The following is a 144,179-nucleotide window of genomic DNA, read 5'->3' on the forward strand; positions in this document are numbered from 1 at the left end:
GAGCACCTGAGAACACCCCCAGTTTATGGTTGGGTTCGTGTAAAAGTTGCTTAGTATTTAGTTTTCTGTTTGGTATTGTATACTATTATTTATCTGTTTGTCTTTTTCTTTTTAGCCATGGCGTTGTCAGTTTACTTCCGTTCTATGAGTTTGACTGTCCCGCTGGTATCTGTTGCCCCTCTCTTATTTCAAGGTAACGATCGAAAATATAAAATAACTCGAACTTTCAAATTGTTTTTGTTTTTTTATGATTAACGCCACTTTCACGGACTTTAACTACACCATGACGCCCAAAATTTATAAGAGCTATTTCCTAATGCATTTAGTTTAAAGGTTTGGTTGGTTTGTTTGCCTTGTTTGTATAACTGTTTGCTGTTAAACCTTTAAACTACATGCATTTGGGAAAAAAGCTCTAAAACTTTAAACTTCATGCATTAGGAAAATAGCTCTAAACGACCTAAAGAACACTAGTGTTTTATTAAGAAAGATCAAACAACAATTAAACGTTTTAGAGGTGAGAGAAAAAAAGGTATAAACATGATATATGAAGACATTTACATAATTTAAAATGATGGAAACTGGGATTTTATCTCAACCTTTTGACTGATATATTTAGATATCTAATTTGAAACGATTTCATAGTAATGAAACTTACTTGACAGCAATCTAAAAATTAAATATAAAGGTTTAAGATATTTTAAATGAGCTATTAGATTTAACTCTTGGATGATAACAATTTAATTGCATACAGCGAAATGTATTTTATTGCATATTTCACGCACAATAAAGAGATAGTATAACTAATATAAAAATAAGTAGCAATATAGATGTGGTAAGGTTGCCAATGAGACAACTATTTATCAGAGTGAAAATTACGTGAATATAAGGGAGCAACCATTTCACTTCAAGAGCACAGGCGCTTGGGTCTCTGATACAGATTTTTTTTTTTTTTTTTTTTAAATATTCAATTTTCTATATGTATAATACATATCTATCACTTCTGTGCATGTCTCACCAAGTTTCGATTGATTTAAACGACCCAGTGAAAATACCTAATTTTAATATCCATACTTTGTTTCTTAGTCTTTGGGTCGTTTAAATCAATCAAAACTTGGTGAGACATGCACAGAAGTGATAGATATGTATTATACATATATAAATTGAATATTTAAAAAAAAAAATCACTGAATTACATGCTCCTGACTTGGGACACCGCGATATAAGAGTACTTGTAGATTGAAAACACGGGGACTCGTTTAGCAGATTAACATTTTGTTTGTTAATTATTATTTTTTTTAAATATTCTTAACTCCTGTGTATTGCATTATTAATGTTGTTTTAAGTTGGCATCAGTATTTCGGTATTTTCAAGAAATGTGCAGTTTTTCTTTCCATATCATTCTACCACAAAATTGTTAAGAGATCTAATTTGCCATTTTGAATAGCCTCCCCTTCTTTAAATAAAAAAAATTAATAAAAAAATATTTTTATGTGACAATATGTATTATACAAAGACACTCACTCATGTCCTTCCTAAATGGTTCTTATATCAGAAGTATGCATTGATTTTCCGATCAACGACACTCGGCTATCGTTTCATTCAGACCAAAATATTGCAATTCCTCGGCGAAAACATCGTAACTGTTGAACGTGTCGTTCTTCAATAACATACCATGCACAATTACTTGTCAATTTTCATTAACATCTTGCTAATGCTCTGAAATTAAAAAATATATATATTATATATATATCTTGTTCTTCTAAGTGCTCTTAAACTAAGATTTATATTTTTTGTGACAAATATTCCATTAAAATTCTTCGAATCTTGAATAACCTGCAGTGTGTTTCTACTGTCATTTGTTATTACTACAATCTTAATGCAACACTGTCAAATACATTAATCAAACAAAATTTTCTAATTTTATTGCGTTTTATTTCGAAAAATCAGAATGTAGCAATATAGTTTTTGCTATCGTCAAAATGCACATTTTGTAGAAATGAAACTGTGAATTGGACGTACAGAGAATTTCTTTTATTTCTTAATAATATATAATACATCAAATAAAAGTGCATTTGTAATTGGTTTTGCCACGAGCTTTCACTGACATCCTCTTATAGCAAATATGTACTTTTACTGTTATGGGCTTGACTCATAAGTCCTCATGTACGTAACAATTCACCATATAGTGTGTGCGATAAGAATCTATCATGAGAGAAACAAGAACATAGTTATGGCAAGCCGTTCTCGTCAAAACTATGTTTAAACCATTTTTCGAGAAATTTACACACTGAGAATTACAAAAAAACACACTGAGATTTAAAAACTTCAAAACACACACTGAGAATTAAAAATTACACACTGAGAATTAAAAATTACACACTGAGATTTCATAAAGACGCACTGAGATTACAAAAATGAAAAACACACACTGAGAATTAAAAATTACACACTGAGAATTGAAAATTACACACTGAGAATTGAAAATAACACACTGAGATTTCAAAAAGACACACTGAGAATAAATAAACTGAAAAACACACACTGAGAATTATTAATTACACACTGAGATTTCAAAAATACACATTGAGATTAATATGCAAATTACTAATGAATATTCATGAGATGAATAATTCAACAGATTAATATCTTGATCTCAAAAACTCTTGTCATTATAGTGAAATGCGATTCCTTCAACCAATTAACATTCGTAATAAATTTCATGACTTAACATCGCTCATATTCACAAATTTGTTGCCTATAATTCATATCATTACTACCAGTGTATCGGGACTTTAAACCGTTTTAGCATGGGTCCCTTTTAAAAAGTCTTCCAACTGTTACCCTGATTTCGCAAGTTAGTCTTTTATATTTTTGTTACGTTTATATGCTATTATAGACACTTGAGTAAAAACTTCACTGCATTATTTGTTTTTCAGTGCAAATTGTTCCAAGTTTTCTTATAATTTTAATATAAAGTTTTCACCATTTGGTATAAATATTTTGTAATAAGAATAAGCGGGTATTTTTCTTGTCCTTGTATTTCTAAAGTTTTTTATGAATAATTTGGAACCAAATCGAAGGACTAACGAGTTCTGTCCCCTAGTTGCTTTAAGCTTGTAATAGATTCAGATTAAGTATGCTAATTAGATATGTGCGCATAAAAAGTGCGCACAAATCTCAGTGTGTCATTTTAAATTCTCAGTGTGTAATTTCAAATTCTCAGTGTGTGTTTTCAATTTATTTATTCTCAGTGTGTCTTTTTGAAATCTCAGTGTGTTATTTTCAATTCTCAGTGTGTAATTTTCAATTCTCAGTGTGTAATTTTCAATTCTCAGTGTGTGTTTTTCATTTTTGTAATCTCAGTGCGTCGTTATGAAATCTCAGTGTGTAATTTTTAATTCTCAGTGTGTGTTTTGAAGTTTTTAAATTTCAGTGTGTTTTTTTATAATTCTCAGTGTGTAAATTTCTCGAAAAATGGTTTAAACATAGTTTTGACGAGAACGGCTTGCCATACATAGTAACCTACCTCCTATTAACTTTATATTTATGAAAAGGAGATTTGGTATCATGATTGTCATTGAGGCACCTATATCCACCAAAATTCAATTGAATTTGATGTAAACAATTATAGTTAACCGTACGACCTTCAACAATTAGAAGAAAAACAACATACCGTATAATCGGCTATAAAAGACCCCACAAAGCTATTCTGACTCAACGTACTCTCACTCAATTTCGACCATACGACTTATTTGTTTAGCTTATCTTAATATTATCGTTTTTGCGGTTAAAAGTTTCTCTTTATCTATTATAATTTCAAGATAATATGTATATTTTTTTTAAATGGTAAAATTTGTCATTCAAGGGCAAGTGTCATATGGCAGAATTTGTTCCATCCATTGCTGCGCATGCGCCAGTTATCCAAGTTATTTAGAAATTATCGTTATAAAGAAATATATAGAAGAAAATTTTAAGAATTGAGATTTTATCCATTTGCATTGACGTTTAACTTTTTGCCGTGACATATTTAGAAAATTCAAAGCAGGATCTTTGAGTTGATTTTTTTTTAATTGAAATTATTCTAGGTTTAAGTCGGTCATTTTTAAGATAAAAATTAGTCACGACACGTATACAGAACCCATTAGTTATATTTGTTTGAATCATTTTTGTTGGATTTCATTATTTTTTTTAAGCAATTTCTTACAGGAATTTTTTTTCTGCCGTGGTATCGCATGCAAGTTCAGACTTCAAATATTTGATTAATATTTTTTTCATAAAAAATAATTGTGATATAATCCGGTCATTTTTTACTTAAAAACAACAATTTTTCGGCAATTTGACTGAAATTCGTGTACAACAAGCAAATGACGCAAGAGGTTGGTGCTAACCGATAGCTATTGGCGCATATATATGAATATGAAATATTAAAGCTTCTTTTAAACTTATCTCTATTTATTTATCTCTTTTTGCCGTGAATTTAAAAAAAATTAAAAAGTCTTTAATTAAAACAAAACAACAAAACTCTTCAGTGAGATGAACACAATACAATATAGAGCTATACACAATTATTAAGCATGGTTTATTTTCAAGTGGTGCGAGAATGCCATTTTACCAAACATTGTACCATAAAATTTCATACTAGTAACTTGAATTCAAACAACTTAAAAAGTAGGAAGTATCCAACTGTGATCACTGCTACCTACGTCCTACAAAGCAACTTTTACGAATTACACGACACGGGCGACAATAAACACAACTGTCCTTACTCAAATATTGGCATATGGTATAAATTTTTATGTCATAAGTTATTTCCTGTTATATAATAGAAAAACGAATTAAAATACAATTCAAAAGCAATAAGAATTCAGTCTAACGTTGCAATGACGAGTGGACATAATTTGCGAAGTCGTATTCACAAAGATTGGAAAAAGTTGTGTTTTGGAGACTCATTACCTCGTTTGAAGAAAGAACCAGCAGCATCCAGGGTCGTTTTAGAGGAAACTTTCAAAGTTGAGAGACTTATTGTGAAGAAATTTACACCAAAAGAGGTAATTAATAAAGTAGTTAGTATATATTGGCTAAATTTGAAACTTGACACAGAAGCCTTAGTAGGCTGACGATTTTGAATATTAATTCTTATACGGGGTGAAAACTCGAGGTGATTATATAACTTGGATTTTTTTATTACATTTTATTTAAATAGCCGATGTTAATATGTTACCAAAGTGTTATTTCATTTAATATTGTAATATCTTTAATAACCGACCTGACATGCAAATGCAGACTACTGTTACATTGTTGTTTTTTTGCAAGCTAATATTTTGAAATATTAAATAAAAAAAAATTAAAATAAAAAAACTTACTACCAAAGATGACAGTGTTTATATTAATATAAATTTGAAAGATAAGAAAAGCTAATAGCAAGTAATCTAACTAATTGTAAATACGATTAATCCTAATGTGACTTTTCTAGACATGTGTAAATTATTTCTGACACAATCTCACCAGAAATCAATTAGCAATGTAATGGATTAATATATGATCTCACCAGAGTTCTATAGCAAATACAATCATCATTATTTTACTGTTCTCAACGAAAAAAGGGGGATGCTGTCTTATCGGATAGAAATAAATTCAGTAAAAATATCTCTATTCACTTCTATCAAGCCTATGTCTTGAATTAAATGTATAGTTATTATTACCTGGTTTACCTTTAGAAATAAGAAGCTATTATAAATCATTCATTTAAGTACAAATGAAAGAAAATTTAGAATATATGAAGGGAAAATTACTTTGACATTGGGTCTTGTACGATATTACACTAGAAATATGAGAACAAACAAATGAATTCCTGCCTCGTTAATGGGAAAGATATCATGGATGAGAATGGAGCAATACTTTTCTAAATACATGAAGCTGTATTTTAGGCCTGCATGTTTAAATTTTATTGTGACGTATATATTTTACCACTTATAAATCTAAAATTATCAATATAAACCAATAAAACGTATGGTATTATACGTTCCCGTAATTTAAGAAAACAGAACTGTATTTAAGATACACTTTTACAAAGAATATAGTTGCCTTCCGATATAATATAAATTTATGTCGCTCGGTAAATACTCCGAATTTTCTAAATTTATCAAAATTGCAGTTTTTAAACAAGTATTTTAAAAATTCGGCTAAATGTTCGGCAATACGCAATTATGCTGTAAGAACCTAAATGTATGCAACTGAAGGACAGGTGCTTGGGAAATGGACCCCCTTTTAAAATTGTGCCCGGTTTCTTTTTCGTTTATTGGGGAATATAAGAATAGAGGGACAACAATATGATACTGTGATTTTGAATTGTAAAGATACTTGCAAAAATACGTTAAAAACTGGGGAAATAAATAAAAAGACTAACTTATGTACTAGGACTTTTTTTTCTTTAAATGAATTAAAAGGGGGGATCTATTCATCAAGCGATGGTGATCTTAAGATGAGGTACTGTGAATTTGAGCTACAATAGCAAGACTTTTGAAAATAATTTCTCTAGCTGGTTTGAAATTAATGCAAAGGGGGAAGGAGGAAAGGGGGGGGGGGGGCGTGTCATCTCATCGTTATATCTTTGAATATTACATTTACTGATATATATTAATGTGCGGGGGTTAAGATTGGGGGTCATTCATTTCTTTATTTTTAAACATTTTTACCTTGACCCTTGTTCTCAATTCTTTATACTTCAACACTACATTATTCTCTTTTCTTTATATTTTTTGCCCTATATTCTGCACATTTTGCTCATGATTCTTTATATTTCTGTAAACCCCTCATACATGTATATATATATATTAAGAACTACTTAATCATTTATATTTACGGACTTTAATATGTTCTTTTCAGGGCAACTTATATCTAGTAAAATGGGAAGATTATCCATATACTGAGACAACCTGGGAACCACAATTGCACATCGATCAAGATTCTCTGTCTGAATATTTTCCAAAGATAATCGAACACCAACGCTTACTGTCAGCAGCAAACGCGCTCGAAGACGCTATTCGTGATCGACTAAGACGAGGCAACAGAAATAACAGATCCGTGGTCAGATTTGATCTTGACATTTTTAGATATTGCTTTCATAGCGACAAAGCTGTATTACTAAACTCTACACAAGATTTTTCAAAACTTCCTCTAAGTAACAGTTGGTACTATAAGATTGCTCAAAACGGAACTGGTCAGAAAATTAAATTCCCAATTTTGCTCACGCCAAAACTGCGTATGAGAAAGATATACGTTAAAATTGAGGACAAAGTCGTATTGGAAAACAAGCCAATTGAAACATTATGTGTTACTTCTGCAACTTGTAACTTTCTGTAAGCCAATTGTTCCACCATGTGTTTATTTGTGTTTTGTAAACTATTCATTGTACATACTTTAGCAGCAGTTTAAAATTTCTTGATACAATCGTGAACATGTCCGAACACTTATCCCCATACCAGAAATTGAAATTCCAAAGCACTATAAGCCTAGGATCGCAATCTCCCGTTTTAAAAAGAGATTTCAAATCCGAAGATAAAATTTCTCTTACAATTGACATCAAGTATTCTTTTGTGCGTGAACTTTACAAAGCAAAGTGTTAATTTCCAGAACTTAGCTACATTTGTATATTAAACTCCCAGTTAAAACCAGTTTATCTGAAACCTTGCGATCGACTTGATGAAAGACTGCGACGGATCTGTAGTGAAGTGTCATCAATATACAAAAGACAAGTTGGTGGTCGTCAAAAAGTAAAACTGGACGAGAAAATGAAAAAGCTAGCTGTTTACGATTCCGAAATTGAAATTGCGTCAAAACTGTATGCAGATGTTTCCAAGTTTGAAAAAGACAATGTAAAGTTGACAGAAAAATATCGCCTAATGCTGAATGAATTAATTGAAACAAATAAAAAGTTTGCAGAAGTTGAAAAAGAATTGTCTGAGAACATGACTGCACTAGCTGGTGTGACCAAAGATAAAGAAGCATTGCTTGATTGTTTAGGTAATTTAACTTGTACACAAAGCTTGTGGATTTTAAAACTGCTACGCTCGAGATTTTCTATACAAAATACTGTCCCTAATTTACCATTTTATTCTACAAAAGATATACATTAAACAATGAGATATCCATAAAAAAAATCTGTGTCAATGAGAAGTGTATGTTATAGTTAAAAGTGAATAGCAAAGATTATATTTGTATTAAATTTAGGTATAATATTGCCTTTTACTAAATGTTCTATTTTGCCGCGCGGAAAATTGTCTTCTATAGTACACTGCGGCAAAAGAGTGAAAATGTTTCAAACATATATAAAATATTTTTTATGTTTTACACGAGCCAAATATACTTTGATGTTTCATAAATATTTGGTTTTTTTTTAAACTATTTTCAGGGGTTCAAACAGCGGAACCAGTGTCTTATGAGCATACCGGTAAAAACGTTGAAGCTATGTCAAGAACTCAGAAGTACCGAATTACCAGAACACTTAAAAGTAAAATGGAAAAAGCACTGTGGTTTGCGGCTTCGTACGGTTTGCGCCCAACGGGTGTTAAACTATTAAATTCTGATGGTGATCCAGTAAGCGTCCCACTTGGCAATTCTGTACCTTCTGATGATATAGAAAGAATGAACGAAATTTTATTTATTCTTGACAAGTTTAAAATAAGTGACAACGCTTATCATGAAATAGTTATGAAAACAGGAGATCTACCAAAGCTTCACTCTATTGTCAGCATTAGGGAAAAAACAAATAACACGTTTGCAATCCATCGCACTCCTGGTAACACTCCTGGTGCTTATGTTAGTCTGAAGTCCGAACTGATCAATATTATCAAGACCAGGGCGTTTGATCAACAAGACAAAATACAAATAAAAATTTCGGGAGATGGTACAAAAGTTACACGCATATCAAACTTTATTGTCATTTCGTTTGCAGTTTTGTCATCGGAAAAATTATCTGCTGAAGAACTTGTAGTACTTGCCATCGTTAGATCTTCAGAAAAGTATGAAAATCTTGAAGAATGCCTTTCCCCAGTTTTTTCGGAGATAAATGAAATGTATTTATGTAAAAACATACAAGTTGACAGCAAACTATACAATCTAGAAATTGTCTTCGGCGGCGACATGAAATTTATTCAAATTTGCTTAGGTCTTGGGTCGTCGACCGGCCAATACGCATGTCCTTGGTGTAAAGTACATAAGCAGGACAGAGGGGACGTGTCGAAGCCTTGGAACTTTTACCATTTAAACGAAAATGTAAGAACTACGTCGGAAATTAAAGAAATTTACATGGGGACATTGAAACCCAATTACGGGGTGAAACATCTGCCTTTGATGACAATAGAACCAGTTCATATAATTCCAGACGAGCTTCACCTTTTCATGAGAATATTTGACGTTTTAATGAGAAATTTAATCGACGATGTGATTGAAAAAGACGACAAAGCGAAACTGAAAGGAGAGAATGGGGGTTACCTTGATTCCCTTGTTAAAAGTATACGGGACTGTGGTGTAACTTTTAGTTTGTGGACGAGTCAAGGCCGAGGCGATTTAGAGTGGACATCATTAACTGGCAATGATATGAAAAGGGTAACGCAAAAATTGCCAGATAAATTAATGTTCGTTGTACACAATGATACACACGATGATACTGTAAAACTATGGAAGATGTTTTGGAAAATATATACATTTGTATGTTCAGATGAAGTCGAAAGGAGGACAGCCGAACACATCTTTTCTGAATGTAAATCATTTATCAAAGCATTTCTTAAACTAGGTTTAACGGAGCGAAAAGGATATTTGAGTTCGAATGTAACCCCTTACATGCATTGCTTGTTATATCATGTACCTTTCTTCATTTCACAATTTGGTTCTCTAAGAAAATTCAGTGGCCAACCTACCGAGAAAATCAATGACAACATAAAAGCGGTTTATCATTTAAAGACAAATCACCACGATTGTGCTGTTGATGCCATGAAAGTGCAGAAGCGTCTTGAATTAACTGTTAATTCCGGAAGATCCAAAAGAAAGTATCGCAAAACAGACGACCAATTTTGGGAAAATGGAAAACAAGAAATCCAAGTTCGCAAAAGGAGGCAAATTCTACAAGAAATGGAGAAAGCAAGCACTGTTCACAATAAACATAAATTTCCAGACTTCTACAAAATGACCGACATTGAAATTAAACAGAAATTGAAGGACGGTGGAATAAATACTAGAGTTCGAAAGCGTGAAAAGCTGATTGAAATGTTGAAGAAAGTTCTTTTAAGTGACTAATAATACGCCGTATTACTAAGTCATTGATTCAAGTTGGCAGACCCATCTTACATACAATTGTCATTATTTTGAACTAATTTCTAAGTTATTATTATGTTATATATATGATTTATCTATTTATTGGCAAAGTGTTGAACTTTATGTTTATAAAGCAATATTAAAATCAATGGATCACTATTAAGTGTGGACCCTAGGAGCAAAATAACAATCTTTTAATATAAATGAATTATATGAATAAATTGTTGTTTTTTTACATATACTTGTATGCTATTATTTTATAATAATTTGTGTTTCTATTGCCCCCCTTTTTTTGTCTCTGCAATTTGCCGAATGCAATGGATAATGGATTATATATGCTACAAAATCGATAATGCCACATGAAACAAAACCATGAAACCAGATCGTTACGTCTTTCTATTCAAACACAGATAATTTTGACACTAGTCTGGTAATCATTTATCTATAGGATTATAGGACTGGTGTAAGTAGACACCGTTAGGATTTTGCCCCTAGTAATACTTATAAATATGTATCTCATTATGATGTTTGTGATTCAAAATAGTTCATATTTTATATTTCTCTTATTAAACCATACTCTATTTTACGAATTTTTAGTAATTTATTAATGGAAGTTAGATCGAATATATTACATTGAAGAGTGTAAAATGCAAATTGCATTCTTGGACTTGACAAAATGTCGAAATTAGTCATATTTAATATACTAGATATTAGAAGACGTGGTATGAGTGCTAAAGAGACAACTCTCTTCATCCAAGTCACCATTTATACAAGTAAATCATAATAGGTTATAAAGTACGGTCTTCAACACGGAGCCTTGTCTTACACCGCTCAGCAAGCTATAAAACAAGTCTAGTAGTCAATGCCACTTAAATCAGACCAAAAGATTTTTTTAAGGATTTCATTATATGCACAATATCATTAAGCAAGCTATAAATAAGAAACATGTGTGTCGTTCCACAACATACTAACAATTGACAACATAATGAGCCCATGATGATGAGTAAATCGTTGACGAAACACAAAAAAAAAGTAAAGAAAATAAATTGAAACCCAGATGAAAACGAAAACAAATAATAATGAACCATTCAGCGTCCAACTAAAAAACAATCGGAAAAAACATGAAAAAAAACAAGAAAAATTTAACAAAAATCTTATAAATAGCAATAAAATCAGGTTACTAATTTGTCTCTTTGAAATCTATTTCATTCTTACAAATATTTAAAACGGATAACAACGAAAAAGATTTAAAAACACACATTTAAACTCAATCATGAATGTAGCTGGAAGTTATATAAACACAAGTTAACACTCATAACTTTTCGAGATGAACGGATATTAATCGATTATTCCTATTATAAAAGTCGATGCAGTGTTTTGTGTAGAGTTAACTCCCTTTTTATCAGTACGAGTTATCTCGCTTAAATGAAACAAATTCTGCCATATGTATCATTAGAAGTCTTCTGACAGTTTTGACGCAGATGAACGATGGTAGCTCTCAAAATTCTGAACATTTTTGCACCTGTCAGATTTTTGTCTATTTATTAAAATAACTTGCAATTTACCCACATTTTCTATTGTAAACCATGTCGACCATCTTGGTCGGCAGGCAGTGTCACCTGTCACATTTTTAAAACCAGATCCCCAATGATGATTTTGGGTCATGTGATCTAAAAATGTTGTGCACATTCGGTTAATTCAGCGTGCACCACATTCTAATTTTCTTTTATTTCTGCGTAGACAAAAATCAGAACTGCATGTAAGCCATTTCTTAATTAGTGTCATTTTCAGGTCATTTTCATCCAAAGTATGATTTTAAAGGTGAAAGGGACAACACCTAAACATGTAACATGTATACTAGTTAAAAAAAGAATAATGCAGCATGTGTTAAAGTTCTGACAAAAGCATAAAAATTTAAGATGTTTTTAGAAGTTAAGCTAATGGACAATACCCCTAATTATATCCGCATACATTTCGACTGTGTCAATGTATGCCAATCATAAAGAGAGTGGTCGATGTTAGAACGTTTTTGAATCTCAGTATATGGCTGAACTTTATAAGACCTTTCAAAACATCAGTTATGCCTCCAGATATCAATTATTTCTACGACATACATTCTCTAGCAACAATTCCCATATTTCTTAACATACCGATGTAATGGATCCTTTTGTACTTTTCTATCTTATCCGTCATTATAAGTAATAGCCTTCCTTGTTGTGATATTGATATATATTTTAACGAATAATTACATTAGATGTATGTTTCATTATACATGTAATACGTTATTCTGATTGGCTAATTGCACATCACATGTTATTCCGTAAGCAGTTGCATGAGACAATAACATTTCATTCATGATGACACGAGGTCCCACAATAAAGTGCACAGGTGAATTTAAAAATTTAACTTCATGAAAATCGTGTTTTTATAATCCTAGCTAAAAAATGTAATTATAAGTATTGAATGCTTCTTTTTGTAACTTTATAGGGTTGTAAAAGCGTTGACCGTGCGTACATTTTTAGAATGAAGCGCTTCCGTGCTTCATACAAAATGTACTTCGGTCAACGCTTTTACACCCCAATAAATTTACAAAAAGAAGCATTCAATTCTTAAATAAAAACGATGCAACTTTCTTTCCCCGTGATTATTTTTTTTCTGTAGATGTTCCGGTTTTTCATGAAGTATTAATTTCATTGTTGTTTTATTTTTTATGTGTCTGTGGTGAAGGAAATGTCGTATTTCAATTGAAGTAGCACCCGTTCTTATAACAATACTTGCATTTAAACATTGCATTAGAGATACAAATATCATTAAAAAAAAATGTCTTATATGTGCCCAAATAAGTCAGGTTCTTTTGAACAATCGTTGACGCATTTTGCTATGTCTTAAGATTTGTGCAACCATCTATTGAAAAAAATGTCTTAAAAGATGAAATGAAGATGTCAGGATAATAATTACTACCCTCAAAAATCGTCTGTTAACACAGTTTAGAATTTTTAACTAATCTCTCATCTAATATAAAACTCAGCAGGGTTTAAGAATATCTGCTGTTCGTCCTGCTTGTCGAATGCGTTTTGTTAAAATATACCTGGGTTGCGTTCAATATCGTAGCAGCTACGTAGCGGCTACGTATCTGCTATCAATATCTATGTAAAAGCTAGTCTAGATATATACACGTCAAGTCAATGGCCAAAATCTACGTAGCACAACGTAGCAGCTACGATATTGAACAATATTGATCACCTTTTATGACTTTTGAAAAATGTTGTTTTTGCTGTATTTAGACCCCTCTACCAAGATGTTTTGCACGCACACGTATTAAAAATTGCGGTTTTTATCCAACGCAACCATATGTTTGAACGTTGACTCAATTTAGAGTTGTTTATATTTTTATTCGTTTGGGCTTGTATTATATTTGTCTTCGGTATTACAGTAAACAATTACATTATTTTTGCATCTATTGTTTGCGGTATATAAATTTTTCTCAAGGTTATTGTTTTTGTTTGGTATTGAATTAATAACTAAGATCCATTTTGTTACATCTAGTGATCCGTTTATTTGGCAATCGCTAATGGCAGTCAACAGGTTTTAAGAACATCCGTTACTAGTTCGACTTGCTAGTCAAATTCGTTTTATAAGAATAAGCGAAACTGTGACAATGCTTACATGTACGGGATGCGCTGGAGAACTGTCTTAAGGTATTACTTAACATCTTGACTAAAATTTTGGCTCGTTTAATTTTCATAAAATTTTGACCAAATCTCAACTTTGAACCTTTGATAAAGATACAAAAATTTCAAAAACCACACTCTTTATCGGAAAAGTTTTATTGAATTTATAGACATATCTACACTTGTATGCAAATGTGTCTACCATTTTTCAAACCACACAAATTCCTTTATTAAAGAAGATCAAAGAAGTTAACAACGTCAGAATTCAAAAGTGTGTGTTGCATGACGGGTCTATGGTTATTCGTAGATAATTCAGGTTAAAGGTTAAATATGTCTATTTGCTATAAATGGTTCTCGTCATGACAATGGATAAAATAACTGTTACTTGACGTCACGCAATCAATTTATCAATTTTCTCTTTGTAATTAGATTTTGTCGGACGTATTTAACATGTAGATGTTTCGCACTTGAGCAAACTAATGAAAATTGGTTAAACCGTGATCGAAAAGCTGTTGAGATCTTAATTTCGTTCCGATATATATGGTCATTTAGTCAATTGCAAATTACCATATTCCATTTAAGACAACTGCGGGAAATAGTTTTAATATCACATCAATTAATTTTCATCAATCTCGGGATATCAACCTTGATTTTTATTAAGATAACCCGAATAATCCAGTCGTTATATTTTGCTCACTACGATCACTTCATTAACTTATCTTAAGAAAATTGACCGTAAGAGGGCGCTGTTATATTTGATAAGTATTAAGGTTGATACCCTTTTGGTTAGTAACATAAAGTAATCCTAGCAAATAAAATCATTGACTGGAGGTTAAACCGGAGTTAATGGTTTATCGTGCTTGGAAAACTATTACGATTTGTATTATTTATTTACTTAAGCTTCTATATATGCAATTTACTGATGTGAAATTGATAACAGTAAAGACTATATTAATGCTCATTCATTTCAAGGAGGAAGTCACTTGAGGTCACGAAAATAAAAAAAACAATTATGTGTCAAAGAGACATCAACCTGAGTATAAGTAAAGCTTCTGTAACTAAGGGAATATAAAACAGATGTCGATGTACAGATATTACTAGTATGATCAAAACAAATGCTTGCCGAAAACACCAAAATCATGACAAAAGGCGATAATGTTCACTCAAGTACAAATCTCTTGAAGACAACCATAGATTTTTTAACACAAACCCTTTAAAAGCAACGTATCCGTTGTATGAGAGTTAAATCGACATTTCACTTGCCACGCGAGACTTATATGTATAAAGTATCAGACCTACATGTACAAAGCATCAGACATACATGTATAATGCACGAGACCGACATGCATTAAGTATGAGACCTACATGCATACAGCATGAGACCTACATGCATATAAACGTGAAACATACATGTATAAAGCATGCCACCTACATGTATTAAGCATGAGACCTTCATGTATTAAGCATGAGACCTTCATGTATAAAGCATGATACCTACAAGTATAAAGCATGAGACCTACAAGTATAAAGCATAAGATCGGCTACATGTATAAAGCATGCCACCTACATGTATAAAGCATGAGACCTTCATGTATTAAGCATGAGACCTTCATGTATAAAGCATGATACCTACAAGTATAAAGCATGAGACCTACAAGTATAAAGCATAAGATCGGCTACATGTATAAAGCATGCCACCTACATGTATAACGCATGAGACCTTCATGTATTAAGCATGAGACCTTCATGTATAAAGCATGATACCTACAAGTATAAAGCATGAGACCTACAAGTATAAAGAATAAGATCGGCTACATGTATAAAGCATGCCACCTACATGTATAACGCATGAGACCTTCATGTATTAAGCATGAGACCTTCATGTATAAAGCATGATACCTACAAGTATAAAGCATGAGACCTACAAGTATAAAGAATAAGATCGGCTACATGTATAAAGCATGCCACCTACATGTATAAAGCAATGAAAAGGGACCGAAATAAAATTTTAGAAAGGATTCTTATGAATTATGTCAGCATCGAAAGTATTGACTACTGAGCTGTCAGAGTACATGTAGCAACAAAGCTGAACAAGACGTTTTTATTTTTCTGATTAAACGGAAGATGTTACCATAAGTTACAAGAAGATGTGGTATGAGTGCCCGGCAATGAGACAACTTTTCATCTAAGTCACAATTTATAAAAGTAAACCATTATACGGTCTTAAACACGGAGTCTCGGCTGATTCTTGGCTCACACCGAACAGCAGGCTATAAAGGACCCCAAAAATGATATGTGTAAACCATTCAAGCGGGAAAACCAACTGTCTGATCTATAAAATTTTATGTTAAACTGTCCATGCTATGACAAACGTATACAAAATAAAAATACAGAATTAGACGTAAAGTGTGTTTTTTTTCTATGAATAAAAGCTGAATGGCCGCGTTAGATATTTTTAGTAACTATAGCGAAAAACTTATTCATTTATTGAAATACTATCAAATTCAAACTGAAAAAGTTGTAAATTTAGCTTTTATTCATAGAAAAAAAACTTTACGTCTAATTCTGTATTTTTATTTTGTAAACTTTTACGTTTTAGGATATAATTTTGCTAAAGTGACATATAGGTCCGATGGGCCGGGTGTAAATATCAAATTGCTATGTATATAATTTTATAAATGAATGTTGTGATACACATGTCACTTTAATAAATAATTACTTATTTACTCACTTACTTACTATAAAAACGACAAAGGAGAAACATTCATACACACTTATTAACTTGTATCTTCAGGGAGATATGTAATTTCCAGTGGCAAATTGAATACATTTTCCATTCATAACGAGAAAAAAAAACCTTTATAAAACGATCTAATATGAACCCTGCTAAGAAATAGTCCCGCACGCTTAGTCGGACGCTTAGTCGGAATTTTAACGTTCACAAAGTGGCTGTTAACAGGACGACATGTCAACCTACTAGGATACTTTATTCTGACTTCGCCCTACCTGAACAGCACTGTCAACAGGACGACATGTCAACCTGCTAGCCTAAGGATACTAAATTTTGACATGTCAACCTTCTAGGATACTTCATTTTGACTTCGCCCTACCTGAACGGCACTGTCAACAGGACGACATGTCAACCTTCTGGATACGTTATTTCGACTTCGGGTTACCTGAACGGCACTGTCAGCAGGACGACGTATATCAACCTAATAGGATACTTTATTTTGACTTCGCCCTACCTGAACGGCACTATCAACAGGACGACATGTCAACCTAACAGGATACTTTATTTTGACTTCGCCCTACCTGAACGGCACTGTCAACAGGACGACATGTCAACCTTATAGGATACTTTATTTTGACATCGCCCTACCTGAACGGCACTGTCAACAGGACGACATGTCAACCTAAAAGGATACTTTATTTTGATATCGCCCTACCTGAACGGCACTATCAACAGGACGACATATATCAACCTAATATGATACTTTATTTTGACTTCGCCCTACCTGAACGGCACTATCAACAGGACGACATGTCAACCTAATAGGATACTTTATTTTGATATCGCCCTACCTGAACGACACTATCAACAGGACGACATGTCAACCTAATAAGATACTTTATTTTGACTTCGCCCTACCTGAACAGCACTGTCAACAGGACGACATGTCAACCTAATAGCATACTTTATTTTGATATCGCCCTACCTGAACGGCACTATCAACAGGACGACATGTCAACCTAATAGGATACTTTATTTTGATATCGCCCGACCTGAACGGCACTATCAACAGGACGACATATATCAACCTAATAGGATACTTTGTTTTGACTTCGCCCTACCTGAACGGCACTATCAACAGGACGACATGTCAACCTAATAGGATACTTTATTTTGATATCGCCCTACCTAAACGGCACTATCAACAGGACGACATATATCAACCTAATAGGATACTTTATTTTGACATCGCCCTACCTGAACGGCACTATCAACAGGACGACATGTCAACCTAATAGGATACTTTATTTTGATATCGCCCTACCTGAACGGCACTATCAACAGGACGACATATATCAACCTAATAGGATACTTTATTTTGACTTCGCCCTATCTGAACGGCACTGTCAACAGGACGACATGTCAACCTAATAGGATACTTTATTTTGACATCGCCCTACCTGAATGGCACTATCAACAGGACGACATGTCAACCTAATTGGATACTTTATTTTGACTTTGCCCTACCTGAACAGCACTGTCAACAGGACGACATGTCAACCTAATAGGATACTTTATTTTGACATCGCCCTACCTGAACGGCACAAACAACAGGACGACATGTCAACCTACTAGGATACATTATTTTGACTTCGCCCTACCTGAACAGCACTATCAACAGGACGACATGTCAACCTAATAGGATACTTTATTTTGATATCGCCCTACCTGAACGGCACTATCAACAGGACGACATGTCAACATAATAGGATACTTTATTTTGACATCGCCCTACCTGAACGGCACTATCAATAGGACGACATATATCAACCTAATAGGATACTTTGTTTTGACTTCGCCCTACCTGAACGGCACTGTCAACAGGACGACATGTCAACCTCCTAGGATACTTTATTTTGACATCGTCCTACCTGAACGGCACTATCAACAGGACGACATGTCAACCTAATAGGATACTTTATTTTGACTTCGCCCTACCTGAACGGCACTATCAACAGGACGACATGTCAACCTTATAGGATACTTTATTTTGACTTCGCCCTACCTGAACGGCACTGTCAACAGGACGACATGTCAACCTAAAAGGATACTATATTTTGACATCGCCCTACCTGAACGGCACTATCAAAAGGACGACATGTCAACCTAATAGGATACTTTATTTTGATATCGCCCTACCTGAACGGCACTATCATCAGGACGACATATATCAACCTAATAGGATACTTTATTTTGACTTCGCCCTACCTGAACTGCACTGTCAACAGGACGACATGTCAACCTTCTAGGATACTTTTTTTTGACATCGCCCTACCTGAACGGCACTATCAATAGGACGACATGTCAACCTAATAGGATACTTTATTTTGACTTCGCCCTACCTGAACGGCACTATCAACAGGACGACATGTCAACCTAATAGGATACTTTATTTTGACTTCGCCCTACCTTAACGGCACTGTCAACAGGACGACATGTCAACCTAATAGGATACTTTATTTTGACATCGCCCTACCTGAACGGCACTATCAACAGGACGACATGTCAACCTAATAGGATACTTTATTTTGACATCGCCCTACCTGAACGAGACAAACAACAGGACGACATGTCAACCTACTAGGATTCATTATTTTGACTTCGCCCTACCTGAACGGCACTGTCAACAGGACGACATGTCAACCTTCTGGATACGTTATTTCAATATCGCCCAACCTGAACGGCACTATCAACAGGACGACATGTCAACCTAATAGAATAATTTTTTTTGATATCGCCATACCTGAACGGCACTGTCAACAGGACGACATATATCAACCTAATAGGATACTTTATTTTGACATCGCCCTACCTGAACGGCACTATCAACAGGACGACATGTCAACCTAATAGGATACTTTATTTTGACATCGCCCTACCTGAACGGCACTATCAACAGGACGACATGTCAACCTTATAGGATACTTTATTTTGTTATCGCCCTACCTGAACGGCACTATCAACAGGACGACATATATCAACCTAATAGGATACTTTATTTTGACTTCGCCCTACCTGAACGGCACTGTCAACAGGACGACATGTCAACCTTCTAGGATACTTTATTTTGACATCGCTTTACCTGAACGGCACTATCAACAGGACGACATGTCAACCTAATAGGATACTTTATTTTGACTTCGCCCTACCTGAACGGCACTATCAACAGGACGACATGTCAACCTAATAGGATACTTTATTTTGACTTCGCCCTACCTGAACGGCACTATCAACAGGACGACATGTCAACCTAATAGGATACTTTATTTTGATATCGCCCTACCTGAACGGCACTATCAACAGGACGACATATATCAACCTAATAGGATACTTTATTTTGACTTCGCCCTACCTGAACGGCACTATCAACAGGACGACATGTCAACCTAATAGGATACTTCATTTAGATATCGCCCTACCTAAACGGCACTATCAACAGGACGACATATATCAACCTAATAGGATTCTTTTATCTGACTTCGCCCTACCTGAACGGCACTATCAAAAGGACGACATGTCAACCTAATAGGATACTTTATTTTGATACCGCCCTACCTGAACGGCACTATCAACAGGACGACATATATCAACCTAATAGGATACTTTATTTTGACTTCGCCCTACCTGAACGGCACTGTCAACAGGACGACATGTCAACCTTCTAGGATACTTTATTTTGACAACGCCCTTCCTGAACGGCACTATCAACAGGACGACATGTCAACCTAATAGGATACTTTATTTTGACTTCGCCCTACCTGAACGGCACTATCAACAGGACGACATGACAACCTAATAGGATACTTTATTTTGACTTCGCCCTACCTGAACGGCCCTGTCAACAGGACGACATGTCAACCTAATAGGATAATTTATTTTGACATCGCCCTACCTGAACGGCACTATCAACAGGACGACATGTCAACCTAATAGGATACTTTATTTTGACATCGCCCTACCTGAACGGCACTGTCAACAGGACGACATGTCAACCTACTAGGATACATTATTTTGACTTCGCCCTACCTGAACGGCACTGTCAACAGGACGACATGTCAACCTTCTGGATACGTTATTTCGACATCGCCCTACCTGAACGGCACTATCAACAGGACGACATGTCAACCTAATAGGATACTTTATTTTGATATCGCCCTACCTGAACGGCACTGTCAACAGGACGACATATATCAACCTAATTGGATACTTTATTTTGACATCGCCCTACCTGAACGGCACTGTCAACAGGACGACATGTCAACCTAATAGGAAACTTTATTTTTGACTTCGCCCTACCTGAACGGCACTATCAACAGGACGACATGTCAACCTAATAGGATACTTTATTTTGACATCGCCCTTCCTGAACGGCACTATCAACAGGACGACATGTCAACCTAATAGGATACTTTATTTTGATATCGCCCTAACTGAACGGCACTGTCAACAGGACGACATATATCAACCTAATTGGATACTTTATTTTGACATCGCCCTACCTGAACGGCACTATCAACAGGACGACATGTCAACCTAATAGGATACTTTATTTTGACATCGCCCTACCTGAACGGCACAAACAACAGGACGACATGTCAACCTACTAGGATACTTTATTTTGACTTCGCCCTACCTGAACGGCACTGTCAACAGGGCGACATGTCAACCTACTAGGTTACATTATTTTGACGTAAGGCCTACATGAATGGCACATGCTTTGTGAAGAAGCAATAACAAATGGCAAGTTTTAAATATGACCAGGCTGAGGATCAAACCCACGACATCTCGCGTTATAAATTATTTGTATGCTCTCATCAACATTTGTATTTCATATATTTTAATCTCTGTTTGTGAGTTAATATAGTGGCAATTATTCGCCTTGACCAACACTCATTCCCTTCGAATAACTATTTGTTTTTGAAATGCGTTGGAAATTGCTTTTTGTTCGTGTCAATTTCTCGTTCGTCCGTCCATCTATACGATCTTGTTAAGTTTTATCTCCGTTTAAATTATAAAGAAACAGGATCTACAAAATATCTTGTATATTCCAGGAATGAAATCCTTCAACATGGTGACATACAGAACACTACCAGAAATCGCAGTTCTGGTGACAATGATATAACTTGATGTAAGTCAGTGGTTGTCGTTTGTTTATGTGTTACATATTTGTTTTTCGTTCATTTTTTTTATATAAATAAGGCAGTTAGTTTTCTCGTTTGAATTGTTTTATATTGTCATATCGGGGCCTTTTATAGCTGACTATATGCGGTATGGGTTTTGCTCGTTGTTGAGGGTCGTACGGTGACCTATAGTTGTTAATGTATGTGTCACTCTTGTGGACAGTAGTCTCATTGGCAACCATACCACATCTTTTTTTATATACATTACTACATTTGTTTAGAGGATATGACTTTTGTATATAAGACAAGAAGATGTTCTAATTGTCGATGAAACAACTTTCTGTCTGAGACCAAATGACGTTAAAGATTAGCAACAATGAGAAAACCCATGCATTGCAATGTTCAAAAAACATGTATTGCACTAAGTTAAGGCATTGATCGTTTTCGGCGAGAGTTTTAACGAGTGCATTTACAATGTATGAGCATGTGATAGGGTTGTGATTAGTTTTGTTCGGTTCGAACCTGCGTTAGACTTTACTTCCTCAGTTACGACTAATTTTGTTGTTCGTATACTATTGAATAGTTCTTCCTCAATAAGAAAAATAGAGCGGATGAAAATACCAACAAGAAAATAAACAATATCCATTTTTAACCGGATTTTTGTGACAAAAATGTCGGTTATTGATTTAGGGTTGTACGGTGCGCGGCCGGGCAGTCGGGCGGGCGGGCGGCAATCAAATGTTGTCCGTGCATTAACTCACGAACCGTTCAACCAAAGCTCTTAAAATTGTAATATATTGTCACTGACAAACTAAATGAAGGTCAAGTTCAATAATGGCGATTTTGACTTTTACCGTTCAGGAGTTCCCAGTCGTGTCCGTGCATTTACGCATGAACTGTTCTACCAAAGCTTCCCAAATTTTAATATGTTGTTACTGATAACAAAATGGAGGTCAAGATCAATAATGACGATTTTGACTTTTACCGTTCAGGAGTTATGGTTCTTGAAAGATTGAAAAATGGAGTTTCCAGTCGTGTCCGTGCATTTACGCATGAACTGTTCTACCAATTGAAAGCTTCCCAAATTTTAATATGTTGTTACTGATGACAAAAAGGAGGTCAAGTTCAATAATGACGATTTTGACTTTTACCGTTAAGAAGTTATGGTTCTTAAAAGATTGAAAAATGGTGTTTCCATTCACGTTGTTGCATTTACTCATGAACCATTCAATCTAAGCTTTTCAAATTTTAATATGCTGATACTGATGACAAAATGGAGGTCAAATTTGATATTGACGATTTTCACTTTCACCATTCATCAGTAATGGTTCTTGTGATATTGCCAGGACTCAAATAAATGTTAATAAATCCGGTTTGCTGTCGTCACTTGTGTGACAGCCTCTTATTTAGACGATGGTTTACTGTTTATTGCATACTGTCTATTGAAAAATAATTTGCCATGACGTACAGACAGTATTTAATAAATAATAAACCAAGATGCACCATTCTCGTATAAAACAATTTCAAAGTACTCTTCATGTATTTGGCAACATAAAATCGTGCTTTATAATCTGCGTATTTCTATCTCTATGATTTTTTTTTTATATAACAAGCCGTACCTCGACCTATAACGCGGTTTACTTTTATAAGTTGTTACTTGGATGGAGAGTTGTCTCATTGGCACTCATATGTACCACATCTTCCTATATCTAATTAGCGGTAAATAGCAAAAAATATAGCGTATGGTTTACCAGTAAAATGGACTCCGGCACAATCTGATAGCTCAAATATTACAGAAAGTAGGTCTCCGGCACAATCTGATAGCTCAAATATTACAGAAAGTAGGTCTCCGGCACAATCTGATAGCTCAAATATTACAGAAAGTAGGTATCTCATGTAAATGATAAAATATATAACCGTATGAGCAACCACAAACAGTTTTTTTTTTGTTGCGGAATTTGAACTTGTAAATCTTCGTGTTAGATAAATAAATACTTTTATTTTGCATAAATTTGCGATTTAAAATATAAATTTCAATTATTAAATGCGTCTCCGCTTCATTTTTTTAATTTAAAATATAAGAATCTAAATACAGACAAATTTATTTTATAAGTACTGCCTTGGATATTTAGTATAATTCACATCAAACATAAAGCATATTAATATATATATACGGATTTTTTCAATTCTCTGAATATACAAAACACGGAATTGTAACAAGATTTTTTATTTAAGGTTCTAAATTTACAATTATAGACAGATCGTTTAAATGTTTAATTAATAACAAGAATATTGACCGGTTTAGTGCGTTTATATGACACAGGTATCCATGAGAATATGTAAACAACACATCACCTGTAATTACAGGTAAACTTGTTTTCAGGGTAATAATTAGACGTTTTATGGTTTTATCAGTATGTATGTTTAAAAATAATAATATTATAATATCTCAAATGAATTAAATTATACAAATTACATATGATATCTTATTTCAATTTACGCATGTATTATGTATATTGCGCAATCAGTGTACTTTGAATATCTGTTTATGATCTATACGTATAATTGTCTTGAATGCTTGATGTTGTGTATGTATGTAATAACCGGGTGTCAGATATGAAATTTATATCACATCACCAAATGATGTCCTCGTCCCGAACATACATGCATGAACCGCTATTTGCCGTCTTGATATGCATGTACATGTATATGTGTTACCTGACGTAAAACACAAATCAATTATCCATCCATGAAATGCTTTAAATGGATTTATTTTATAGTCCTTACAAATCTTGAACTGAATGTTAAGCAGTTTTCTCTTTTCTTTTTATGGACTTCCTTTTATAACTAGGCAGTTCAATATTTTCCACTAAAACTGGTCTGACATTTCTGATGAATACGTAATATATATGCTGTAAAGGTTATAACGTTTATTCTTCAAAATCTGTTACAAAGTAGTTCCTTTATTGCAATATATAGTTTGTTATGATATACTGTAAATTTCAGTATTATGGGATACATGTCCAATTGCCGTGTTCCCTAGAGTTGAAAATTTAGGAGACCATTACAAAATAGTTTAGTTTCCTCAGACAGTGACGATTGACATTCAAAGATGGACAACTCCAGAAAGATGTCTGTCCTGAGAGGATCCCTCGACAATCTCCCAGCATTGAATTCAAGAGTTGTTAGAATATTCATCAGTTCCACTTTTACAGGTTTGTAAATTAAAACATATTTTAATATATTAAGATATCAATTAACAAAATTAGTTATAAATGGTGTCATTATTGTGAATTACAACTGAAGGAAACTCAAAGACCAATTGAGTGAACTCGGGAACCAATATAAAACAAAGCAAGAACTTAATCAATGCGGAACCATGATCTTTGAAAACGGAGAGAGGGGGTTAATTTCAAAACTGATTAGCTGACTAGATACCTCAAATGTTTGGACGACTTTATGCTGAAAGAATCCGTTAGAGACAACAGCAAAAGTTCAATGTAGTAGTGTTTCCTGCAGCTTTTAAAAAGGGCAGGATAATTGTTAGCTCAGAGGGCACATTAAGCGCGATGGACAACAATTTTAGGGCACTAACTATAAACAGGCAATTTCTATAAAATGAATTCATTTAAAACATACTAGTTTAATGCTATAATCTGTAATCAATCATTAAAACAAATGTTAATCAAGAAAAAGTGTATATATGAAATATTTAAAACAATAAACACAATTTAGCTAGCTAGCTCTAGCTAGAATTCAAAAGGGGCAGGGTGCCAGTTTTTACTGTATAGGTTGTTGTTTTTTTAAATAAAAATGCTTTTCAACTATAGTCTTTATGTCATTGTTTGTGTAGTTATGTATAGTACATCTTCATCAACATACAATTTTTATAGTTTAACGTTTGATTAATTTTATATAAGAATTATAAGTCATTTAATGGCTATGCAGCCAATGCACGGTTGGAAATCATCCAATTTTGTTTAATTCAAATTTGATAACGTTTAGAACATGGATTGCTAATAAAAAGTATAATTATAAAGTAGAAATTGCAATATTTTTTTCCCAATATGTTCAAAGACAGTTAATATCTTTTAGGTAACATTATTATGGTATTATATATTCAATTGGTAATTTATTCCTTATTTTGGTACTAGATAATATTTTTAGAGCACAAATTTGTAATAGGCTAAAACAGGGGAAGTAACTCCGAAATCAATTTCCACCACGAGATGGAAAGCATTTCTGTAACGGCATAGTTTTATTCTGATGACTTAAATTCAATTCTAAAGTCACGAAAGTCTTCATTTATACACTTCTCCATTGTGACTTGGAGATCGAAAATGCCGACCCAAGCCAAATACACTCGCTGACACATTCATCAAAAGTATGACAAAAAGATACATTGTCCTAATTAAATTACTTAGTTATTAACACATTTGAAGTCTTTATAATTGTAATTGATTGTAATGACATGATTAACCTGGGGGCAATCACACGGGTATCATATGTAATTAACTTGTAGATCAGAAATCGATAAATAAAAATTTCACCAAAACGGCACAAGAGAATTTTTGGAAATGACGTCAGGGCAGAAGGGCGCTGATGAAGGCACACAGACGATAAAGGCATGGCGTCTAGAATTTCGACAAAATTAGGGCAGGGCGCCAATTTTTTTCCCAAAAAGGGCAGGGCGTCGAGAAATCGCGACAGGGCGCCATTACACGCCAAAACCACCTGTAGGAAACACCTTAGTGGTTTATCAATTTTTCCCAAATTAAATTAGGAGGGGCTCAGTGAAAAAAACTATACGAATTAAGTTTGTTTTATCCTACTGTAAAACAAACTTAATTCGTATAGTTTTTTTCACTGAGCCCCTCCCCTCTCCTAATTTAATTTGGGAAAAATTGATAAACCACTAAGGACATAATATAAAATCGAGGTCAATTAAACAAAACTTGCAGCAATTTTGACCCCCACCCCAAAACTATTTGAATTAAGTTTTCAAAAGTTTATCCTTGTTTGATTTTTTTTATGTCGTCCCTAATGAAACCTAAAAATACCTTTGTCAAGCATCTCCCCTTTCCTTAATTTTCATGTAACTGATTGAACAGTTGATCTAGACTGGAATCTTCACCCATGTTCAATACAACACTTGATATGAGATAATTTCATTGAAGTCATGCATACTTTACTGCTACAGTATTAAATATATGTATACAATTAAATTTGAATTGCAGATACGTATGAAGAACGTAATATGCTGATGGAAGATGTTTATCCTAAAATAAAGGCTCACTGTAAGGAAAAACATGGACTGGAATTTCAGGTAATTTCTTTCTTATGCACCAACTCTAAGCATACTTTCGTGACAGGTCATGTCATATCTGTCCTAAGTCAGGAATCTGATGTTCAGTAGTTGTCGTCATTTTCTGTCGATTAGACCGTTATTTTTTCTGTTTGAATGGTACTAGTCATATGTGCTGCCTATCATAGCTTGTTCCGTGTAGAAGACTGTACTTTGACCTATAATGGTTATTTTTTTTACAAATTGTGATTAGGATGGAGAGTAGTCTCGATGTTACTCATACCACATCTTCTTTTACCGAGTTATACTAGTAGTACTACATTTCATATTGTGCATTAGGTGATACTGTCATGGCAATGTTAATCGTTTTAAATTGATTTGTTCAAGAATGAAGTTTGAATAAGGAAATCTGTTCAACTATGCTAAAGTGTTGTAACAATGCTTACACAAGTAATTTTCCTATATTTATACAATTAGATGCATGTGCGTTTGTAAATCTACGCTGTAATTTTCAGATCGTGTTTACTTTGTACGTTTCCTGTAGGTAATCGATATGAGATGGGGCGTACCAGAAGAGGCTTCAGACGATCATATGTCATCCTTGCTTTGTTTGCAAGAAATCTACAATTGTCAAAAGGTGTCAACTGGTCCAAGTTTTGTGGTAAGTAAGAAGGTGTTCTACTAATTTATATTATTTATTTTCTTGAAGAAAAATCTGTCATTATACGTCGTGAAATGTTCAACTCAAAGGAAAAATGCTGCTTCTAAGCATGCCTTAGTCAGTGGAAGTATTAAAATTTAACATATTTGACCTTTATCACAGTCGATCCCACCAAGATATGATGGATTGATCTCGTCGTGAGTGTGCATGAAATATTAATTTTGCTATTGAACGCTTTATAAACAACATCTTATCAACCAATAATAAAAGTACATTTTACTTGGAAACCCGGTATTACATGTATCAATGAAAATTATTATCGAATTTCAAAACAGTGGTGACGTTGCTTCTCTATAAACTATTAAAGTCAACGTAGTGTAGTAAAGAGGACAGGAATTGAAAGCCAAATAGTCCCAGTCAAATTTGTCCTTATCGTATATATGATAAATATAAGAAAAGAACAAATTCGACTGAGACTAACATGCAAAACACATTGCCCAAAACACTGTTACCTCCAGTGTCCGTATTTTTTATAATTTTGTTCTTCCGATATTTTTTTAGACCTTCTTAAACCAAAAGCATGGCTACCGGCCGTTACCACTTACTATTGTCAGTTCAGAATACAACTTATTAGTACAAACATTGATTGATTCTGGTGAAGACTCGGCGTTGCTTGTCAAATGGTACGAGGAAGACCTTAATGCAGTTCCACCCGTCCATGTTCTACAGCCAATCAGTGCAGTGATACCAGACTATAAATCAAAGGTTAGTATTAATTCAACAACTATGCATCGTTGGTGGACATTTCGTCCCCGAGTGTATCGCCAGGGCAGTATAAGTCAACACTTTTGAAAATTTGCTAAACTTGGCGTATATGAAATGTTCAATTATTCAAAACATTAAGTTATGTCTATTCTCGATATATAGATGTCTATTCCTGACGTATAGTTGTGTCTCCCCGACGTACAGATTGCCTTAGCCGTATTTCTCACATGTTAGACTTTAAAGACAGTATATGTATTGATCTTTAATTTAACAATATATTTTTTCAAGAAGTCAATGCTTTTGGTTATTTTGCAGGTGTAAGCAAATTTGATGTTTATATACTAGTATTACCCTTGCTTAAACATTATAAACATTTTAACATAGTCTTATTGAACATAGTACGGTAATTATTATATAAAATTCTAGTTGCGTCTTTCTTTGACTTTATAACTATTTTGATATGAGCGTACCTGATGAGTCTTATGTAGATGAAACGCGCGTCTGACGTACTAAATTATAATCCTGGTATTTTTTATAACTATTGAAAGTTTTCTTTTCGATATACAATAATGTATCTGCAGGAATCTCATCTTCGATAGCCAAGGGTTACGATCAAGTCCCGCTCTCTTCGTGTGAAGAGAGCGGGAGTGGATCGTAACCCGTGAAGAGAGCGGGAGTGGATCGTAACCCTTGGCTAGCGAAGATGAAGAAATCTATGACTCGTGAAACATTCTGCTTTCATTTTAAGACACCCGCTGAAAAATGGAAAGAATGGCAACCAATCTACAATACTCTAGGACAGAAGTTAAGATTGGCCAGTCAAATATGTTTTGAAAATATGAAACTTAGCGAGGAAGACAAACTTAAATACTTCATGTCCGTAACAGAAGAAGAGATCAGTGCGGGATTACTGAAGTTACCCGGCAACGCCTCGGAACAGTGCCTCTGTTTCATCAGACTATTTGAGGATATTGACCTCAATGATAAAGTTGCCCCGAGGTTCATTGATATGGTGGAAATTGGTAATGATGACAAATCTGAAAAGCAAAGAATTATTGATGAAGAAGCACAAAAAATATTGGAGAAACTGCGAGATGAAAAAGTAACCAACAAAATTAAGGATAAAAAAACAAGCTGGTCAAAGTAAGTTATTTAAGAATGCTATACCGGTACCTTACTTTAATTTACTAAAATCAAATCTTGTACTGGTAGTTTTTAATCTCAATTAAAAGAATATAGAGATTCTTACTAAACTACATTGTATTAAGTTTTGTCATTACAGATGTCCTTTGCCTCAATTAAATCCTTTTCGAACTGGACCAAATTACTACTTTACCTAAAAATTCATTCCCCAGTGGTTTTGCATGTTATTTCACCCCTTCTTACTATTTTTATGCATAACATATAAAGCAATAAAATTTGTAAGGTGTATGAAAAAAATTAGTAAGGTTATACACGGTCCACACTATGGACTCTATTCATAGACGATAACTGTCCGCAGACCAACTGCTGTTGCTACCAATTGAAGGATGTCGAATAAAACTACATGCACTTATGCATATCTGTAATACTTATCTTAATACGTACAGTGCACATTTACCAGTTGGTTTGAATTTAAAGCCGTATGATGTAGCTCCGGAAATTAAAACACACGGTGGAGGAGTCATTTTATTTTCTGTAAAGAGCCTAACAAAGATGCACTAAAAATGCAGTCTTTATATCATTTATAACAAGAATTTGTCCCCAGTACACGGATGCCCCACTCGCACTATTATTTTCTATGTTCAGTGGACCGTGAAATGGGATCAAAACTCTTATTTGGCATTTAAATTAGAAAGATCATATCAATAAAAAAACATGTGTACTAAGTTTCAAGTTGATTGGACTTCAACTTCACCGAAACTACCTAGATCAAAAACTTTAACCTGAAGCGGGACGAACAGACGAAGAGACAAACGAACGAACAAACAAACGAACAGACGAACGGACGTACATACCAGAAAATATAACGCCCCTCTACTATCGTAAGGGAGGGGGGGCATAAAATATGTATTACATGATAAGGAGTAAAAAAAAATCATTATTATTATTTGAGCTGGTTTTCAAATTCACGATCGGGTTACTTTGTAGAATCTTATTTATTTTTCGTCCTGAAGATGCAAGAAATATTTCCCACTGGGTGTACAACAAACACCCATCAACCAATAAACCAATCACGTTAAAGACAATGTGTTTATATATATAGATATATATATTTTTTATTTCCAATAGTGAACCCATCATAGGCATAATCAGTACATGATGATCTGTACAGCGATTGTTTATCACTCAATTAAAATAGACACAACACAAAAATAAAAAAAGAAATACGTTTGACAAATAACATGAAATATAAATCGAGTTTATAATACATGTAGTCACATATCAAAACCAGTATGTTTAGTGTTTATTGACTATGCACTTGAAGCAGCATCACATCTATTATAGAAAAAGCTTTTAAGTTAAGTCCTTCCTAGTGCCTGATGCATAACATTGAGAAAGGGAATGAGGAATGTGTCAAAGCGACAACAACTCGATCACAGAGTATGTATGAGCAAATAGTATTGTTCATATGCAAGAGTCACCAAGGGTAGGTGCTTAAAGGACACTCAAGCCTATACACAGAAATCTAAAAAAAATTCAAGACAAGCATAAACTAATACTTAAAAAGAATTACTATTTTATAGTCCTCCTTGTGGCTGAAGCACATAAATAAGATTAATATGTATGTTCATGTTTTTAATGTTGTTATAAAATAATGTAGACAATTTTTGTTACTTTAACAGATCTATTGTGAAATGGGCTCCTCATACAGGAATTGGAAAAGACCTCCATGAATCGTACCTAAAGGAATTTGGAGACAAGTTTTACAATAGTATGATCTCACTGATTGATAAAGCTGTCACTAACAAACAAATGTTACTACAAGATGGTTTGTATACTGAGGTATAATTGCATTAATTACTTTCTATCATATAAAGATGTAAGAGGATGTGGTAATGTCAACTCTCCATAAAGCTCATATTAATATCTGATAGTAGTTGTACACCTTGCGTTCATAAATAGGATGACAAAAAGTTATCATTCTACACTAATTGCATGGTACATGTTTGTCATTTGAAAGATGTGCATATCCACATAAAGAAACAAATATTTAATTGACTTTCAAACCTCACATGTCTCTATTTATATCCATTTTGACGTTATTTTCAAAGAAAACGAGTCATTTATTCACAATTGATTTATATATTATTAAGTAAACAATGTAAAACAAAATCTATGTCATTTGATATTACTTAACCCAAATCTTTCCTTTGTATATGATTCAGTAGTCATGTACATGTTTAATTAATTTATGACGAATCATAATATTTTTTTTGTATTATGTGTTACTTAGATGTGACACACGTTATTAGACTATTTACCGGATTTGTAATCACATAAGCAACACGACGGGTGCCGCATGTGGAGCAGGATCTGCTTACCCTTCCGGAGCATCTGAGATCACCCCTAGTTTTTGGTGGGGTTCGTGTTGTTTATTCTTTAGTTTTCTATGTTGTGTCATGTGTACTATTGGGTTTTTTTTTGGATTTTTCATTTTTAGCCATGGCGTTGTCAGTTTGTATTAGATTTATGAGTTTGACTGTTTATTGATTGTTACTTTCGTATATAACCAATTTCGTAAAGCATTTTAAAAGATGTCTAGTCGATTTATATACAAATATATGTTATAGGTTTTACAACATGCAACAATGGCAAAGGAAAGATGTGCAATATTCCATGGACGAGAGACAATCTTAGACAAGATTGCAGATTACTTACAGAGAAAAGACAAGTCACCACTTACTGTGTATGGTCCTTCGGGTAGTGGCAAAACCTCTATCATTGCAGAGGCTGCAAGAAAGGTATCCAGTATTTTACTGATCCATACATTTTACATTCTATACATTTTACATCCAAGGCTTTCAATTTGTTTTGGTGTTCCAGATGAAGTTAATTCCATAAAAACTTACGGGACGTACCAAATTTATAAATTTTATTGTGATCCCTTAGTTATTGTATTTGTTCTTTCAAATTCGTTAAAGTTTTATGGGTGGAGGGTCAAGGATGAGATTTGAAAAACAACGACACAGGAGTAAATCAAAAGGCAGGATGAGCAATATATCACAAAACATTTTTTTCTGTCAATTCTTCTAGCTTCTCCCCCCCCCCCCCCGATAGAATACAAATGGTTGCTCTCTAAGGTAAAATTCTTTTCTTTTATAGGTGCAGTTTGTAAAACATAAAGATGCAATCACCATTTTCCGTTTCCTTGGAACTTCCCCTGACAGTAGTAATGTCTACAGACTTTTACATAGTCTTTGTCAGCAGATTATGTTGGTAACTACAGGGAAGGAGCCGAATCTTCCTCAGGACATTGATGATCTAACACGTTTATTTCACAAACTAATTCGAGAGTACAAATCGAATAAACCCTTGGTAATACTACTCGATTCCTTAGACCAATTGTCAAAAGAACATGCTGCTCACAAACTCCATTGGCTTCCTAAAAAGCTTCCCGAAGACGTGAAGATTGTCACTTCAACGTATATTGAATCCACTGATATAATCGTATTGCTTAAGTCTTTGTTCTCACCAGACAGTTTTATTCTTGTTCCTAAGCTTGGGGAAGAATTAAGCTGTAAAATTCTTAAATCGTGGTTGGATGGAAAAAACAGAACTTTAACAACCGAACAGTTCAATGTAATAGAAAATGCATTTACACAATGTAGTTTACCAATTTATGTAAAACTCGTTTTTGAGAGTGTCCTTGACTGGCGATCGTATACTGTTGTCGATGATAACAGTCTTGCTTTTACTGTCAAGGAGAGTATTATTAAACTTTTTGAACATCTTGAACACAAACATGGAAAAATGTTTGTATCTAGGGCTTTTGCATACATCACTGCTTCCAATTCTGGTCTCAGTGAAACCGAACTGGAAGATATCCTTTCAATCGATGACACTTTATTGACTGATGTGTTTCGAATCCACGTGCCACCAATAACAAGGATCCCTCCGTTATTATTTGTGCGCTTGCGCCATGATATATCATCTTATCTAGTCGATAGGGAAGTAGATGACACAACCGTATTTTACTGGTACCATAGACAATTTATAGAAGCAGCTCAGTCAAGGTACCTGTCCGATGAGATATTTGAAGATCAAATCCAATCTACATTGGCAGATTATTTCATTGGAACTTGGTATAACAAACCTAAACCATTCACATACTCAGATTACCAGGTCAAAAGGTTAAAGTTAGTCTCAAATACTATTGATACTGATAGGAAAATATCTCCGCAGCCACTAACATTTAAATACATTGTTGAAAACAGAGAAAAAGAGAGATTTAATAAACGAAAATTAAATCGATTACCCTACCATCTTACTATGGCAGGACGTATAGAAGAAGTACGTTCTATGTGTCTATTTAATTATGATTTCTTGTCAGCGAAAATCAAAGCTGTGTCTGTTCAACAAGTTTTGGAAGATTTCACTTTGAGTAAGAATAACGGGAGTACATTGTTTAGTGTACTCAAACAGATTCAATCGTCACTGATGGCATTTCCAAAGACACTAGCGATTGAAATATCTGGGCATTTGACTCCATTTCTAGCACAGAAAAAATCATCTTTAGAAAAAATGCTCGTTGAAAAATGTTTCAACGTCATCAAATCTGAAGATATGCCTGTACCTTATCAGACTTCGTTCACAATACCACACAACGCCTTGATGTACAAATTCGAACACGAAGCTGTTCCGTTTGGTTCAAAGGTAGTGATGATCTCCAAAGATTCAAAGCATCTACTGGCAATGACAGCTGATAATGACTTGGTTTCCTGGGACCTGACAACAGGAGAACTGGAGAAAGAAATCCGCTTATATGATCCCCAGCTGTTAAAGATGAATATTTTTACCATTGACAAAGAAAAGGATGTTTGTTATTTGTGTTCTAGCTACCAGAAGGCTTCTAATATTCTTATTGTCGTTAACATGGCCGCCTGTGAATTGATCAACACAATTTCACTTTCCAAGACCTACCCCGGAGTTGGTTTTGCCGACAGTTTAAAATTCGCTGTCACGAGTGATAAAATTTTCTGTATGTATGTTGGACACAACATTGATGTTTTTGATAAGGCTACTGGAAAGCATTTGTTTGCTCTTGATCAAGTACCAGATAAGTTTCTGATGTTACCAGACGAAAAGAAGGCTTTGATACATGAGAAAAATTCAACTAAGTTTTTCATGTACAACATTCTGAACAATAAAATTGAAAGTGAATTCAACATCAATGAAAAACCTAAAGATTTTATTTTAGCTCCTGTTGGAAAAGAGATCGTAGTATTGTATCGTGATATATCATTGGTGAAGGTGTTTAATATAGATGCGACCGAAGGAAACGTTGGCGAATTGGTTTGCGATGTCAAAACATTAGGTAAAGAGAAAATTTTATCATTGGAATTTTCAAGCAATGAAATATTTCTTATGTTGAAATATAATACCGGTGTGTATTTCTGGAACTACAAACTTAACAAAATGCAACACCATTTTCAAATTCCGGACGAGGTGAAACCAGTTCATAGGGTAACAGACTTTTTTGGACATTTAACGCCTGATGGTGAGCTGTTTGTAGTTGCATACGAAGGGTTTCTTGTTATATTCAGTATGAAAACCAATAAAGTAGCTAACATTATTGAAATCAACAGATCAAAGTCTGAAATATTTCTAATGGCCTCTAGCGGTGAATTTTTCGTCAACACGTCATCCAGAGGAAATGCCATTTCAACATGGAGGACATCTGCTTTGACCATGAATGATAATCAAATCCAACCAATGACGATGAAGACAGCACCAAGGTACATTGCAATCGCAAGGTCGGGAAAAGTAGCGGCAATAAGAGGTAATTTAGGAGGAGAACTTGCAATTTTTGATTTAGTAGCTGGAACTCAAAAATTTTATATTCAAGGGGATATTGATGTGATGAAGCCAACTGTCACGTGGGATGGTAAATATGCTGTAGTCCGGGAATATCACTCGGACGAAGCTGTTAAAATATTTAACACCACTTCCGGTGCTTTAGAGATGCCATTACCATTAACAAGCTTACAAGTTAAAGGTATCACTACGTGTACTACAATGGTGGCAGTATACGTTCAGGGCGATGATGATAAAGTTACTTATGTAAACTTGTATAGTGTACCAAATGGCAAACTCTTGCATAAACTGCATAGTGGCAGACCTTCCTTACATGATATGGTTTTTGATTTCACCAGCAATGAAGAAATTTTAATCGTTTCATCTCCTCACCTAGAAGGTGACCCTACAGTAGCGGATATTACTGCGTATGATGTAAAAACAGGTGAAGAAACCTACTTCTTAGAAGATTGTAGGGTTAGATTTACTACTGTGGTACTGAACGAACCAGCTTTATTCATAACACAAAATGTGAGAAAATCTGGTGACATTGTTATTGTAGTAGATCTCCAGTCAAAAAAGATACTAAGGGAAGGGAAATTGGAAAACATGGACAGTCAGAAAGACTGGTCGTCAAGTCCAGATGGGCGTTTCTGTATTGACAGAGACCGCCAGCTTTATGACGTCATCAATTTTCAATTCAAGTGGAAATACGATGCTGAAGAAGAGTATCGAAAGCAATCAACACAACAAACATATCCACGTTTTCTCCATGACAACCATACTGTCATATTTCCAAATATTACTGCAGGTTTATTGAAGTTTGCAACCATTGATTCGCCGGAAATAAAGTTTGTCTGTCCGGTACACGGGATACCAGTATGTCTTGAAGTGACATCCCTTGGTATGATTATAGTTGGTTGTGACGATGGTCGAGTCATGATGCTTCATAAATCTAATAAAGATGACATCGTTACGGCAGCAGGTTTGGACGGTGTAGTTAAAAGGGAAGCAATCCGTATCAAGAAACAACCAAAACAGAAAACAAATAAATCGTCAGTTTGTACAATTATTTGAATACATGCATCTGTGCAAGATTTCGATTTGTCTTCATCTGTGATAATAAAGAGAAAAGAGACTACTGTGGATTCATTTTTTTTCGTGGGTACCAATTTTCGTAGATTGCGGAAAACTTGCATATTCGTGGATATTTAAATTCGTTGTTTGAGAAAAGTTTGCATACATTCCTATTGAAATTTTGTATTTCGTTAAACCTCTAAATTCATGGTTCCCCTGTTGAAACGAAATCCACGAAAATTGGTATCCAACGAATATTAATGAATTCACAGTATGTGTACTGTTTATATAAGTTAGACAATTTTTCTGAGATGATAGTTTATAAATTAGAAACTTGCACTAGAACTTAAGTGGCAACTCTAAATGACAAAGTAATCATTGATGATTTAAGCCTATTATTTAGGCCACTTTTGGAATGTAATATTTTGTTTTATTTAGTTGGCCTTCTAAATTTTTTACACTTGATAGAGAAAACCTATGTGTAGACCACAAAACCGTTATGCATGCATTTTAGTCCTTAACGTACGTTATGATAAGTGTAATGTGTAGCTTAGCTTTGTTATGATATGCTTTATTACATTTAGTGTAATAGATATTCGAACAATTCGCCGTTTCAGAATCTAATGCATCCTGGGTAATATTTTCAAAAGCGTACACCAAAGCGTTTTGATTGGTTTAAAACATAATAAAGAATGCAAATTCAACCAATGACGTAACGTTATTTTCACTTTGGGGTACGAACAATGAAATTACCCATGATGCTTTAGATTCTGAAGAGGCCAATTGTTTCCATCTACTGTGCTCATTTAAGATGACTTTATATTATTTTTATTGAGCTTTATGATGGGGACTTTATTATAATTATGCATTTACATGTGCAAATCTTCTCAGGTAATGAAATGATATTTTAAGACCTACAATTGATATGCTTTTTATTATATTATTTATTTTAATACTAGAATTAATTAGTTGACTCATTGTTTTATCCAGATATGAATAAAATTTAGATAAGGCCAAAGAAAGTATAATATGCGTGGTTCCAGTTACCCTAAATATCCTACTTTCTACTCTTGATAATAGCTTAACCTAAAAAAAAATGTAATTTTTCATTAAGCATTGTAAAAGTCAGGATGTTGCTTCCATAGATTAAATTAAAAAAAAAAACATAAAATAAAAATAATCTCTACCCAAACTTTTTTGCTATGAAATTGGAAACACACATACCCTTTTATTTGGCCTAAAAGAATATAAGATAGTTTGATTTCAGTTACTACGTACATATTAAGCTTCATTGTTCTGAAATGAATGCAAGTTAAAATGAGTAATCAGGGTACTATTCATTTGTTATGAATTTATTATATTTATTGTTCTAATACTATATTTAATAATTTAATGTCATTTCAAACTCTGTTCTGTGGTACCTGAACTTTTAAAAACTATGTTTTGTTCTTTATTTATTTTATGAATATGTTTTGTTATTTATCTTTAATTGTTAATTGTTAAAACAGTAATATACAAAGAATAAAATGTTTTAATGAATATGATATTATTAGTAACATTAGAAACGTTGTTCCCCAATATACATAGATATAGGAAGATGTGGTATGAGTGTCAATGAAACAACTCTCCATTCAAGTAACAATGTATAAAAGTAAACAATTAGAGTTCAAGGTACAACACTTAACACGGTGCCTTAGCTCAAACCGAAAAGAAAGGGCCCTAAAAATATTAGTGAAAAACTATTCAAACGGGAAAACCAACGGTCTAATCTATTTAAAAATGAAAAACGAGAAACACTTATGAACCACTTCAACAGACGACAACAATACATGCATGTATAAAAATACAAAGTTAAAAACGTACAATAGCAAGTTAAATCAATCAAAACTCACTTACATTTGTTTAACACGAATTATTAAACATACTTATTCAGAGCTTATGTATTCATGCAAAAGTTGACCATTAATATTCCCCCGAAACGAGACAGCTTTATTATATAAAATTTTGTCCCAGGGAATCGGCAGTAAAATGTATCAAGTAATAAAAAAAAATATATTCAACCACTAAATCTTCAATAAAGATTAATAATAAAATCACCAACTGGTTTGAAGTAACTAGAGGGGTAAGACAATTATAATTCATTTTTTATCTAAAACAACAGTGTAACGTCACACCATAGAAACAGTCAGAAGTCTACTTCGTCAAAATTATCTCCCCATTACGCCAGTTCATTTTCACAATCGTAGAAATGGAAGCCATTGTTGGGATGACGCGCTACCAATTTTGCTCTTAGAAACTGATAAATTTATCCACATTGCATCATTACGATCCTTATATGTCAGTTGTATTTTCAAAGACAAATGTATCAACTAGCTACTGAGCATCAGTTAATAATCTTTTCTGCAATGATTCAACTTAAAACTATTGTCTGATCGGTTGTCAGGTGGAATTTTCGAAAATTCATAAACATTTAAAAAAATTCTAATTAAATATTTCGTGGAAGGGCAGACGTGATTTTTATAGTGTATGATGACTATAAACCCTAGTTATCAAACACAAAAAAATGGAAATTTTCGAAGATATGCATTTTCATCATCCAACTTGAAAGACTGTCGCCAAGTACTTTCAGTAAAACAATAGCTATTCGATGTTTTTGTGACTCATTAGATAGGTATTTCACTTGACCCATATATTCCATCTTTTAGTACTGTGATTTTTTGGTGTTATAAAGTCAACCTGTAGCTTTTATATATAAAAATGATAGAATCTGAAGCGAGACGATGTATGAAATATTCTTACTTTGTACGATATTAAGACAAAATACTCAACTCAAACACGCCCTAACATAAAAAGGTGCACTCGCTTTTCTCTTTTCGATAAAATTGTTACCCATTTTTTGTAATTTTTTCTTTAGTCACATAATGGAAGGGCAGACACAAAAATTACTGAACTAATAGATTGATATGTTTTCCGTCCGTGGTAAACAAAAAAAAAAAATAAAAATCATCATCCAACTTGAAAGATACCCATGTCGTCGACTTGATATCTAATTGTTCTGCTTAACTATGTACTAGATAAATTGAAAACTTATGCAAATAGTGTTTTTAAAATAAAACATCTCGTAATTGAGAAGAAAATTGCAATTTTGTTTGTTTCTATTGACTTTTAAAAAATTTGTCACTATAGTAAACTATACAGTAGTCTTTTTTCGACTTCTCTAATAAAGAGCTTCGATTCTTTTGTTCTATTTCAACCTGGTTCCGACTCAGAAAGACACACTTTAAAATATCAATTGAAATGGTTTAACTCAATTAAGACATATTAACACTAGTGAACATACACTGAACGAATAAATTTGATCTATGATACAATTTATAGTTTTATTTTCTAAATAAATGCCTAATGGCAACATGTTCCAGCGCTTGCAATTGTCAAAAAAACATGTTAATAAATAGAATGTCAGAATTTAATGTACAGATGCAGCTGAATAAGTTATGTACAAAATGTTAAGACGCATCACCATACGGTTATGTAAGCGTTTAAAATAAAATTAATGCATATTTTGATTTCTTCTAAAAAAAAATAAAGCTGGCAAGTACCACTAAATGTCATTACTCCCATTCGCTGTTTCAGAATCTAATGCATTCTGGGTAATACTTTCAAAACTGTACACCACAACAACATGTCTCATTTATTAGTTTGAAACGTACTAAACGATGGAAATTCAACCAGTGGCATAATGTTACTTCATTATAGTGTACGGACAATGAAATTACCCATTGCAAATCCTTTAGATTCTGACATTCTGAAAATGCGAATAATTCTCTATCGTGGGTTCTGTTCTTAGAACCTTGGACTATTATGAGGACTTCTCCATACACCAGTCATTTCAGGAATCTGAATTTTATCAAGAGACTCTTCTTTTAGAGTTTTCTGTACATCTGTCGCCACGACAACGAGAGCGTCCATGAGTTTGGTCCATGACGTTTTATGCAGTTCCTTTACGTGTGTACTCTTCATTGTTTCTTTAACCATTGACGTCATGACTGATCCCATCCACTGAAATATAAATCAAGGTATACTGTATAAAAGTGGGACGAAAGATATCAGAGGGACAGTCAAACTCATAGATCGAAAATTCACTGACAACACCATGGTTAAAAATAAAAAGGCAAACAGACATTGAAGACCTGTTGGTGACCTTCTACTGTTGTCTATTCTATTGCCGGGTTGTTGTCTCTTTGACACAATCCCCATTTCCATGCTCAATTTTAAACAATAGTACTGAAGACACAACATAGAAAACTAAAAACTAAGGAACACGAACCCCACCATAAACTGGGATGATCTCATGTGCTCCGGAAGGATAGGCAGATCCTGTCCCATATGTGGCACCCGTCGTGTTGCTTATATTATTAAAAATACGGTAATGTATGTAAAATTGAGAATGGAAATGGAGAATGTCTCAAAGAGACAACAACCCGACCGTAGAAAAAAACAACAGCAGAAGGTCACCAACAGGTCTACAATGTAGCGAGAAATTCCCGCACCCGAAGGCGTCCTTCAGCTGGCCCCTAAACAAATATATAAAAGTTCAGTGAATATGAACGACATACTAATTTCCAAATTGTACACAAGAAACTAAAATTAAAATAATACAAGACTAACAAATGCCAGAGGCTCCTGACCTGGGACAGGCGCAAAAATGCGGCGGTGTTAAACATGTTTGTGAGATTTCAACCCTCCCCTATAACTCTAGCCAAAAGTAAACGCATAACAATACGCACATTAAAATTCAGTTCAAAGGGAAGCTAAGTCCGAGTCTGATGTCAGAAGATGTAACCAAAGAAAATAAACAAAATGACAATCATACATAAATAACAGTATACTACTAGCAGTTAACTGACATGCCAGCTCCAGACTTCAATTAAACTGACTGAAAGATTATGATTTCATCATATGAACATCAGGCACAATCCTTCCCGTTAGGTGTTTAGTATCATACCATCATAACATATATGAGAAGAACATAACCCGTTTCATGCCAACAACTGATTTTTGAATAAATGTGTTTAGTTCCGACGCACAGACCCTATAAGTGAATCAATATTAACGCCAAAATATTGTGTCTGTTTTAAGTCATGGGCAGAAAATTAAATGGTTGTTGATCGTTGTTTGTCTTATTTTTTGTTTGCTTGATGTCTTAATCATACATCATGCTGTTGTTATTATCTTTTGTATTGTTCACCTTTTGGTATACTATAGCCGCTTATTATAGCTTTCTATACGATATTGATGTTGCTCACTGTTGAAGGCCTTGAGATGATTATAATCAAGGATTACAAGAATTTGTCTAGTCACTATACAAATTCGTGTACTATGTCCTCTTTTAGGCTTACTATATACGGTATTACTGCTGCTCATTGCTAAATATAACACATGTTTGTAATTATTCACTGATGCCATTATATTTGTATATGTAAATTCTATAAGCTGTATTGCTTCTGAATAAAAGACAATTATTATTATGGATCATGACTGTGTTAACTGGGTCGCTGACACACAAATTCACATTTTTTTTTCAGATTGTGGGTTAAATAGTCAGTCCCATCAATAACCTCTAAACTTATATACTGGTACTCATAATAGTTATTGACTTTTGCTAGAATAAAAGTACCTTAAAATGTTTTGGTCCCAATGCCCGTTTATGATGTGCTTTACAAGTAGTGACCATCAGGTCCTCTAGAGTATCCGGGTCATCGACAGCATCTATATACTCCGTTAGTTTGTACATGTATTGTAAAGCTAGACTTCGAAAGCGTTTGTTTGCGGGCATATCTTGTTCTCGGAGGTCCTTGAATTCTTTGTAGAAAGCTCTAGATTCTGGATGCAGTTTAAAAAGTCTGAAAAGGAAGATTGTTTGCTTGCTTGTTAATTAATGTTAATGTTTTAAAACGTGTTAACCTCCACAGTACGCTCTGTTGGATGTTAGGCAGCAACCATTTGATTTTCGGGGGGGGGGGGCGGGGGGCTATGTTTTTTTTTTCTGTGCAAACTTTTTTTTTCGCCTTCGGCGAAGAACAATCTATTTTTTTTAGCAACAAACCGAAAACATTTTTTTCTTTCAATTTTAGCATTACATAAAGTGGCAGCTGAGGGTGAAACAAACATTTTTTTTTCTCAGGGTCCGAAACAAATATTTTTTTTCACCAAAACCTGGAGACCAACTTTTTTTCCAAAAAAAACATAGCCCCCCCCCCCCCCCCCCCCCCAGAAAATCAAATGGTTGCTGCCTAAAGTAATAGTTTCGTCCATCTGTTTGTCTCTTCGTCAGTACGAACTACAATACTACTAAGAGACAGTTTGACAGAAAGCTTTCATACTTTGCTTTCATGCAGTTTCTCGCAACATTGGTGGCCTCCGGCTGTTGTCTGCTCTATGGTTGGGTTGTTGTTTCTTTGTCACATTCACAATTTCCATTCTCAATTTTATTTTCTCATTTTCTCATCAAATTTTCTTTAAATTGCCATACTGCGGAAGCATGATCATAGGACAATTTTGACATAAGTGATGGCCATTTTTTTTAACACAATATGACACGTGTGAAGACAACACCTCTGAACAAAAATAATGTCATACTTAAATGTAGTCGGATTGTTAGCTATTATGTGTAGTTGACCATACTATAGCATCATTTAAATTTTACAATTTCCGCAGCAGTTATGGGATTTGGAACATTTTATTAATTCGTACCACAGTGATACCTCTTAAACGCAACTCCTGAGACCGTTTAACAGCTCTCATGCTTGGTAGGTTTGTTTGCCATTAATGCATGGGACTGTGCTGTTACTGTTAGGCTGCTTGCAATGCCATTTTCTTCTGGGATTATTGGACTATTGACTATCATCAGTATATTGTAGCATAATCGCACCTTGTGATGTATTTTTTATAATAAGAATAACAATACAGCAGCATGGAACATTTTTCTACGTTGCAGTCAATGAGTTCTGCTATTCAAATTTCCGAACATAAAATTTAGAATGAAAATAGGGAATGTGCCAAAGAGACAACAACCCGACCATAGAACAGACAACAGCAGAAGATCACCAACAGGTGTACAATGCAACACGAAATTCCCGCACCCAGAGGCGTCCTTCAGATTGCCCCTAAACATATAATATATATATATATATATACTAGTTATGTTATGCACAGCTAGGTTATATTTAAAACTTTCAGTTCACAATCTCCTTCTATGTCGCAATGGATTTGGCCCTCTGACGGTTGTTATTCGAGTGCAACTGTCTTGTGTAGACGCACACACTACGGATGAAGTTGATTATAATATAGGAAGATGTGGTGTGAGTGCCAATGAGACAACTCTCCATCCAAATAACAATTTAAAAAGTAAACCATTATAGGTTAAAGTACGGCCTTCAACACGGAGCATTGGCTCACACCGAACAACAAGCTATAAAGGGCCCCAAAATTACTGGTGTAAGACCATTCAAACGGGAAAACCAACGGTCTAATCTATATTAAAAAACGAGAAACGATAAACACGTATATATTACATAAACAAACGACAACTACTGTACATATAAGCCCAGTTATCCAGATTAATTTTCATGTTGATTTTTTTTTAGAAAAATAGATTAAACGAAGGCCATGTAGTTACTGCTGGTGGCTCTTTTAATCATTTCTGTTTATTTTGCTTCCTGTGTGACACGACAAACACTAGTAGTGTAAAATGAGACTTCATGAAACAAAATAATCTTAAAAGGCTATGCCAGTGTACTTTAAATGTTGTTAAATGCAGTAGAAATGCGTTTTACATGTAGATATTGCTTTTCTTACAAACTATGCTAACAGTTGGACAAAGTTTTTAATGGTGAAAGCAGGCGATGTATACAGGGAGAACTACCAATGCAACGTTCGGCCGGAAAACTGTCAATCCTTAACAATTAAAATCGAAGTCCGACAATTTGCAACTCGTCATGAGCGGGATTACATCTATGTGTTATCTATATGGCATAATGTATAGGCATACACGAACCTTTTATAATTCCATTCTATTGAAAGTTGTTAAATCACATTATAATGTCTCTGAATGTAAATGTCAGGATGACTATTAAGGGCACTAAATTGGAGTAATAAATCGTTTACTTTTATTCTTTAAAAGATTGATATCATCTCAATTTTTTCCCCATCATGGAAGTCTGTTTATTGTAATATAAGTCGTAATGGATTTAATAACTAACCTTTCATCAATATATTAAATGTATTGTATAGAAATAAAATGACTTAAAGTTCAAACATTATAATATTTAATTTTCTCAAATAGTTCGTGTAATAGTAATTATGATGTTGTGTTACTTATATATTATGATTAAGGTCCTCTAATAATTATAATCTTACTCAAAGAAATGTTTTATTGTATGCAGCAAAAGACTCGTCAAAAATTTAAATAAAAGTAAAATTAAATAATTAGCTGGTTTAAGTATGAAATTCCAATGTATATGTATATGCACTATATTCAATTTGGATTCACACTGACTTCGCTTATATTTTTGAAATAATGAATGAATGGAGTGACCTTCGATCGCTTGAAGCTTATTAACAAAACAATAGCACCTGGTGTTTACTTTCTTTTCTCGGTAGCAACTTAAAGTTGTTTTCCTTTTGGGTAAGGGGAAATATTTGTAATAGTCCTTGAACTTTTTTGATATATAAATATAGTAGTCAACAAACGTTACGTGGTGATATGATCGAGCCAATGCATTTTCGTAGTACATTCAAGTATAAAATTGTCCTAATTGATTTTAATTTGTTTCCTTCTCTAAGCTTTTGTTTTAGAAAAAAACTCAACAAAATTTCTCCACAATTTAACTGATCTCAAAGTCATTTTCCTCACCTAATATTTCACAAAACGATATTAAAACTTAAAACATAAACATGGTCTGATTAATATTTTGCATGCATGCCTATGTAGATATTTGAATACTAAATTTTCAATACTTATATGATATAAATAAATGTAAAATTTCTTCTTCATTGCTTTTGATTTTTCCTTTCTTAATCAAACATTGTTAGAAATATATGCCAAAATTTAAAAGCAAAATCCGATTTCAACTCATTGACATCTTTTCATAGGAAAACATTATTCAAATATTTTCACTTTTAACAAAAAATTTCCAGCCGAGTGAATAAATTTTAGGAAGAGTTAGTTATCATGAAATACATGAAATCGACTTATCTGTACTCTATCAATGAAGTTCATTTCTTTGACATGAATATATCTACTGATATATTAACATAATGTTGAATAAAACAGTCTAAAAATTATACAGTGAAAGTTATATAAAAATAGTATGAAGTATAAAGATAGATAGTGTGTTGAAAATGAAAAGGTATTAGATGTAACGTAAATAAAACAGTCACCTGACGACTAGAAAAAAATATCTAAAAGTAAGAATACTCTCTTCAAGAATAGACAGGATTTTGTTAACTATAACGAGCTGTTAATCGCCCATGAGATGAAGTTAGCCAAGACTTTGAAATATATACTATCAACACCACATTATTCGCCAATGGTTACCCCCTCCCCCCAATTAAAAAAAACTCACATTGAAATATTTATAATGTGAACAACAAGAACAAAAATTGGATATTCCTTAACATTTAAATATACATGTTTTAGATAAATGGTGAAGTAAACGTAGTGTTTTGAGATCCATTCCATTTGTTCACGAAACAGTTAGTACATAACAAAATGTATATAAAAGAACGTACGAAAGAATACATGTCTAACTTGATAAAAACGTAAAAACGTTATAAGATACATGTAGGTATGTGTCGGCAAAGCAAATATATAAGAACACTTTTAAAACATTCAGATACCTACATACACAACCTTCAAAAAATAAAAACATTTTTTTCTGTAATGGAATTGATCAGAAATCTTTGACCTGTGGTAGATTGCAGTGGTGGATCCAGGGATTGGCCGTCCGGTTGTATCATCCTTTTTGACAATCAATGCATTCAAATGGGTAAATATTTTTTATGATTTTCGAAACCTTTTTAAAAGGGCTGAATCTGCCCCTATATTTAGTAGTCTTACTTACTTCATTAGCATTTTAATTCCATTGTTTGTTTTGTCTCCCCACATAACATACCAACTTTCTTTGAGTGCCCGGATTTCGTCTTTTGAAAACACTAAAGCTTTTCGTACTGACATGATCAATATCCGACTACAAATACAAAAGTAAGAATAAAACAATTGAATTTAAAATAAGAAGATGTGGTATTATCGTCAATAAGAAAATTCTCTACCGAAAGACCACATGTACTTGGGGACAAGAAACATTTTGTTTGCCCTCCCCCTTTTTTTCCAAAATCAGTTATATTTTGTTGTCCATTAATTTCCATTATTTACGTGTTTAACAGTATACTATGTACATAAATATACTGGAGGTAACTTGTATTTGCAAGTTTACTATCCACAGCGGTCACTTATGTCCTTCCCAAAGTATACATATGCCAGAGACAAAATAAGATAGAATTGAACACTATAGAACACCGTACGGAGTTTAGCCCATTTATGATTTTTTTTAAATACTAGGTTCCAATATGAAATATGAAATTGAATTTGTCCAATTGAATTTCTATATCATCAGTTCATTATTTTGGTATTTCAGAAAATATATAATTACAAAAACAGTTAAACAAATGAACATATATACCTACGTTAAATTTTCAATGTACGATCCATGTCAAAATATGATATAAAATAAGTACAAATGTATAAACTTAATCATACCATTTCTAACGTTATCTAATGAAGTATGGAAGATTCTTTCAAATCGTTTTAACCAATTTTCTTTATGTATTTTAAATCAAAAGCGGATGAATGAAAATCAAATTCGTCGCAACGAGCTCGTTCATTTCACTATGAAAAGACCTATACAAAAGAAGAATTGTATCCTTTGTATGAATAAGTAAAGAAAATATCCTTTGATTATGTTTATGGTGTTTAGAAGTTATGCTAATAGAATGAAGCGTAAAATATCATAAGCAATGATACTTTTCGTGATTGCATGGCCTTTTGTAAATTTATTTACCTTGGTGATGTTTAGTTGAGCAGTGAAAATCTGTAATATTTTATTGGTTCGAACTCACTGTTCATACTTTTTTTCTGATAAAAAAGAGAGTTATCTATCCTTTTCTATTATGTCACGAGGATACTTGTATAACTTATATAGTTTTGATGTATTGAATATTTTCTGATGTTAATATTTACCATACAAATATTGTTAAATTTTTCTTTTCAAAGGAACTATTTTTGTTTGCAAAAGATAATTTAAAAATTTTAAACTCTTGACTCTTTATATTATATTATATGACATATGAATTTGTGCTTACTCGTGTCTGGTTCAACTGTCCGACAGAATAAATAACTTTCTGTATAATAAAAATGATAAAGTAACGAAATAATCGAGAATGGAAAAAAGATATAGAAATTATACAGAAATGATCACATGAAATTTTCCATTTATCATTCCTTTTCTTTTGTAAATACCTTCAAACCCGATGGTTGTTTAAATTTGTTCGTCATTTTTTTAGAAGTTGAACCTTCTCAGCTTCTACATGTAACAGCGATTTTCAATCTTTGTTATAATATTTTTTTTCTGTTTCTTACAACACATAAATCATATGATCCAGTTTCTAACAGCTATTCAATCTAATTGATACAAATTTTAACTTCTTTTAGTTAAGCTTTACTTTATATTTTTTGGTGTAGTTTCTTTGTATTCGATATAGTGTTTGTCCAAAACACAATCACTGGGGAAAAATCTTCATTCAATGGCGATGACTCCTATCAGACTATCAATTACTGCTGTATAGATGTATGTGCTACTTTGACTTTTAGATCTTCTCTTGGCTGCTCATCATGTTTGCTGTTTACAATTTCACTTGATCTAATAAACTGTTTGACCAAAATGTTTTGTGTGAAAATGTGAAAAAATGAAATGGGCAATGACAATTATTACAGGACAACAACTTCAATAAGGGGATGTGTTGACAATTCTGTCCAAAGTATATGTATCTAAAGATTTGGTCATGTTAATCAAAAGTAATGGGCAAAGCATAATTATGATGAAAATCGTCTTTTAATGGCAACGACTCCTATATCAGTGGGCTTATGATTTCTGTACAGTGACTTGTATTACTGGCCGTTTTTTTTTCATTTTAATGTTTCCTTTTATCTATTATAGTTTTCAACATTTCAGACCAAAATAAGGGGGGAGCGATTTTAACCATGTCTCTATCAACTTTCATCATTTCAGTTTTCCAGCCAAGTCCTGGTAAAGTACAATCATTTTTCGTGTTGGATCAAAATTTCGGGTAACTTATCACATTTCAAAATCACTATTTCCACAGAAAAAGATATGCTACTAGAGCTGTCATAAAACTCAATTCAGTATTTGGAGTACAATTCAAAATGTGTGCTCAAAAAACAAAATCCAGTATATACATATACAACTCGTCTAAACATCAACCCAACAATGTTAGATCTGTAAATGTGCTTTCGCAAATATTTTGTTCTTTCCTCGCCGGGATTCGAAGCCGTGCTACTTAGATATCGTGACACCAAATCGTCTGCACTGTATCCGGTGCGCTAGACCACACGACCACCTTGGCTTCATAATAAAGCTTTCTGTGGCAGGGTATTACCTTTCCTCGTCAGTTTAAATATAGCGTCGTAATACAGTACATGATATATAAGAAATGGAGATGTTATTGTTACAGATCAGCTCAATTATCTACAGTAAAGGATCCTACAAATTGATGCAAGACACAGTCACAGAAAATATACATATATATAGCTAGTTGGTTGATTCAAAATCAAATTATGATAATTGTGCTAAAAAAAATATGACCTCAAGGCCAGGCAGTAAACTGATCATCTTTTTTCAAACCATTCAAAATAATCATCGTATACCAGTAAAGATGACACTGGTGCTAATGAGTTCATTCCTTATTTTCTATATAGTGCTTTGTGTTTGGGTATTTTTCCCTCTTTTTTATTGTCATGGTAGAAGGCTCTTCACAAGGTTAGTGATTCGGCGGCCGGTTAACAAATTCTTTAAACTAAAAATTTATAAATATTTTAAAAGGTAGAGGAAGATGATATGTGGATGTTTCACGTCGGGCTATCCTGTCTGGATATTGCGGACTGGAAAACCCTATTTTACAGACCTGTGTCTGTTTGTCGTTTGGACTTCATTTTACTCCGACTGCGTTGTTGTTGCTGGTACGGAGTATCAGGTCGTGCTGCTTGCATGGCTGTTTGTATAACCGCTTTCGATTCTGCGTTGATGACGGGCGATGTGTGTGGTGGTATGCACAGTAGGTCTAGGTCGTTGGTGTCCAACCCTTCATCGAATGACAGCTCTAAGAAGACCTGGCTGGATCATTCATATTTGTATATATCATAGAAGCCTTATATTTTATGAAGTTTTCGTCTGTCATATATGCCTATTGTTCTTGACCTCATTTTCTTTGTTCAGTGACTACTTAAAAAAGTATACTGATATTTCTATATGAAGATAACTTCAAATGCAAAATATTTTTAAGCTTGAAAACGTGCTTGTTTGAAAATAATCATCTGAAAAGTTAGATTAAAGGGTGCTTGAAATTTCCTGATTTTTTTTGTCAATGGGGGACACATATTCGCCGTTTTTACACATCTATTTAAAACCAATAAACCGCAGGTTAAACAATATTGATCAAATCAATTTCATTATAGATGAATAGCAGACATTTCCGAAAGGTGTAAAGAACTGAAATTTAGGGCATTCAGTCAAAGAATTATCTACAAATACTTCTTTGAATTCGTGTTTTTTCTTCAGGAAATTGGCCGAAAATCGTTGTCGTTTTTCGGTCCTTTTCCGTAGGTGCCGCAATTTTGTCTCAGTTTTAAAAAATAATCATGTTTGTTATATATTATCGTACCGCGGCTAAATTATCACGTTGTGATTGGTTTAACGCCGTCACGTGGTGACCCCCTATGAGACCGTAGGGGTTAGTAAATTTCATAGGGGGTTCGTGACGCGGAAATGGTGACGTCATTTATTAATGTTGTTGTGTTTCTTTGATTATTTTTCAACAAAACGCAGCAGAAAAAGTCCAGCGTACGATAAATTCGTTATACGGTTAACTACTGACCCCCTACGGATCCATAGAGGTTGAATCAAATCCATAGGGGACTCGGCCTCCGGCCTCACCCCCTATGGATTTCACAAACCCTCTATGGATCCATAGGGGGTCAGTAGCGAACCATATAACTTATAATATCATTTACCGGTATGTCTTCCATTTCAGCCTTTGAAGTTTTTACACCTCAAAATCATAATTAAACGGCGAAATTGTGTCCCCGGCGAATATGGGCATCCCACTCTACATAACTTGCAAGTTCACCATGCCTGTCTGATAATGTTCACTGACCTGTCTCATTTCATGGATCAGTGAACAAGGTTAAGTTTTTGTGGTTAAGTCCATATCTCAAATTCTGTAAGCAATAGGTCTAAGTCTACTATATTTGGTGTATGGAATGATTGTAATGTGTACATGTTCAACTGGTTAGTGTCATCTGACCTTAACCTTATTTTCCATGGTTAAGTTTTTGTGTTTTGGTCTGTTTTTCTAACAGTGACAAATATGTCCACTTTATTTGATGTATGAAAATATTTTACAATGTATTTGTCAGTCTGGCATATTTGACCTGGGAACAGTATATATAACCATCTAAATGACTTCATAAATGGTTTTATATAGGCTGTTATAAAGTAACACTGAATACAATTAAATATTTTTCAGTATACATGTCCAACTAAGTAAAACATAAGATAAGAAAAAGTATTAAATTTGTATTTTCAGTAAACTTACAGCTAATGATCTCAATGCAATTATTTTTTCATTAAGGAAGCTGGTTTGTCATGTATTGGAATTTTTGTCAGATTTTCGGAATCCTCTGGTTTTATCCATTGCAATGCAGAAACAAATTTTGCCTGGTGACCCCCAATTTTCTTTTTATAATTCTTTAACATGCATAGTTTTAAGCTGTCTGTTAAAGTCTTTTAAAATTTTAATTACCTTTTAATAGTTTTTGAGGACTTTAACTTGTCAATGATAAAGCTATGAAAAGTCAATAGAGAATATTTTCCCGCCAAAACTTCAATGGACGCGTTATATATCGAAAAATGAGCACGGCGACCTATATATTTTTTTTGCTCTATGCATTCCTTTATTAATCCCCTATCAATATAAAGAAGTCTTTTGAAAAGTTAATAACTTTGAAACTGAGAAGCGAACAATCTCTCATTTTTATAAAGAATGTAAACATGAGCAAGTCTCTGAAGCATGACTTTAAGGCAATATACTATAGTCAAATCTGAGTGAACTTTAAATTACTAATTGTTTCTAGAAAGCAGCATATATCGACTCATACTTTAAATTCAGTTTATATTGTATTTATGTCACTTATTTGATTAAAATAATTGTGTACTTATGTGTAAGTATTTACTGGTCATAAAGTTGTACTGTTATGCCAGGGCTATTAAAGATGGTAAGATTATACTAGATTTTCAGTAAGCATGTTCAATGATGTCCATCCAAAAGTCAGGAACAGTTGAGAGAACAAATCTCCCGGTACAAAGAGATATAAAAAGTTGTAGTATGAGTGCCAATGAGACAACTCTACATCCAAGTCACAATTTGTAAAAGAAAAACTATTTTAGTTCAAAGTACTGTCCTTCAACATGTAGTCTTGGCTGAACAACAACCTATAAAGGGCACCAAAAATGAAAAATGTAAACCTTTTAAACAGGAAGACCAGTCCTCTAATCTACATAAAAATGAGAAACAAGGAACACCTATAAACCACTTAATTAAATGACAACCACCATAAACTAGGCTTCAGACCTAGGACAGATGCAAACAAATGCACCTGGTCCAAATGCTGTTTAAAGATCACCAAGTTGATAAATATTTCTATTCAAAGTCAACAAAACTGCTTAGAATTGACAGAAATAAATTAATATGTCTATGTGCACAAGTCTAATTGGTAAACAGACAGAAAGTCACAGGACATAAAGTGACAAATTTGATAGGACAAAAAGTCACAAACAATTCTTTGACAATTGTTTGAATATATAAGAGAAAGATCTTGAAATATTATCTTTTTCTTACATCTATTCATTTTAAAGTGTAGGACATTGTTCATATGCTTTGTTAAATAAAAATTTATTAAATTTTAATCATTCAAAGGAGATATTTCTTGGCACCATGAAGCCATATTAGTACCATGTCATGTTATGTGATCATTATTGATATTTATTGAATAATTCAAATTCCAAAGTTGCTTTATGTATAACACTTAAAGAAAAAAACAAAACTTTTGATTTTTAAATTATTTTGTTCTGTGACTTTCTGTCCAGCTACATTCATCTAATTAAACCCACTTCAAAATGTCAAGATTGGAATTATTTTGTTTCAAGCAATATCTGTATGTGATGAAATACTTTGTATTATAAATGCATTTGACAAACAATATGTGTTTGACATTGCTTTGACAACTATTATACAGCATGTAGAATTGTAATTACAAGGACAATACCAGAGGCGGATTTAGGGGGGGGGGGCCCTTTTTTGGAAAAAAATTGGTTGCTTATATAGGGAATCACTGAAGCGTGACTGGAGCGGGCCCCCTCTTAGGTCAGTCAGTGGGCCCCCACTTATGAAAAATCCTGGATCCGCCACTGAATACCCTATCATGATCTATCTTTCACTTGATAAATACCAATTTGACCATATCTCCCCGTGTCGTATAAAAATTATCTCCCCTTATGTCATATGACAAATTATCTCCCTTTGCAGATATGAATTTGATTTGCTTCTTTCACATTGTAAATAGTGAATTGCTTAATGTAACTTTTCATTAAACTTCATAATTTTAAATGTCATCTTTAAAAAAAAAAAAAAAACATATGATAATTGTAATAAATACTTATAAAGGAAAATTCTACCGTTCTTCTCATTACAAAGATTGTCAGATTAAAATAATAAAATAAAATGTGGTATGATTTCCATTGATACAACTATCCACCATAGACTACATGATGTCGATGTTAGAAACTATAGCCATAGGTCACCGTACAACCTTCAATATTGAGCAAAACCAATATCCTATAGTAAACTTTAAAAGTCAAAACATATGACAACATTCAAAACAGGAAAACTAGAAAACTACATGTAAGTACAAAACAATTAAAGAAAAGGAAATTTGATAGACAACAATCAACAACAAACACTGATTTACAAGCTCCTGAATTGAGCCAGGCATGTATAAAAATTGGCCTGGTTAATCATGTTTGCCAGAAATCAACCCTTCCTCTAACCTGGGACAGTGAGGCACAGAACAACATAATAACAAAATCCACATGAAGGTCATCTTTATTCAAAATGCATGTTACCTTTTTGTGAAATTCCTCCAATAGTGTTAAATTGAGACTAATCAATTCATCAAATGATAACTCTTTCAGGTAAAAGCACATTAATATAAAAATAAAATGGCAAAATAACTGAAAGCATAACAAAGCATGTATAAATATATTTAACAAATAAAAATCTAACATTTTGTTTATCACATTTAAGAATTACATAAATTAAGTAAGCATGGAATTCACTTTGCTATAAATGTATTAAAAGCTTTGAATTCAGTGAAATGGGAACAGATTCATAGTGAATATATACCAGACCGCATGGCACATTTGTTATTTTCTTACCTAAATGTACACCAAATATAGAATTTACAATGCAAGTTTCCCAAAGGCATATAACGGGTAAACAGTTTATGTTGACATTTTTCTTTGTCAAAATCTCTTCAGATCTTTTTGTCAATGTTTTATAAAAAACTATTTTATCTAATCGCCCCTTTTTTCTTACATCTCCTATTAAGTAAAAATATCTATTAAAATTTCCAATCATTTCTTATTCCACCTGCCACTCTTTAAAGAAGTCATTTCCTTTATTGTCTACTACAATGAATGCTGGGAAATTCTCAACCTCTACTTTCCATATTGCCTCCATACCTATAAAATAAAGAATATTAAGTGTAGAATAATATTTGTTAGTGGCATCTTCTGTCAGAGGTAAACTTAACCAAATATTCATGGACATTTTGAATTACTTTTTACAATAAACTGTTCAGAACTTGCATATTGCAGGAGAATTCATATTTTTTTGTATAATCATACCTTCTGTAAACTGATTATGGTGAAATTTCAATCTAAAAAATACTTTTCTATGGTCAGGTTGTTGTCTCTTTGATACATTCCCCATTTCCATTCTCAATTTTATTGTATTGAATTAGACCTACAGAATTAGACTATTTAAAGAGTTTGTAATATCTTGAGCAACACCATAGGTGCCACATGTGGAGCAGGATCTGCTTACCTGTCTGGAGTACCTGAGATCAACCATGTTTTTGGTGGGGTTTGTGTTGCTTAGTCATTAGTTTTCTATGATGTGTCTTGTGTATTATTTTTTGTCTATTTGTTTCAATCTTTTTTAGCCATGGTGTTGTCAATTTTTTTTTTATCTATGAGTTTGAATATCCTTCTTCTATCTTTCACCCCTCTTTTGTATGTGATTGAGAAAACATACCTAATTCTGGATATTCTAAAACTTCCACTTTTTTGATACAGTTCTGTGCTAGTATGGCAGCTGGACCTCCAATAGATCCAAGATAAAATCCACCATATGTCTTACAAGCCTTTGTTACCTGAAATACACAAATTTCTCAGTTAGCCTTGATACAATTACATCAAAGTTTCTAAATTACCTGGACAGTACTGTGGACTCTTTATTATCTAATGTTCGACAAAGTAACAATTTGTAAGGGTTTTGTAGGCAAAATCATGCAGACTTTGTCAAAAACCTAAAAACCCAATTTCCACACAAAAATAATTTGGGCATGTAAATTGGTACCCCCAATAATAGAAATTATCTTCAGTATTCTCCTCAGAATTTCAGTACAGCATCACTGGATTTGAAATAGCACAATTACTAAAATAATAGAACCACTTTCAAAATAAATTCCATTTTAAAATATTTATGGGTGGCACTGAAAATAAATACTGAGCCATAAATTCATGTTTTTATGTTGTTGGTTTTTTTTTTACATCAAATCACCCTGATTTCTTTGTGTAAATGATTGTACATTTTCTCAACAGTAACTAAGAGGTGATAAATGTGATCATGGACTATCCTATATACCTGTTTACTTCGGTTTCCTTTGGCTAACATGATCATACTACCTCCATTCTTTTGGAATTGTTCCACATAGGAATCCATTCTACCAGCAGTTGTCGGACCGAATGACCCACTGGCATAGCCCTAAATCAAAAAAATTAAATCCATCATATCATTAAATAAATTAGGTAGCACAGCATTTCAATTAAGTATGTATTGGTTTCCTATTTCTATTTTTTTTAACATTTTATCATAAGCACAAAAGTTAAATAAATGTTTTCTAAGTATTTGTGTTATTTAGTCTCTACTTAATAATGTAACTGCAATTTTTTTGTAGTTCCTTGTTTTTTCATGGCATTTACATAATAAGTATTGTTCAGGCCATGCAGTCATAAAACTTTCGAGTTCGATTTTTTGTACTCGTACTCGTAAATCAACCAATCAAAATGTTGGATTTTATGTTTCGAGCATGGTTTTTGTGCTCCAAGCCCTGAGAAAAGTTTTATGACTTCAACCCCAGACCGTGTTGCTTTGTTTCCAGCTGTCACTTTGGTATTCTTTTTTAGATTTCCATGGCAACAACATGGAGGAAGGTACAGAAGGTGTCAAAACCCAGTAATCCAGAAAAAATGAAATGATTTTTTGGAGTAACATCTTGTTTCCAGAAATTATAGCGTCACATCCATAACACTACCTTTGAAAAAATATTTTCAGATAATATCATAAATAGCAATATAAGACAACTTTGACAGGCATGATGCCATGATTTAGCAACCATGATGCTAAAAGGTCCTTAGCAGAACACTGCAGGAATTTATAGGAGCAAAAAATGTCAAAATTAAGAAATCAAACAAAATTACAGAATACTTTCATACAAAAAATCATAATATAAGTCCAAATTGCAAATTTAACCATAATTTTATTTTATTTTATGAAAATCAATAATTTTAACATAAGTTTCCAATATGTTGATCCGCTTAACAAATCTGATATTATAGAATTTACAAAAATTTGATGTACTTTCTACTACAATGTAATTTGAAACAATTTCTTGCCAAAACAAATTTCATTATATAAAATTTAAACATAATTTCCAACCACTTCAGCATTCAGAATTACGTGTTTCTATAATAATTTATATAGTGATTAATTTCTGGTGTTTTAGCTGGACCAGCGTAATATATAGGATGATTTTTAACATATTCAGTGACTGGCCTCTGGTGTTTTAGCTGGACCAGCGTAATATATAGGATGATTTTTAACATATTCAGTGACTGACCTCTGGTGTTTTAGCTGGACCAGAATAATATATTGGATGATTTTTAACATATTCAGTGACTGACCTCTGGTGTTTTGGCTGGACCAGCGTAATATATAGGATGATTTTTAACATATTCAGTGACTGACCTCTGGTGTTTTAGCTGGACCAGCATAATATATTGGATGATTTTTAACATATTCAGTGACTGGCCTCTGGTGTTTTAGCTGGACCAGCGTAATATATAGGATGATTTTTAACATATTCAGTGACTGGCCTCTGGTGTTTTAGCTGGACCAGCGTAATATATAGGATGATTTTTAACATATTCAGTGACTGACCTCTGGTGTTTTAGCTGGACCAGCATAATATATTGGATGATTTTTAACATATTCAGTGACTGGCCTCTGGTGTTTTAGCTGGACCAGCGTAATATATAGGATGATTTTTAACATATTCAGTGACTGGCCTCTGGTGTTTTAGCTGGACCAGCGTAATATATAGGATGATTTTTAACATATTCAGTGACTGACCTCTGGTGTTTTAGCTGGACCAGCATAATATATTGGATGATTTTTAACATATTCAGTGACTGGCCTCTGGTGTTTTAGCTGGACCAGCGTAATATATAGGATGATTTTTAACATATTCAGTGACTGACCTCTGGTGTTTTAGCTGGACCAGCATAATATATTGGATGATTTTTAACATATTCAGTGACTGGCCTCTGGTGTTTTAGCTGGACCAGCGTAATATATCGAATGATTTTTAACATATTCAGTGACTGACCTCTGGTGTTTTAGCTGGACCAGCGTAATATATAGGATGATTTTTAACATATTCAGTGACTGGCCTCTGGTGTTTTAGCTGGACCAGCATAATATATTGGATGATTTTTAACATATTCAGTGACTGACCTCTGGTGTTTTAGCTGGACCAGCATAATATATTGGATGATTTTTAACATATTCAGTGACTGGCCTCTGGTGTTTTAGCTGGACCAGTGTAATATATAGGATGATTTTTAACATATTCAGTGACTGACCTCTGGTGTTTTAGCTGGACCAGCATAATATATTGGATGATTTTTAACATATTCAGTGACTGGCCTCTGGTGTTTTAGCTGGACCAGCTTAATATATAGGATGATTTTTAACATATTCAGTGACTGACCTCTGGTGTTTTAGCTGGACCAGCGTAATATATAGGATGATTTTTAACATATTCAGTGACTGACCTCTGGTGTTTTAGCTGGACCAGCATAATATATTGGATGATTTTTAACATATTCAGTGATTATCTTCTGGTGTTTTAGCTGGACCAGCATAATATATCGGATGATTTTTAACATATTCAGTGATTATCTTCTGGTGTTTTAGCTGGACCAGCGTAATATATAGGATGATTTTTAACATATTCAGTGACTGACCTCTGATGTTTTAGCTGGACCAGCGTAATATATCGAATGATTTTTAACATATTCAGTGATTATCTTCTGGTGTTTTAGCTGGACCAGCGTAATATATCGAATGATTTTTAACATATTCAGTGACTGACCTCTGGTGTTTTAGCTGGACCAGCGTAATATATCGAATGATTTTTAACATATTCAGTGACTGACCTCTGGTGTTTTAGCTGGACCAGCGTAATATATAGGATGATTTTTAACATATTCAGTGACTGACCTCTGGTGTTTTGGCTGGACCAGCGTAATATATAGGATGATTTTTAACATATTCAGTGACTGACCTCTGGTGTTTTAGCTGGACCAGCATAATATATTGGATGATTTTTAACATATTCAGTGATTATCTTCTGGTGTTTTAGCTGGACCAGCATAATATATCGGATGATTTTTAACATATTCAGTGATTATCTTCTGGTGTTTTAGCTGGACCAGCGTAATATATCGAATGATTTTTAACATATTCAGTGATTATCTTCTGGTGTTTTAGCTGGACCAGCGTAATATATCGAATGATTTTTAACATATTCAGTGATTATCTTCTGGTGTTTTAGCTGGACCAGCGTAATATATAGGATGATTTTTAACATATTCAGTGACTGACCTCTGATGTTTTAGCTGGACCAGCGTAATATATCGAATGATTTTTAACATATTCAGTGATTATCTTCTGGTGTTTTAGCTGGACCAGCGTAATATATCGAATGATTTTTAACATATTCAGTGATTATCTTCTGGTGTTTTAGCTGGACCAGCGTAATATATCGAATGATTTTTAACATATTCAGTGACTGACCTCTGGTGTTTTAGCTGGACCAGCGTAATATATTGGATGATTTTTAACATATTCAGTGACTGACCTCTGGTGTTTTAGCTGGACCAGCGTAATATATTGGATGATTTTTAACATATTCAGTGACTGACCTCTGGTGTTTTAGCTGGACCAGCGTAATATATTGGATGATTTTTAACATATTCAGTGACTGACCTCTGGTGTTTTAGCTAGACCAGCATAATATATTGGATGATTTTTAACATATTCAGTGACTGACCTCTGGTGTTTTAGCTGGACCAGCATAATATATTGGATGATTTTTAACATATTCAGTGACTGACCTCTGGTGTTTTAGCTGGACCAGCGTAATATATTGGATGATTTTTAACATATTCAGTGACTGACCTCTGGTGTTTTAGCTGGACCAGCGTAATATATTGGATGATTTTTAACATATTCAGGCAATCCTTCCCCACTGTCAATCCTCTCTTGTAATTTGGCATGAGCAATGTCTCTAGCAACAACCAATGTCCCATTCAAACTAACACGAGTTCTGATTGGATAATTACTTAAAACCTTTAGAACTTCTGCCATTGGCTGATTCAAATTAACCTGAAAAAATTATAATATGAAAAGTAATCTGAAATTAAGTTTCTTCAGAGCATTTATCGTAGTAACTTAACAATCAAAGTGTTTAGAAAATTATTATGTCAGGGCACCATTCATATATTGCCTTATAATCTAATAGCATAAAATTATAAATCTGTTGATGAACTATTAATGACCAATCTATCAATTTGTTCATTAGTATTTATTGGGAAATCAGAATTTCCCTTTCTACTAACTGAATATAAAATATTTTGCAGCCATCTTGTTTGTGCATTTATGTAGATAAACAAAGAACCTTTCTAATTGGTCAACAATCAGGGGCTCATTAAGGGAGGAAAATAAGTTTACATTTGTGTAACAATTTAAAAAGCTATCAATGTATTAGTTTATGTTGCAGTATACATGGTATAAAAATAATATTAGGTCAATGTCATAAAACTATAAACTTTTTTGTACTCTGTGCAAAACTGGGGAAGGAATCGGTAGAACCTCGCTCTTCCCCAGTTTCTCAGCCTCATACCAAAAGTTTATATTTCTCTTTCATTGACCTAATTTTGTATATTTAGAGTTGTATGTCCAGTGTTTTATTTATTCATGTATAATTTGCTACAATAATATTTCATCTGTTTATACATACTTGAACAACTTCTGAACTGAGATCTTTACTTTCTACTTCTGGTAAATACTTTGATACATTTGTTTCTAATTGTTCTAAAAACACTCCTTCTTCTGTGATTTTACCTAATGCCTAGATAAAATTCGATAAAACATGTTAAAATGATAATATAAATATTGCTATTTATTTAATTTAATTCCATGTCATTTGATCTTAAATTATTTACAATATGATAAAATCTTTTGTAACATACCTAATTGATTGCACTGCATGATGTACAAACATTTATTTTTCTGATTCATTTTTTTGTTGGAATTTTTTTATGGATTTCACTGGTTCAGTCAGTCAGGGGTACTACTTGTACAAGTAATTTTTATTTACTTGAAGAAGTAAAAAAAAAAATGTACACATATAAAAAAATTATGTTTGAATAATCTCCCCTTTTTTTTCTAAACAAGTAAATTTTCTTACAATCCAACAAAAATTCTCAAGTTTTGAGATAAAAAACCATGCCTTAAATGATTTTTACCAGATTAGCTCATAATTTTTTATTAGAAACTCATTAATTCAACAAAGAAACTGATTGCACAAAAATGTCAAGTATTTGTGCAAGACCTTCAAAAATTGCTCCATGGGGGCTTGTAATGAGCATTGAACATTCTGAAAATCCACAAAACTGGTACCTACGTAAATAACTTAATCCTCAGTACTCAAACTAAAAACCTATTATTTTGAATCAGAAAAAGATCCTTGAGCTCTAATCCAGCACAGGAGGTATTGGATTCAATTCTTTGACAGCTCAAATAAAATACACGAACATACCTGCCAACTTTTGAAAGTGCCCATGGGGGTTTTAGTGCGCGACAACAATTTCAAAGGTTACAATTCTACAACTATTTTATGCGTGCTGTTTTGTGGTCTAGAAAAAGAGTCATATTTGTAAGATGAGCTTACATGCCTTTTTCTAAAGTTTATTTGCATGATTCTATTTAATATATCAGCAGAAAACATGTAGCTGTAAGACCAGGAATTATTTTCATGTGTAAGGATGCTAAATAGTTGTTGACTTTTCTAATTTGAAATTATACACAAAGAAGGACCTTTATCAGGTTGGGAACAACACCTACGGATACCTCCTCAATGTTAGGAAATTAAAAACCAGTTTTTAAGTACAAATGAGCATATATTCATATTATTTGAAGAAACTTTTTCCAAAGAACTATACATCTTATGATCTATCTGGTATGATATGGTCAACACACTTCCAAGAATTTTTGATATGTTCTTGGCCTTATATCTTCTTTATTATTCAAAATAATTGGACCCTTCATTTAGAAAAGCTGTTCCAAATATAATGTAAGAATTTCCCATTTTTAAGTTAATAAATCTACATTTTTCTATTTTATTTTTTACAAGATTAAAATGACCCCTTGACAAAGGGTTGTCCCTCATTTAAGGGATTCCTCATGATGATGTGGGGGTGGGTGGTTGTCCATGTGTAAAATAAAGAATAGTACATTATACTTTCAATGATTTGGTAATTTAATTGAATACATAAATAAAATTATTTTACAGCAAGTGTAATAATAAATTAGTGAATATAAAACTACTATTTATTATCTTAATGGTAGTACTGCATCATTGAAGTTTGTCAATCAGCTATGCTTTTATTCTTATTCTGTGTAAGAACCTCCTTGCAGGTGAAAAATCATTTGCCATGTTCACGATTTTACTATTCTATAAAGCAACTAATAGAGGAATGCAACACAAGTTCAATATCTAGCATGTTAAAATAATCTTGAGAGAAAACGTTTTTGATTGGCTGATTAATTTGATCATAAGAAACATACATTTTGATTGGCTGAACACGATTTTCTTCCATTGAACACAGTTCAAAATCGGGAACAATAATATTTTTCATGTAGATTTTTACCAAATCGTGTTTTAGAGGGTTTTTCAGGAACACGATCGTGCAATCGTGACAAAGGGTCAAAATCGTGTAGAACACGCCAAAATCGTGAAAGTTGGCAGGTATGCACGAATCTGGTATTTGCTACTTCACCATCTATTACTGACATAAATATGCTGTCATTTTCTTATAATATTCTGTAAATTCAGATATAATTGCAATGTTTTTATTATTGCGAAAATGCAACAGGTTTATAATTGATATTACTTAAACCTGAATTTTGATTTTTTTTATATGAATTAAACAGAATTCTCCTAGTAAAATCATACAAAATGTTCTTCTTGTGATGTGCTAAAACGGTCATGGTCTTTGTCTTATCATATCATATAGCAGGTAATTTTCTCGAGTGTAATATTTTGCGATTTTCATTGAAGAAGGTATACACAATATTTTGCCAGTTACTATTTTGGTGGATTTAAACTTTTATATCATAAGATTGCATGTGCATTTTTAAATTAGTGGAATTTATTTTGGCAATTTTCTTCAATCAGTGAAAATTTACACACCATAAAAAATAACCCACAATACATATTTCAAGGAAACTTACTTGTCGATCGGCAGAGCAAGAAACACCTATTCCTACAGGACAAGAGGCACCATGTCGTGGCAATCGAATGACCCTTACATCATGGCAAAAATATTTCCCTCCAAACTGGGCTCCTATCCCAGCTCTCTGGGTCAGTTTGTGGATTTCTTCCTCTAATTTTCTATCTCTAAAACCTCTTCCATGTTCATTTCCTAGGTAATATACACATATACAAAATCTATTAAGGGGACTTGTTTTGTAATAATTCATTTTTGAGGTGAAAATAGTATGAAAATACAGGAAATCCTAAGCATGTTTCCAAGCAACTATTCTGTTTTAATGCTTTCCAGTATTTTTCAAACCATTTTTACCCCCATTATTACAATCTGCCCCAACTCAACATGGCTGGAGTAAGCTTGAAGGGGTCTATTATCTTAATACACACAACCGTAATCAGGGGGTTCGAGGAGTTTGTACAATCCCTCCCCCCTTTTGGAAACAAAGGTAAATTATCTAGATATTTAGCAGAGGCAATTTTCACATACAATTTCTACTGACCTTCACAAGGTAAATTATCTAAATATTTAGCAGAGGCAATTTTCACATACAATTTCTACTGACCTTCACAAGGTAAATTATCTAAATATTTAGCATACCCCCTAGGCAATTTTCACATACAATTTCTACTGACCTTCACAAGGTAAATTATCTAAATATTTAGCAGAGGCAATTTTCACATACAATTTTTACTGACCTTCACAAGGTAAATTATCTAAATATTTAGCAGAGGCAATTTTCACATACAATTTCTACTGACCTTCACATGGTAAATTATCTAAATATTTAGCAGAGGCAAGTTTGACTGTCTTCAGATTAAATTCTGCAGATGTTCCTCCAATAACTACAGCCAAATGATACGGTGGGCAAGCTGCAGTACCTAGGGTCTGAAAACAGGAAGTAAATAGCAATTAAAAATTATAAGATAAAGCACAGATGGCATAAACTTACAGAATGAGGTTTCCTGAATGATACAAAATTTTGATAAAAATCAAGTTTAAATGGACTATTTGGGGAAAAAATAGCTACATGTAAATAATGCAAGACATCTGATTCAATACTCAATAAGCTAACTGGATTCAATATTTCAGGATGTTATGTTTGTACATACAATGACATAAGATAACTTGGTAAATTAGCTGTAATACGATTTATTACTCAAGACAAAATAGTGTAATTGCAATATAGTTTAATGAAGGTTTTTGTAATTTAATTGTAATTTAGTTAATCATATTAAAAAAAGTAATTGTTCCCAGAATCCCAGGTATGGCATTAGTATAGAAATACATGTGTATTGTATCTGAAGATCTTTTGGTCTGTTTATATGCATTTATTTGTTTGTTCTAGGACTTATCACTTTTAAAACATTTTGGTAAAATGTGTATAAAAACATGTACTTCTTTCTGCAACTCAATGAAAAGTTAATTTTACATGTGATAGATGAGTCATCTGGTACATGTATAATAGAATTAAGGAATATAAAGTACTTTTAAAGAGGTTTTTTAATGACCATTGTTTTGGAATAAAACTTTAAAGGACTGGTATATACTATGTAAACCAAATTATTTTCAAGAGCTATTTATTTTTCGCAACTTTTGAGAAAAGAAACACAACGAGAATATAAATTGTTGTGAAAATTTAAAACATGGATCTTCCCTTATCTAACTACATCAAAATAATTTGTAAATCATGAAATCAAATTGCTGCAAGTAAAGATAGAAGGGGCCTATCGCAAAATAAAGTATGCATGAAAATAAGTTGGTTTAACGATTTTTGCAGTTAACATGTTTGAGAAGATTTCACCCTCTAATTAATTATTTCACCTTTGCCTTCTCATCCACAAACTTCAGAAGCTTTTCTGGATTCAAGAGAGCTTTAGTCTGTTGATACAGAAATGTTTTGTTGGCAGACCCGCCCCCTTTTGCAATAAACAGGAAGTCATATTGACTTGAATCTGTCGAATAGATTTCAATCTGTGCAGGAAGATTTGTCTTCGTATTTACTTCTGTGTACATATCCAATGGGGCAACCTGAATAAAAAATTACAAAATTAAAAATGTGTTTTGAATGTGTACATGAACTGTCATACACACATCAATGCACTAAATACATGCATCTTAGTATACGCAGACATCATAAGGGATGAAAATGCTCATAGTTTGTAAAAGTGTGTTCAACAATCAGAATTAGTACCATTCTGCAACTACTGTAAAAGCAGAAATTTTCGTGAAGGATCTAATTTCGTTTATTTCGTGGAAAGGATATATCCACTAAATAAAATCAAAGAGCTGATAGCTCTGAGGTGGAAGAAGGTGAATAAAAGGTAACTTGAATTACCATAAAAGCAGCCCCACTTACCCAGGCTGCTTTGTTCCATTATGGTTAAAATGTATTTTTTTTCTTCAAACAAGAAAAGGTCATAAGTACATGGATTTCCCATCCGTACAATCATTTTCTATGTTCAGTTGACTATGAAAATTAGGTAAAATCTTTAATTTGGCAGTAAAATCAAGAAGATCATATCAAGAGGAACACATGTGTACTAAGTTTCAAGTTGATTGGATTTCAACTTCATCAAAAACTACCTCGACCATAAACTTTATAACCAGAAGCAGGACGGACAGACAGACTAGAAAACATATTGCCCATAAATGGAGCACAAAAATAGTAAGACTTGTTACATACTCACCAACTTTTGAAAGTTCCCATATGGGTTTTTACTGCACAACAACAATTTTAAAGGTTACAATTTTTAGCGACGTATTTTGCAAGATCTGGATTGTCTAGAAAAAGTGTCATATTTGTATGATGAACTTACATGCCTTTTCCTTAAGTCTGTTTGCATGATTCTAGTTATATTTTAAATAGGTAGAAAAAATATACATGAAGCTAGCAGACCAGTGTTTATTTTCCAGATTAAGAATATTAGATGCTTGTTGAAATTTCCAATTTTGAATTATGCACAAAAATGAACCTTTAACAGGTTGGGAACAACACTCCAAATGAGGGTAACCTAACTGGAAGATCATCACAACCCACTGTAAAAAATGAGCACAAAAAAAGTCATTTATATTCATATTATTTGATGAAACTTTTCCCCAAGAATTATGCATCTATTAAGTACTGAATGGTCAAAACATCATGTTTTTTTATCGACATAAATTTTGTCGTAAATGTAACCAAATGATGTAGAAATTGCGTTTTTTCTTCAAATTTCCATCAAATTGTATGTTTATAGTTCCCTTATTGCCTCTCTATTTGAATAAAATAAAATAATAAGAAGAATCTGTTTCTTGTTTTGTTTTGTTTTTGACAAATGATTGTTCACTGCTTGCAAATGAATCATTATATGTATATATCTTATCTGTATATATTTTTGTTCATGTCTCCATCTCCTAATCATTTGTAAATGTATAGACAAATAAGAAAGAAATAAGCTCCACATGTATATTTGCAACATCGTAAATTAATTTAAAAAAATAACATACACTAACACTAGTACTGCATGGCTTTTAAGCATTATGAAAGTCATATTTGTAGAAAGCTTAAAAAGACTTAAAAACAGTGTAAAATGTCTTGCTATTTCTTAGCTTACACAATAAAATCTAAAATATACTAACATTTACAAATTTAAAGGACTAGGGGCTATAAGGGCCATTTTTGGCCCCACCCCCAAATTTCATTTAATATGTCATGTTGTAAGTCTATACCATAGACCTTTTGAAAATAATCGAATTTTGGGTCTAGCTCGTTTATTCTGTTGCCTAGCAACCACTAAAATGGTGGATTTAAACTCATCAAATATGATTATTATACAGCTTTAATATATCTATATTTAAAATTGAACCTGTTTAACATGTAGTGAACTTTATGTAATATATACGTGTTTCTCGTTTCTCGTTTTGTTTATATAGATTAGACCGTTGGTTTTCCCGTTTGAATGGTTTTACACTAGTAATTTTGGGGCCCTTTATAGCTTGTTGTTCGGTGTGAGCCAAGGCTCCGTGTTGAAGGCCGTACTTTAACCTATAATGGTTTAATTTTTAAATTGTTATTTGGATGGAGAGTTGTCTCATTGGCACTCACACCACATCTTCCTATATCTATTTACACTTGCGCACTATTTAAATATTACATAATTAATTGCACATTTTTGCCAAATTCACGGTTGTTTCTCCCTAGCAACATATCTGTGCCCATGGCAACCGCGATTTGTTTTCTATTTACAAGATTTAATTTTAAATATATTGAAACAGAAAGGTAATTTAAGATGTAAATTGTAAAAAGAAACGAACTCCAAGGTAAATATTAAGGGGGAAAGCAATATTGAAACACCAACAAACAAAACAAAACACCGGGTATTGCTTATATATACAGATTGTGCATCTGATGCTGTGTTGAGTCTCACTTATCAGCGACAAGAAGAATAATATAAAGACAAGACACATTTAGCGCTAAGAAATCTTAATATTGATTATCTTAAATAAATAGATACAGACACATGCATTAAAGGGTGTTTACAAAAGTCAGTGTATTTCTATGACAGTAGTTATGTTTCCGGAAGGGATTGGGGTTGAAGGGGGGCACTTCTTTTTACAACTTTTTAAGCTTGAATAAGTGAAGACTATCAGATATATATGATATAACTTTTTTTCCTACGCAATTTATGAAAAGGTATATATTTTTAAAATGTAAAACTGGGTAAGGTGACAAAACAGTGTCACCCCCTATCAATTAAGTATTGAAGTACACCCCCTCCCCCTCTAGACTTATGTAAAGGCTTGCTAGGGTTGACTTTTCGAAATTCATCTTATTTTTATTATCTATTTCAGTCATCCAGACTTATAACCGTATCATTCTATAGAATTATAAAACTGGAACATGCTACTATATCAAATAAATCTGTATTCTTAGATTTATAGAAGTATAAAAAAAATCAAACACACAATACACACAGTAAAATTTACTTTAAAAAGTCTGAGTCTGATGTCAGATTCAACTACCTTGACCAAACACTTAAACCTGAAGTGAGACACAAGGACAATCGGACGAACAGACTGACATACGCAACGGGCGAACAGACGCATAGACCAGAAAACATAATGCCCACAAATGGGGCTTAACAACAAAGCCGGGTCACATTTTAAAGTTTACTCTTCATTTTTACGCATGATTATAAAACTATTCAAAACATAACCTTTAAAAAGGTAACAGACATGTAGTATGCTTACAGACTTCAGGCTCTTGTTTCTATGCATGGAAAGGTCAATTATCCATATATATATACATTTGCAAATTTACAGATCTTACATTGTTGGGTTGATGTTTCGACGAGTTGTATATACATAATGTACACAGCCATGTATCACCATCACTGCTGGTGATACAATGGATAAATCTGTTGTAGAGTTGTCACAGGCTCAGGCGTACTTATATAATTATATTTATCATATACTTAGACTAAATAACATATGAATCTTACTGTATGATAATAGCATTAAATTAAACGTAAATTCCATATTTTTTGAATTGGTGCTTAGCGGGCTGATATGAAAAATTTATCACATGCTTCGATTGTTATCACATTCCTTTCCGTAACGTTATCGCATGGCATTCCGGTGATACTCGGCAAATTCTGAAAAAATACACCTCAATGCTACGTTTTCAGTGGAAAACATTATAAAGTAATGTACAAAACAATTATTTAGATACTGGAAAGTTTATTGTGTAAAGTAATTAAAAAAAAAACAAAAAAAAACAAACAAACAAATTAATAGATAAATGCTTTTTTAAAAGTTTCAAACACAATTTAGAAAATTACTTTAAAAAAGTGACTTTTTGAAACAGTGTTCATTATGAATATTGTTGAATAACTTGTTTTTTGTCGGTTTGTACATATTTAGATATTTTTCTCTTCTGTTTGGGTACAATGTATACGATAGAAAGATTTCATATGGAGTGTACTAAATTTGGGTTCGACATCCGGAAACTTTTCACTCTTTGAAGTTCTATTTTAGAACCACGTAAAAGAATCAAATTATGAATCTGTTATTTTTCTCCATTGTTGAAGCATATGATAAAAAGATCATAACATGTCATTTTTCATATCGCATGTATTATCAGCCCTCGGTCAATATCAGCCCTCGAAATCTGATAATACTTGTTTATACGGAAATATGGATAGTCTACCTTATGCCGTTTCCGTTTTTTACCATTAAATTTTATAGAACTTGTTCTCTATGCACATTAACCACAAAGACACATCCAATTGGAATATAGGTAGTTTCATTGAATTCGAAATAAATCTTGTGTTTCTCGCCAATTATGGAAATTTAAGTAAAATACCCCCCCCCCCTTTTCTTTGCATAAATCATAGATCTGACCCTAATATCAGAGAGAAGATTGCCCCATTCAAACAACAAATTTTGAATTTATAATTAGCAAAAACATCAGAAATGTACAGATTTTATTATATTGAAGGTCTATCTAAAATTTCATAATTAAAAAAAATGTCCTTAAAGTTGTTATTGACTGCCTTACACATGAAGTTCATTGCTGTCGGATTTTTTTAAAGAAATTTAACTAGATAAACTTACGGAAATAAAATTAGGAATACACTTTACATTCATAAACAAAACTAGAGGCTCTAAAGAGCCTGTGTCGCTCACCTTGGTCTATGTGCATATTAAACAAAGGACACAAATGGATTCATGACAAAATTGTATTTTGGTGATGGTGATGTGTTTGAAGTTCTTACTTTACTGAACGTTCTTGCTTCTTACAATTATATCTATAATGAACCTTGCCCATTAGTAACAGAGAAAAATATTTGGTAAAATTTTACATAAATTTACCGAATTAATGAAAATTGTTAAAAATTGACTATAAAGGGCAATAACTCCTTAAGGGGTCAATTGACCATTTAGGTCATGTTGACTTATTTGTAAATCTAACTTTGCTGAACATTATTGCTGTCTACAGTTTATCTCTATCTATAATAATATTCAAGATAATAACCAAAAACAGCAAAATTTCCTCAAAATTACCAATTCAGGGGCAGCAACCCAACAACAGGTTGACCGATTCATCTGAAAATTTTAGGGCAGATAGATCTTGACCTGATAAACATTTTTATCCCATGTCAAATTTCCTCAAAATGCTTTGGTTTTTGAGTTATAAGCCAAAAACTGCATTTTACCCCTATGTTCTATTTTTAGTCGTGGCGGCCATCTTGGTTGGATGACCGGGTCACGCCACACATTTTTTAAACTAGATACCCCAATGATGATTGTGGCCAAGTTTGGTCTGATTTGGCCCAGTAGTTTCAGAGGAGAAGATTTTTGTAAAAGCTAACGCCGGACGACGACGGACGACGGACGACGGACGACAGACGACGGACGACGGACGACGGACGCCGGACGCCAAGTGATGAGAAAAGCTCACTTGGCCCTTTGGGCCAGGTGAGCTAAAAAATAAGTTTCTATAGGCATAAGAATGTATAAACTAAACTTTGTCAGATGAAAAGGTCCAATTTGAACGGCAAATTTCAGCTTTTTATTGCTCCGCTTGGCTATGAAAAATATAAAATAAACTATCGCACCAACCTTGCACCAAAAAGATTTTTTATCCGAAGTTTGATATGTATGAACATGTCAAAATGTTAAAATTTCTAATTGGTGCAAGCATGGTGCGGTGATCAAATTTTAGAAAAACCATCAAATTTTGGGTATTTTTGCTTATTTTCCCAATAATGACGTCATTTGCACCTACCATTGTGACGTCATTGAACCTTTTTTAGTTAAATAAAAACATTTTTTTAAAATCATTTACTCATATTCTAATAATTTATGGAGAAAAATCTGCTCTGTTAGAATTTTTATTATCTTGTAAATCTGGGGCCATTTTAGGCCATTAAAGCCCCTACTCCTTTCGATAAATCTAATTACTTTTTTTTTTTTATCTTTATTCTATAAATCTAATTACTATTAGTCTAGTTGCACATGTAGAAGCACAAACAAATTTAAGATATAAACTTCAATTTAATCCTTGAAAGGAGGTCTAGATTGCTAAAATAATTTATAAATTTTAATTTTTTTATTTGTCCAAAATCATTTAAATTCATTTAATCAACATCCTTTTATGATTATTTGATTAAAATATTAATCATTTATAGTCTTTTTACAATTTACATTTTTAAAAGCAAAATAACTGAAAACAGGATAAAACAAAGGGAAGTAACAAAAAAGTATTTCAATATTCCCAATACACATGGTTTTGATAACACAACGGCAGTTAGCCGGAGGTAAACATCGTTGATTACCAGTATGTTTGACACCCAAGCTGTCAAGTGAAGCCATATAATTATACATCTTCTTTGATGTTAAGGTAAAATTTAACACAGGTGTCAATTACACCCGTACAGTAGTAAGAAATGATCAAATATGGCATCTGAAAATTTTCATTCATGAAATATTTCATACACGGGAGTTCCTAAACGGGAGGACGGGAGGAGACCCCTGAAAACAGGAGTTTTGTACTCCCGTCGGGAGGTTCACATGTATGTTACGAAGGGCATCTAATTCACATGACAAAGGAAAACCATGAATAAAGACAACACTTTATATATCCTTTTTATTTATATAAAAACAAAATCTTCTTGTCTGCAGGATTGCAAATTCCTAACTTCAAGGGCGAACTTGTAAACAGGGCGAGTTGTCCCAATACCAAATTCACGCATGCGTAATACAAATATCTACAGTTAAAACATCCTGTTACAAGTAAACAAATAACGTTCATGTGGACGAGATGAAATCTAATAATTTACATAAATAAAAGGGTCATATTTACGATAGTGATTGTTTTACAATCATAATTTACAAATTAAATGATTCAGATGCCTAATCATGTTTAAAAATCGGTGTCAGGAATCTTAAGTTGTTTTGAAATTGTAATACACGAAATGAATGCGGCATACGGAGACTCAATGCCAATGGTCAGCCCCTTAAGTCTTCAGAAGACTTGACGTCTTCTTCCACTAAAAAACCACGAAAATTTAACCTCCACATAATACTACTTAGATTTAAGGAAACCATGAAATTAAATCCCCACGAAACCTTAAAGAAAGACAAAACCACGAAATTTTAACCCTACGAAAATTAATGTTTCTATAGTATGTCTATTGTTAATGAATAATATGGTCCATCTTTATGCAATTTTTAAGACTAAATTCATTAACCAAATTGATGCAATAGAATGTAACTAGGTTGCATTTGGCTTTTTAGATTAGATCCTACAAATCACAGCTAGGTAAAATACCTAATGTTGAATTGATATGTACACAATGAAGATGTGGTATGAGTGCCAAAAAGACAACTCTCCATTAATGGCTGTCAACAAAAAGCCTTGGTTCACACTGAACACCGAGCTATAAAGGTCTGTAAAATTAATGTACAAATGTATACTCAGTAAATTACCTGTGAATACCTCAGATTTTTCTGTGTATAAGTGTTATAAACACCTTTAGATAAAGCTGCAGCATCATTACCCTCTGTCCAGACATACTGACCCTTCTTTCCTGAAAATTATAGAAAAAAATGATATAAATGTGTCTATTAAAAACCATGAAAACAGTCAATGATTACTGTGGATACATTGATTTACATTGGTTTCAGTTTTCATGGATTAAGGAAAAAATGTTAATTATGGATATTGGATGTTTTGGTTTTGCATAAAAGCATATTGAAAATGTATACATAATTTGGCATTTAAATTCATGTTTTACATTTCAAAATGCAATTAAGGACTGATTTTTGACATGAAAAATTCTATTTTTTTAAATTATTTATCTGAACGTGCTTAATGTTTTTTTTTTCATTTCTGAATAATGTCTCTGAGCTGCAACCATGCACACTCCTTGAAAAATTGATACCAAATTCCCCAAAATCTAATTCAGTCAGTCATGCAGTAAAATCCAGTTTAAATTTGAAGGTTGATGGGGTCTGTAAAAGATTTTTCTATTAATTCTAAAAAGATCCAATGTAAAACTGGAATTTACAAAGTTACATATCCTGCATCCTCCAAAGAAAACAAATATTTAACACTGTAACACATATTATTAATTTATCCTACCCATACAAATAGCAGTTCCTGTATCTTGACATCCAGGCAGAACCATGGCTGATGCTATATTGGCATTCTTTAGAAGTTCTAATGCTACAAACTTATCATTCTCTGAAGACTCAGGATCTTTAAGGATATTTGAAAGTTGCTGTAAAATAAAAAGAATAAGATTCATGCTAATTGAACAAAATGAATATTTTAGAGTTGCAAGGTCTTGGGTACCAGTCCTTAAAGAAACATCTGTTCTCTTTACGTACTCATTTCTATTTTCAACCTTGACAAAAACAACCCCTTTTCTAGAATCCTGAATCTGTAACAAATATATCAGGCATACTGTATTAAAGGTGTTGGCCATAGCTATACCAGGAACATTTTTGTTTAATAATAACCAATTATGTATACTAGTACATATAAGTTCTATGGATCAGACATACAATGATGCATGTATCACTAATACTAAGTTTAAAAAGAGTCAAAATTCACTTCATGTTCCATAATTTGATGAACATTACCTGCAAATGTCCAGGTCTAAGAAGATGTGCTATATCTATCATTGCTTGCTCAGCTAGCAATGTCAAAGCTTGTGGTTCTACTTTTAGAACTTTCTTCCCCATAACATCCATAGTTGACACATAGTCTCCTGCAAAATATATGATATGCAGTTATACCCAAAACATCAATAGTTGACACATTTGAAAACAAATAGTGCAAGTCACAGAAGAAATGCCATTTCCATGATTTTGTTAAGTGAAAATATTTGTCAATAGAAATACTATATGTATATATCTATTCATTTCATTTTATTTGTTTATTACTTTTGTATATCAGTAAGACTGACCCTTGAGTTAATATACAGAAAGTCAGTGAATACAACAACTGCTGACAATGCTGAGCACTGGATTAAATTCTACATACATGTACCTTTTAAATAAATTGGTTGCACCAGAAGTCAACTACTATTCATAATAAAGGCATCTTGATGGAGAAATCCTGATTTTCAATTGTGAATTAATAGGTTTTGTTTACCATAATTTCATATTTGAGTAACTTCCTTTTATCATCATGTTGAAGGTCTTAGTTTGCAATTCATAAACATGATAAATAAGCCAATTTCAATTTGGTATACTGATCTCTTAACTTTGCAAAAAGGTTTTCTTCTGTACAGTTTTTAATCATGTTAATTCTTTTCAGCCTTGCTCAATTCATTACCAAGAAAGGTCCAAGATCTAAGTAAGTAAGGATCTTTCATCAATCTTTTGTGTATTGCATGTTTCAACTTTGCTAGTCAAATAAAAGTACAATTGTAATATAATGGCCCAAGGGAAATAACTCAATTTCAAATACTTTTCTACAGCAGAAATCCACTACAACAATGTACAAGGACGAATTGAATCATTATTACCAGGGGCCAAACCAGCCATTTATAAAGTGGGTGTTCCAACCATATGTCCCCGTTCCAATGCATTGATCGTCCAAAAAGGGGGGTTCCAAGCTTAAGTTAAAAAATCAACATTTCATTATTGGTAGATATTTAGCAAAGACAAGTTTGACATAAACTATTTTAACAACCTTCTGAAAGAAAAACAGCCACTTCACGGTTAGTTCATGTAGTTCTGCTTATTTATTAAATAAGGTCATGATTCGTTGGACAGAGGTGAAAATAGTCACTTCCAACCCCAAGAATCCGCTACTGATTACCTTCATTCTTACGCTACAATGTACATACCAGTTAGTTTTTTCCATGGTGTGTCTAATGGTTTTTCTGATTCTAGTATATCCTGGAAATGAAAAGGTTTGACGGCAGCTGCTGCTTGTGCACTTTGGTGTCTTGAACCCACTGAGTAGATCTTAGCACAGATTCTTCTTACACATTTAGATGACTGCATTGTACCTAGAGACAGAATATAAGAGTTATCATCCCAACCAAAAATTGAAAGTTGTAAACAAATATAATCACGCACATAAATATCACAATCCACTCAGTGTTTATGTTAGGCCTAAAAAAAAGATATGTGTTTCTGGTAACATCGTTTTGAAAAATAGGGTCGGTAGGTCGGAATTCTTTTTTTTTTTTTTTTTTTTTTTTTACATTTATTAATCCGTTTTTTTCCAAGTCCTAGTTTCAAACACCAGAAGTGTGCCAATTGCAATGTTTTTGAAGCACCTGCTGTGCAAATTTCTTAGATTTTAACCTATTTGGAATACCTTTTGACCTTAATAAAATGTTTTACTGGCTTTCTATGCAAGAGGAAGCAAGAGAGAAAAAAAATTATGTCATCTATCAGAAGACTGTGTCAAAAACAGGGTCGGTTGATTTTTTTTTTTTTTTTTTTTTTTTGGAAGATCCAATAAAAAAGTTAGGGTCGGGGCTAAAAAACAGGGTCGGTCGGGTTACCAGAAACATAGATCTTTTTTTTTCCGGCCTTACATGTAGATGTATTCCTATTTGTATCCATCTGATGAGTTCAGCCTTTTTCAACTGATTTTTATAGTTCCTTCTTATGTTGTACTGTAAGTTAGGGGGAGGGTTGGGATCCTGCTAACTTATTAAACCCTGCCACATTCTGTATGTATGTGCCTGTCTAAAGTCAGGAGCCTGCTATTCAGTGGTTGTTGTTTGTTGATGTGTTACACATTTGTTTTTTTGTTCATTTTTTTGTACATAAATAAGGCCATTAGTTTTCTTGTCATGCTTGTTTAAATTGTTTACATTTGTCATTTCAGGGCTTTTTATGGCTGACTTATTTGTGGTATGGGTTTAGCTCATTGTTTAAATCCGTACAGACTATAGGTATCAATTTCTGTATCATTTGGTCTAATGGGGCGAGTTGTGACATTGGTATATATGTTCTTCTCATTTATATGTTATGATGGTTTGATACTAAACCCCCAACAGGAGGGATTGTGCCTGATATTCATATGATGAAGAAATAATCTTTAAATCAGTTTAATTGAAGTCTGGAGCTGGCATTTCAGCTAACTGCTAGTAGTTTGTTGTTATTTATGTATTATTGTCATTTTGTTTATTTTCTTTTGTGACATCTTCTGACATCAAACTCTGACTTCTTTTAAACCTGGGAACAGTATATCTAACATATATATGTTCCTGTTTGAACTGAATTTTGTGATGTGCGTATTGTTAAGCCTTTACTTTTCTACATTGGCTAGAGGTATTGGTGGGAGGGTCGAGATCTCAAACATGTTTAACCCCACTGCATTTTAGCACCTGTCCCAAGTCAGAAGCCTCATCAGTAGTGAGCTGAGGGAGAAAAAAAGCAAAAAAATAAAATAGCTTTTCAATACGTCATAATTATTTGGGCTAGTATCATTGTCCTTTAGAGTATACTCGGAATGCTACTGTGGATGTAAAACTGAGGCACCAGTTTGAGGTAACAACTTGATGCTCAAAATTTTCTGGAGTAGACTAGCTAGGGTTTTATAAGATATTCTAAGGAGGCCAAATAAGAAAATCGCTTCAGACTCAGAATCCCAAAAGAAATTGTTGAGTATGAACAAAAATCAGGATGTCAGACTAACTAGTCCAAATAATTATGACGTCTTGAAAGGCTATTATAATTTTTTTCTTTGACGCCTTACTTCGACCAAGTAAGGCGTCAAAGAAAAAAATTATAATAGCCTATTATAATTTTTTTCTTTGACGCCTTACTTCGACCAAGTAAGGCGTCAAAGAAAAAAATTATAATAGCCTTTCAAGACGTCATAATTATTTGGACTACAGACTAACATGACTAAGGTCAGTAAGGAAATGAGCCTGACTTTTAAAAACGTTTATAACAATGGTTTAGAACATATTCCAGATTGCTAAAGATTGTGATGTTTTTGCAATCATTTTAAATCTATCTTAGACCTAACCCCTAAGATTTTACTAATGAACTTATAACCTTCTGAAACAGAATCCTGCTCCAATAAATGCGTCAAAGAGGTTCCGAAAATAAAAGTACTCTGTCTCGTACAGACGCTTAGAAGTAATATTTTCCCCGGTTAATTAAACGCTCAAGTGACGCTGGTTACTTTCACTTTCATAATTCGATCAACAAAACGAGGAAGCTAGTTCTTTAAAAAGATTTTATCAGTTCATATAAAATGACGGATAATCAAGATGCCCCAATAACATTTGCAGATATTGGAATAACCAAAACACCACAGCTTGCCGATACTCGTTTAGGCAAGGTATAACTATGCTTTAAAACAAAGGAAAATGCTATCATATGTTGATCACAATGATTCTTCCTACTTCTGTTCAAAGCATGGTATTTTCTATTTTGATAAAAAAAAAGAACATGTGTACTAAGAAAAATAACACCATATTTTGATAGAAACGGTACATAGTTATTTTTCATGTTGTGTCGTTATCAAAAATATCATAATTCTATAGATTATAAAGAAAAGAATTATTAGTTTATAAAGCAAGGATTAGTACAATATGCACAGAGGGTGGTAAAAGGAGGGGGGGGGGGGGCTTGAACATGTGAAACATGACATCATTTCATGTTGAATGTGAAATAGATTTTCATCATAAACGTTGCACAAAAAATAAAGACTTGGATGTGAACCTTTTGTGAAAGGGTCTGCACTGTCCTCTTGTATATATAAACTATCTGTTTTACTTAATATTCAGGGCTAATTCTGTATTTAGTAGACACATTCATGATATATTTGTTTTACGGAATTCAAAAAAGTTTATAAAGATCATCTTAACTTTTGAAATGCAAATTAAGGAACAAAATCATAGTATCATAGGCCTTTCTGCCTTATCAAAAATCAAAACTCAATTTTTTTTTTTTTTTGCTGATTGCCGCCTTATGGTTGAAATTTATTTGAAAAAATACTGAGCACGCAAAATAAGCATTTGAAAATCACGATGCATGTTAAATTAGATAAGCAGAACACTTGGAACCAGGCACCTGTCTTGCATCATGACTGTCAAATAAAGAGTGAATTAAAACACTTTGAACCTCAAATAAAAAAACAGCTTTAATGTTGCACAAAAATAATCTTTTACCATGTGCACCCCATTCATATAAGAAAGGCAGAATATAACAAACTATAAAAAAAAACAACCTTAAAACTCATTAGTCGAAATAAGGATGTGTATAGTAAGAACTTAATATACACATCCATGGTGGAAAACATTCAACTGACAATTCATGTATAAAAACTATATATAACTAAAAATAACAAAAGCATAAAAAACAGAATACAAAACACACAACCAATTTAAAACTGGCCAACATGAACTCTTCTCTAGACAATCTCAGTTGTTGATGTCGTTCTGTGTCATTGTATCTCATTCTATGTAGGTAAAGGAAGATGTGGTGGTACCAATGACACAACTCTCCATCCAAATAACAGTTTATAAAAGTTAACAATTATAGGTCAAGGTATGGCCTTCAACACTGAGCCTTGGCTCAAACCAAACAACAAGCTATAAAGTACCACAAAATCACAAGTGTAAAACCATTCAAACAGGACATTTGTAATAATATTTTATTAAAAGTTGAACTAATGTTTCGTAACAATGCAACTTTCGGAAGGTAACGGTCTAAGAAAGGCACTAAATCTTTGAATATGATTTAATTGGTACAAACATTGATTATTGACATAATGCCTGCATGGTCCACGAAATTAGCACTGAACGGTTAGGTCCTATTAAAATATTGTCAATTCTTGTTTATTTTGTAATACATTCAGGCGCGAAGGAAGGGGGGTGTGGGAGGTTCAGGATGTTGGAACCCCCCTTTTTTTTGGACGATCAATGCATTTGAATGGGGACATGAAGTTGATAAAAATCAGATATATCCAAGAAAAAATGAAAAGAAACAAATTCACTGTGTTTCATGTTCAAATGAAAGTTTACATTTTTGTTGAACATGTTTTAAATTAAGACAAACATGACAAAAGTCTGTCAAAGATTTTTTTAAGGTAACCAAAATTTGAACAATAAAACTTACACCTTTCTGTTCATATTTTCAGAGACGAGTATTCAAGGATATCAACAAGCAAGAGATAGGATTTTCTTCTGTGGCATGTGTATCTTTAGTGGCAGCATTAGTGTTGGCTATTGTCAAAATAGTGGAACTTGGAAAAGATCAAAATACTAAAGATCCAGATTTTACATTTGCTTTGATTGTCATTATAAATACAAGTAAGGGAGCTACCATTTGATTTTTATAGGGGGCTAGGATGAACAATTTTACCCTGCATTTTATTTAGCTGTAATCTCTCTCCTGCCTTTTTATTTTTCACTCTGTTAGGTTGTGCCTTTTTTTTTTAGTTTATCCTGACTTTTTTTTACCTAAATTGTCGTCCTGACTTTTTTTTTTGCAAGTGTCTCATCCTGACTTTTTTTTTACTCAAAACTCCTGTCCTGCCTGTTTTTTTTCAAATTTCATCCTAGCCCCCCATAAAAATCAAATAGTAGCTTCCTAAGTAGGTATAGGAAGATGTGTTGTGAGTGCCAATGAGACAACTCTCCACCAAATAACAATTTATAAAAGTAAACCATGATAGGTCAATGTACAGCCTTCAACAAGCTTAAGAGCCCCAAAATTATTAGTGTAAAACCAATCAAACAGGAAAACCAACAGTCTAATTTATATTAAAAAACAAGAAACATGTATAAATTACATAAACAAACGACAACTAACTGTACATCAGATTCCTGACTTAGGGCAGGTGCAAACAATTGCAGCAGTATTAAATGTTTTAATGGTACCAAACCTTCGCCCTTTTTCTGAAACAATGATATTTCATCACAACATAGAAAAACACACAACTAAATATCAATTTAAAGGCTTATTAATCAACAAAAAACGTGAATAAACACACTATGAAAGAAGTACCTGTATATTTCATTAAATGAATTTGCATGCAAAAAAAGGGGAGGGGATTTACTGGGGAGAGGGATAACTTAAGCATGTTAAGGAGCTATTGACTATAAGTCATAGTCAACAACTTGGCAACAGCAGACAGCAGTCCTCAATACATCAATTTTATATTTTCTTATATATAAAAAGAAGATGCGGTATGATTGCCATTTGGTATTTTTTATTGATATTCCAAGTGGCAATTGTACATGTTGTATGTAGTTGATATAGAATGTCAAAACATTTTTCATTTCTACATTTTTGTACAAATTTTAAAAAGGTCATGTCAATGTATCTTTGTTTCTCAAAAAATAGATTAATAAGTTTCTAAACAATTTGATTTCAGTATTTTGTTTGTACTATGTGTTGAATGGTATCCTTGCTGAGAGACCATATGAGATTCTAGTTTTTGTCTTAGCCAACATAATAGTATGGATATATGTCATTGCTAATTATGCTATTAGTCCAGGAGATATCAAATTGGTAAGAAATTGTTTTACCAAATTGTTTAACACTAACATGTATTTTATTTAAATGGTTTAACAGCAAAAAAAATTTCTTAATACTAAATCTATTAATGTTGGTGTGTGCTGGTTGCTAGCTTAGTATGGGATATTAAATTGGTAAGGAATTTTTAACACTAAGACCTCTTTAGTTTAAATGTTTAAGCAAAAACAAATACTTCTTTATACTAAATTTGTTGGATGTGTACTAACTGCTATTTTATTTATTAGTCTATGAGATATTAAACTGATAAGAAATTGTTTAACATTAAGAAATCTTTATTTTAAATGTTTAACCAAAAACAAATACTTATTTATAATTAATTTGTTGGATGTGTACTAATTGCTATTTTATTAATTTAATTATTCTATGAGATATCAAATTGGTAAGGAATTGTTAAACATTGAGACTCAATTCTTTTATTTGAATTTTTAACAACAACAAAAAAATACTTCTTTATACTAAATCTGTTGGATGCGTACTGATTGATAGCTTAGCATTGGATATCAAATTGGTAGGAACTTGTTTTATATTTAATATATATATAGTCTACTAAGGGGTACATCTTTTACTTATACATGTTATAAGTTGAATTTGGTCTTTTAACTAGCTTTGAGATCAGTAATACTGTCATGACTGTGTGTCCTTTGATTTTTGTTTTGTGCTCAGGACTAATTTGAGACAAACACATTTCAATTTTTACAATTCGGTGCATGGTTTATCTTCAACTGTAATTTTTGTTAGTTTATGGGTGTAGTACAGCAACACAACAACAAACACTATTAAAGTATGCATTTATGCATGCAATTGAATATATCATTGGTATTTTACCTTCACTGTATTTGTGTCGTTGTCAGTTTATTTGAGAAAAAAAAATTTAACTTTCTTACAGTTTTTGAATATTCTGATACATTTCAGAACTTAAAAAGAAACTTACATGTTTTCACTAAGTTTGAAATATTATAATTTGTATATCTTTCAGATAAGGCTTGTACTAGCCTGTATTTTAAGTCCAGTTTTGATAGTACTTGGAGTGCTGATTGCTAAGCTGTACAATGATTCAGGAAAACTTATTTTTAGAACAGTTGGAGCAAACACTGAACAGCAAGCAATGTGTAAAACAATGTTTGCATTTTTTGGACTCTTGAAATTTGACCTACAGTTAGGGGTAGGTATAACTCAGTTATTTCTACAGAAATATATGATTTATATTCTTAATGTTTTAATTTTTGGCATTAGAATGCTTTTCCCAACTGAACATATTTTTAATTCTTATACCCTCAATGTGTGATAGCAGATTTTTTTTTTATAATCAGATGCATGTTCAGTTTACATACACTGTGACCTTCAATTAGTTAAGAAATTCCATAGTTTATGAGGAGTTTGGTATAAATAGGTCTTGTATTTTGTGTATTGCTGTTGCATTTCATTTAAGAAAAGGATTTTTATTGACAAATGTATGTAATGAATTTAATATAATAAATTTCCATTGCTCTTTATATCTAGTCAACATGGTAACTGAGTACTCTAGACTTTTTAACTGACACTCATTCTAAGATTAAAGAATACCAACAACCATGTGTGTAGTCCAATCAACATTAACATACAAGGGATAAGTTAAATTGGTGATACCCAGATATAAAACTAAATATCATGTTATAAAGGATGTCATTGACAACAAATATCATGTTATAAAGGATGTTATTGACAACAAATATCATGTTATAAAGGATGTCATTGACAACAAATATCATGTTATAAAGGATGTTATTGACAACAAATATCATGTTATAAAGGATGTTATTGACAACAAATATCATGTTATAAAGGATGTTATTGACAACAAATATCATGTTATAAAGGATGTTATTGGCAACAAATATCATGTTAAAAAGGATGTTATTGACAACTTAATGCATTCACTTGCCAATCTAATTGAAAATTAGTTCTCTGCACTTGCTCTTGTTGTTTGTATGCCATACTCCACACGACACATATAAACAATAAGGAGCAAGGGTGGAGAAATAATTTTAATAAGATTGCTGAATTGCAAAAGTAAATTTATTTATTTGAGATAAAAAAAATCATTTTTTATCTTGTTTACAGTTAAGTATGGTGGTGTTGATCCTTACAAATGGAACAAAGACTGATACCCAAGACATTGTCATATTATCAGTGGGACCAGTTTATACTGTTATTTGTTTTTTACTTGGATACCTCAGTGTAAGTTCATTCATCTATCAATCAATAGTCCATTTATATAATTAAGATTATTTTTGAGATTTGAATTCACCACTTAAGTGTTTAATTGACAGGCTAGTGATTCAGTTGTTGGACTATATAATTCAGCCATGGAGGCCCCTAAGACTGATTCAGTGATTTTGCCTGCTACATATTATTTACTCTTTTAAAAGTCATAAGAAACCTCAAATTAAAAAAAAATATGCATATGTTTTTTATAACTAAATGGATAGTTTTTATTATACAATGTATGTACATATACTTTTTTCTGGGGAAAATTCTTTAATTTGTTCACATTTATAAGAAGTTCACTTATTCTTAATTGCTTGCTTCCAGGAAGCAATTCGCCGGCATATTTTCCGTATGCATAGTGACCTGAGCTTAACCCTTCTCGTAAAAATCCGGTGAACGCAATACGCATGGATCTGTCATTGAAATAAACAAATATCTGATTATACATGTTAAACATGTGCTCAATACCCATGCTTTTTGTGATTTGTTTACTATAAGGTGAAAATCGTTAAACTCGGCTTCAAAACACGGCATTTAATGAGCAGCCATATTTCTTAAATAATTACAAACAGAGAGAAAAAAAATTGAGGATTATATGATACATTTGCGAAAATAATGATAAAATCGTGCACAGAGGACTAAGTTTATGATATATACATGCATTGGTTTAAGAATTGGATAAATATTATTTTTCACCAATCACTCGTTTCATATGACTTTAAGCTAAGTCAATGTATAATCTTACAGATTGCTGGAACATTTATCCTATTGAAATATAACTTATATAAATAAGTATTTTTGTCTTGTAAGATTTGGTATGAAATTAGTCCCATTTGTGTAATCTATTTATAATATCTTAATTCTTACAGTTTTTTTTATAGATATTGATTGATATATGATTCTGTTTCACAGTAATTCATGCTTTTGAAAGAAAAAACAAAAACGTTTTTTTTTACAATTTTCAGGTGCGATGGGAAAACAGAAAACTGGCTATAGCTTTTGGGATTTCCTTGTTAACGCAGCCAGGCTATATTTTATACAAAATTATTCAGGTATTATAACTTTTTTGTTGATTGCTAAAAGTTGTTATTTTTATGAATTAATTGGATACAGTTTGATGTACAATAATTCTACAATCCAACTAACATGACAAACCAATTGGCATTCTTCTATTACAACTTTATTTTGGTTCAAGAATTGGCAGTGTTTTCCCTAGAGGGTTTATGCATGGTGGTACCCCCATGCATTAATTTAGGCCCCCATCCTTCAAATCTTGAAATTCTTTATTACTCTATAAAAGTCCCCATCCTTCAAAATTCATGCCATCTTGAAATTCTTTATTACTCTATACAAGTCCACATCCTTCAAAATTCGTTGCCACCATCCGTTCCGCCATTCCCACCATCCTTCAAAACATTTCTAGGGAAAACACTGAATGGGCAAATGTTTTTTCAGAAGGATTTATACCTATAAAATGCATTCAAATAAGCAAAATTTTTAAAAATAATAACACATTGCTCTTGAAAGTAATGGAAGTAAACAATTTACACAAATACATGTGATGTTATGCTATTGTTTCAGAAAAAGGGAGAAGGTTTGGTACCATTAAAATGATTAATCCTGCTGCAAATGTTTGCACCTGTCCTAAGTCAGGAATCGGATGTACAGTTATTGTCATTTGTTTTTGTAATTTATACGTGTTTCTTGCTTTTCGTTTTTTATATAGATTAGACCGTTGGTTTTCCCGTTTGAATGGTTTTATACACTAGTTATTTTGGGGCCCTTTATAGCTTTTTGTAAATCTGTGTGAGCCAAGGCTCCATGTTGAAGGTTGTACATTGACCTATAATGGTTTACTTTTATAAATTGTTATTTGGATTCAGAGTTGTCCCATTGGCACTCATACAGGGGTCGAATTTAAGCTTTTTTGTGTACTGGCCAGCCGGACCAGTCGACTGAAAACTCTACTGGTCCAGCTCCAAATCTACTGGTCCAGCAAAAATGACATTAATTTGACAAACACTAATATAAATGACAGATGTTTAATTTTATTTTGATGCTTTCGTTTACATAAGTTAGACAGTAACAAAGGAATAGTCTTTATTCTGATTTTGATTTTAAAAGGCTTTGGTAATCTCAAGGACAGAAAAAATATCAACATTGTCTTCCACCTCATCGCAATCCTCACGACGACCATAGGGTGCCTGACTTGGTCGTCTGGAGCGCTGTCCAGAAATATTCCACATTTCAGTCCAATCTAAAATTTGACGATCCAGTTACGAAAAATACATTTCCTATCTAGGTCTGTCACTGCAAATTTTACACATATATTTTGAACAGTTCATTAAATTCCGATCTACTATATAATGCAACCATTCACGATCTTTTTCCCTTGATTTTTGGTATTTGCGTTTTCTTTTTCACTTTCGTATACTTTATTTCGATCTTCCTTTTGATTTTTCAGTTATCTTAATTTTTTTATCCGGCGGTTTAACTCCTTCCAAAAATTTCCATATTTTATATTGTTGTGAAGGACGCTCAAACGATATATTAATTAACTTGATAAATTGTAATACCTCCTAGTACCGTGTAATTGATTTCGCTGGTAAATTGTTTTGTAAAAAAACGGAGATTGCGATGCAATCAGTGATTTTTATCGACAAATTTCTACTGGTCCGGCGGACCACCAGCTGACAAAATCTTCTGGTCTGACACAAATTTTACTAGTCCCGGACTACCGAACTAGCGCTTATTTCGACCCCTGCACTCATACCACATCTTCCTATATCTATATAAGGTATGTTAGACTTTGTATACATTTCATGAGAATTAATTATATCAATTGAGAAAAAAAATTGCTTTTTCATGGTTATTTGATTCTCAGTAATGTCAAACTTTGCCTATAAGTTTATACATGACTCTTAATCATCATTGTTCCAGTGATACATACCTGTCTACGCCATTATTTGTGGGGGATTTCCCCCATGGAGGCTCCCAAATTGAAATTTTAAATGAGCAACTTTGTCCACAATTTTAAACAAAACAATTAATTTTACAATGACATGAGGCTTATAAAAGTATGAAGAAGCCAAAAAACAACATTAAAATGTATTTTAAGGCCCCCTTGAAGGTTTTTAGGACTATGATATCCATCTTGCACTCAAACCCCTTATGGACATTTTGAAAAGTTGACAGGTATACTGATAACCAACTAATCACATTTCCCCCAAAATTGCCAGTACTGTGGTCTGGATGGGATGCGGAGGGTGGAATCGGGAATAGTCCTTTATTTCTGTATTTTTTTTTTTTTTATTTCTTTTAAAAATGTTTTTGTCAATTTTTCTAGAGGGCTTCAGGGGAGATTAGTCTATTGAAACTAACTGAGTTTACCCTCTTTAATAAAGAATTTGTTATTATTATTATTATTATTATTATTATTATTTTTATTCCTGCATAAACCCTATCCACACCCTCCAATATTGGTACTTAATATTTGCTTTGAAAGAAAACCCATCAAATTTTACATGGTCATTCCCTGTCCTACAAGAAACATTTAGAACTCAAAGTTTTCTGCCTTAAATTTTGAAATGATTTGTTTTCCTTTCAGACTGGTGAGAATATAAATGACGGGAACTTGGCCTTGGCAGCTACCACATTTACATGTGCTGCACTTGCACTCATTATTCGTATTGCTGTTGCAATATTTGCAGTAAGAACATATATGAATTTTGGATATGGTTTATCAGAAAAAGGTAAAACTTATTGTAGTTTTTGTTTACCATCTATTTGAATACTGTAGTTACTGCCAGGACATTTATGTTGACTGCTGTACCCCTATTTTTTTTACACTTGAACCTATTATGTCTGTTTATTTTGTTTACACACGGTTCTCAATTATTATAATGGAATTTGATAATTAAATTAATTGATGCGACTTATATACAAGCATTACAAGTGAGAGGTTTATCTAGCTATTAAACCAGGTTTAATGCTTGTACCAAGTTAGGAATATGATGGTTGTTATCTATTCATTTGATGTGTTTGAGCTTTTGATTTTGCTATTTCACAGATCACAGACTTTCTGTTTTGAATTTTCCTCAGAGTTCAGTATTTTTGTGAATTTACTTTTTATGATGTCCTTAGTCTCTGATGGATATATAGCAAGAATCATACAACATGTCTTTAGTTTTAAAATGTTAGAATAAGAAATGAGGTATGATTTCCAATTAGAATACTTTATGTTAGCAACTATTAGTTGCAATGCCAGCCTTGGCAAAACACATTCTTCTTGAAATATTCCTTAATTTTGTATTATCAAATAGTTGATTAGATATTGCCATCTTCAGCCAATGTTTTTAAGTAACAATGCAAGAATTGGTAATTTGATTGGTGGTTTACAATGAATCTGGGATTATGAACACACACAGGGATAATGATATGTAAGGTTATATTTGCAGTGGAAAATTGGTAAAAATTCATTGTTCAATTCCATGTTTTTATTCTGTCTTTTAATAAAAATTATGTCATAAATCTATGATCTTTATCCATGAAAACTAACCAATATTTAAAACTGTACATTTCAGTGTTTCCAATGTCAAAACATAGATGTGTTACCGATGGATCAAAAGACATTCAGGATTCTCCTACAAGACATTCTGAAGAAGGATTGAAACAGGATGACAGCTAACTCTGCAAAGCTACTCTGTAATATTTTCTGTTTGAATAATGTAAATTCACAAATTGATCTGTGGTTTTATCATTGCGAATCACTGATCACTGGTAAGAATACAACATCTAGTTAACACAAATGAAAAATATTTGTGTCAGATGAAAAATCACTGATCAAATTATAAATGCAAGTTTTTATTTTTGAAAATCTGACAATATAGAATTTTTCGCCTTGATAAAAAACATAACAATAATTTCTGAATTTACAATACTGTGGATTCATTTATTTGTAGATAATAATTTTCGTGAGCTCAGGAAAAATTGTTAATTCGGGGATATTTGAATTTGTGATTTAGCTGATATTTGTAAACAAGCATGTAGAAAATTTGTACTTCTTTGAACATCTGAATTTGTGTTTAACTTCCTCTCACAAAAACCACAAAAAATGGTATCCCACAGAGTTCAATTTTTTTTTATTATGAAATGATACTAAATACTTTTATATTTTTTTAATTATATAATTTAAAATATTATTATTTCTTGTTATTATGTTATTTATTACTATAATAATACTACTACAGCAAGATGTTGGATATGAAATTTATGACTTTTGAGATGAGAATTTACCTCTGCAAGCATTTAAAAAGAATGCAGAGTATTACCCATATCATACCATGTTAGAAACCACAAATTAAAATGCAATTTACCAAAGAATTCAGGGTGATCAAAAGACAGAAGAATCCATGAATTGTGTGCTTCCATAGTGGTATAGAAATTAATTTATATAATGTTTTCTAACTTTAACTTAGGGAATATTATAATATTGCATTATATTAATAGAATTGATATGTATTCATAGTTTTGTTTTTCATTAAGGGACCAATACACCTTATCGCTAATCCTGGCTGACTCGGCTGCTTGAACTTTTGACGTCACAACAACAATCACTTTTCCATTGTTTTATCAAATATTTTGTTTAATGACGTCAACATTTTACGGGAACCTGTGTGCCATCCAGCAATGGCAGACAAATAGCGATAAGGTGTATTATTATGATTATTATAATTATTTTTTTATTCAGCCCTTCTCTATACATTTATTTATGAAACTACTAATCCTGGTGTACATAATCATGTTTTTAACATGCAATTTAAAATAATTATGGTATATATCATCCTAAAGTTCCAAACATATTTTTAACACATAAAAAAGTGAATTTAAGTGGAATTGAAATCCATTTTTTTAGTATTATTTATTGAAATCCAGGATTAGAATATCCAGAAATCCTAATGAATTTTCTTGCAAGCAAAGAGAAGTTTTAGTGGAACTTAAGGTCAAGTTATGGTTAATAAGTTATGAGTGTGCATTCATCTTTGGCATTTTCAACTTGACCTAGTACTTCTCCTAAAATGGCCTCATATATTTTAAAAGTATTTCAAAAGTTAGATTCAACAACTTAGATGTTTTTCTCTAGAATAACTGTGATACTTGTAATATGTATCAGGGTATACATTTATTTGGGTTATATTTTTTTAAAAGTGCCTTGAAATCATTTAGTATTTGTCTATTTGATAAAATCTGCTGTAACTTTTTTTATTTTACTTAATGTATTTTGACTAATTTGGTTTCTCAAACAAAAATATAAATACTACGTTTTTTAAATTCATGTTTAAATATTTAAGAAATGTGACATAATTTTGTCATTAATGAAAAATACTTAGATCTGCCTTTATTTGCCTGATGAATTACTCAATAATGTTTTTTAAAACATACAAATCACCAAAATGTTTTAAGAACTGAAGATTAGAATAATGCTCAAGATTTTAAAGGTAGCTTAACTTTAGGTATTCCTGATGAATGTTGTCTTGAAAGGTTATTCCAATTCAGAGATTAACAGGGCATGGATTAAGAAATCATAATGGCCTTATTATAATTCACATGGCATTTTTATTTTAGCATCAATACTCTGTTTTATTTTTGAATTTAAGTTCAGATTATTTAAACAGTTTTTTACCAGTTAGTTACCATGGCATTGTCATACATTACATAATAGGACATTAAAAAGCTATAGATATGTTGCCAAACATAGATTAATATATGTAATAGTTCTTTTTTAAAGATTGTAGATTTGTCAATTTTAGACTGTTGTTTCAATTTAGAATTATGAATTTTAACATATTTGTAGGTTAAAATTTCTTCTAAATTTTGATGTTTTCTACTGTTTGTACATTCTGGTTTCTTGTGTGCACTTGTAAAGGACCATTTATATATATATCAATTTTATGAATAATTAGAAAATAGCTATGACATTCCAATCAAGTTTTGATGGGCAGCAATATTTAAACCAAATTTATATGTAGTAAAACAAATGTCTTATTCAAAGATGTTTTATTGTTTCAATTGTGATATATGATAATCAAAATATTTTTTTTACAGTAGAGCTTTGATTTGTTGTAATTAAACAATAAGTATGACCCTATATGATGTAGAACGGGAATTGCCACATAAAAATAACTTTGAGTGACCCCAATGAATGTTCAAGAAATGGAAGTTCTACTGTATTGTATTGTTATAATTTTGTTAACTATATTATTTGTTTGTATATAGAAATCCTGTTTGCTATAGCTTATGATTATAAAGCTGTCAGTATTATTTAATATATTTATTATAATTATAAAGAAAATAGTCAGTGTTATTTACAATCCCTTTTTATTTTCTGAAAAGTACCTTTTTGCATACTTTTAAAAGTAATTCTTAAACATTGATAAGTAATATATTTTACAGCAAAATGCCTTCAGTGTGTAGGTGAAGAAAATATCTTTGTTAGATTGCTTGCTAGATGAACCATGAACCATGAAGTTATAAAGTTAAGAATACTTCCCTCCTCTAAAAGTAGAGTTGTATGACAAACTACCAGTGTGTCTCTTTTTAGTACTAAATAATCCTAAAGGGAGATAATAAATCTAACGTAATAATGAGTCCTCGGTTTAGCTAGCAAGCAAGCTAACCAAAGATACAACCTTAACCTACACCTTAAAGGAAATTTGCTGTAAAAATAAACTGTAGAAAATTTCTGAGATTCATTAGGAACATTGTCAAACATATTTTAATTGCAAATATAATTTTTTAAAGTTTGTCAAGAATGTGATAACACGCCCTCGTGGGGCATTTATCTGTGCTGCCACCATGTAATTAATTTACTGGATTCTTATTTAGTTTGCGCCATCACAGTATTAACATTTGAGGTCAAGTTGTCAAAAGTTGTTGTTGATATAATCAGTCAAAATTGTAGTAAAAAGCGTTGTTGAATTTGTAAAACTCTTTCGATTAATGCCAAAGGGATAATGGCCTCAACCCTTTCCTTCATTGCAGAGATTTAGATGTAATGGTGCACCTGTTTAATACTATACCAGCCTGTCTGTTAGTGTGTTTACTTTTGTCTCCCTGAACTTTATATGTGCCCTCTGTCCTTGTGTCATGAATATTTATTTGGGCAGACAATTTCACCACAAATATATTCAATATGATACTTTCCCACTCCCCAGAGTTGATTTTTAAATATATAATACAGTGTGCAAGCTTCAAGTTTTAAATTTGAAAATTTTACTGTCTCAAATGGAGAAATGTTGAATCAGACTTGATACTTTGGTGGACTATACATATCTTTATATGAAATATGCAAATTTGATGCTGTGATTCCTTGTGCCATATTTTGGGTGATTCCAATTATCCTGTTATACATGTACTATTGTATTTTATACATGTATTGTATTTTATACATTTTGTGTGCACTGTATTTGTAAGATGTTCTCGATCATTTATACACCTTATCCCTATTATCAGCTGACCAGTGAGAATCTGTGCTGCTTGAACTATTGACGTTATACAACAATCACTTTTCAATTGTGGCGTCAAATCTTTTGTATTATGACGTAGACATTTTATGTGAACCGGTGTGATGTCCAGTAATGGCGGACAAATAGTGATATGGTCTATTTGTACCATCTTTTAAGTTAATACTAATTTTGAGCACCCACCTTTATCATTCTTCACGTTTTGCAATACATACATGATAGTTTTCTATTATACTGATCTTCATGTAGGCTGCACATTTTGATCTATTGATGCTTTATAGTAGAGAAAGCATATTATATTGGCTTAGTTGACCAAGTTTGAGCTAAAACCAAGTAAAATGACTTGTTGTCTGTAATTTGTTTCATTTTATTTAAGATTATTTTCATGACACAGGCTCAGCTTCATTAATTACCATTTGAACATTTTAAAATGTTTAAGCATTTCTTATTTAGCGTTTCTATTTTTTCAAATGTATACAATCGGCAACAAAGTTATTTCATAACAGTTTGAATTTTTGAAATATTTCAATTAGTACTGAAAAGAGTTGATTATGAAATGCAGATTAAGATTATTAATTTAGATACATTATTTTGATTTTGGATATTCTTAACTGTTTATGCAAAAACTTCTACAGTATTTTAAACCAAGATTAGGATACATTTGAATAATATGATAAGATATTGAAGAATCATGCCTTAAGTTTATTGGTGTTAGGGACTCATTTCTGTGTGAAATACAATTATAATGTATTTTTTAATTGGTGAATGGGTAATTTCAGTGTGAAATATTCAGAGTACATACATGTCAAAAATATAAACTGGTTTTAACTGGGTTTGTGCAATTTATTATATGATGTAGTTAAGTTTTATATATTTATATTTTATCTGTGTTATAAAGGATTTTAAGGGTGGTAGAAATTTTAATTAATTATAATTAATGGTATTTTAAATGAAATCATACAAATCTTTTCAAGGCATATGTATTTTAATACAAAGAAATTAATTCCTTTGCTATATACTTTTTTTGAGAGACTGTTCTTATGATCATATACAAGTGAAGACTCAAGGAGTAGGATTTACCAACAATTGTTTATCTTCAACTATTTTTCTGTAATAAGTAATTGTGTTTAAAATTTAACTAGTCGATTGAAGAAAGCCTGATTTTACGACCAAATGAGTATGTTCTTGTCCCATGTTAAGAATTCATGTTTGTTGCTAAAATTTTCTTTGCATGTTTTGATAAGTTTTTTAAAAATGTGGTTTAGACATCATCACTTTGTTTAATCAAACTCTATATACATTAAACAATTTAGAGGTTCACTTATTGCAAAGATTCTTGCATATTTATTGATGACAGTCATATGTTGACTTCTTATTTGAAATAGTTGCACCCATTTTTTATAAACATGACACTAGAGGGAGATAACTCAGTAAAAATCAGGTGAATGTTTTCAAAAATCTCAATTATCAAAATTAGTGCTACATATCCAATGAAATGTTTCCGAAAAAAGTTTCTGGTTCAAGTTGAAATTTGTATTTTGTCAAAGGGTCAAAGTAAAGAAATAGTTTGATAAGAGATCCATGCTTGATCAAAGGGATGAATAAAGCAAATATTAATTAGATTAAGATTGTTCCAAAACAACTTTTTATCAATTCTGGAGGTCTGTTGAACAATTTGACTTGTAACTAACCTATGTAGGAATCTGTTCACAAAGAACCCAATGGAAGTAAATCTTTATCAAACTTTTATGCAAATAAAACGAGCCATATTTGTAATCATTTAAGTCAAGGTGTTAGGTACCAACCTGAGTAGTTGAGGGTTATTTTTTTGATTTAAGATATTAGATGAACGTTCAAAAATAAAATGTACAAATTTGATATTTAAACGTGTGTGTTTATTGGCATTTGTCTCATCAATGTTAAATCTCACGTAAGATTTCAGAAAACATCTTGCAACACTTCCTCAACCATTCAAAAAGAAGATGCCAATAAATATCTGTGAACATTACTGGAAAATCAACATTTCCATTTGAATTTTTAAAGGCTTTTTATGTGAACAATGAAGGTGAGCCTGTGTCATGAAAATAATCTTATAGAAAATGAAACAAATTACAAACAAATACTAAAGGCACATTCAAATTCATAAGATAAAATTGATCTGACAATGTCATTGTTTCAAAAATACCAACAGACTGACAGTTCACAAAACAAAACAAATACAACTAGATATTGAGCATGTGAACCCCCGCCAAATGTGATGACAGGCACATCTCATTCAAAAAGATAATGCCATTAAATATCTGTGAACATTACTGGAAAATCAACATTTCCGTTTGAATTATTAAAGTTTTTTTTTATGTGATCAAGAAGTGTAGATAGATTTTTTTTCATTTTCGCAAACAAAATATGGATTTATAGGAGAAAAACATGTGAAACAACAACAATAATGATCTACACCAAACACATAGATAAGAACTAATGCATTATGTATGAAACATAAAAGTAGCTATTGTAGTGACAGTGGCATTAATCTGTGTGGATAAGGAAACAGTTTTTTCTAAAAAAAAATGCATTCATTTAAAAAAAAAAAGGCAGTTATTTTTTAAACAGGGTATTACTTTTGCAAAAAAACGTCATTTTTTTTTATAAAGACTTACAATTTAGAAATTTATTAAGACACTCATTGATGGTCCTGCTTCAAAAAGGAACAGCTTCTAAAAGAGGCATTAGTGCCTATATTCAAAGGTATTCTTGTTAATGTTGAATGATGACTTTGACAATCAAAATTAAGTTGTTGCATACTAAATGATTAAAATGATTTGTAAAAACTTTATTATTTTCATGCATCCGATCCATGTCAACTTGCTTACATATCAGAAATACTTTGTTAAAATCTATTTTGTTTATAGTATATTTAAACCTTATGTATACCATGACTTCAGAAAAATAAAACTTTAAAATATAACACAGTTTTCTGTGCAATATTTATCATTTGCCTTGAAGTTCATAATTGCCTTATGGATATAAGAAAGACTTACTATTGAAATGTGAGTGCTATATTCAGGTAGTTTGAACCTAAAATATTAATTTGTTTTATGATAATATGCAATCCTGCATGTAAGTCACTTTAACTTTAAACCAAATTATTAATAAACAAATGCTAAAGGCACATTCAAATTCATAAGATAAAAATGATCTGACAATGTCATTGTTTCAAAAATACCAACAGACTGACAGTTCACAAAACAAAACAAATACAACTAGATATTGAGCATGTGAACCCCCGCCAAATGTGATGACAGGCAAAGCTAAAAGAAATTCAATTGCCCAAAAGACAACATTTATAATCTCTAGAAGTCTGTATAGCAAACTGAATGGAAGCTGATGTATGAAGGCATCTGTCCATATAGACATGCGACATGTCGGCGAAAAGGCAGTTACTGATGATATTTTGTAGATAAAAATCTATCTATTGACCATTTTAAATAATGTTGGTACACATGAGTATGTTTAATGTTACATGTAAAAATTAAAATCACAAAAATACTGAACCTGGAGGAAAATCAATTCGGAAAATCCATAATCACATGGCAAAATCAAATAACAAAACGCATCAAAAACGAATGGACAAGAACTGTCATATTCCTAATCATCAGTAGTGCTGGTTTCAATCAATCAGTCAATGTTGTAAAGGCCATTTAGTATGCAGTTTCAAATCAGTGAATGTTTTTCTATTTAAATTGAATGCCTATTACACAACAACATATCACTATTTATATATGGTTAGTATTTTGAGACTTTTTGTCTTGGAACAGCAATTTACTTCAGTTCACATATGGTTTATTTCTATTGTTAAAAAGCACATTTTATGCTCATTATATTCGCATGAGTAAAAAGTTCTTATTCGTAATCTAAATAGTAGTATGTTCTGTCAGGAATTAAAAAATTACCTAAGTTGAATGTCTCAACAATAAAAGCGAGAAGGCTACAGCAAACTAGCTGTTAGGAAAGGACAAGTTATAAAATCCAGAAAAACAGATCTTGTTGGAAATGAATCTTTGAACGAATTATCATAGCTCTGAAACTTCGAAATTATCACATGAGCAATAACAGTTTGTCTACCGAAAATCTGACTTCCTTTACCGGAACTTTTGTTTTCACTTTTCAAACTCCCTTCTTCGGTTGCTGTAACTTTTTTTTCTTCTTAACGCCCTCCTGGGTTTGCACATTTGTAACCTAATACTAACACGACGGTTGTTTATTATCTGTTTACACTTAACCTTTAGAATGACCTGTACATTGGGTCTGTGTTTTTATTGTGCTTCTTGTTGATTGTTTGCTTTATTATCATTTATCCCATTAGACTAAGTGATCCATGGTGATCACTGTTTGTACATCTACCCGACATTAGACAATTTACATTTTCCTCATGATCGTCTTTTTCGAAAACATCTTGCCAATATACAGAAAAAATGAAAGAAATGATATATACAAGGATTTTTATTGCATTGATTCTTATAATAGTTATCAAAGGTACCAGGATTATAATCGCGCGTTCCGTCTACATAAGACTCATCAGGGACGCTAATATCAAAATATTTATAAAGCCAAACAAGTACAAAGTTGAAGAGCATTGCATGAGGATCCAAAATTCCAAAAAGTTGTGCCAAATACGGCTAAGGTAGTCTATGTCTGGGATAAGAAAATCCTTAGTTTTTCGAAAAATTTAAAGGTTTGTAAACAGGAAATTTATAAAAATGACCACATTATTGATATTCATGTCAACACCGAAATGTTGACTACTAGGCTGGTGATACCCTCGGGGATGAAACGTCCACCAGCAGTGCCATCGACCCAGTGGTGTTAATATAAGCCAGTTTTATATATTTTCTCTGGAACTACAGTTAAACAAGTTTTGAAATATTTAGAGACCGGTGATTTGAAGACCTTATACAAAGTGAAACATTAGTCATTTCATTATGATCAGATGGTTAACACAACGGTATATATGTGGCTTTTAGTTCTGATGGAAATGCTATGTAAAATAATATTTCTTTCGTCTTATTTGAAACAGCAATAACCACTTTTGAACACACTTATAATGTATTAAGAGGAATGAACATGAAAAATATTGTACATGTTATAATTGTACAATGTCAAAATACAAGTTTTAACATGTACAAAATTGCCTCGTACAAGATATAACATGTACAAAATATTGCTTAAAAACGGTTTTAACCTGTACAAAATTTAAAAATAATAAAACAGAATATACGTTCACGATAGAAATTTATCAAATAATAAAGAACAATAATCAAATGCGAAAGAAGGTGCATTATTTAAAGCATGCATAAAATACTTCATTTTCATTCATTTTAGAAACAAGTTTTTTTTATTACGTTTTGCTACTAGACAGATAAATGTGACTCATTTGAGATGCCTAAAACTTTCCCTCTTCTACATTTGAAATTGCCTGTACCAAGTCAGGAATATGACAGTTCTTGTCCATTCGTTTATGATGCGTTTTGTTATTTGATTTTGCCATGTGATTATGGACTTTCCTAATTGATTTTCCTCTGAGTTCAGAATTTTTGTGATTTTACTTTTTACACCTACCATACCTACAACTGTATTTTTTACACTAACAATGCACGAATCTTTGCCCCCTCCCACTTAAGGATATCTTATGGACCATCTCTCTAACACTCATATCACTCATTGGGACTTCAGATACATTTAAAGTTGCATTTGCAAGAAATTGAACTGGGTCCCCGTGAACTGGGTCTATACTCAAGTATCCCTTTATTTGTCCAACTAAGTCTTCAGTTCAAATTTTGTAGGCGCAATATGTTTATTCACATTCATCATTAAGCCTGTTATGTTTTCCGCATATTCATGGCCCATATCAATGGACTGAATGTGAATGATAACGTTATCGCCTTAGAACAGTTTATCTAGTTTTTTGAGTTTTTTCTCAAGGCATGGGATTGTACCTGCTAGCCAGAAAGGGTCACCTTTCGTGCACGCTTGATGTCAATATTTGAAATTTCAGATAAACCCTCACTGGTATCGACAGCAGGAATATCACCACCAGAGTGCACCCTCTTTCGAGGAATTATACCAGTAGATGTCATGCTGAAACTTTCTCACTAACCATGTTAGCATCACTTTATTACCATTGTTTCTGTTTCTAACTCTAACTTTGTTCGTTCATTGGTGTCAGCTAAATCATTACCATTCAATTAATCATCAGTTTCAATGTTTGTATCAGTAATAATGACTGTCTCTGAAATTGTTTTCAGTTTCGATTTCAGTTTCTGTATTATGTTCTGTCTCGGTAAAAAAGGGTTTTCACTGTCAGTGTTATTAGATACAGAACTTGCTTCAAATATCGCTTCTAAGTTTTCTTCTGTTTGTATACAAGGGAGGAATACCGAATAATTTTAATTAACTACATGTGAATTTAAAAAGTCTTTAAGGTATTATGTAATCATAAAAACTATTTATCTGGTCAATAACTAACTGTATCAAAAAGGTATCACACTAACATGAATGAACGATAACAAAAAATGATTCAAATATCATTGAGGTAAGTGGCATGTGTTGTAATAATAAAAACATATCTTTATTTTCAAATTTTGTACAAGTTAAAACCATTTTAAAGCAACATTTTGTATATGTTATAACATGTATGAGGTACTTTTGTACATGTTATAACTTGTATTTTTGCATTGTACGAATTATAACATGTACAACATTTTTGTACATGTTATAACCTTTCTAAGTCGCAACTTGTACACGACATATATATTTGGTTTGAGTGAATGAAATAAATATCAACAGGGCCAATCATTAATTTCAAATGCCGATTGTTTCAAATTCCTCTACATGTGATTCTTGATTAAAGATTCTTGTTAAGAATTACGATTATGACGTAGCTGTTTGCGGTACGACTGATATCTTTGTGACGTCATGTTATAATAATGTATGATAATGTTATTATTGAATAGAAAATTGTAATGGCAGAAGTATTTGTATCTATAATGCCTAAACCAAGTCTGAGATCCCGATTAACAAAACACAACGCAGCACATTAATCTACAGTCTGTGTATCTTATATAAATATTGATCAAATAAGTCATATTTTAATCTTAAGTATTTCTGCATTGATTTCCCATTTGAGTTACATATCTTATTCTGCAGCTCCAGAAGTTTATAATTGGGCTCATGTATAACGTGCCAGTTTAAGGCCGCTATATTTGGGAAGTCGCTTGATTTTATTATTTCTTTATGTTGATTTGCTAGAAATGATTTCGAGTCTTTCGACGATTTTTTCCAACTAAGAATGATTTAAATATCTCTCCACATGTATAAATGTTGTATTTGTATGCTTTTAAGACTATGATTGGCTAAATGGACCTGCTGTTCCTACCCAAGTTCTAAATGTCGTGAACTCGAATTCACAGGGGATACATTGTTTTAGTTATAACGATGAGCGATAAAAACACACACGCTAAATACATTTGGTGCGTCTGAACTGTTTTTTCCCTGTCTTTTAATTATAACCTTCGTAAGGGACACTAAATTACTGACTAATACCCTCTTACAATAAATAAAAACCCCAACACAACACTAATTCATCTTTGCTTCGATCTTCATCATTTTAATTACCTTATGAAAATTATCCGTAAAAATACAAGATGAGAAGTTTTCATTATTATATTAAACATTTAAAGTTAATCTCTTGTTATAAAGGTACATATAGGTTCATTAAACATTTTACTGGTAATCTTTACTTATGCACTGCACGTGTGTCAACATGTGTACCTAATCTGATAATTAATCATAATTTATTTTACATCGATCACGAGACTCTATTCTAACCTAAACATGGCTACTGTATGATAAAGAGAATTGATTGCAATACTATGCGAGGAAATCAGTAGTTTTTTAAGGTATGATAGCCGACAGTGCGAGGGCTGTTTAGCCAGTCAAAGTCGTCCATCATTATTTAAGGTATGGGAAATAACGTTATGTAAAGCAACTTGCTAGTTTGAATATTTATAAACATATTTGACGAATAAATATAAAAAATGTAACTTCAGAATTCCATGGGATGTTTATCTTTTTCTTATTTTGTAACAGTAAGCATGGTTAGTGAGAAGAGAAAGGGGACCAAAACACTCACCAGTTTAAGCCCACCGCATTTTAAATGTAGTAGGTTAAAAATAACCCAATGAATATCAAGGATACAGTCACGTTACTGATTTTTTGAAAAGCAGAAGACATATATAAATAACATATATTGGTCGTCATTGAATTTGAATAGAAATATTGTGTTAACAGACATATGTGCACGTACAAATAACAAATGAAAACTGAAAATCTTTCGGATCTGGTAATGAACAACAAATTTGTACATGTGTTAAAGTCCGTTTTCTCATTGCCCGATCTGAATGTTCTTTGTCCTCCTTTTTTCAGAAATGGCAAATTCAATTAGTGCAGAAGAGACATATTATCTACGTATTGCAAATTTGCTGCTCAAAGTAGCGCCTACAGCTGTCAGAGTTAAATTTGATAAGGAGTTTTATCCATCAGGATTTCAGACAGTTCTTAATCAAAACAGAACAAAAATCCAGGGACTAACGCAGAAGAGGATAATAAATCTAAAACAATGGAGCTTACTTTTTCCAAGCTCAGGTACATTTTTAATTACTTATGACGTCCATTGGAATTTGTTAGGAACAAATAAATCAGGAATCAAGTCAAAATAGTTTTGATCATGACAGTGGGATGCTCTACTACATTAAAAAAAATATTTTTACTATTTTAACAGTAAAGTTAACTTCGGATTATATATAGGAGCTCGTCTTTTTTTGGCGATTTTTGCTTTCAATAAATGTTATACAGCTTTGCTATTGATTTGGCTTTGCGAATATTTTGGATTTAGTATTGGTTATGTCTCTTATCGAGACGAACCGATTTGCCGTACTCAATACAACGACTGGTACTTTTTTGTTATCCATTACCGTAAAATATAACTAATAATTTAAAACACAAACGTAAGACTGGTATCACTCCTCTAGCTACAGGTTTTAAATGTTGGATTATAAACTAGATTTTTTGTATCATGGGCTTGTAGAATTTATCAAAAAAAGGGACAAACATTCATTGGCTAACATATCAAGTATACTTCAAATAACTTAAAAAGTGGTCATATCCTAAACCATTATTTATCGTGCTACCAGCTAATGCAATGTTCTTTCAGGTACAGCTGTCTCGTCCACTTTTGATGTTACTCTAATGATATGCCTACTCAGGAATCTGGCTAAAATAAATATCCAAGACAACCTTCCATTATCAACTGATACAAGTGAAGGGGCTGCTTTGTCAAGAATCAAATATTACCGAAACGAAATTGCTCATAACGAAAGTGGAACATTGACAGAAAAACAGTTTCATACACTTTGGGGAGAAGTTAGTCAGGTGAGTTTGACTTCTAAGCATTAAGTTATAACACATGAATGCTTTGTCATTTTATATTTAAAAAATCTCTATTAAGTAGGAATTTAAACTTAAAATATGAATTATTTCTTTCACGTTAAAGGGTTTTCTGCATTTTTATGTGTTAACTTTTACATTTCATTTAAATGCAAAAGAATTAAGAAGGATAACAAAAGGAAATTTAGTAATTGTTAGGTATTCGCATTTCCAATATGATATTAACTTTAAACTGTTACACTAAACAAAATAATTATACTTTACAGGCTATAACATTACTTGGAGGACAAAATTACAATCAATTTTGTGCTGATTTGAAAGTCAGAGATCTTGATGGACATGACAAAGAAGTTTTGATAGAACTTAGAAATATCAGAAGTGAAACTATCCCGAAAGGAGCAATAGGTATTTTTTTCTTAATTGCAATATGTCAAAATTAGACAAGTTTACGGACGTTCAAATATCATTACTTGCTTATTTGAAGACACAAATCATGGTAGCAACAAAATGTGAGGGACACTGTCAATTCATTAAAGACACAATCAGAACACACATTAGAAATTCTAAACATAACTTCATATTAAAGTAAAGCTGACTGTATTAAAGTGGAAAACATTGTATGTTTTTGCATATTTTTAATATAATTACTACATTATACAAACACATAAGTTCAACGGGTTAAAAAAAATCAATGCACACTATCTAATCTAGAAATTGATTTACTGATAATTCTGAAGATACAATTGTACTTAGTGGTTTAATTTTGTTTTCTGATTTTGTTTAACATCTCTACAGTTGTACATACCAGTCTATTAGAAGATTGGTCCACTAATGATGGAAAGGTTGTTCCAACTAAAGCTTTCCAACGTATATTAAAACTTTTGGAAGAAGAACACGTGTTGACAGTTATAGGTCCACCAGGTTGTGGGAAATCGACAGCGATACACCATGCTGCTCTGCAGCTACGCGACCAAGAAGATTATGTTGTAGTTCCAGTTAATTTTCCAGGTGAAATCATACAGTACTACAATCCAGAGTGCAAACAAGTATTTGTTTATGATGATATATGTGGTAAATATGCTATAAACCATCAAATGCTGGACAATTGGTGTGTACAATCTAATGCAATCCAGGTCATTTTAAGCAGCACAAAAGTGAAAATATTAAGCTCATGCAGAAGTTATATTTTCAAAGATAGATGCTTTTGTAAAGTAAAACTTCTTTCTGAAGTTCATTTTGACGTAACATCAGAAAATTATGCTTTGACTGAGAAAGAAAGATCTCTCATTGCAGAGGTATACCTATCAGCAAATGAAGTAACAACTTTACAGAAATCAAACGTATTTACGAAATACGAGTTCTTTCCCCTTTTATGTCAGTTGTACTCATCAAAAGAGTCCGGTGATGTAGAAAAATATTTTTCGGATCCCATTGAAGCAATTAATGTAGAGCTAGAATCTCTAATGAACGAAACCGATCAAACAACTTTTGCAACACTATTTTTATTTGTTATCTACAATAACTGTATAGACGAAACCATTTTCAATCAGAAGTTAGAAATACGAAATATTTTACTGGATCTATCTGACCATTTTGAAATTTCGTCTGTTTTGTCAATAACTGTTGTCAAATTGCAATTGAAAAAACTCATCAATAGTTTTGTAAAGAAATGTAAAAACTCTTACAGCATGATCCACGACAAGATTTTTGACATCCTGGTTTTGTTTTGCGGTAACAAATATTTTGATGTCTGTCTCGAAGTCGCGCATACAGATATAATACGTGACCGATTTCATTTTGTGTCACTGAATACGGAAGTGTCCGAAGGTATCATTATTGTTTCGGCAGATAAAGAAGATGCATATTTTGACAGAATTTCAAATGATATTCGTAATGGTTTTATAGCCAACGTCTTTACAAATAGTCATATAACATATATATCGTATCAACAGAAAATAATTACACATCTGAAAAAGAACGAGGATTTACTGAACATTGTTTTGTCCCTATCAGAGAAAGAATCTTCACCATTACTTGCTGTTGCAAATCAAGGACTCAGTTATCTTGTACACTCTCTGATTGATATTGGATTTAAAGTAAATGTTCTCGACGAAAAGGGTCGATCCCCTCTATTTCTATCTGCCGATTTTGACTATATTGAAACTGTCGAAATTTTATTGAATAACTTCGCTAATCCTGATTTATGTGACGATAAAAAGATATCTCCACTCCATTTATCATGTTTAAATGGAAACATCGAAATGGTTAAATTGTTGATAAATTCTATGTGTAGCAAGAACATTCGTAATTATTTTGGCCATACACCACTCACATTTGCATCATTGTTAGGTCATACAGATATTGTCACATTTCTGCTAGAAAATGAGAGTGATGCTAATGCTATAAGTAAAAACAACAATACCGCATTACATGCTGCCTGTTACTTTGACAACGTGGAAATTGTTCAATTACTACTAGATTATGAATGTGATCCAAGTATATTGTCTATATATAAGGAATCTCCACTTTTAGTTGCTTGTGCGAATAACAGCATTTTATCAGCAGGAGTATTATTAGAAAACGGGTGCAACCCTAATATGTATACACAAATTGAAGGGATGTATGTTCCGTAATACGATATGAATTATAAAGACACACTACCCATTGGAATTCAGGATGACACATACTCACTGATGTGTGCACTACTTCTAGAAAATGCAGAGTTATATGAAAGTGTGTTTGCAAAACTTGCAATGATGATGAATGAACTTTCTTTTATTTACTTAAAAGGCCCATTAACAAAACCGCAATCATCGTTTAATATGACTCCACTTTTTATGGCATCATCATACAGATTCGTTAATTTAGTTAAATTGTTGCTGCAGCGCCGCGCTAATCAAAATTTGGGAAATGGTTGTAGTGAAACTCCGTTATTTTTTGCGGCTGAACATGGATTCATAGAGATTGTAAATTTGCTTTTAGAATTTAAGGCTGATCTAAATATATGTAACAACAAAAACATATCACCGTTGCAGGCAGCAGCAGTGAATGGATTTTCTGAAATTGTGTCTTTGTTATTAAGAAATGGAGCAAATCCTAACTATGATGATGAAGTGAATGGCCCACCACTGATCCTTGCTACACACAGATGTTTTTGTGATGTTGTTGAACTACTTTTGAAATTTGATGCTGATCCAAATATTTTCAATTTCCAAGGCGAAACGTGTTTGCACTTGGCTTCTGATATCGGTGATGTTGAAATTGTTAGATTACTCCTACAAAATAATGCAGACCCAAACGTTGTTGATAATAGTTTGAATACACCATTACATATAGCGTCACATATTATGCGTAAGCTGGTGTTTGTCACGTCACGTCTATGGATTGGAAGAACATTGTATTAATGAGTTGGGACAAACTGCATATCTCAAATCTAGACGACGTAACGAATATATTTCACCAAAAATTTAAAGAAATAGTCATATTGTTATTAAGGTATAAAGCTGATCCATTAAGAGTTGTTTAAATTACTTTTTTTAAAGGATTACCATCTAGTGATGTTGGCAGAGACGGCGTAAACTATTTGTATGGAGCTTAATATTCAGTAGAAGATAGACCACCTCGATGGTTCATACCTTGTTTGTAGATGCCTTATGTTACTTAGTTTCTGTCTGTTCATGGTCAAGATAATTAATAGAAAAAAGAATTGTAGGTTTTTTTATGTGAAATACTCACTCTTTCTTAGAATCCTTACAAGGTCTACCTGTCAGTCCGACAGGTTTCAGCCGACCTCGACTGCATTTCATGCAGCAGTGATAAAGGTTTGGCTTCCGAATAACGTCCGTATATCAGATGCTATAATGAATAAGAAAACTATATTTGATGTAATAAATGAATGTAAGTGTTCATGTCCGACTGGCAAATTTCATCTGATCTTGACCTTATACTCAAGGGTCGTTTATCAATGTTTAGTTATTTGTGAATTTATATTATAAGTACTACGGCCATTCTATTTGATGATTGTCACGATTGTATTACTGTACGTTTCAACCGAGCTTGAACTTATTTCAAGGCTCCTTGGTCAATGTTTATTTTTTAATTTTTGTCAGTATATCTGATACTGTAAGCAAGAAGCCAACAATATTATGTGACTGAAATGATTGTAAGATAAACATGTATGTAAAGCTGAGTTCATATGACCGTGACCTCATTTTTATGATTTATTAGTTAATGCTAACTTTTTTTCGTATATTATCAGCAATAGGTCAATAAAATTTGGTGTATGGGTACATTTTGGTTCATCTGATCTTGATGCCATTTTGTATGGTTCATTGGTCAATGTTAAGTTTTAGAAATTAAGCTTATTTCGCAGATCTTAGATGAAAACCTTTAAAAAAAAACAGAATTTTAAATTAAGCTTAATATTTAAGTTAAGCAGACAAGACATATTACCGTGTGTACGCTTGTTTCAAATGTTTCCTATGTCACGCGGTTTATATTTCAGTTATGTGCGCACACTTTACACATTTATTTGAATGCTTATCGTGTAAGGCCATGTTCACACCAAACGCCGTGTAGAGTAAACATGTTTACAATTAGTTTAGTGTAGTGTACACTGGTTTCACATTACATTTGTTCACATCTATACACCTTGTTTAGCTACCTGTACATAAGATTTGTTCCCACTTGTAAACTATATGTTATTTAAATGTTCATTACGTAGAACTGAATTCAAAATTTTTGGACAATTTTTCTAGCGGTAAGGGAACAACCATTTGACTTCAAAAGTGTGGTGGTGGTGGAATGGAAATATTCCGATCCCCAATTTGATAAAAAAAAAAAAAAAGTCATACAGATGATAAAAAAATATTCTGAATCAAGAGATTCCCCATACATTATAGTGTTAAATATTGAAAAAAATGTATTTGATCACCAGCATCGAAAAAAAAAGGAATAAAAACGTACGTGCGAAAAACAAATCTGACTCAGATAAAAAAAAATCCACAACCCTCCCCCTTTTTTTAGTTAAGTGGTTTCTACTTTAAGAAAGCCATTTTTATAATTTGCAGTAGTTTAAATATACTAGAGATGTCTCGATTACGCATTAGAAACGTTAGCTGCAGCAGCGTGCTTACAGCCGGAAAAAAAGGATTGAGATATTAGGGATCACTACATTTTTATCTTTTTTGTTTGTTTCAAATGGTATTTCTTATCGAAGGAGTATTTGGTAAAAGAATAGGGTAACGTGTTTTTTTTTTATTATTTTAAGTGTTATTTAACGGATCTGAGATACTAGACAAACGTATCATTTACCCCACACTTTTTTAGTCGTGCATTTATGCGTGAATCGTTGTTTGAGTAAAGACTAGTGGCGAATATTTCTGTGTACGTCAAGTCGATTCGGGAAGACCTTTTTAAATGAACTAGGCAGCAACTATTTACTTAATTTTTGGGGAGGAGGAGGGGGCGGGGGGTAGAGGGGCGTGGGCTATCGATTTATTTTCAGGACAAATTTTGGTGACCAGTCGAAATCAATTTTAGCATTATATAAAGTGGCATCTAAGAGTGAAACAAACAAATTTTTTTTCAGGGCCAAAAACTGGAAACATTTTTTGTTTCCAAAAATCAAATGTGAACACGGCCTAACTCATTTTTACCTGTAAATTATATTTATGTCATTTGCACGACTTCAATAACATACAAGTGATCACTGTCATGTTTTGGAAGAAGGCCTACTTTCTGAAAATAAGTGTTTTCATAGCCATATCACTTTGTTTTTAAAATATACTTGATCGTTTCTTTTGTGGAGAGAAATGCAATAACAAAAATAAAGTAAAACAGTAGTAATTAATATTTCTGAAAGATAATACAAGTATAATATGTTAATTTTATTTTGAGATTTTTCGAGTTCGCATAAAACAATTTATAAAAATTTAGTTTCAAACCTTGTCATTTTTTTAATTTTTTTTTATAGCTATTTAACAAATATATGTTAGAACTTTTAAATAACATTTTTTATTGAAAATTAGCTGAAAATTAACGATTACATTGTTAATTGTATAAAATGTAAGTAACATATGACAATACATAAAATGTAAACCTTTTTCTGTTTACGCATTACTATTAAAGGACATGGTACCATAAGGCCTGTGTTTGCCCCCACCCCAACTATTTTCTCATTTTTCAAATTTGATTTGAAGTTTGCTTGGATGAACTTCAATACAACTAATTTTATCAACTGGGTGAGGTGAGGAGGTCAACTTTCTGTTATTATTCAAATATTGTAATTATTATTCACTTTGCAAGTACAACAGCTTTTTAGTTTGTTCTTGGTGCGCCAACTTGACCCAGGCATTGTTTTATTCCAATGTCATGAGAACTGTTGAATCCGTTTATATTTGTTTTAGAATAACAATTACATAATTAATGTGAGTTCATTTATTTTCGTGGGTACAAATTTCAGTTGATTAAGGAAAACTTACATATTCGTGGATATGAATTCCCTGGTTTCGCCTAATTTTGAATACAACATGTACAAGCCAATAGAAAATTTGTCATTCGTTGAATATTTAATTTCATAGTTTACCTGTACCAACGAAATCGAAGTAAAGTAGTACTCAACCAATAACAATGAAACCACAGTGTATCATTGTCTTATTACTAATAAATTCTAACGAATATTGTTTTCATAACAAACATGCATGTGTTGTTTGTAAGTTTATAAATCGTGTTCAATATTAAAATGTAAAAATCACATTTTGCATGTTAAACCTTTACATTTCAGATAACTTTAGAATGCTGTAGATGATAAAGTTTTTGGATTAAAAAACCAGTATGTAGCATATTAATCTATTGCAATAAAAATTCATAATTTCAAATATAATTTGTAGATTTAGATAACTAAGTCCTTATATTTGTATAAAATAACATTCGTTTATAGTGGATCATTGTTTTTAAAATTAAAATTTGCTTGCTAGTCCCTCTCTGTGATCACAGGGAGATAACTCTATCTCATTTCCCAATCAATCTATCATGAAGGGAGGCAATTTCATGCAATTTTCATTCATAGTCTATTTCAAAAATGATAAAAAGTTCTTTATATTGGTATGTAAAAATTTTTAACGTTTCAAATTTATGAAATTATATTCGTACATCAATTGTTTTGATACATCAATAACAAAAAAAGAAATATATTGCATTTATTCATTTTGTAATTATTCAAAATTATATCAGAAACCTAAACATAATTATAAAAAAAATGAACCTGTTAAGGGGAGACAAATCTCGTAAAACTTTTTCGAATTGGCACATAATACCACGGAATGTCACTCATCATACAAATGGCACATCCATATAATTAATTAACTGCGCAATCGTGCTCCACCTTCAATGATGATTCTGAATTATAAATATAACCAAAAGTTGTTAATATATAGATAGTGAAGACTAATGAAAGCTAACCCACTGTAAAAATATTTTTTTACCATTTTTTAAAATTTCCTCAGAAAAATTCTCGAGCCACTTGACTTTCGTAGCTCAAAATTAACGTTTTTACAGAATATTTGAATAAAGTAGTTACAGATTATTCGCTTCTCAAAGTGTAAGAAGCAATAAAAATTGTATGCTTGCACAATATTACCGAAATACGGATTTAACTAAGTCCTAAACATTTTGGCATTTCTTCGTATATTTTTATCGAAAACCGGTATAAACAAATCACAAATACGTGTTAAGATCCGACTAAATACCTATTTTCCGATATGGTCAGGTAAAATTGCTATAGTATGCTTTAGGTCCATCATAACAAATGGTTAAATATGGTTGTATTTACATGCCAAAAATTACTCTGAATACAGACTTACCTGTGAAGTTGGAAACGTTGTAATGCCTTGCATCCACTAGATATCTTGAAGTTAAATGAATTTGTGTTTCAGAAAAATAAAATCTCTTTTTAATTTTGATGGGCATTTTTTTCCTTCATGCAAAAGGTGTGAAAATTAACTTAGTGGTACAGCTATGAGATGCTCCCTCAGGTAAAAAAAAACGGTTTGTATTGTTTTGATTATTCTTAATTGACACGGAAAACATGTAACTTTATAACTATAGATGAGTTAAAGAGTTTATCTGAGTCAGTGAGTGTACAGTATCAAAGTAATTCAGGTGTTTGGTTATTTTTACACCTTCTGCAGAAAGGAAAACAAAATGGCAATCAAAAACCAAGAAAGATTTTATCATTTTTAAAGACAAAATGCATTTAACTTTGATATATCTAGTGGATGCTACGCATTTAACACTTTCCAAACAGCACAGGTAAGTCTGTACACAGAGTAGTTTTTGAGGTGAAATACAGCCATATTTGTCCATTTGTTATTATGAGCCTTAATTTTGCCTGAAAATGTGGAACAAAATGTAAGAAGTTATATACAGAGCTACAATGCCATGATCACTTTTATACACGAACGATTTGTTGTATTGACAATTTCAAAATAAGAGTATTACTGATTTATTAACTGAGACATGTGATTTTATAAGAATTTTGCAAGTTCTAAATATTAGCTCTTTGTTAGTTTGACAATTCGAAGGATTTGTCATGTACCTAGCCTTGACAATTATAACTTGATGTGACTTTTAAACCGTTGATTGGTGTGCATAAACATCAGGAATGCACACTGTCTGAACATTTAAAATATCATTCCAATTGAAAACATATGTTTCCATTAATGTTCTATGCAAAAGTAGTTTGTTTTTTACTGAGATAATTATGAAGATTAAAATGAACATTGTTTCATTACTTATACATGATTATATACGTAGTATAAGTAATGACGTTGTACTCATAATCAGTTACCGAATTTTTTTCTGCTTTTGTAATGAAATTTGATAGCCAATATCATATTATGTGTACATTTGTAGTTTTTTTTTAAAGATTGATCAGACTTAAGCCAAGTCAAATATATAAGCCGATAAATATACCAATACACGTATTATTTAATTTTCAAATACAAGTATCATGCGAAGGTTAATATTTCTACTTGTTGCCTCCTTATTTTAGTCGCTTCGTATAATTTTTGCACTTTATAAATGCAAAACAAACCCGGTTAATGAATGTTCAGCGGTCAAACAAGTTACCACTTCATGTATGTGTTGCACAGTTAATCTTTGTTTTTAACTTTTATTTAAATTGCACTTCATAGATATAGGAAGATGTGGTGTGGGTGCCAATGAAACAACTCTCCATCCAAATAACAATTTAAAAATTAAACCATTATAGGTTGAAGTACGGCCTTCAACACGGAGCCTTGGCTCACACCGAACAACAAGCTATAAAGGGCCCCAAAATTACTAGTGTAAAACCATTCAAACGGGAAAACCAACGGTCTAATCTATATAAACAAAACGAGAAACGAGAAACACGTATATATTACATAAACAAACGACAACTACTGTACATCAGATTCCTGACTTAGGACAGGTGCAAACATTTGCAGCGGGATTAAACGTTTTAATGGACCCAAACCTTCTCCCTTTTTCTGAAACAATAGCATAACATCACAACATTCATGTTTGTGCTTTACAGTTATTGTAATGCTTATCCTGTATTAAAATTTACAAATAAGTTAAACAGTTTATAATTTTTCTATATGTTACACACACAGTTATTTCAATGTTGTTCATGTTATTTAAAACAAACATTATAGAAGAAATTATAAAATGCCTCTGAAGAAAATAGTATCAAACAATTTAAACTAGTAAACCTAGTACACACTACTTTTTTTTATGAAATTTGTTTATATAACAAGAAACCAAACAAATAATTAAAATTTAAATTACATTCATCCTTTTGTTGTAAGCGATTCAAGATGTAAACATACATCGGGTTTGAATGCAACTCTCATCGATACAATTACTATACATTTCAATAATGAGAAGTCAAACAAAATACTCATGTGTGCCAGAAGAGTCAGAATTCCCTACATTTTTTGGAAGTCATATTATCAACAATATCCAATGTCAACTTACTGAATGAAGATGAGAAAACAAATATAATATATTTTGAGAAAAAAAGATTGGGTATTGATTTTACTATGTCAGAAAACCCATTAACACCCTTTATAATAAGATATTAATTGTCTTTATATGAAATAAAAAGATGGGGTATTATTGACATTAGGATCATTGTGACTAGGTATGGAATACCGTCTTTTATATCGAATCCTCATATGGAATTTATTGACCCTATATATACCGTATTACGTCACTAGCACACTATGTCACGAATTTATCTTACCGACTATCTTAACGTGTGAAATTTAGACTATTGACATATCAAAATGAGCAAGTCTTCAAAAACTCTTAGCATTAAGAAGCTAGCTACTTCCATCGATCCTACAAAAAGAAATGCATACAATAACAACTTATTAGGTTTAAATGTGTTTTATGAATTTATTTTCATTTTAATTATCAATTTCGTCGTCTGTTTAAACCTTTAAGATTTTTTCTCGGCACCGTTTTGATTTTATAAAAGGACATAACGCCACTTTGACCAAGTACGAATTCAGGCTCGTCTCCTTTCTGACCTAATATGTAATATAAAGGCACTTAACACCACTACTAACCGTGTATGAGATAATCCCCGCTCCCTACTTACCTAATATGAAATATACACGGTCTCCAGGATGACGCTTTTAACCAATCATATTCCTAGAAATGTAAAGGAGGTAATATAAATCTATATATACAAGTTTATATACAGCTCGTCTAAACATCAACCCAACAATGTTAGATCTGTACATTTGCTTTCGCAAATTTTTTGTTCTTTCCTTGCCTGGATTCGAACCCATGCTACTGAGATATCGTGACACTGTAACCAGTGCGCTAGACCACACGACCACCTGGGCTCCATGAAGATGTATATATATACATTTGCTTATGAACATGACCTTTTCAGAACTTTTATATCACACTACAACCCATATGACCAGAACATCAAAATTTTAAAGATTCACCTAAGGTAAGCTCACATAAGCTTTAATAAATTTGCACTTATCAAATTGTGTAAAAATAATAAATAGAAGATATCAAATGTTAAAACTTTACCAATCAATAAAGTTGACAAATGAAGGTCAATAACAAAAACTTAGGTAATCGAATGAACGACAAAAGGACCGAGTTCATTAACGAGGTAAGGGTTAATTGATATGCATGCATCATCCACCATGCAATTCCACAATATACCAAAAATGCAACAGCTAAAAATAGGTCATAATGGATAAAAGTACAGGTTAAATGACTATTATGGTACAGTGTTACCTGCCTAGTCCGACAACTGAGTATGCTAACATCCTACTTTAAGCGAAACATTTTCATGGAGCCCACATATGCCTATCTTTGCAGATAAAAACCTTAGTATTTCGACACCCTGCTTTATCCGACATTTTTTTCTGGTCCCCCAGTATGTCGGATTACACAGGTTACATTACATCTATAACGATCTAAGACTGCAAAAATATGTTGGTCACTGGTGAGTTGAGTCACCGACATATCACATCGTTTACACAATTTGTAATGATAGATATAGGAAGATGTGGTGTGAGTGCCAATGAGACAACTCTCCATCCAAGTAACAATTTAAAAAGTAAACCTTTATAGGTTAAAGTACGGCCTTCAACACGGAGCCTTGACTCACACCGAGCAACAAGCTATAAAGGGCCCCAAAATTACTAGTGTAAAACCATTCAAACGGGAAAACCAACGGTCTAATCTATATGATGACTGTTAAGCTTAAAAAATTATCAATTGAGATTTCAGTCGTTCTTTCTGATAAATCTGCCGGAAAAGTTTTAGCGTAAGAAGCATATACTTGATAATGAAGTCCAAAAAGTGAAAAACAAGATGTATAACGTATCGAATGAGATATGGATAAACTTTATACGAGGGATAGTGTGTATGTTACTACTGAGGAAGTACAAGAACAAATCACCCAGTAGTGTACAGCTAGAGCAATTTTAATTTGAGATAAATGATACAAAAGATAATGGTACAGTAAGCCTGTATAATTTTGACCTATACCTATAAATTGATGAGGTTCGGTTTAAAAGAAAGCTTTACGACAGAAGAGATGAATTAATCTGCAAATTGTGAACTTTCCATTTCTATGTAGCAATATTCCAGCAGCTTCTGTATACAGAATATATATAATTTTGGACTATCGTCTGTGATCTTCTTCCCTTTTAAACATCTTTTACATAAACAATATATACATTCAAGATTCTGTGAGACCATTTTGAGTGGTAAAAATATTATTTTGACTTGATAAACATATAATATGATATATTATTTACGCTTTAATAAAAACAGTTGAAAATCTAATTGATCAATACATTATGGCAAAGAATATAAAGTATTTAGACCTAGGACAGCAATCTAAAGTCCAAATTCTCACTTCTTGACCTTAAATGATTTATATTCTAGCTAAATAAAACCAATAAACTAAAGATAACTAAAGGGAAACATTGAAATAAGCATTTAAAAAAAACACACAAAACAGTTAACACGTTACAAAGATGTTCTGTAATGTATTTAGCTTTGTTTTGTTTTCATGGCAATTTATTTTTTTCTTTGTGTATGTTTTATAATCGTACAAATTTTAGTATATACATGTACATTATGATTTTGTCTAATTTGTTTTCGTAGAGGTTTTATGGAATGCTGTATATGTATGTTTTCTTCCGTTTAGTTTTTCCTTATTAGTCTTTTTTTTTTGGGGGGGGGATAGAATTTTAAAGAAAATGTATCCGTTCAAAACTTTGTAACTATCAGTTTCGTTGGTGCTGTAGCACTCATACTTTCAACAAGAATACACAAAACTCTATAACTTTACGATTGATCGAGTGCACCTTAATATTTCTGTAACTTATTCCAAACAATAATTTAAGATCGTTTAACAGCAATCGGACGAATAGAACCGAGCGCACATTGAAACATTCCTGTTGGATGCTTTATTCTAGGAGACAGAATTTACCAAAACTCACCCACCTTTATTTGTTCCTTATTTATAAAGGATTTGTGGATATAATAAATGAAAAATATTAAACTTTTGTCATCTCAATCACTTTTCAATTCTTTTACAAACGCTAATCTCGTCGTGAAAACCATGGAATACTTGCCACAGAATGTTTAACATACAACAATCAATCAAATGAATTGCAAACCATACGCGCCGATAATTTTTAATAACATTACAAACTTACCATGTTATTTTTAATTTGATGAGGGAGATAAATCAAACGCATATATTCAACATGTAAACAAACGAAACTCAACGTAAGAATACGCAACATTCAAAACCAGAAAATAAATTGGATCACCGATGTTTAACTACCAAGAAAAAAAATGCAAGGTTGCAAAAAGACTATGAAATTGTTAATTGTTATCTTAAAACGCACTACAATATCGGTAGAAATTTATTGTGGATTTTATTATAATAAAATCACTGCTCCTTATCGATACGTTCGTAGAGTTTCGTCCGTTCGTAAGAAGTTGAGAAACCTGTATTGAACGAAACGGTTTATGTTCTTGGTACAAAATAGCAAATTCATGGCACGAAATGATAATTTCAGGTACAAATGACTACGGTACGAAAAGACGCGGGGATATTTTCGAAAGTACATGTTTAATTAACTACACTCAGATGTCATTAAAAAAGCAGTATATCCAATCAAAGGCAAACTGACAATACATAGATAACGTTAAATATAGATCTTTTCTTTTTAGAGACAAAAATAAATCAAATGGAAATACATAACGAACTTAACACTTATACAAATATAATGTTTTAGAAACATTAGAATATAAAGTTGTATAAGTTATGTATGTTCCATTTTTAAAGTCCGTCAGTATAATACAAATACAGGTTAATCGATCGCGAGAACTAATACGACCTTGAACATGACTACTATTCGCCTTCATATAACAATGTAATGCGGCCGGGAGTTAGAGGAAACCCAATTGTGTTGAGGTAAGGTAAATAACACTTTAAAAAGCTTTTTGTTTTTGTTTTAAATAAAATGTTAGTTTCAATATTTTCAAAAAATCAAACCAGGAAAGTTATAAACAAAGACTTCCATATGGGAAATCCGTGGGTAGTTTATAATTTATATTTTGTATATTGAGTAAAACTGGGTCAATTAGATATAAAACACGAACAAACTATTCCAAGTTGTTGTTTTAATTGTCGGTGTAATAAGTATAACATATATTGATATCAATCACGTACAATACTATTTGTTCACATGGAAACTACAAGTGACGTATTGTAAATTGTTTGCATTAGTTAAGATAAAATTAAATGTCATCATAATATGTGCATTTAATAACAAGTATCAACAATGACTGCAAAAACGCTAATTTAGACCTGTTAGATTAATGTTTACCTTTAGAAATTGATAGAGACTAGTCAAGCGTAAATTTATTACATTTAAATTGGGGATCATCTCAAAAGTATGAATTTAAATTTGATTTAAGGTCAAGTTACAGTAAATGGGCTATGTCTTAGATTTCAGTAAAATTTGGCATACAGCTCTGTCTCAATGAACTTCAACTGAAAATCGAAATAATAATGCATTTATCTCAATTATCATTTGAAATATTACTGATTGAATTCTTACAAAATGGGTGAACATTTGTATAGAAAGCACATAAAATTGGCGAAATTCCTTCTAAAATTTGTCTTAAAATCGCCAAATCTCTAATTCTACTCCATAGATTTTTCTTAAAAAACTATATGTTGTTGATACATAAATTTCCATTATAATAATGCAAAATAAAGATAGGGTCACCGACTTCGTTTTTACGGTATACATCATTCAAAGTTGCGTTCTTTGTGAAAAAATCCAACAAAACTTCGAAATAATCGTAACGTTATCGCGTTGCAGGCCGTAAAACGTTGATTTTTGACGTTTTTCACTACCAATAAGGTAACAAATTGATTAATAGACAAAAAACGAAGTCGGTGACCCTATGATTATTTCATATCATTAAAATAGAAATTTATGTGTCAACAATATATAGTTTTTAAAGAAAAATCTATGGAGTGGAATTAGAGATTTGGCGATTTGAAGACAAATTTTAGAAGGTTTTTCGCCGAGTTTATGTGCTTTCTATACAAATGTTCACCCATATTAAGAGAAATTAATCTGCAACTTTTCAGAAAATAAAAGAGATAAATGTATTATTTTTTCGATTTTCAATTGTAATTCAACGAGCCAAGGTTGTATGCAATTTTTTTAGCAAAATCTGCGACATAGCCCATTTACTGTTCCTTGACCTTAAGTAAACAATTGTTCACGTAGGCCTATCCGCTTTTTTTTTTTAAACAGTTTTTTGTTGGTTGTTTGTGATTTAATTTTTGAATACCACCTTGTACAAGGTCCAGTCACAAAAGAGAAAATAAAGATACCTAAGTGTCGAAAAAAACCCAGACAACTCAAATACTCTTAGAAACAAGTATAACGTTAAAGACAGAACGGGTTCTAGTCCCTTAATTACTTGTTTCTGGAAACAAAGGAAAAACAAAGAGCAAGGACATTTTCAGCTTCAAACATGATCAGAAAAGTCCAACGAAATAATACAAAAGCAAAGATCCAGATCCAATTTCCATTTAATGACAAAACAAAATGTACTTTAAAAGTCCTAAAACTCGGGGTCCCTAGAAAATCAAGTACAAACTTTAAGGAAGAAGCAGGGATATCTTAATGTAAGGTTCGTTAAATCAATGTTTGTTCCCATTTAATAGAGGAGGTATAATAGAGTCATTATATGGCATCAGATATTCTTAAAATTAGTACAATTATTAAATCCTTAGAGTTTTTTTGGGGTTGTAGATTAAGACTGTGGTAAGTCGTTTGCTTTGTTTGCAGATGCTTTTGCTCAAGAACTATAATTAAGATTGATGTAAGTAGGCGGCAGGGTCTAACATGTATTCCTTAAACTAACATTTGATTAGATGGTATTTTAGAGGTAAGGACAATCCAATTGAACATCTAAACATTTCAGATCAGATAGTATTCAAACATATTTAATAAACTGGATTTTATAACAGTACATAAACCATTCAACATATTTGTAAAAACTAGTAAGCAAGTGGTGAACCTTGATTAAAGTTTTAAAAAAGGTCCCATATGAGTGATCATTTGCTTGCCTTTATAGTCCTACCAATGATAACTGTACCAGATACTTGGATAATAAATCTTAAACAAAACGAGGATGTTCTTTTTCAGAAATGGCAACTTCAATAAGTGCAGAAGAGACCTATTATCTACGTATTGCCAATTTGTTGCTGAAAGTAGCACCTACAGCTGTCAGAGTGAAGTTTGATCAGGAGTTTTATCCGTCAGGATTGCAGACGGTTCTTAATCAAAATAGAGTGAAAATCCAGGGCCTCATACAGAAGAGGATTATCAACCAAAAACAATGGAACTTACTTTTTCCCAGCTCGGGTATATTTTATTTGATTAAATCATCAACACTTTGATTTTGTTTTAATGATGGTTTACTGTACATTTGATTTGATTTTTGTTGTTTTAAAGCCACTTTTAAGCACCACATTTAGTCTTTTTTGTGGCAGTCAATTTTTATTGGTGGAGGAAGCCGGAGTGCCCGTAGAAAACCACCGACCTTTGAACGGAAAACTGACAATCCTTGTCAATTAATCTTGGAGTTCGGGGTACTCACACGAGCGGGATTCGAACTCACAACCTCAGTGTTGACTTGCTAGTGATTACAGTAGTAACTACTGAAACCACTCGACCACCGAGGCCCCTGATTGTACATAAAACATGTAACAAAACATACGAACGCTAAAAAAGATTTTTCAAAATTATTTTAAAACAGTTTAGATTGTGAAAGAAAGCATTCAATAACACATAAATAGTTAAGATTTTCCCTATCTATATCAACACCAATCATGACTTTTGGTCTTGAAAAGAGCTCTATTTATATATTCAATTTGAGGTTAGGTTGGTCAATGCGTTGCCTGGTTTGTGAATTGTCCATATTGTCATCGTTATATGCATTTATAGAAGCGATATGTGTCGATTGCTGCATCTTCGTTTTGTCCAATTATCCAATTATGTGTGCTTGGTTTGCTCACACATGTTTCTCAATATAAGGAAACTGTAAACAACTTTCATACAAAAGGGAGGTTTTGCTAGCTATACCATCAGGTTTAACCCTCTATTACTTTCTTTCTAAAATGCTAGCACAAAGTAAATGGCAGTTGTTTACTTTCATTCCGTTGGTAAAAATAGAATAACACCTGATTTTACAAAGTACCCATTATTCTAATATGACGTCCTTATTACGCTTTGTAAACAAAGCCATGTTCTAATGAGAACAAAATATGTTTGACACATGCGCACAAATTCTGTTTATATTAAAGTTATTTCCATCATTATCCTATACAATGTATACACTCAGGTAGCCTACATAAACTTTTATAATATATGTTATATCGAACAACATAAATTTACCATGTTCGTATTTTTTAAACTTATCAAATATGAAATGTAATGTACAGACTCCTCGGGGAGGAAACGGGAACAGCTAAACATTTGACGGTATTTTCGTACGCTTCGACCTGTAAAAATACTGTATTTGTCCTATTAGAATCGAAATAATTCCTTCATGTCATGCTCTATGCTCATTTTAACATGGTTAGGTATTATATTTGACCACATTTAACACCTAGCTAACGCTCAATGTAAAATATCAACAAATAAAATGCCTACCCATGTTAAAATGAGCATAAAACATGACATGAAGGAAGTATTTCTTAATCAACGTTTGATGTAAGTATTTGTGTTAATACTTTTTCTTTTGATATATTAAGTACTTTATATTTTCTCGTTTGTCCATAGATATCGATATTCAATACATTATATTTTACTGATTAATCGAATTAAATTTTATTAATGCTCATTTTCTACAATACCACACTTTTAAAATAAAATATTTTTGGGTCTTTCTTTTCTCTCTCTGGTTTTTCCTCTACCTAATTTGTCATTTGACATTCCAACTGTTTGATTTAAGCGCGACTGACGAATCTGATGGAGGCAAGCCAATTAAGTGTACCAAATAAACTGCCTTACATGTTTTATTCATTACCATAAAACTAAGAATGGAAATAGAGAAAATGTCAAAGAGACAATAACCCGACCAAAGAGCAGATAACATCCGAAGACCACCAATATAAGGGACAAACATTCATTGACAAACATTTTTAATATACTTCAAGTAACTAATAAACGGGACCAATATTCAACATGCTTCCAGCTGACAAAGGACATGAATAAAGAATAATTTACTTTCAGGTACAGCTGAATCGTCTACCTTTGATGTAACTCTTATGATATGCACACTCAGGAATCTAGCTAACATAAACATTCAAGATAACCTCCCAGTATCTACTGATAGAACTGATGAGGCAGCTTTGTCAAGAATAAAATTTTATCGAAATGAGATTGCTCATAATGATAGTGGAACTTTGACAGAAAAACAATTTCACCAGTACTGGGACGAAATTAGTCAGGTAATTCGATTTCCTAGCAGTTAATTACAAAAAAGGATAGTCTTGTCATTTCATCAAAATAAAACTATCTGGCAAAACTTAATATATAAAATATGTGTTTGTTTCATCAGAGGCTCCATTAAACGTTTTAAACATTTTTTCTGCAGTCTATTTATGTTAACTATTTATCTCCTTATCACCCTGCTGAACAGTTTCCTGCCCCGTGAATTGTTTTTTTATTATATCTTACTTTCCTCTAAATTTCGTATTGTGACGTCATAAAAAAAGGCGACACTGTCTGATGCCGTCACATAGAAAAAAATACATCAGTTGGCTCACCATTCAATAAGAAGGATAAAAAATGAGTGTATATCATTTATAGATCTTCTGAGAAACATATTCCAACACTACATTTCGTGCAATATAAATTTTTAAACTCTCGACAGATGAAAATAAACTATTTAAAACGCAGGTCGAGCCTCGCGTTTTCAATTTCGAAACTTAACTGTCTCTAGCGGGTAACTATCGTATCACACTTGATACAGTAGTAGAATCTATATATAACGAGAAAAAGGAAATAAAAGGATAGTTTTGTAATGTTCAGTTAATGGCATTATCTGTATAATGTAAATTAGAAATGTCCACTTACAAAATACTTATATTTTAAAGGCTATTATTCTACTTGGAGGACAAAATTACACGCAACTGTGTGCAGATTTGAAAGTCTGTAAGCTTGATGGCCATGACAAAGAAGTTTTGATAGAACTTAGAAATATCAGAGGCGAAACTATACCGAAAGGAGCAATAGGTATTTTTTTTCTTCATTACAAGATCTAAACATTAATGTAAGACTAGTTAAAAGATGGTTGAACCGATAAATGGAGATACAAATCATAATAACAAACAAAATCCTAGAAAATGTTATGGTAAAAAAAGTATGATTGTTCTCATAACTATATATTATCATCAAAATTATTAGTAAGACAGTAAGAGCGCATTGTAATGACATCTGGTAAACAAGGGACAAATTGAATGTACAATAAATAAGAAGATAATTTCAACACAATAACAACTTAAATACCCATTAGGAGCTGATCAAGAAAATGCCGTGATAGGCTATTTATATAATTATGAAATAACAAAACGTAAAAATCTTAGTAAAACTGATTCTGTCTTAAAAGGGACAAACTTTGTCTGTCTTTGAAAACTATTATTATTACCAATAAAATTGAGAAAAGAAATGGGGAATATGTCAAAGCGACAACATACACCCGACCATAGAGCAGATAACAACCAAAGGCAACCAATGACTCCTCAATGTAGCGAGCAATATCTGCACCCATAGGCGAACTTCAGCTGGCCCCTTAAAAATATGTATACTAGTACAGTGATAATGGACGTCATTCTTAACTCCGAATTATACACAAGAAACTGAAATTTAAAATCATACAAGACTAACAAAGGTCAGAGGCTCCTGGTATGGGAAAGACGCAAAATTGCGGCGGGGTTAAACATGTTTATGAGATCTCAACCCTCCCCCTATACCTCTAGCCAATGCAGAAAAGTAAACGCATTATTGTTTACGGTCATTAAACTACCAATTAAATAATAGATTCGGTTAAGAGGTATTCAATACAAAATATCTTATTAAGAAAATTATTTATTTATATTTCCTTAAAGTTGTACATGGTTATTGAATTCAATTATTTTGATAATGTTCAACTCTCTTCAGTTGTTCATAACAGTCTATTAGAAGAATGGTCCACTTTTGATGAAAAGGTTGTTCAAACCAGAGCTATCAAAAGAATATTAGAACTTCTAGAAGAAGAAGACGTGTTGACAGTAATTGGTCCGCCAGGATGTGGCAAATCGACAGCTATTCACCATGCTGCTCTACAGCTACGTGATAAAGAGGATTATGTTATCGTTCCTGTCAATTTTCCCGGTGAAATCATACAGTACTATAATCCAGAGTGCAAACAAGTATTTGTGTGTGATGATATATGTGGTGAATATGCCATTGACACTCCAATGTTGAGCAATTGGTGTAGGTTGTCAAATGCAATACAAGTAATTCTAAGCAACAAAAAAGTGAAAATATTAAGTTCATGTAGAAATTATATTTTTAAAGATCGGCAATTTTCTAGAGCAAAACTAATTTCAGACGGTTACGTTGACATAACTTCAGAAAAATATGCTTTGTCTATAAAAGAAAGATGTCTCATGGCAGAAGTATATCTGTCCCCAAATGACGTAACAGCTTTACAGCAATCAAATTTATTGATGAATTTCGATTTGTTTCCTCTTTTATGTCAAATGTATTCATCAGGAGTGTACGGTGATGTAATATCATTTTTTTCTAATCCCATTGATTCAATCAATTTAGAGCTTGCTTCACTAGTGAACGAACTTGATCAAACAACGTTTGCGATACTGTTTTTATTTGTTATCTACAATAACTGCATAGACGAAAACATTTTCAATCAGAAGGTAGAAATAAGAAATATTTTACAGGATTTAACTGATAATTTTAAAATTTCGTCCGTTTTGTCAATTAATGTTGTCAAATTGCAATTGAATAATCTCATCAATAGTTATGTTAAAAAATGTGAAAATTCTTATAGTTTAATTCACGACAAGATTTTTGACATCCTGGTTTTATTTTGCGAAAACAAGTATTTCGATCTCTGTCTCGAAGTAGCACATACCGATATAATACGTGACCGATTTCAGTTGTTGTCCCTAAATGCAGAGGAGTCCGAAGGTATGATTACTGTTACAGCAGATAAGGAAAGCGCATATTTTGATAGAATTTCAAATTATATTCGTGATGATCACATAGAAAATGTGTTTACCAATGTTCAGATTACTTGTATGTCCTATCAACAAAAACTTTTGGAACACCTGAAAAATAACGAGGATTTGCTTAACATTGTTTTATCCTTATCAGAGAAAGAATCGTCCCCTTTAATAACAGTTGCAAATCAAGGACTCAGTTATCTTGTACATTCGCTGATTGATTTAGGATTAAATGTGAACGTTTGCGACGAAAAAGGCCAATCCCCTTTGTTTATTGCTACCGGTAGCGGCTATACTGAAACTATCCAATTATTGTTGAATAGATCCGCTAATCCTGATATATGCAACCATAAACAGATAACTCCACTTCACATGGCATGTCTGTGTAACGACATTGAAATTGTAAAATTGTTGATAAATTCCAAGTGTAACAAAGATATTCGTAGCTACTATGGGCATACACCACTCTACTTTGCATCAATGTTAGGTCATACAGAAGTTGTTGCATTTTTGTTAGAAAATAAGAGTGATGCTAATATTTGCAGTAAAAACAATACCACCGCATTGCATGCTGCCTGTCGCTTTGACAAGGTAGATATTGTACGATTACTTATAAATTATGGATGCGATCACACTTTATTGTCTGTGTATAATGAATCCCCCCTTTTTGTTGCATGTCTTTATAACAGTATTTTATCAGCCGGCTTATTATTAGAAATGGGATGCAACCCTAATGTGTATACAAATGTGGAGGGGAATTATAATCCGCACCCTAGTATAAAAAATATTGAATTAATAATCACTTTCCTAGAAGAAGACACATACGAGCATAAGTTTTAGAGAATGCCGAGTTCTTTGAAAATTCGTTTGCACAACTTGCAATGAGTATGAATTATTTTTCTTATTTTAAGATGAACTTCTCGACAAAACCACATTCATCATTTAATATGACTCCACTTTTTGTTGCATCATCAAATGGAAATGTTGATCTAGTTAAATTGTTGTTAGAGCACAACGCCAATCCAAATTGGGGAAATCGGTTTAACGAAACTCCATTATATTCTGCAACTGAAAAAGGAAAAATAGAAATTGTAAATATGCTTTTAGAATTTAATGCTGATCCAAATTTATGTAACAATCATAATGTATCACCCCTGCAAGCGGCAGCAACTGTAAAAGAATTTTCAGAAATTGTTTCCTTGCTATTATATAATGGAGCAAATCCTCACCATGGTGACAATGACAATGACCCCCTATTAATCCTTGCTACACATATATATTCTTATGATATTATTGAGCTGCTGTTGAAATTTAATGCTGATCCAAATATTTGCAATGGCAAAGGAGAGACGTGTTTGCACCTGGCTTCCCGAATTGGTGCAATTGAAATTGTTAGAATACTACTAGAAAACAATGCGGATCCAAACGTTGTGGATTATAGTTTGATGAAAACACCACTGTATATAGCGTCACATGCTTTACGTCACTCGGTGTTTATTAAATCTAGTGTTCGGAGAAACAATATAGTCATAGGTTTGGAAAAACCACACATTCGCCCATTCCAAGACGACGTTTCAGAGTTGGTTCACCAAGATTTGGGGAAAACCGTCAAGTTATTATTAAGGTATAAAGCTGATCCATTAAGCGTTGTTTAAAACATTTTTCAGAATTTGGCCTGTATTTTTACAAGTGACACGAACAATAAATCAAAATATCTTCCTATAGATAAGGTGGTGGAATCTTATTTACGGAAAAATGCTATGAAGTTAAATATATTTTGTTTGCATGAATTTGCAAGTGTTATAAAAGAAGATGGGTTTTTGTTTTTATTTCTGAATTACACTTTAGTAGAATACGTATGTACTATTATTTATAAGAAGTTGCTTTTTCACAAAGTCTAAGTCCGCCAAAAGATAAGTTACCTTGTCGGTACACATTATTCTTACTCCGGCTAAACAGCTCATTAGTTCTTAATGCCGCGTGTGGCGTTACGAACAGAACATATAGATTTATTAAAATTTTGTTACATTGTATGTGTTACATAGTTTTTGTCTGACTTCCGTTTAAATTGTAGAAAGCAAGTCATGGGGATTGTTTTCCGGCGATAGATATAAGAAGTAATAAGAGAATTATCTTCGATTGGGTGTATGGTATAGTCGTGACTTGTACATTTCTGTCTAGCTTCTGCCCTGACCTTACTTAACCTTGACCCGCTTGATAATTGACAACAAAAAAATCAGGGTATACGATAATTGTAGTAAACTTTAGAAATCATCAACATTAGTCCTATCTTGGGAAGTGAAGTAGGTGAGAAATGTCAGCCTTAAACAAATGTATGTGCACTTGTTTTAAATGCTCCTCCTGTAACGCAGTTTATATTTCAGCTGTGTGTTACGTATTTATGTTTATGCTTTTTTTATGTTACCCATTTTACCTGCAATTAATATTTGTTATATGTATGCCTTCCTTTTTATGCAAGTGATTACGGTTGTTTATCGGGAAGATTATTTTTGAAAACTTGCTGTTTTCGGACCTATTTTATTAAATTTCTAAAATATTCCTCATTGTTTCTTCAATCACAGTTTAAAAAAAGTAAAGCAGTTAATAGATACAGGAAGGATGTGGTGTGAGTACCAATGAGACAATTCTCCATCAAAGTCACAATTTATAAAAGTAAACCATTATAGGTCAAGGTACGATCTTCAACACGGAGTATTGGCTCACAACGAACGGCAAGCTATAAAGGGCTGTATAACTTATACAATGCATCTTATTATTCCATTTTCTGAAGGAAAAAAACAATGCAAGTATCAGCATAAAACATTATTTAAAAATCTAGTTTCAAGCCTTGTCGTGCTATTATAACTTTGACAATTTTGACTTGTTATAGTTATCAAACAGATAGTTTTTGTTAGAATATAATTACATGCTGTCTTTGAAATAAATGATTTTTTTCTATGTTATTTGTATAAAATGATTTTAACTTTCCGAAAATGCATAACATGAGAACTTTATTCTGTTTATTAATAACTTTTAACTTTGCTTCTTAAGCAGTAAATCACATCTTACAAAGAAACGAGTTTAGTAAGATTACCCATATACATCTTTCAACAAAATATCAAATTCATGGATGTAATAACCTACAGGAATACCCGTCTTCAATTTACAAAACCCGTGACATTTAGCCTATAAAATGCTGAAGACAAAAAAAGACCCTATAACAAAACTATGAATCTTCGACTTAAATATAAACTAGTAAATATCAAACCTCCAATCCATTTAGTGTCAAGACGTCATTATAAGTCAGCAGAAAACATGACCTTGTGCAATACAATTGTTTCCAAACGTTTTCCATTAACAACAAAAGACCATTACTCGACAACCGTTACATTTGCCATTGGTATCATTATTTTGATGCATGGATAGAGTCAATCAAATAATATTTAAAAATTGGTTAAAAAAACCAAACACAGATTGTAATAAGAGATATCAGGCTTATAATTTGATACGCAAGACGCGCGTTTCGTCTACATAAAACTCATCAAAACACGTCCGTTCATTTTGTAAACATGTAACGGACTCTGTAACATGATTTTTCAAGTATGTCCTTTCAGGTTCCAGTCTTGTATCATAACACCAGTTTTCGGTGCATGTCAAAACATGGAGGGAAATAAAATAGTCAATTTTTTTTTCTGGAGTTTTGTCTCTTTCTATTTGATTCAAAGTTCAAAGCTGAATTGAAAAATACATGTATATATATATAGATTAAACAAAAATATTGCATCTTATTTGGGATATTAATCCAGGAAAATGGGAGGATATCATGTTTACTGAAAGTGGTGCGGCCTAGTAAAACCGCAAACAGAAAAAAGAAAAAAAAAGTTTTGACTTCAGGGTTACTTTCCTTATATTCTTTATTGCATGACCCACTATTTTTCTAAATTAAATCACAGTTTCACACAAGATAAGCTGTTTTGCATGTAAGCCTATGGAGAAGTCAATAACAAAACTGCAACTTTCATGATTTAGCCGATTTAATCCATGTACGGCATATATGCTTGTACGTAAGAAGGGTGTTTTAAAGTAATATATTACCCGACTTATACTCTCTGCAGGTTAAAGATGTATGCGCAAGTTTTTTTTTATAAATATTAGTTCAAATCAAATAAATTTTTGCGTTAATCTTGCATGTTTGTCAAATTATTGATACGGCGACCACTGAGTGGAATGGAACTTAATTCAATTAAGAGGCAACAAAGAGTCCGTGTATCTCATATTAGTCTATATTCAAATTTAACAAAGGACCCTCTCCGATATTGAAATCGATAATACAATCATAATAAATATCTCTTTTTTGTTGACCTTGTATTACTGATCATTAAGTCTGTTAAGTTCTCTTTATCGTCCTTAGTTTTTGCTTAAAGAAGGTAGAAAAATCAGGAACAATCACACCTATAAAAAGTTAAAGTCTACTATATATATCGGTAAAATTTCACTGGTTAGAAGATCTCACTTTACTGACTATTTTTTGGATTAAAAGGTTTATTTATCTACTATATTTCTTCTATCATAAAAGGCAAAACGTAAAACAGTTGGTAAAAATTCATCATTTAAGCAAATTCTAAGATGGCTAGTATCATTATCCCTTATGGGCCAGGAAATACAACCGTACCACCTCTACCCCTGTTCAAAAGTCACAAATTGACCAATAGAACACAATTTTGGGTTACAAATTAAAACCGGAAGAAATACATCAACTATAGGAGGGAAACATTGGAACGAAATCCAAACTCCAACAAACATAGAAACGAACTGTTTAATAACAACTGCTTGAAAAGGTTAATAGGTAAACACTTCGCTATCATCGCAAGGTTAACGTTATATTATGATCGACGTATGTTAAAAATATCTTGCTGAAATAATAGTAGGGGGAAAAAATTGGAGGAAAAATCAGTTATCTTTCTTTGCCCAAATACCTTGTTCGTCGGAAAACTAATAATCATTGCAAGAATCACTAGAAAATAATATGATTTCTGTGTGTTATAAATTGTGTATGCACTCATATATATATTATTACGTATGGTCTTTCACTATACATAAATATTTCGAAACATACATTTAATTGTGTAAGTGCTAAAAATAACATGATTATGACTTTAAAAAATAAAATTACTAGAAATACCTTACTTGGTACAAACAATTTCTATCGAGGTGCATTGACGCTGACCTCATGCTATCAGCGTATAAGGCTATTTATTTTATGTCACGTTCGGTTCATGTATTTATATACATGTATATCTGGTTTTCAAATTTTTCGTTTTTATTGTTTCTAAAGAAGGCAATTATAGAAAAGGCACTTCCGAGGGACGAATTTTATAAAGTGTTCATTTTATATCAGCAATGCTAATACTTTTTCTATCTATATATCGCTTTAACTGAAGAATTTCTTTAAAAAGAAACATCTTTTATGTTTGAATTTTCGAAGTTAATGAAATTATTATCATAGATGCAAGCTTATTATTTACCGCAACCATGATATGTTTATCTTTACGGTATTATAGTAGAGTCGGGAAATGTCAAGGTGTTCGTGTATGAACAAAGTTGCACTCTACATCATATTCTAACATGACGTCATTAAACGCTTTGCGTTCAAACCCTAGTAAAATATTATCGTACTTTTACGTCATAAATATGCTTTCATATGAATGACGTCCCCGACGTCACAGAACGATGACGTAAGATAATAAGCATTTTACGCTTGTAAAACCGAAAAATCATCACAACAAGGAAACTTAAACAAACGATACTGAAATGGGATACAAGCCATTGTATTTCATACACATAAGAGATATGAATACATTTTCATTTAAATTCATCCAAAACTATCTAAATACGTAATTGTAAAAAGTTTAAGCATGTCACTATTTCAGTTTGCTCCGTACTTTTTCGCCAATTTAATAGTGCGTTTATTTATGAGAACGGCAAATATCTACCTCAACATAGAGCGCTTCGATCTAAAAGAATTGCCGTATTTGTCTTATTAGAATCGAAATAATTCATTGGAGCTTGAACATATCGTAATTTTACCACTAATTGTCCAGTCATGTCAATATTTTACCCCTCACTAACGCTCAGGGTAAAATATTTGGATATAAGGACCAACCCCTGATAAAACTACGACATATTGAAGCCCTAATGAATTATTTCTTAATTTATATTTGAGAAATCAATGATAATAAAAAAATTGGTTTGAAGATAAAACAATAGTAGACAAAATGGCTTTATCTAGCTGCTGATGGAAAACGGTTCACATTATGTTTTTAGTGATTGACGTTTTATTTGATGCGATTGTAAAAATATTCTTTAGAATTGTATTTGACCTTTCTCTTTATTATTACAATTTAGTGATCGAATTTTATTTTTGGTTTCGTTGAAGTATTGATGTCATCGGGAGCAATTATTTTCTTTTATATCACTTCGAATTGTCCTTGATTTATTTTAACTGAAGAATATTGCGTAATATTCCTAACTTGGAAAAACACATTATTTTTAAAAATACTAAAAAGTGACGACATTTCGTTGCTATGGAAACTTTTCAAAATTTGCTTAACATGGCAGAAAGAAGCAGGTACTAATGAGATAAATGAAATTATTTTCTGCTAGGTTTTGTCAATTGAAACCCAAAACAAGATAGATAAAACGAAGATTCAATATATGCTTACTCTTAATTAAGAATGGTATAAATATAAGAAACTAAACTAGAGGGAAAAACAGTGATACTTTCAATTAATCAAAACAATCTTTTTGGGAGTATTTTTTCTGTTTAAATGTATGAATATAAAAAAAAAAATGTGGTATGATTGCCAATGAGACTACCGACCACAAGAGACCAAAATGACACGGAAATTAATCATATATGAATGTTTTTATCACTAAATATGCTTTCAAGAAATGCTTATTATTTTAAAATCTCGTTTAATGGGTTTGATTCAAATTCCAAAAACACGATATAAATGGATGGGATTTTTTTTAATTGTCTTACCCACTGTCTATTGTAATTTATGTTTAAATGAGCCTTGTTCACAATTTTATTCATATTTTAATAAAAGTGAGTAACTACTCGATTTATTTATAGGAAAGTTAACATTTGAAAATAAATAAGATATGTGGCTTTGGGGGAGCTGCAGATACAAAATGATTCACCCATGACAATGGTCATGCATGTTTACCTATGGGAAACTGCAAAAATTTGTTCTTGAAAAAAGAGTGCAATATCGTTGTGTAAAAAGAAGAAAAGAGGCTTGAAAACTCATTTGATATATAATGGTTAGCAAATACAAGATGCTATTCTCCTTTTATAGATATTCAAATACATGTCTTACTATGATACACATCAGTGAACCAAATAAAACAATTGTATAGGTATAAGAGAAGTAAACACATTAGATATTTCAAATACCCTTTAAATTTTGTTAAAATCAAGTCACTCTTTTCGACAGATGAATAAATATTAAAAGTGAGATTCAAAGGCAAAATACGTAAAACGACTTAATACTCCAATTAAATAAGTCTGTCACAAATCCGTGATACACTAGTCCATATGGCTTTATCAAAAATCGAAATAAAGTCATTATCCGTTATTCCTCATTTTGAACTGGAGGAGGATTTGAAAGAATATCTAACTTGGTTTCATAAAAAAAAACATCATTCGGTATGGGTTTGCTTATTGTTGAAGGACGTACATTGATCTATAATTGTTAATATCTGTGTTATTATTGTCTCTTGTGGAGAGTTGTCTTATTGGCAATCATAACACATCTTCTTTTTTTTATTTTTTGTATCACGTTGACGAAAAATCGGATCTTAGAAAAAAATACCTGCTAAATAACATATAATACCCAAAAGTAAAGCATCGTCATGAGAACTAGAGAAAAAAAATTAAACATACAAATTGATAAATTGCATTTTCTTCCTATCTATCCGTGTCCGTTAACAATTGAATAATTAAAGTAATCACATAATAATCACATGACGTCCAGCGTGACTATTACTGTTTATAGATTGAGTTACGTCCAGCGTGACTATTACTGTTTATAGATTGAGTTTATCTTTTTTCTGAGTTTTTTTTGTTTAAAGAAGGAACTGTTACTGAGTTTGTAAACATCACGATAACCACAGCGTATTGTGCTAACTGTATACATAGTGTGGTTCTAGAATTATGATCTTCAATTTTTTTGTTTTATTCAAATTCCATAGCCATAACTTCAAAATGATAGACAAAAGAGGCAAAAGATACCAGAGGTACATTCAGACTCACAAGTCAAATCAAACTGAAAATCCCATGGCTAAAAAGTAATAAAAGAATAAGAGAGCAATAATATAAATACTGAGCATGATTGGACTGCTTAGTAATAGTTGATATACTACTGGGGGAAAAGTATGCTGGAATCAGGGACACGAACAAAATGTTATTGCTTAACTTATCTGATGGATTTATTTTAGTAATATTGTAAGCTCTGGTAAAATATGTAAATAATTGGTTGACATTGAATGGTAAATTGTTTAGTGTTGAATAATATCATTGACTGCTTATCATTATAAAATCTATTCAACAGGCTGAAGGATGACTAATGTACTTAGAACATTTTTCATTTGAAAAACTGTTTAATCCTACAATCTTAGATCACATTTGCATTTGCCTTATTTTATAATTTTCCTGGATTTCCCGCCTCTTGCTGATTTGACGTCTTGTTCCTTTTGATCATATCACATATTATTCAGCGTTCGTATAAGGTTTTGGCCTTGAGATCAGTAAAGAGTCCCTTATTATTGAAATGTGCATATGGTGCAGTTAAATTAGAAGCGTTAATATTATCACTCGATGTGACCTATTAAAAGAGGGACGAAAGATACCAAAGGGACAGTCAAACTCATAAATCTAAAACAAACTGACAACGCCATGGCTAAAAATGAAAAAGACAAACAGAAAAACAATAGTACACATGACACAACACAGAAAACTAAAGAATAAACAACACGAACCCCAACAAAAACTAGGGGTGATCTCAGGTGCTCCGGAAGGGTTAGCAGATCCTGCTCCACATGCGGTACCCGTCGTGTTGCTTATGTGATTACAAATCCGGTAAATAGTCTAATTCGGTAGGTCAAATTCATGATTCATATTAATCGCTTCACTAGCAATTCTCAACTGTATAAGCTTGGGGAAGTCTTCCATTTCAACTTCCAAAATGAAATAATTCTTATATCATTTGCATATCTATAAATACTTGAATTGCATTGGTCAAGTAGATTTTTTCTCCTGGTTTACACTTCGATAAACCATGTTTCCGAAACTACTTTTGTAAGCTAGTCATGCGCGATACACATTCTTGCAGGGATACTGGGATCTTCAGCAAGTTGAGATTATAAAACAATTGCATAACAGTTGTTTCTATTCTAATGCATATATAATAAAAATAAAAAAAGAAGAAATAAAATAAATGCACTTAAGCTTCGAAAATGTATAAAAATAAAATTTGAATAAAATTCCGGGAAATTTCACGAATAATTTGGCGAATTCACGTCATGGCAAAACACGGCATCATACGATTGAAAACTTCCAGACTGAATATTATTTCGTTACTTGCACGCTTCAAATTCGGATAGTATCTAATTAAAATGAAGTTTTTGAGGTAGGTGCTAGTTCATTTTAGTATCTGTTGCATTTATAGAACATTTAAATTTTTAGAAAGTCAAGATGGCGGCGTACTCCTTGGTTACGACATGCCATTGTGCTTCTGATGGTACATATAGTAGCCATCAAAGTAATAATGTAAATTAATAATCGCGTATGTTTGGCTGAAGAATTATAAGGATTAAACACATTTTTTCTAGAGGTTATTGATGTGTAAACCGGGTCTCTAACTCACAAACTTGACATAAAAGTCCTTCGGACTTTTATTCAGTTTGTGAGTTAACCGCCCCGGTTTACACATCAATAACCTCTAGAAAAAATGTGTTTAATCCTATATTGAATAGGCAATATACAAAGGTATTGTGGGTTTAATCGAAGTCTTGACTAAGCCGTTACCGTTGAATGAACAGAGCACACAGAAATTACAGTTTGTGCGATTCTAAAGTTTCTTTAGTCTCTTTGTCAATATGCCTTTTAATGTTTTTCTTTGTTAACATATTTGCTGGTTGTTTTTTTTTAAAGTGGCTAAGATTATAACACAATGTCGACTGCTGGACCCCTATTCTTGACTTTTTTTCTATAATGTTAAATTGTTTTGCAATCATATTGTTGTCAGTGTAATTGAATTTTATGCAACTGCCTTACAAATGAGAGGTTTCGCTAGCTTTAAAACAATGTTTAAATCACCAATTTCTACATGCAAGTCTTGACTACATGTACCAAGTTAGAAAATTGACAAGTTGTTTTTCATTCGTTTGATGTGTTTGAGCTTTTGGCCATGCCATAGAATAAGTGACTTTCCGTTTTCAATTCTCCTTGGAGTTAAGTATTTTTTATATTTTACTTCTAAAAATATCCTTCATGTTTTTAATATAACTTTATTTTTATCGTCGTTTTAAACAAACATAACAATTTTTTTAATTTTTTTAAATCAAGTTTATATGGTTTAATCCCTGACATGATAACACATATTGACTGACTTCTTGTAAATTCAAAGTAGTCGCAACGTAATACTACTAGTATTTCAAACTATGAAGATTAAATTTCTTTATTTATTAAATTTATGGAAATTGAAATCGTTGGTTCTATAGCTTCATTTTTACTTTAAACATCTATTTATTGCGTATGAATATAATTTTACATATGCAAACTAGGAAAAATTAATTTTAATAAGAGTACACATGAGATCAAAAGCCTAGAAAGTACAAGCATCAATTTTAAACATTTGAAAATTTTGTACATCACAAAATTATCATGTCTTTTAAATAAAATATCAAGAGAATTCACAAAGACATTTAATTGTAAACAGTCTCTTCACTGAATTATAAAAAAATACGTTCGAAAGACTACAAAGCAATCGCAGACTAAGAGTCGCTGAATCATTTACTATCTCAAGTTCAATTACTTAGACATCCTAATAATCGCCTGGACAACATAATGATCAAAGAAACCCACGACAATTTTGTTATTCTCATCGGATTTTGTCTAATGCTTAGTTCGTTTCTGTGTGTGTAACATGGTAGTGTTGTGTCGTCATTCTCCTCTTATATTTAATGCGTTTCCCTCGGTTTTGGTTTGTGACCCGGAATCGTTTTTTTCTTTCAAGTTTTGAGTTTTGAACATCGGTATACTACTGCTGCCTTTATTGAATCACTGAAACACTGTAAAAGTTTTGTATCCCGTAAGCAAGTTAAATAACCGAGAAACTGTAATTATTTGGTATGATAGTATCCCTTGAGAATGTAAAATAACTGAGACACCGTAACCATTAAGAAACTGGAGAGTTTGTTTAATCACTGAAATAATATCTCGAGAACTGAACAATGTGATCGAGAGTTGGGGAAATCACTGAGACAGCAAAACGCCAAACAAATGATGATGGTGGATACAGATCTTGCACACTGATATTTGTTATTCCCCATCCGTTTTTACTCATCTTAAGTATACACGTCTCTTTGTTAAATAGATACAATCACAAAAATGAATGATTAAGTGAAAATGTGTGTTGCTTGAAATCTAAATGATTGGGATGTTAGTCTTAAATGCAAATGTTAGAATTCACTAAATTGATATTCAAATAATCATATTTGATAGTCTGTGACTAGTCCTTCTCATTATAAAACTTGGCTCGGATAAAGGGAAAAGCCGTCATTCTTCCAATGGCTCATGTCGAGTAACTTATCACACAAAACGCATTGAGTATTTCCATATCAATATGAGATCATACTCTTTTGACATGGTCTTCGGAATTGTTATATTTTCCAAGTACATGAAAATTAAACTTTATAAGTATTACTTAACTATTCTCATATCCAAATTCTTCTGTTAACTCTTGTAGTTTAACTTTGTTATTGTTATCATTTTAAATGTTTGTTAAGTGTTATCTGAGTTGGGCCTAATGGTTGATAGTCTATATATCAGTTATACATCAAAATTCGGATACATAATGTCGACCATCTTTCGCCATTCTTGACTTCGTCCTTGGTTAAATATCATTACTATAATACGACCCGTCCTCTCTGTGTTCTGTACACAAGAGAGCCGAAAGATACCGAAAGGGACAATCAAACTGAGCGAATTAAATGCCTTGGCCAAAATAGAAAATAAATAACAGCTCACAAAACACAACTTGGAAAACTAAAGACGGAGGAACAAGTACTCCACCAAAAAGACCGGGGTGATCTCAGATACAGCATATGGATTAGCAGATCCTGCTCTACCTGTTACACCCGCTATGGTATTCTTACAAATAATATCAAGTGAGTAGGCATCGGACAAATTATATATGTACCTATGTTATATGTTTCCAAAGTGCATACATCAATTTGTACATCCTTCTTTGTTTGGCCTTTTTACCTCTTTTATTCCAGCTTCACGAATACGTTTTTTATAGACGAAATGCGTGTCTGGCGTACACAACTTTAATCTTGTACTCTATGATGAGTTGACTGCTAATGACACAGTGGTTTGGATGCAGCCTCCTAGATTGTACATAATATACAAATAAGATTGAACAGACGTTCATCCAGTATATAGACATATATAAATGACTTATAAGTAATACAGATCAGCTTTGCAGACAGAATATTCCATAAAACAGACATAGTTGTTTTTTTACAATTCCACAATAAACATGTTTTTAGCTTCAGCCTATTTTAGACAACACAATTAATCACTGATTGTCTAGGAGCAGACATGTATATTTGTTATTTCACTTTAAAGTAGTTCAACGGCCAGACAATTGTTCCATAATTGGATTTACTTCTTTCATTACGTGATATTTTCATCTGCGCTTGCAGTAAAACAAATAAGCTTCTTTAAAGGTTAATGATTTACCTTCATCCCATGTCTACTGAGGGGATAAAAGTTCGATTTGGTGTTTTGTAAAAATATTTTTTAATGAGCTTACTATAATTGGAGTAAACATTCTGAAAGACAAAAAATATGTATATAGGTCTGACTGTCCTCAGATATATCATTGAGGTCTTGAACATTACAAAAAAAAAACAATTCCGAGGAGATTTCAAAACGGAAAGTCCGTAGTCAACTGGCAAAATCAAAAGCTCAAACACACCAAACGAATGGATAACTACTGTCATATTCTTGACTTGGTACAGGCATTTTCCTATGTAGAAATTGGTGGATTAAACCTATTTAAAAAAAAAAATACGTATTAAATATACCTATGAACATAAGTATATTACAGAAAGAAAAAGGTCTGTATCTTAATATCTGGATGTAAATAATTTCTTTAATATGACATGAATCGACACTTTCAAACTGGGTTAATTATAATTGTGATTAGTTGATAGTTTTAACATTGTTAACTTCCCTGTTCTAAGTGTAAAAGGTGAAATTGATATAAAGGGCAAAACAAAATCAAACGTCCTATGCAAGCAGACAACACGATTGATAAACAATAAAATTTAGGCCAACACAGAAACAGACAATACATTTATAGTTACACAGAAAACTTACGATTGAGCAACACGAACTTAAAATGGAGGAAAATAGGATGGTATTGTGGTTATGTCAAAATAATTTATTTTGAATGTATTGCTTCTTCTAAAGGCTGATAGTGTTATGCTATTAGCTTATCGACATAATTTAGTCATGTGACCGTGATGGCATGTACGTTTTTCATAATTTAATCCGACTTAAAATGGAATTTAGAATTAAATGATAAGGAATGACAGTAATATGTTTTCTTTCTATTCAAAATAACATCAAAAATGTAATGCACCCTTTAAAATAACCCGCCATGCGTTTTTGATGTTATTTCTTCATAGACAGTCATTCCTTAATTAAACATAACAATTATCCTAAATGATCTGCGACACTGATTATCCTTATTCACAAAATCAGGATGGCGTCTGAACTTTCTAAGTGATGACTTCCAAATAACCACTCGGGACTCGTGATTAAATATTTTACTTGTAAGCAGTAAATCATGATACAAAACGCTAACCCTATTTTATATATTTCCAAGTATATATGAGATAAACTCCACATGGAGACGATGCAAAAATGTTGATTTACAGAAACACAAGGTTCACAATTTGAAAAAATAAAATCCACTTTTCTGACGTTATGTTTATTTCAATCAAACCTCTTTATATATTTCTAGATGAAAGTTAAGATACGAGAAAGTTTTAACTGTATCTGTAGTATTCGTTATTAGTCTTTGAATTCCACTTTTATTGATTACAGTGCAACCTGCCTAATCCGACTCACTGGGCACCAGAAAATAATGACGGATTAAGCAGGATGTCATAATACTCAGGTTTTTTTCTGCAAAGATAAGCATATTTTGGGACCATGAAAATGTGTCGGTTTAAGCAGGATGTTGGAATACACAGGTGTCGGATAAGGCAGGATGTTGGAATACACAAGTGTCGGATTAGGCAGGTTGTACTGTAGTAAAAGGACATCAACTATACAGCAGAGAGTGAAGTTAAAGGTGTATGAGAGCAAATGCGCAAATTATACTGCACCAGTACAGGCTACAAAATGTCATGCGTCAGAATCGCTTTTCCGGATTTTAACCTTCATTAGGAACGCTCAAAGCCAAATATTTGAAAGCTAAGGATTTATAAGAATCAAAACAATTGAAAAACTATATGACCTAATAAAATAGCCGTACATATTTGGAAAGATTAATATCTCGAGACTTAAAAAACCATTAGCGCAGATTTAAACGCCATTCAAATAATACCTGTGAAAGCTTTATGCTTCCGAATATGATGGGAAATAAATGAATTCAGTAATTCAATTGGCAAGTTTTTGAAGCAATAAATGTCATATATTCTTGTCTTTATAATATGCTTTCATTGACAAAAAGAGGGACGAAAGATACCAGAGGGACAGTCAAACTCATAAATCGAAAATAAACTGAGAACGCCATGGCTAAAAATGAAGAAAAAAACAAACAGACAAACAGACAAACAATAGTACACATGACACAACATAGAAAACTAAAGAATAAGCAACACGAACCCCACAAAAAACGAGGGGTGATCTCAGGTGCTCCGGAAGGGTAAGCAGATCCTGCTCCACATGTGGCACCCGTCGTGTTGTTTATGTGATAACAAATCCGGTAAATAGTCTAATTCGGTTGGTCACATTCATGAAAGGGGAGGGGGTTGTAGTTACGACGTAAGGAACATATCCGATATCATTTGTGAAACGGTTATTCCATAACGGTCAACCAACTCGTGATGGCGTCCGTAAAATTAACGAAGGGATTGTCCAACTTAATACGTTGTTGCACAATAGTTTTACCAGCATACAGACTATACAGTGATACCATATTAACAGGATATTAGTATGGCAAGTGGTTCCGAATAGGGTAATAGGAGCACATACCTTCTGAACAATTAATTAAGAATACGAGGTAACATTTCAATATATTGATGAAGGTCGTGCAATGTACTGCCATACAAGTCAGAGATTAAGCTAGCTATAAAACTAGTTTTTTATCCATCATTTACTATATAAGGAAATGCCTGTGCCAAGTCAGAAATATGACATTTGTTATCCATTCGTTTGATGTGTTTGAACTTTTGATTTAGATATTTTTCAAAGGACTTTTCGTTTTGAATTTTCTTTGGAGTTCTGTATTTTTGTTACTTTACTCTTTGTTCATTACTGCTTACATCCACTTCATATTAACTCTAGAGAACAGTTATCTCCGTTGGTAATGATATCACATTTTCTAATTTTGTTCTTATGAAAAAAATATACCCTAGAAAATATGTAAAAGATATTTGATGGAAAAAAAATATGTCAATCCATAGTCAAAGTACTGAAAGAGGAAAATGTGTTCTGGCTCATATGCTATCTCAAATCACCAAAAAGCTTTCATGAATTTTTCATAAAGTTCTTTGATGGTCAGATAAAGTCATTGATGTTAAAAAGCAACTTTAACTTTTTCCTGTATCTCAGCTTTATCTGCAAAATCAAAGCCAATTTATGAAACATATTTTGATACAGTTTCTATTTCCTCCTAACAAAGTAATATACTTTTTCTTAACGTTTGACTGTAAAGAATATTACACATTCATCTAGATTCGGATAAATCTCCTCAAATAGCTACAACTAATTTTGACGAATAATGCATTTGACGTTCGTCTTGTGAATGATATCAGAATTGTAAAGCCCTTTTAAAATGCAAAGACTCCAAGAAAAAAACCGATCAATTAATGGTAATACTGACATATGTGTCAATCATTGGCGCATGTATTTGTGTGCAATATTCAACAAACTGTCATTGAGACTTAGTAAATTAATGCTTTATAAAGTATAGTTAGCAGTTGATCTAGTTTGATGCATTTGGCGTGACATTTACGACAAGAGAAGATAGAAGCATTTTATTTAAGCATGACATCTTCAACGAATCAGAGATAAAGGAGTGTTGATTTGCATGTTTACAGATACATTGACGAATAGTGTTTTTTGGTCCTTTTTTAATACTTGTTTGTACTGTTATAGTTAGAACAGAAGTACTGAAGTAACCTCGGCTGATATTTGCGTATAAAATATGTATGAAAGATGTGTCTTTGGATATTACGCAAACCACAGTCAATAATTTATCAGTATATTATATCATATATTAATAATTCAGTACATGGACATCTCTTTTCGTATACATCAGATTACTTTCATGTAACCGCAATAACGGGTTGAAACTAAACATCAGCTAAATGGAATGGCAGAATTTGAACCAGAAACACTGGACAATTCAAAATACAATGTGGAACAGCTTTTTTCAATCAAAATCATATATTTACAATAAATGTATATTCTTACTTTCCTATCGAACTATGGGGTGATACTTAAAAGTATTTAAGAAAATATTTAAAAAAAAATATTCTCCAATACACAACTTGAAGAGACCAGAATTTAACATGTAGTGAAATTTTTCATGCATTCGATCATTAAACAACTAAAATCATCGTTATTGCAAGTGTTGGAATTTATTCCCATTGCATAATAATATCGGAAGCATGATACGTCAGCACTGGCGTTATGTTATTTGATTGATAAATTGTTATATAATGTCCCTTTTTGGCTATTTCATAGCGGTTAGTTCCGATTTATGGAGGAAGTCGGAATTCCCGGAGAGAACCAACAACTTCGAAAGGAAAACTGTCAATCCTTGTCCATTAAGATTGGATTCGAGTGCATGTGAGACCTGCGGGAATCAAACTAGAAACATCGGTGTTCCCAGGATAGTGCCATAGTGGTTAAACTACTTTAAACACTCGCAACCGATGTCCCTATGTTATTTTGAATTTGGTGTTCATACATACATTGTGCTTTAATTTCTAATATGCATTTCAGTTCGTTGTTGAAGACCTTTTTAGGATTTGATTTTTGTGTTTCATTCGTGTATGCTTATTTGTTACAATGTTGTTTAGAACCAAAGGAGTAGGTCCGGTAAGGGCAGATTTTGGCCTCAATTTTCAAGTTCATCTAACGAAAGATTTTAGACACTTTTAAACACTTAAGTGTCTATTTCAATTGATTCGATTAGTTTATGCGAAAGATTTTAACTGATTTAGTCATTAAAATGCTCCGATTCAAGCTTAAATATGAGAAATCTACCAAATATGCCAAAAAACGTCACTTTACAGATGTTTTTTTTATGAAAATGAAAGTGGCCGCATCCGTGTTCATCCTAAACCTTTAAATATGTTATGTATTATCATAAAATACAACTATTTAACATTTCAATATTAAGGATGAACACGAATGCGGCCACTTTCGTTTTTGACCAAAAAAAAAACACGAAAACCGTCTAAAATTTAACTACAATGCTAAAATTGTGAAGATTTCAGTAATTAAGCATGATGCTAGTACCTGATATATGTGCATTGTATTGTCAAAAACAGCCCATATTTATTTAGCAGAAGTATTCTACTTTCCTATAAATAGCTTAAAGATTATATTTTCACTATTTTGTAAACTGCTATATTTTGGGACCAAAAAGGGGTCTTACTGAACCTACTCCTTTGCGGTATTTGGAAGGAAGAATGATGTAAAATTTAAAAAAACCACCCAAATAATTCTTTATAATATGAAATGTTATTTTGAAAACTATAGTTCTGTAAAATTTCCCTATTAGAGTTATTCTTCACGCTAAAATGAATAACACATCACAATAAAGAAAAAGACAGATATCCATAAAGGAATATTAAGCTGTGACAGCTTATACCGCCTACGATACATCAAAATTTGCAAAATACAATGGCCGCCGTCATTGTGGTACCATTTTCTATGAACGAAATTGTCCGATCTTGCAATATCTTAACACCATTAACATTGTACTCTTTGTCGTGATAAACAACTAACCAGTGCAGACGACAGCTAAGGCAATTTCCTTCCAATCTCCTCAGACATCGATCGCCATTTTTATTGCTTCGTCCAGACAGTTTTTAATCTTGTTTGTCTGCAAAATACATTTCCATTAATAGGTTTATGAAGGAAGTGACCGCGGTCAACCTTGGCCAATCAGTTATCTGAGTAAGAAACCGATAGACAGTCTGTCCACTGTAATCGGTATATCCCATTTCTGTCAAGGATCTCTGTATGTACAATAAATGATAAATGATCTTCCTTAATTTAATTCCATGATAGATTACTCATTTCCGTAGTAGTTTTTCTGTGACAAAATTCTAGAATTTTATGGTAGAATCCGTTCTAATTGATATCGTGTAAGGACCAGAGTATTCAATTTAGAGAAAAGCTTTCACTGTATTAAATTTAGAGACAAGATTTCACTGTTTCTAGAAGCATTGTTTAGACTCTAACACACATGAGATGTCTGTTGCTATCTTTTTACTACGATTCATAGTATTAATACCATGACTTACTCTGTGTTTGATTAATGTTATATTCCTTTTTATACATTTCTGATATAAATAATTATAATTTACCTAAATGACAATCGCCATTATAAATAAGCCAGTAAACATGAAATCCTTCCACTTTCCTGGTTTGATATTAAAAAAAGATGCAACATTTTTTAAGCATGAACTTTTCATCAAACAGAATAAATGATTATTTTATTTCACTCCATGAAACTGGAATCTTAAAACAAGACTGGTACATAAAAAGACGTTTTGAAAATGGCCCCTGTGTGTAAAAACAAATGAGGATATTGCCCCTACAATTTTCTTTTTTGCAATGTTTGATGATAACGCCCACTTCTTCAGATCTTACATCCACCCTGACTGTTTGGAATTCGGAAAAGACCAACTCATCACTAGAGTTGTCACCCATCCGCTTATCACCCTGGCTAATGAGTGCGACGACGTTTTCTGTATATAATTTCCTCAAACATGCAATGTTGAAACCTGATAACTGTACATAAAATCATTGTACCGTCTTACCCTTTATTTTTGTTATTCAAAACAAGATATAAAAGCAAACAGCAGCAATTAACTGAGTCATTTATAACATAGACATATTTATAGAATACAATATCTGTAATTTGATTGATTTTAGCTCCTGGCGTCCGATTTCAAATAAATGAACACAAAACACCGAAAATAACAAAGATACTTCCTAGAGAGATTACCTACGCCATTAAAAGATGTTTTCATTGAATCTTAAAATAAAGAGATAATTAAAGCAAAATTATACATGTATTGTACTTTTTGTTCTTTTATTGGATTATAACAGTTATATCAAAAGAAAGAAGTGAGGCAATACTGAAACCAATAAGCAATATTAAATTACACTTCCGGTTATCAACAAGCTCATCGGTCAGGAAACTTCTTATCCTTAACCTTATTACATCGTGAAATGGAGCCTTGAACATGAAAAAGGCCAGTAACCTAGAGTACCCCGATGTGAAAATATGCTAGCAATGAAAAAAAAATGACCAACAACAAACGAATTGTGTAAAGTAAAATATTTAAAAACATTATGTTCTCCATTTATTCAACCGCATCGGTGGTTTTAATGTAACATATTTATTTACAGTGGATTGAGAAGCAAGTTATTACAACTTCTATTAATTCCTTTCCACTTTGGTGGTGCGAGTGCTGCCTTGCAGCAGCATTAGCCTGCAGTTTTTCAAAATCTACAAGGGTGTCTTCTAGGTGCAAGAGATGTTGCTCTCTCTCAACACGGTCAGCCATTTATCGTCCCCTGTCGACGGACTATCATCGTTTCTCAAGACCATACTCGCAAATGGTGTCAAGAGAGAGCCGAAAATTCAGTCCCTGAAATTTTCTCCCCTTAAATGGGGATAGAACCAGGAATCTTTCTGTTTGTAGTCCGATTATCAAATCACTACATCACGGCTCTCCTATTCGGTGGTTTTGTGGTAGCGTGATCTCCAGAATATCGTGGGTTCGAGCTTGGACCTGGACACACTAATGACTTGAACATTGGTTTGTACTGCTTTTTCACTAACTGTGCACCGATCACGATAATGTGTTGTAGAGAGATAGGACAAATCTCTCGATGCAAGATTATTAAGTACACCTTATAATATCAATTTTTGAGGGGTGAATATGATGACAATTTTAAGGCCAGATATATTTTGTATTTATTACCCAGTGTGTCTCCTTCGCAGAACCAGCCATATTAATTCTTTTCTTAATTTGTATCCTGAATAAATATGCATAGAAAATTTGCCACTGAACACTCCAAACTACAAATTAAAACGAATCTTTAATTTCCTGACTGATCGTCCAGAATATCTATGCATGAAATATTTACCACTGGATGTCTATAGGCATGGGCGCAGAATAAAATTCAGGTATGAATAAAGGCAACAGTAGTATACCACTGTTCAAAAGTCATAAATCGATTGAAAGAAAAGATATCCGGGTAACAAACTAAAACCGAAGGAAACACATTAACTATAAGAGGAAAACAACGGAGCAACAGAAACACTGAAAACGAAAAATCCGCCAACATACAGAGAAACGGACTGTTTGTTAACAATTTCCATATTCCTGACTTGGTACAAGACATTTTGAGAAAAAAAAATGGTAGGTTGAACCTGGTTTTATGTGTAACCAAACCACCCGCTTATATGACAATGCCCAAAAGTATAGCTCTAAAATCATAAATGACAACATTACGTGACAGGAATACAGTACAAGCAAACGTAAAAACTCTCAGAACAGAGAAACGCATAAATAAATAATATAATAGTATACATTTCAACATGTTAACCGCAGAATAACAACGGACATCTTCCTTTAACGACCGCACAGTACACCACAAACAGTGACGTATTATTGTGACGTACGTTTATATAATCTTGAAATTTATGACACACGCCATCACATTCAAAGACTAAATTAATTATATTTCATAGAAATTTAATAGAAAAACAAACGATAATTTTGCTCATCATGACAGTGGTCGATCCATTTCAGTCTTCAATGCATAGGTGAAGTCAAAAGTTTGCTCTAAAAGGTGCTTAGGTCTTGACCTTACATTGCGATGTAATTTGTCGTCCGGTGTTTAATGCCTCACTCTAGTTCTGACATCAAGAATAGCATTAAAATAGTTGTTTCCTTGCTTA

General features: G+C 32.4%; 9 protein-coding genes and 1 long non-coding RNA gene across 14 annotated transcripts; 7 read left to right on the forward strand and 3 right to left on the reverse strand.

Annotated features, from left to right (window-relative positions):
• The first annotated feature begins 4,585 nt into the window (after nt 1-4,585).
• Nucleotides 4,586-7,622, forward strand: LOC134692676 (uncharacterized). Its single transcript, XM_063553147.1, has 2 exons — nt 4,586-5,048; nt 6,886-7,622. The coding sequence occupies exons 1-2, from the start codon at nt 4,881-4,883 to the stop codon at nt 7,360-7,362; spliced, it is 645 nt and encodes a 214-aa protein (XP_063409217.1). The 5' UTR covers nt 4,586-4,880; the 3' UTR covers nt 7,363-7,622.
• Nucleotides 7,623-7,685: 63 nt separating this feature from the next.
• On the forward strand, nt 7,686-10,633 carry LOC134692677 (uncharacterized). The gene is made up of 2 exons (XM_063553149.1): nt 7,686-8,022; nt 8,411-10,633. The coding sequence occupies exons 1-2, from the start codon at nt 7,791-7,793 to the stop codon at nt 10,291-10,293; spliced, it is 2,115 nt and encodes a 704-aa protein (XP_063409219.1). The 5' UTR covers nt 7,686-7,790; the 3' UTR covers nt 10,294-10,633.
• A 13,591-nt stretch (nt 10,634-24,224) lies between these two features.
• On the forward strand, nt 24,225-36,755 carry LOC134692678 (NACHT and WD repeat domain-containing protein 2-like). 2 transcript variants are annotated; one of them, XM_063553150.1, is made up of 9 exons: nt 24,225-24,307; nt 24,900-25,108; nt 27,131-27,219; nt 27,743-27,859; nt 28,421-28,624; nt 29,373-29,767; nt 31,450-31,609; nt 32,398-32,568; nt 32,930-36,755. In XM_063553150.1, the coding sequence occupies exons 2-9, from the start codon at nt 25,006-25,008 to the stop codon at nt 36,695-36,697; spliced, it is 5,007 nt and encodes a 1,668-aa protein (XP_063409220.1). In that variant the 5' UTR covers nt 24,225-24,307; nt 24,900-25,005; the 3' UTR covers nt 36,698-36,755. The 2 variants fall into 2 exon arrangements, with proteins under 2 accessions (XP_063409220.1, XP_063409221.1); XM_063553151.1 differs by lacking the exon at nt 24,225-24,307 and having other exon boundaries at nt 25,076-25,108; nt 27,714-27,859.
• A 3,330-nt stretch (nt 36,756-40,085) lies between these two features.
• On the reverse strand, nt 40,086-51,706 carry LOC134693542 (globin-1-like). 4 transcript variants are annotated; one of them, XM_063554383.1, is made up of 4 exons: nt 51,647-51,706; nt 46,822-46,947; nt 42,375-42,600; nt 40,086-40,756 (listed from the first exon to the last, which is right to left on the reverse strand). In XM_063554383.1, exons 2-4 carry the CDS (start codon nt 46,932-46,934, stop codon nt 40,541-40,543), a joined length of 555 nt encoding a protein of 184 aa, XP_063410453.1. In that variant the 5' UTR covers nt 46,935-46,947; nt 51,647-51,706; the 3' UTR covers nt 40,086-40,540. The 4 variants fall into 4 exon arrangements, with proteins under 4 accessions (XP_063410453.1, XP_063410452.1, XP_063410449.1 ...); XM_063554382.1 differs by lacking the exon at nt 51,647-51,706 and adding an exon at nt 47,818-47,883; XM_063554379.1 differs by lacking the exon at nt 51,647-51,706 and adding an exon at nt 47,440-47,549.
• A 2,647-nt stretch (nt 51,707-54,353) lies between these two features.
• Nucleotides 54,354-77,397, reverse strand: LOC134692679 (fumarate hydratase class I, aerobic-like). Its single transcript, XM_063553152.1, has 13 exons — nt 77,308-77,397; nt 75,132-75,296; nt 73,918-74,045; nt 73,415-73,553; nt 72,760-72,860; nt 65,110-65,316; nt 64,047-64,173; nt 63,251-63,441; nt 60,756-60,866; nt 59,915-60,121; nt 56,036-56,155; nt 55,424-55,541; nt 54,354-54,849 (listed from the first exon to the last, which is right to left on the reverse strand). The coding sequence occupies exons 2-13, from the start codon at nt 75,289-75,291 to the stop codon at nt 54,749-54,751; spliced, it is 1,710 nt and encodes a 569-aa protein (XP_063409222.1). The 5' UTR covers nt 75,292-75,296; nt 77,308-77,397; the 3' UTR covers nt 54,354-54,748.
• An 18-nt stretch (nt 77,398-77,415) lies between these two features.
• Nucleotides 77,416-87,736, forward strand: LOC134692502 (uncharacterized). Its single transcript, XM_063552959.1, has 8 exons — nt 77,416-77,596; nt 79,400-79,571; nt 80,639-80,775; nt 81,779-81,964; nt 82,903-83,019; nt 84,015-84,101; nt 86,657-86,801; nt 87,633-87,736. The coding sequence occupies exons 1-8, from the start codon at nt 77,510-77,512 to the stop codon at nt 87,734-87,736; spliced, it is 1,035 nt and encodes a 344-aa protein (XP_063409029.1). The 5' UTR covers nt 77,416-77,509.
• A 5,892-nt stretch (nt 87,737-93,628) lies between these two features.
• LOC134692680 (uncharacterized) lies at nt 93,629-93,876 on the reverse strand. Its single transcript, XR_010102254.1, has 2 exons — nt 93,769-93,876; nt 93,629-93,729 (listed from the first exon to the last, which is right to left on the reverse strand). It is a non-coding gene; the product is annotated as an uncharacterized LOC134692680 (long non-coding RNA).
• A 6,178-nt stretch (nt 93,877-100,054) lies between these two features.
• Nucleotides 100,055-103,705, forward strand: LOC134692503 (uncharacterized). Its single transcript, XM_063552960.1, has 4 exons — nt 100,055-100,271; nt 100,840-101,057; nt 101,339-101,477; nt 101,868-103,705. Exons 1-4 carry the CDS (start codon nt 100,055-100,057, stop codon nt 103,703-103,705), a joined length of 2,412 nt encoding a protein of 803 aa, XP_063409030.1.
• Nucleotides 103,706-103,711: 6 nt separating this feature from the next.
• LOC134692504 (ankyrin-1-like) lies at nt 103,712-104,476 on the forward strand. The gene has a single exon (XM_063552961.1). The coding sequence runs from the start codon at nt 103,712-103,714 to the stop codon at nt 104,474-104,476; it is 765 nt and encodes a 254-aa protein (XP_063409031.1).
• A 13,847-nt stretch (nt 104,477-118,323) lies between these two features.
• On the forward strand, nt 118,324-124,091 carry LOC134692505 (ankyrin-1-like). The gene is made up of 6 exons (XM_063552962.1): nt 118,324-118,336; nt 119,441-119,658; nt 120,307-120,445; nt 121,370-121,707; nt 122,863-123,027; nt 123,348-124,091. Exons 1-6 carry the CDS (start codon nt 118,324-118,326, stop codon nt 124,089-124,091), a joined length of 1,617 nt encoding a protein of 538 aa, XP_063409032.1.
• The last annotated feature ends 20,088 nt before the right edge of the window (nt 124,092-144,179 follow it).

This window comes from Mytilus trossulus, chromosome 12 (genome assembly GCF_036588685.1).
Source record: "Mytilus trossulus isolate FHL-02 chromosome 12, PNRI_Mtr1.1.1.hap1, whole genome shotgun sequence".
Classification (NCBI taxonomy): domain Eukaryota; kingdom Metazoa; phylum Mollusca; class Bivalvia; order Mytilida; family Mytilidae; genus Mytilus; species Mytilus trossulus.

Excerpts from the sequence above, each read along its gene's own strand:
- LOC134692676 (XM_063553147.1), top strand. The coding sequence starts at position 4,881 with ATGACGAGTGGACATAATTTGCGAAGTCGTATTCACAAAGATTGGAAA. Across the intron at positions 5,049-6,885 it reads AGAAATTTACACCAAAAGAG|GGCAACTTATATCTAGTAAA; the intron begins GTAATTAATAAA and ends TGTTCTTTTCAG.
- LOC134692677 (XM_063553149.1), top strand. The coding sequence starts at position 7,791 with ATGAAAAAGCTAGCTGTTTACGATTCCGAAATTGAAATTGCGTCAAAA. Across the intron at positions 8,023-8,410 it reads AGCATTGCTTGATTGTTTAG|GGGTTCAAACAGCGGAACCA; the intron begins GTAATTTAACTT and ends AACTATTTTCAG.
- LOC134692678 (XM_063553150.1), top strand. The coding sequence starts at position 25,006 with ATGGACAACTCCAGAAAGATGTCTGTCCTGAGAGGATCCCTCGACAAT. Across the intron at positions 27,860-28,420 it reads CAACTGGTCCAAGTTTTGTG|ACCTTCTTAAACCAAAAGCA; the intron begins GTAAGTAAGAAG and ends ATATTTTTTTAG. Across the intron at positions 28,625-29,372 it reads TACCAGACTATAAATCAAAG|ACACCCGCTGAAAAATGGAA; the intron begins GTTAGTATTAAT and ends TTTCATTTTAAG.
- LOC134693542 (XM_063554383.1), bottom strand. The coding sequence starts at position 46,934 with ATGTCAGTACGAAAAGCTTTAGTGTTTTCAAAAGACGAAATCCGGGCA. Across the intron at positions 42,601-46,821 it reads GGAATTAAAATGCTAATGAA|ACTTTTTAAACTGCATCCAG; the intron begins GTAAGTAAGACT and ends CTTCCTTTTCAG. Across the intron at positions 40,757-42,374 it reads TGGGACCAAAACATTTTAAG|TGGATGGGATCAGTCATGAC; the intron begins GTACTTTTATTC and ends TTTATATTTCAG.
- LOC134692679 (XM_063553152.1), bottom strand. The coding sequence starts at position 75,291 with ATGCAGTCATCTAAATGTGTAAGAAGAATCTGTGCTAAGATCTACTCA. Across the intron at positions 63,442-64,046 it reads AGATAATTTACCATGTGAAG|GAAATGAACATGGAAGAGGT; the intron begins GTCAGTAGAAAT and ends TATATTACCTAG. Across the intron at positions 55,542-56,035 it reads AAGGAAACCGAAGTAAACAG|GTAACAAAGGCTTGTAAGAC; the intron begins GTATATAGGATA and ends TGTGTATTTCAG.
- LOC134692502 (XM_063552959.1), top strand. The coding sequence starts at position 77,510 with ATGACGGATAATCAAGATGCCCCAATAACATTTGCAGATATTGGAATA. Across the intron at positions 77,597-79,399 it reads CCGATACTCGTTTAGGCAAG|AGACGAGTATTCAAGGATAT; the intron begins GTATAACTATGC and ends TCATATTTTCAG. Across the intron at positions 83,020-84,014 it reads TTTTACTTGGATACCTCAGT|GTGCGATGGGAAAACAGAAA; the intron begins GTAAGTTCATTC and ends TACAATTTTCAG.
- LOC134692503 (XM_063552960.1), top strand. The coding sequence starts at position 100,055 with ATGGCAAATTCAATTAGTGCAGAAGAGACATATTATCTACGTATTGCA. Across the intron at positions 101,058-101,338 it reads TTTGGGGAGAAGTTAGTCAG|GCTATAACATTACTTGGAGG; the intron begins GTGAGTTTGACT and ends TATACTTTACAG. Across the intron at positions 101,478-101,867 it reads TATCCCGAAAGGAGCAATAG|TTGTACATACCAGTCTATTA; the intron begins GTATTTTTTTCT and ends ACATCTCTACAG.
- LOC134692504 (XM_063552961.1), top strand. The coding sequence starts at position 103,712 with ATGAATTATAAAGACACACTACCCATTGGAATTCAGGATGACACATAC.
- LOC134692505 (XM_063552962.1), top strand. Across the intron at positions 119,659-120,306 it reads ACTGGGACGAAATTAGTCAG|GCTATTATTCTACTTGGAGG; the intron begins GTAATTCGATTT and ends TATATTTTAAAG. Across the intron at positions 123,028-123,347 it reads CTGCCTGTCGCTTTGACAAG|ATGAACTTCTCGACAAAACC; the intron begins GTAGATATTGTA and ends TCTTATTTTAAG.